At 40.1% G+C, this 144,179-nt stretch overlaps 2 protein-coding genes, 1 non-coding gene and 1 pseudogene across 3 annotated transcripts; 3 read left to right on the top strand and 1 right to left on the bottom strand.

The window, feature by feature from the left end:
• The first annotated feature begins 32,528 nt into the window (after window positions 1-32,528).
• On the top strand, window positions 32,529-42,976 carry EPCAM (epithelial cell adhesion molecule). Its single transcript, NM_001162564.1, is given in 9 exon segments — window positions 32,529-32,806; window positions 35,378-35,485; window positions 35,761-36,001; window positions 36,849-36,914; window positions 37,954-38,017; window positions 39,216-39,317; window positions 40,165-40,365; window positions 42,025-42,069; window positions 42,765-42,976. Coding segments are annotated over 9 exon segments (945 nt in total). The 5' UTR covers window positions 32,529-32,730; the 3' UTR covers window positions 42,807-42,976.
• Window positions 42,977-57,244: 14,268 nt separating this feature from the next.
• MSH2 (mutS homolog 2) lies at window positions 57,245-143,067 on the top strand. The gene is made up of 16 exons (XM_015094394.4): window positions 57,245-57,517; window positions 63,955-64,109; window positions 67,387-67,665; window positions 68,501-68,647; window positions 71,219-71,368; window positions 71,980-72,113; window positions 82,507-82,706; window positions 105,857-105,966; window positions 124,480-124,603; window positions 126,278-126,428; window positions 128,868-128,965; window positions 132,290-132,535; window positions 133,787-133,991; window positions 136,812-137,059; window positions 138,681-138,856; window positions 140,628-143,067. The coding sequence occupies exons 1-16, from the start codon at window positions 57,307-57,309 to the stop codon at window positions 140,796-140,798; spliced, it is 2,805 nt and encodes a 934-aa protein (XP_014949880.3). The 5' UTR covers window positions 57,245-57,306; the 3' UTR covers window positions 140,799-143,067.
• On the top strand, window positions 90,300-90,406 carry LOC114114154 (U6 spliceosomal RNA). The gene has a single exon (XR_003588993.1). It is a non-coding gene; the product is annotated as a U6 spliceosomal RNA (small nuclear RNA).
• On the bottom strand, window positions 122,253-122,889 carry LOC106990785 (large ribosomal subunit protein uL22-like; annotated as a pseudogene).
• Window positions 143,068-144,179: the final 1,112 nt, after the last annotated feature.

Here is a 144,179-nt window from a genome sequence, read left to right as displayed (position 1 = left end):
AGCAGCAGCAGCATAGGCTGTTACAGGATAATGGGTATGCTTCCTGGCGCTATACAGTAGAATCCTTATTGCTTATCTATCTGATGTGTAGTGGCTTTTGTCTGTTAATAGCTTGCCTCTAATTTCTCTCCCCCACCTCCCTCTTTGCTTTGCTAACCACAGGTTTGTTCTCTTTGTCAGTCTAGCTCCCTTCACCTGCAGTTCCCTAGGCTCTCCTCTCCTCTCTGCAGCCTGAACCCCAAGCCTGGTGGCCAGATGCCTCAGTCAGGTTGTCAGTGTGCCCAGGAAAAAAAGGAATCAGGTCTTACCCAGCGTTATAAGTAAGAGTCCTGAGAGTCACCCCAGTTGGCCAGCTCTTCCCACCTGGAATGTTCTTCCTGCCAACACCACCCTTAGAGCCGAGTCCCCTGAATTCCCACCTCCTCTGCAGCACGCACTCCTCCCCTCGGGGCTCCTGCAGGACACTGTGCTTTGGTGTGGAGGGAGCCAGTGAGCGGACATCCGCATCCGCACAAATCCATCCTCTCTCGGTGTGTCCACACCTTCTCAGTCTGTATCTACCCTAGTGCTCCAGCTGGACTGTGGAACGGGCCAAGTGCCACGAGCCGCAACAGGAGGGGACATGTGACTCTGGTCTCCTCAGAACTGGGCCAACAGAGCCTGGAGCATGAAGGCACACAGGTTATACTGACTGTGAGTCTTTATTACTCTCCAGAAATTCAGATGAGTAAGTTTCAAATTGCATTAATTATTAGACAGAAATGAGTTACTCCCTGATTCTCTCAGACCCTGACAGAGAAAGCAGCCTTCAAGAGTCACACACTGTGCAATGAGACCTCAACCGAAATAAATAAAAATCTGTTGAACGTGTTCTTTAATTCATCACATATTGTTTGAGCATCTACTATGCACCAGGAAATGTTCTAGATAGTCCAGATATTTCAGTGAATTCCATGGTCTCTCTCTCTCTCACCTTCTCATGGTGGTAGCGGTTTACTTGATAAGTTGTGTCCAACTCTCTGTGATCCCACAGACTGTAACCCGCCACGTTCCTCTGTCCATGGAATTCTCCAGGCAAGAATACTGGAGTGGGTTGCCATTTCCTTCCCCAGGGGATCTTCCTGAGCCAGGGAGTAAACCCGGGTCTCCTGCACTGCAGGTAGATTCCTTAACCCCTGAGCCACTCTTACTTTCTGTATAATGTTCTGCTTCTTCCTCGGGCACAGGGTTATTTGTAGGATGAGCACAGACCCTCATAGGCACTCGGATGGGGTGGGCTGGGCTACCCCATGATGGCTCCAGTTCTGGAATTCTACCTCCAGCCACCAGACAGACATGCCACCCTGCAGGCAGAATCCAGGGTGAATTGGAGAGCCCCAGAGGGTTGAACCTCTGTGCCAGGACGTGCTTGGGACCTGGATCAGGGGTGAGTGAGAGGCCCACCTCTGCTTCTACCCGTCAAACGCACCGTGACACCACCAGCCCAGGGCAGGGATAGCTACAGGACATATGCTCAACCACAATTCTCCCTGGGTCTGTACCCAGGCGGAGGCAGCAGTGTGGGCAGAGAGGGGGAAGCCAGGCAGGGCCCAGGGAGCCACAGGGCAGGGAACAGATGGCCGAGGACCTATCACAGGGAGGCAGGGAGAAGCCAGGCAGGGCCCAGGGAGCCAGAGGGCAGGGGACAGACGGCCGAGGACCTATCACAGGGAGGCAGGGAGGCATCGAGAAGCAGACTGTGCACAGGTGAGGCTCCAAGCCCGAGCACGTGCTTCACTATCCCTTCAGACTTCACCTATAAGACATAAATTCAAAGATGACATCATTAAGAATGGTGAAAGAAAAAAAAAAGAGAATGGTGAAAGTATTCCTAAAATTATCTTCTTGAATAATTCTTACAGTGACTAAAGGTAAAACTGTCAAGATAGTGGCCACAGAGCATTAACCCTAAGGGTGGGACCCTTTTGAGCCTGGAGCCCTTCTGAGTGTGCGTGACCATAACCGTAGTTGGTTACCCAGCCAAGGCTACAGTTCTGAACACACACATCTTTCGACTGGGGTCCTTAGCAAAGTCTCCTGCCCCCCCACTTGATCCTATCAGAGCTGAGATGGGTCCTGAGGCTCGCGTTCGGAGAGGTGCAAAGCTCCCCATGGTAATGCTAACGCATTGGCAAAGGCGATGAGTGTGATTGAACATCTTCAGATTCCCATGATTGCCACCTCATCATCTTTCTCCAGATGCTAAAAGGCTCCTCAGGGTCTTAGGAGTCTCACTGTTTGTGCCAGAAGTAATAACTTGCATTTTATTTGTTTTTTAAAATTGGATATGCTTCCATTCGCCAGCCTATGTAATCAGACCCATGTTTCATGATTGCCAGTGTGTTTTGAGGAAGATCTATAAACTGTAAACACTTTTCTTCTTCCCACCCCCCACTACCTGAGGTGAAGTTTAACGCTAGTACTTAATACCACTGATTACAGGACAGCCGTACTGGGAACATCTTTTCTGTTAGGCTCCATTTCTCAGCCTGAGGGATCTGATGAATATGCACCCACTCTTCATTATGCAAAGTCCTGAAGGCCTCTGAAGAAAAAGGAAAGCAGGTTCCGAGTTAAACGTTAACAAAGCAATAGAGAAAAAATACTAGGAAAGTTTTCACTTTGATTTCAGAATTGATTTGTGGGAAATTCCTCCTAAGAATGAAAAGAAGTCCCTAAGCAAGGCAGCTTAATACCCAAACATAACACAAGGCAACTGAGAGCGTTTAAATTGAGTTATGTGGTCATACAAGCATAGCTGAATAAATCCCAAATCTTTGCTGGGCCCCTGCTTCCTATGTCTGTGCGGAAACTGGCACCAGCAGACTGGCAGGCACAGCAGAAGGCTGCCTGGGCCCGTCAGCAGTGCAGCAGGAATGTCCCTTCAAAGGGCCTCCTTAGCCAAGAGCCTTGGCAGGCCCAGGGGCCAGCGAGAAGGGCACAGTGGACTCTTCTTGGTGCCCACCACCCCAGACCGTGTGCCTCCACTGGCTGAGAGCACTGCCCAGGCTCTGAGGGAGGCCCTGGGAGGTAGCCAGGCCCTGCATTCAGGTGGGTGGAGTTTGGAACTACTGTTCTTTGAATGTTTACGCCAATGTGACCTAATTGGCTGAGCATTAGGCTGGAGAAGCTAGATATTCCTGTTTAAATTCAAACCCAAAAGACACTCTAAGGGGTGATTTCTGGGAGGCAGTGGTGGTGGGAAAACCAGCTCACATTTGCTTTGTCTCCCATCTCTTGTAGCGAGTCAATGCTTCGGTCTTTCCCAGGTTGTGGGGAAAAGATTTGGGAATCATCCTTGGCTTTCTAGCAGGTTTTTTTTCTTTTTTTTTGGCCACCCAGGCAACATGTGGAATTTCTCCCAACCAAGGATGGAAAACCCCACAGAGTCAACCACTGGACTACCCCGGAAGTCCGCCATCTTTGGTTTCGATGAGCTATACCCACTGCAGCCAGCAGAGGGCAGCACCGCATTTCAAAGGGGGCAATGTGAGACCTATTGAAAGAATTTGAGCCCCCACCCCCACCCCGCTCCCCACCCACCTCCTATTCTTAGTTACTTGTCTAAAAGAAAGGTCTTGTTTTCTTCTGTTTTCTAATTCTCAGAAACCTTAAATTCTGAAATGATTCTGTGGCTGTTGTGAGGGAAAAAAGATTTTCTTCATGGGGCTGGCCTTGAGTAGAATTACACCACCCTAGACACCACCATCAGGAACCGCCTGCCCCCAGGCCAAGGCCAAGGGGACTTTCTCTGTCTCCTTCGATGTCATGTACGCCACCGCTTCTCTCTTTCCCCTCTCATGGTCATTTAAAGCTTGCTCTTTAGTTCTGTAACGCCAGGCTTTATGTTGTACAGTGGCCAAGTCCAACACTTTGTGCTCCCATGGACTATAGCCCGCCAGGCTCCTCTGTCCATGGGATCTCCCAGTCAAGAATACTGGAGTGGGTTGCCATTTCTTCCTCCACAGGATCTTCCCGATCCAGAGATAGAACCCGAGTATCCTGCATTGGCAGGTGGATTCTTTACTGCTTAGTTACCAGGATAGCCCAATGTGAGGCTTAGCTCCCTATTAAAAGGAATCTCAGGCATCAGTGAGCAATGGGGACAACATTCCAGGGGGGTAGCGAGCCTTCCCAACACACCTGACATCAATCATACCTTGAAGGAAGGTCAAGCCAAGTAGAATCTGAGTCTGAATCTCTGGTCCCTGAAACACCTGGATCCAGCTTTCCATGGTGGTGACAGCCATAGCTTCCAAACTCTTTCCTAATCATGCCTGTAAACTAAACATACTGTGAGTTTGCCTCATGAGTACCAGAGAATTTCCTTCGCCCCACCCCCACCCACGGTTAGCCACATCTTGCCCCAAACACAGGCTAGTGTTTGGCTGGGAGTCCGCCTTGCCCTTCCCTCTTCCTGCTGGGCTCCTTGTGGGCACTGATGCCCTTTCAGAGGCTAAGAAAAGACTGAATATTGTTCCCTCCCCGTCTGCCTTCCTCGTTTTCCTTCTGCATCTCTTACCTGGTAGGGTGTGGTTCTCCACTGGAAGCTCTACTGGGAGGAAAAGACCTCTCAGTTCATCACTGGTGACAGGGTGTTCACATTTGAACAGGGGAAAATACGTAAAGGAATTGAAGTCTAAAAGTGGGACTCCTAGCTTTGGGCGGAGACATGTTTAAGTGGAGGAGTCGAGACCACCGCACAGGAAGCTGTCTCTTAACCCCTCACTGAAGCCAGCCTTGTATCTAACCAGATAATACAGGGCCAAACACACCCAGTCAGGTTTGGGAAGTAACCGCCTCTGCCAAGCACTGTCTCTTTCACAGTGCCCCGGTGATCTCATCATGGAGGCTGCATTCTCTGTTGTCCGTTCTGAGCACACAATCATCTCTGATAACCTTGGCAGGTGATCCTGAGCTCATTTTATCCTGAGCAGCTCCTAAATATTCCACATTGGGCTAAACTCTGGAGAGGGTACAGGTAAAGAACCCGTGATCCCTTATGGAGCTTTCCACTCCCCTCCTCCCAGGAGCTATCTTCCTGCCCCTTGTTTTTCTCACTGGTTTTTAATGGGTCACTTCAACAATGCCACTCCATTGAGCAACACGGCATGCTTGAAAGGGTGATGCCAGACTTCCAGACTTTATGACACATTCCCATTCAAACTTCGGCAAGTAATATTTATGTACACACTGGCTCTCACCAAGGAACTCAACCATTTATGCAGCCTGTCTCATTCGCCCCCACAGGAGCCCTTAAGGTAGAAGAGAAGACTCATTCTATCTGGGAACAAACAGACTGGAAGAAACTTCTGGGCCTTCTCTGATATAAGAAAAGAGTTGGTCCTGGCCATGAATCTGTGGTTCATAGACAATATTTTGAGTTAATAATTTTTGGGCTATTTTGTTATATTTGCATATGCAGGATGATAATCCTCACTCAGCAGACAGGATTTTCTTATTGAGTTAAGGAGGCAAATTAGAACAGTGAATTCTGTGTCTGGGATCAGCATAAAAACCAAGGCTTCATAGCTTGCCTGGATAGCCATCCAGACCTAAACCTTGCAAGCTGTAGGGTATTATCAGAGTCTCAGGTAAAAAACAGAAATGAGAACAACCTTAGCAGCAGCAGCAGCCATTTTTATTGAAATGGCAACTCGGGGACTTCTCTGGTGGTCCAGTGGTGAAGACTCTGTGTTTCCACTATAGCGGGCTTTTGTTCACCCCTTGTCAGGTAACTAAGAGCAGCGGGAATGGGGGGGCGCAGGAGCGGGGGAGACAATTTGTTATCATACAGACACATGACGGAAGAAAGGTAAGAACTCAGATGTGTGATGGCATATTTAGGGAAATAAGACAATAATTGTCCAGGAGACCGAGGGCAAGTTCATTGTGAGGAGTGGCTGAAGAACCAGGTGGAGGCCAAACCGCACACGTCCTGTGACTTTCAGACTTTGATTTATCTAATGGTTCTCTAAAGAGTTTGAACTGGAAAGAGACTTGATTTGGTTTGTGTTTTGAAAGAATCACTCGGACTACCAGCTAGAAACGCTAGAGTAGGTGCAGGGAATCCAGGCGAGGGACAGTCCCTTGGACTTGAAGGGTAGAGGTGGAGCAAAGAAAGCTGATGGATTTGAGATCCATTTAAGAGAGAATATCCCAAGGGAGATGTGGAGAGAAAGAATTTGAGACTAGAAATTGGATTTCCCAATATAAACTTTGGCATCTATTATAGTTCTATATCTTTTGAGCTGCCCAGTATCAGGAAGGATAATAAACGGGGAATCTAACATTTGAATTCTCAGATTCCTGCCATGAGCTCCAGGCACTGCTCCAAGCTCTTACAACCCACAATTTTATATGACTTTGAAATGAGAAGGGGTCCAGCTCTGCCTTTATCGCTTATTTGACCATGGACAATTAAACATTCTCATCTGTATAATGGGATTAATAATGTCTTCCATTCAGAGGTGTTGTGAAGTTCAAATACATGTGAGATATTTAACATAAAGTACTTAGGATGAGGCCTGGTACATCTAAGCACTTAGTGTGTGTGCTCAGCCATTCAGTCACGTCTGACTCTTTGCTGCCCTATGGACTGCAGTCCGCCAGTCTCCTCTGTCCGTGGGATTCTCCATGCAAGAATACTGGAGTGGGTTGCCATGTCTTCCTCCAGAGACCTTCTCGACCCAGGGGTTTAATCCAGGTCTCCTGCATTGGCAGGAGGATTCTCTACCACTGAGCCACTGTGGAAGCCACCAAGCACCCTGCAAAAGGAGGCTAAACCTGTAAGCATGCGTTATCTCATTTAATCCTCACAGTATCTCTGAGATATACAAAGTATTGGCTCTGTTTTATGGAAGAAGAAATTGAGGTGCAGAGAGCAACCGAAGTGACATGAACAAAGCGACTTGGCACATATGGACACACACACAGGATATACATGAATAGAATGAAACTCCATAAAAACATGAACACTCAGGAGAGAAATGGAAGATATTTTTTATAAACCTAAATGGAATTAGAGATGAAGCTAACAGTAGACTAGATGCCAAAAAAGAAAAAAAGATTACTGAACTTGAGACACAGCAAGAGAAACCAGCCAAAGTGAGGCAGAGGGGAAAAAAAAAAGACTTTAAAAACTGAACAGAACTTCAGTGATCTGTGGGACAATATCAAGTGATCTATCATAATGGAAGCCACTCCAAAATAAGGGAAGGCAGGAAAAATATTTGAAGGAAGAATCACTGTTGTAAATCAACTATACTCTAATACAAAATAAAGTGTAAAAATAATAAACTATGATATATAAAACAAATAATCAACAAAGACCTACTGTATAGCATGGGGAACTCCACTCAATATTCTATGATATCTATATGGGAAAAGAACCTGAAGAAGAATGGAAATCTGTATAACTGAACTACCCTGTCACACACCTGAAGCTAACAAGCATTGTAAGTCAACTATATTTCAGTATAAAACAAACAAAAAAGACTCACCAAAGTTTTCCGAAGGTTGATATTATTTGAAGTAAAAAATAATAATGATGTCTTATGAGGTTTATAACATGTATCAAAGTATAATAAAATGTGTGATTGCAATATCTTAAAGGCTTCCCTGGTAGCTCAGACAGTAAAGAATCCACCTGCAAGGTGGAAGAATTGGTTTCTATCACTGGGTTAGGAAGATCCCCTGGAGAAGGGAAAGGCTACCCACTCCAGTATTCCAGCCTGGAGAATTCCAAGGACTGTATAGTTCATGGGATCTCAGAGTTGGTCAGGACTGGGCAACTTTCACTTTCACTTTTCATATTCCCTAAATTAGGATCTGAGTTCAAGTCCTGTACCTGTTAATGTGACCTTACTTGAAAGTTAAAATGAGGTCAGACTGGATTAGGTGGGCCATAAATCCAATGACTAGTGTCCTTATAAAAAGAGGGAAATTTGAATGCATATGGGGAATACACACTGGGAAAACACCATGTGATAATGAAGGCAGAGAATGCAGAGATCACATCGACAAGCCAAGGAACAGTAAGGTTTGCCACAACAACCAGAAGCTGGAAGAGGTAAGGAAGGACCATCCACTGTGATCCTCAGAGGGAGTGTGGCCCTGCCCACACCTTGATTTTGAACTTCTAACCTCCAGAACCATGAGAGAATATATTTCTATTTTTTTTCTTTTTTTTAATTGATGTATAGCTGATTTGCAATGTTTCAGTTGTAGAACAAAGTGATTTAGTTATAATACTGTATATGTATTCTTTTCAGATTCTTTTTCATTACAGGTTATTATAAGATATGGAATATAGTTCCCTCTGCTATACAGTAAGTAGGTCCTTGTTGATTATTTTATATATAGTAGTATGTATCTGAGAAGGCAATGGTGCCCCATTCCAGTACTCTTGCCTGGAAAATCCCATGGACGGAGAAGCCTGGTAGGCTGCAGTCCATGGGGCGCTAAGAGTCGACACGACTGAGTGATTTCACTTTCATGCATTGGAGAAGGAAATGGCGACCCACTCCAGTGTTCTTGCCTGGAGAATCCCAAGGACGGGGGAGCCTGGTGGGCTGCCGTCTATGGGGTCACATAGAGTCGGACACGACTGAAATGACTTAGCAGCAGCAGCAGCAGTATGTATCTGCTAATCCCAAATTCCCAATTTTTCCCTCCCCCCTGTTTTTCTTGGGAACCACGAGTTTCTATGTCTGAGTTTTCTATGCCTAAAAGTCTATTTCTGTGTTGTAAATAAATTCATTTGTATCCTTTCTTTTAGATTCCACATATCAGTGATATATTTTTCTTTCTCTGCATTTCTATTATTTTAAGCCTCCAAGTTTGTGATACTTTGTATAGCAGTCCTAGGAAACTAATATAACCCCTAAAACTTTCTTTTCCCTGATATCTCCAGTCTTTACAAGGTTAAAAAGCTCTGGGGACCCAGTTGTGAAGTGAATGTTGAAAGAAGGGATCTAAGTTGGCAAAACAAACCAGCCTCAGGATCTGAGAGCCATGAAGGAGGAAACTGGTTGGACTGGTTTTCTCATAAGACTCAGTGACTTTAGTCCCAACCAGGTCGACTTTTAAAGTTAATTGATTCAGTGAGTGGGCCTGAGCAGCTGAGAGGTGTGTGTGAGGCCCTGCTTGAGGCCCATTGGGGAAAAGCTAAAGGCGTCAGCTGTCCTCTGTCTTTGAGGAGTGCTTTCTACTAGGACTCGCCTGTGCAAGGTGTAATGGAATACATGTGTGCTTAGTCAGGGTGTGACTAACAGGCCTTAGGGACTCAAAATCCAGAGAGTGATTCATTCCACCTGGAGGAGGATCAGCCAGACTGCTTCTCAGAGGAAGGGCTGGGGGGGAGGAGAGACCGGCAACCAAATAATGCCTGACTATGGAGTCCACAGCCCAGAGGAGAAACCTGTCTTATGAGTTGATGAGAGACAAACAGAGGAAAGCAGCGCTGCCAAGAATGCTGGTGTTTTTCTGGGGAGTGTGTTACCAACAATTAGGTAGTGCTCTCCGCCCAGGGGATAGAATAAAGCTTGAGCAGGCGGGCTGTTCTCTAGGCTCTTGGAATCTTCTCTTCTTTTTCCTTCTGATTTTCCACTTAAAGCCAGTGTTCCTCACCACCTTGTGCAGAGGGTGTGGAGAAAGTGTGGGGTGGAGTGGCAGGATGTGGAACTGCTCATGATTCTCTATCAACTACATTTTGTTTCTGGGCTGGTGGTGTAAGAAGGAGGGGGCATACCCTCGTCTGACATTTGCAGTTTACAGGTGAAGAATACAGCCCGCTTGTCCAAGCTCCATCCGCACAGCCAATAAGTGACATTCCTTGGTCCCATTTGGGCCTCTTCAGTGGCATGGCCCACAGGTCTGGAAAAGGGACCCGGAGAAGTGACTGTGTCAGCTTTGAAAGCAGACTTGACCCTTTAGAGAAAGGAATTTTGATGTGATATAATGTGGTCCAGAAGGGAAGCAATGGGTCCATGGGCACATTCTCTTGGCCCTTTTGATCCCTGGCGCCATGGGAAGGGACATGACTAGAGTAGAACCCTCTAAAGCCTGGGACCCCCAAGCTGACTGACCCTTAGATTTATTCAAGGCTAAGGGAGAAGTGGCAGTGAGTAAACTCCACATGAACTGATAGTAAGTTTCTTGGTTTTGTTCTGGTAGCTGAGTGAATGAATACCAGTCATCACAATAGCCTATATGAAGAATTTCACTGAAGGTAACTTGTGTGAGGCAGTGGCTCTCAAGCGGGGATGATTTTGCCATTGAGGGGCATTTGGTGATATCTGGAGACATTTGGATTGTCACAGTTGGGCAAGGCCAGGATGCTGCAAAGTATCCCAGTACCCTACAATCCTGGCCTTCCTGGTGGCTCAGACCCTAAAGAATCTGCCTACAACAGGGGAGACCAGGGTTCCATCCCTGGGTTGGGAAGATCCTCTGGAGAAGGAAATGGCAACTCACTCCAGTGCTCTTGCCTGGAGAATTCCATTGTCAGGGGAGCCTGGCGGGTTGCAGTCCATGGGGTGGCAGAGAGTTGGACACAACTGAGCAACTAGTGCCTGACTGACTGACTCAAAGAACAGCCTTCCCAGAACAATGATCCAGCCCCAAATATCAGTACTGCTGAGTGTTTGATACGTGAATTTTAACATCCCGAACATGTGCCTCTGGACCTGCCTGCTGCAGGATGCTGAACCAGAAAAGTATAAAGTTCCAGGCAGTCAGGGCTCTAAACAAGGACCCATAGTGACTGCTTCCAGAAAAATATGCATCAGTATCAGCAGAAAAACAAATTGATGGTGAACTTGGGACTGTACTATCAGCCTCAACAAGTGGACTCGAGGCCCAGCCATTAGCCAAATTTTCTTGTGCAATTTTACCACCATGCCCACATTCTCCCTGCCTTTCATCTTCACAGGAGCAGCTATCATTTAACTGCATCTCCAAGATTGAAACTAACTGGCCGAGTTTTCTTTAGAGCTCAACACCGTGCCTCACGGTGTCTACATTTATCAGGCTACATACCTAGGACACAGACAGAATTGGAACTTAGGTCTGTGAGGTCAACAGAGCAACAGTACTATTTCCCCAGAGCAGCCAGGAGTCTAGGAGAGATGCTTTGGGCAACATTTTACCAAATGTTTCTGTCTTCCCTCTTGTTCAGAGCAGTAAGTGGTAGTCAGGACTGACTGGGTTCTGAACACCCCTTCCCCAGGTTGATGACAACATTTTAAACTGAGAATACTGCAGCCACTTAATTAATTCTTCTGGACATAAAATAATTGGTCACCGTGTCCATTCTGAGCCTGTGAGCTGGATGGACCAGGTTCAACATCACATCCTCGTCTGCATTGTAAGGCCTGGGATCCCAGCAGTTCTGGGGTCTAAAGGTTTTTCAGGTTTCTAAAACTTCCTCTACTTCCAGTAATAATTTTCTTTGAAAACTCCCCCAGTAATTAATTAAGAGAAAAGGAAAGGTGTACCTTCATTGACACAGTTAATTCTTGATTATTCTAGGTATCATTTTAGGTATCACCAGCTTCCTCTTTTGTCCCACTGTTCTTTATTCATTCATAAATATCTATCTGACATCTACCAGGCCCCTTAGCACAGGAAAGTACAGTGGGAAAGGGCCATTTTCCTATATAATATTACCCAGGCTGACTCCGAGATTTGAAAAGGAGTCTCAGTCTTGAAAAGGAGAAAAAGTGTTAATGAATTACGTGCCATGCAATTTCACCCTTGTAAAAACAACATCCCAGGGAAACAGTTCTTTATACTTCAGTTATTTGGGTGATATGTGATGCCTGTGTAGTTGCTCAGTCGTGTCCGACTGTCTGTGACCCCATGGACTGCAGCCTGCCAGGCTCCTCTGTCCATTGGATTCTACAGGCAAGAATACTGGAATAGGTTGCCTTTCAGGGGATCTTTCCAACCCAGGAATCGAACCTGTGTCTCTCAAGTCTTCTGCATTTGCAGGTGGATTCTTTACCACTAGCACCACCTAAAAATAGTGCTATCATCCCAGAAAGGGAAGGATCTGAGTGACTGGTTGTTTTGAAAAGCACCTGACCTAGTGCATTTTCTACAGGTAAATAGTGTATCTATCTTTCAAGATCTGAAAACTCCTACTGAGTGTCAGGTTTATGGAAAAATAAAACAAAGCTTCCTTTCTGTAGTAAGAATATATTAGCTTGATGTTGCTTTTTAAAAAAGTTTCCACTGACCTTAAAAACACTGAAATCTTAGAAGCTGGATACTGGAGTCTGAGGATGAGGGAATCCCAAGGTTGTGGACACACAGCCACATTGACAACAGAAACAAAAAATGGGAAAACAAGGCTGTCGCCTGAAAGACTGGGAATCCTGGTCTCTGCAGGGAGCCCAGGGGACTGCCAGGCACACGGCCCCATTTGGGCCACGTGACCCTTGTCTCAGCCTCCCCGGTGCCTGGAGACAAAGGAGACAGGAGGAGACTTGAGGACAAAGAGCTGTAGAACCAGCCCTGGGGTGAGAGCTTCTGCCTTTGTTTTTGATCTCACCCCAAGGAAGTTAAAAGTTAACCCAAGCCTGTAAGAGACTTGAGTCTGTAAAGGCTGTAAGGGCCCTTCAGGTCCCTGCTCCTCCAGTTTCCACGGTGCTGTGATCAGAGAGCACAGACCACAAGCTTTCGGATAAGCTCAAGCCCCCGGCCCCTGCTTCCAGGTCTCTCCTTCCCTCAGGGTCTCCCTGCCGCCTGCCCCGCATCTCTGGGCAAAGCTCTGTCTGCCTCCTGCTGAGCGTTCGTGCCTAAAATTGCCTGTGCACAGGCTGACTGCGTTACCGAAGAGAAACTGCGTAAATGTGTCATCAAACTGCCAAGTGGTGGAAGAGGAGACCTTTCTTGGTTATTTGATGCTGTTTAGAAAAAGGAAAACATCACGGTAACGAGGCAGACTAGAGCCCCTGTGGAAAGTCGGACAGAGATTCAGGTTCCCGCATGGCTGTGGAGTGTTTCCTCTGGATACAGTGAAACTATGTCATCTAGTTTCATATTTGTGATGATACTCAGTATTTGGAGGGTTTGTGTGTTTCTCCTTCTCACTCTCTTCTTCCCCAGCCCTTACCCCAAACACACTGAGAAATCAGATCTCTACTGATTCTATAGTCGACGAATTTATACTTTGGAGAAAAGGAATAAAAAATCCCAGTTCTCCAACTTGATGTTAAATTTATCTGCCTGCTATTTTTATTAGTTGTTCTGTCTTGGGCTCCCACCTGCTCTCTTACCCGCTGATTTCTCTTCTGGCTGAAGGAGAGCAATCTTGGAGTTTCAGGCTTTTCTGATTCTTTTCCAACCTTAGAGTGAGGGTGTCCCTTGCTGAGACTGGTTTCTCGTAAGCAGCCCAGTAAGCAGATATAAGGAAACAACATGTCATATATTTTCTTTGGTGGCTTATCGCATGTGTGCTCAGTGGTAGCCAGCTCTTTGTGACCTGGACTGTATGTAGCCTGCCAGGTTCCTCTGTCCATGGAATTTTCAAGACAAGAATACTGGAGTAGGTTACCATTTCCCATTCCAGGGTAACTTCCCAACCTAGGGATTGAACCTCCATCTCCTGAATCTCCTGCATTGACGCAGATTCTTTACCACGGAGTACCTTGGTGGCCTATTAGTCTGTGATTAGCTCTAAGGATACCATTTTCCTTTACTTTCCAGTTTTTTGAAACTGAGATTAAATTTACAAACAATAAAATACACACATCTAAGGGGTAAGGTTCAAAGAGTTTTGACAAATACATATACTAGTATAACTCATACCCCTATCAAAATAAAGAACATTTCCATTATCTCCCCCCACTCCACCCCCCAAATTTCCTCTCCTAGTCACTCCCCTCCCAACTCCACCCCTGTCCAAGGCAACTTTCTTCTGATTTCTATCGTTTTAGATTGATTGTGCCTGTTCTAGAATTGCACATAAAGGGAATCATGCAGTATGTCCTCTTTTTATCTGACTTTTGTTGCTTAGCATAATATTCTTGAGGCATTCTTTACCATGTGGGTCACCAGGGAAGCCCAAAAATACTCGAGTGGGTAGCCTATCCCTTCTCCAGCAGATCTTCCTGACCCAGGAATTAAACCAGGGTCTCCTGCATTGCAGGCAGATTCTTTTTTTTTTTTGCAGGCAGATTCTTTACCAACTGAACTACCAGGGAAGCGCAGCCTGGTGGCCCATAAAGACTGATGGAAAACCCCTAGGTGTACTGGATGGAAAAACACTAGGTGTACTGGCAACAGCCTTGCTGTCTTCTACCAATTTCCACGTACTTCTATACAATCCTTATGATATATCCTTTATTCTGTACCATTCATAAAATTTCAACTTCTCTGCTCAAATCCTAACTGATTCAGGAAGAACTAGAAGTCACTGTCCATGTAGGCAGTGCATCCAACATAAAACCTATCCCTCTGCATTGAGAGCATGGAGTCTTAGTCTCTGGACCATCAGAGAAGTCCCTCTTCACAGTAACTTTTGAAGAACTCTGGTTCTTTCATCTGTCCCTCAAATTGGTGTTCCCAGAGATCCAGTCTCAGTTTTCTTTTCTTCTCTTCCTGGCTGGTAGGAACTGAAATTCATCAGTTCAGTTCAGTCTCTCAGTCGTGACTGACTCTTTGCGACCCCATGAACTGTAGCACATCAGGCCTCCCTGTCCATCACCAACTCCCAGAGTTCACCCAAACTCATATCCATCGAGTCGGTGATGCCATCCAGCCATCTCATCCTCTGTCGTCCCTCTCTCCTCCTGCCCTCAATCTTTCCCAGCATCAGGGGCTTTTCAAATGAGTCAGCTCTTCGAATCAGGTGGCCAAAGTATTGGAGTTTCAGCCTCAGCATCAGTCCTTCCAATGAACACCCAGGGCTGATCTCCTTTCAGATGGATTTGTTGGATCTCCTTGCAGTCCAAGGGACTCTTAAGAGTCTTCTCCAACACCACAGTTCAAAAGCATCAATTCTTCGGTGCTCAGCTTTCTTTATAGTCTAACTCTAACAATTCATACACATGTACAATTTCAATTCTGACCTTAGATATTGATGACGCTAATATCCATCCACATATACATTCAAAAACTTTCTTCTTAGCTCCAGACATGTGTTTTCAACAGTGCTCTAAACAGGTGTACCTAGATGTACCACAAGCACCTTGGACTTAGATTTGAACTCAGCCTCTCCTAGAACCCACCTCCAAACCTACTTCCAATCTTTCACTCCCTGTCTCTGCAAACGACAACTCTGCAACCTTGTCAACAAGTCTAGGAAACTAGACTCATCCTAAATCGCTTTCTTTTTATCTCCTACATCCTGTTGACTCTAGCTCCTACACACCTCATAGGTCTGTGCCATCTTCTTTGGGACATTCTCCCCATCAGTGTCAGTTCAAGCCCTTGTTTGCACTCTCCTTTTTTATGGTCTCCCTACCTTAGTCTTCTGTCCCTCCAATCAATCCTCTGTATCAACACCAAAGGAATTTACATGCATCTGACCTCATCACTCTCTGGATTAGTCATCACTTAGGTAAAATAAAATTCCCTTAACACCTGGCCTTTATTTCATCCATCTCCCATCATCTCCCTGTGTGCACCTTTTACTGGAGTTCAGTTCAGTTCAGTAGCTCAGTCATGTCTGACTCTCTGAGACCCCATGAACCGGAGCACACAAGGCTTCCCTGTCCATCACCAACTCCCAGAGTTCACCCAAACTCATGTCCATTGAGTCGGTGATGCCATCCAGCCATCTCATCCTCTGTCGTCCCCTTCTCCTCCTGCCCCCAATCTCTCCCAGCATCAGGGTCTGTTCCAATGAGGCAGTTCTTTGCATGAGGTGGCCAAAGTATTGGAGTTTCAGCTTCAACATCAGTCCTTCCAATGAACACCCAGGACTGATCTCCTTTAGAATGGACTGGTTGGATCTCCTTTCATTCCAAGGGACTCTCAAGAGTCTTCTCCAACACCACAGTTCAAAAGCATCAATTCTTCAGCGCTCAGCCTTCTTTACAGTCCAGGTCTCACATCCATACATGCCCACTGGAAAAACCATAGCCTTGACTAGATGGACCTTTGTTGGCAAAGTAATGTCTCTGCTTTTGAATATGCTGTCTAGGTTGGTCATAACTTTTCTTCCAAGGTGTAAGTGTCTTCTAATTTTGTGGCTGTAATCACCATCTGCAGTGATTTTGGAGCCCCCCAAAATAAAGTCTGCCACTGTTTCCACTGTTTCCCCATCTATTTCCCATGAAGTGATGGGACCAGATGCCATGATCTCAGCTATGTTCAACTACTTTTAGCTTCTCAAACTTGTCACACAGTTTCCCCATCTTTACATCATTGTAAAACTGTTTCTTCTATTCCGAAGGCCCTTTCCCCACTTGTTGACCTGACAAATTCCTATTCATCCTCAGCACAGTTTGAGTATCCTCTCCTCTGTAAAGCCTTCTCTGTGCTGTCATAGCACCTTGACACCTTGACATTTGTAAACGACACTACTTACCTTCTACCGTAGTTATCTTGACCTGCCTGAGTCCTAGCTGTGAATTCCCTGAGCAGGTTGACCCTGTCTGGTCCATCTTAAGATCCTCAGTGCCCAGCATTGTGGATTACCCAGTAAATGTTGATTAGAGAAACAGATGATTCTGTGAAATGATAGCCCCTTTAGTCAAAGATTTTACTAACAGGTAAATAAAGATACTATATAAATAAAAATGCAAAAGGAATGTAGAGTTATATTCAGAATTCAAGTGACTAGAAATTATTAAAATGGGGACTTCCCTGGTAGTCCAGTGGTTAAGAATTCACCTAGCAATGCGGGGTATGCAGGTTCGATTCCTGGTCTGGGAAGATCCCATATGCTGCAGAGCAACTAAGCCCATGCTCCGCCACTAGAGAGTCCATGTGCTGTTCTGCCATGAGGCAACTAAGACCTGATGAAGCTAAAAGAAAAAGTAAAGCAATATTAAAAAACAGCAACAACAACAAAAACAGAAATTAGTAAAACGCCATTTGACTGGGACCAGAACTTACTCTAAGACAAGCAGTCATGGGTCTACCAGAAAGAAATGGGCAATTCATTGAATGATATCGGAAAAATGTGTTAATTTAAAAAATGTATTAAAGTCTTGACCTCTTGTCATGTCCCAAGATTAAGTCCATAGGAGTTAAAGAATTATTGCGGGGCCTCCCTGGTGACTCAGTGGTGGAGAGTCTGCCTGCCGATATATGCTGTGAAGCAACTAAGCCAGTGCACCAAAATTACTGAGCCTCTGCTCTAGAGCCCATGAGCTGCAACTACTAAAGCCTGCATACTCTGTGCTCTGGAAGAAGAGGAGCTACCACAGTGAGAAGCCTGCACACAACGAGAGAGTAGGCCCTGCTCTCTGCAACTAGAGCAAAGCCTGAGCAGCAGTGAAGACCCAGCATGGCCAAAAATAATAAAGAAAGAAAAATTATTTAAAAAAATATTTATGGAGGAAAATAATCTTAAAAAGAATTACTGCAAATAATATAATCATTTTTTAAAACTAGGAGGAAAATCCATCCAATAGTTATTTGTTTACTGAATAGGAAATCCCTTTCTAAGCATAACAGTAATAGAAGAAAAAAAATCTGAAAAAGCTGATAGATGCGACCACATGAAAATATAAATCTTCTGTAAATAAAAAAGGCATAAAATTACAAGCCAAACAACAAACTAGGAAAAACACTTGTCTATAAGGATGACAAAGAGTTTTCACCTAAGTGCTTATAAATTATTTTCTTCCAGTTTTATTGAGATATAACTGACCTACAGCATTATACATGTGTACAACACAATTTGACTTATATACGTCATGAAATGATTACCACAATAAGTTTAATGAACGTCCATTATCTTATTTAATACAAAATAAAAGAAAAAATATTTTCCTTGTGATGATAAATCTTAGAATTTATTCTCTTAGCCTTCATATACAACACACAGCAGTGTTAATTATATTAATCACATTGTACATTGTATACCTCAGTTTGGTTCAGTTCAGTTGCTCTTTGTGACCCCATGGACTGCAGCACACCAGGCCTTCCTGTCCATCAACAACTCCCAGAGCTTACTCAAACTCTTGTCCATTGACTCAGTGATGCCATCTAACTATCTCATCCTCTGTTGTCCCCTTCTCCTCCTGCCTTCAATCTTTCCCAGCATCAGGGTCTTTTCTAATGAGTCAGTTCTTCGCATCAGATAGCCAAAGTATTGGAGTTTTACTTCAGCATCAATCCTTCCAGTGAATATTCAGGACTGATTTTCTTTAGGATAGACTGGTTGGATCTCCTTGCTGTCCAAAGACTCTCAAGAGTCTTCTCCAACACCACAGTTCAAAAGCATCAATTCTTCGATGCTCAGCTTTCTTTATAGTCCAGCTCTCACATCCATACATGACTACTGGAAAAACCATAGCCTTGACTAGACAGAACTTTGTTGACAAAGTGAGGTCTCTGCTTTTTAATATACTGTCTAGGTTGGTCATAGCTTTTCTTCCAAGGAGCAAGCATCTTTTAATATCATGGATGCAGTCACCATCTGCAGTGATTTTCGAGCCCCCCCAAATAAAGTCAGCCACTCTTTGCACGGTTTCCCCATCTATTTGCCATGAGGTGATGGGACTGGATGGAACCGGTCCTTGATGAGGAACTAAAGGCCCTAGACTTTGTTTTACAGCCAAACTGTTATTATTTTGTCTTACTTGATTGTTTTCCTTTGTTTCTGCATTTTTCTCACTTTTCTGATTATATTTGCTCCTTGGAATTTGGGGAAAGACTAGGATGCTAAAGCTTTTCTACAAATGAGAAATGGGGAACACAGATGAGGGTGTCTTTCCCCAGGAAGACCCCTAAGGATCCTACTGTTTCATAACTGGAAATTTGTACCTTTTGATCGCCTTTGTCTAATTCCCTCTCTTCCCGCCCAGTGCTGATAAAATTAACTTTTAAAACCACTAAGATTTCAATAGGAAATATTCAAAGGACACCTACACATAATATAAAGAAAAGAAAGAGCAAATGGTTAATAAATTAATATCTTTAGTTATCAAAGAAATACAAATTAAAACAGTGGTTAGATACTTTTTTTTTTTTTTTTTGTCTAGCACATTGACAAAGATTTAAAAGATGGTAACAGTAAGTGAAAATGAGGGTCCAATGAATCACACACTCATGCCCAATAGAGAGAAGCTTAAATAGAGTAATTGTCTGGAAAGCAATTTATAAATAAGCATAAAGGAGCTAAAAATGCTCTCATCCTCTTACACTAATTCGATTTCAAAAACTCATCTGATGAAGAAAGTCCATTTGTCTTTTCCATCACATGTAACACTGAAAAGATAGAGGCAACCTAAATGTTGGAAAGATTAAGGAAATTGTTGCTTAATTATAGCATATTCATACAATGGAATTTATGCAGTAAATTATAAATCATGTTTTTCAGGGATAATTAATGGCATGGAAAATATGATATAATGTTAAATATTCAGTGTATAAAACTATATACCATGTGATTCAAATTTCTTTTTTGGCTGTACCTCACTGCATTTTGGATCTTACTTTCCTGACCAAGGATCAAACCCACATTCCCTGCAGTGGAAGGCAGATTCTTAACCACTGGACCACCAGGGAAGTCCCAGTGATCCAGTATTTTAAAACCAAATGTTCTATAACATTGTAAATATGAATACCAACAAATATTCTAGAAAAATAAGTTATATGTGGATTTATGGGTGATTGTGGTTTTCTTCTTTTTATATAACTTGTTTCTTTATACTTTTCTATATTTCTCCAAGCTTGTGTTAATTTTACAGTTATAAATCAGTTTTAGATATTTTAAAGACATATGATTATCAATTTATTGAAAAGGTTGCTTTAAGCATCAGCAATGGTGACTTCAGTCTCAATTCCTGGCTGAATACAAGGGAAGTGATCTGCTTAACATTCTCAGAAGAACTGTGCATGTCAGTGAGTTTCTTGTGGATCCTCATCTGTAAAGACCTAAAGTCTTAGAATCTTCCCCATAAACAGTCTGCAATGAATGTGGTCAAACAACGATCATTCTATTTGCTGTTAAGGAGATCAGTATCCAGGCTGAACTTTGGAGTCCTGAAAGAAAAGCATTTAACTTCCCCTGAGAGATTCTTCTGGGAATTAGTTTACAAACTCCCAGAACTCAGTCTCAGATCCATTTAAAGTTTAATGTTGTATGCTAGCATTATTGTCTGGTGTTAATATGCAGATCTTCATTTTTTAATTTCGTTTGTGTCAAACCTCTCCCAACGGGGCTGGAGGTTCTTGGGATCAGGCTTCATGTCCTTTAGTTCCTGGATGCCATTAATTACTCCCTGGATGCCACTAACGCTTAAGACAATGTTGTATAAATTAAATAATAAGTACTTAGTATATGTGTATTATACAACAAATTAATCAATGATTTGATAGGTACTGAAAAACCATGCTACCTCAAACACCTCCCTCAAAGACATGCTTTTGTGGCTAAGATTCCTACCCTCGCTTGCCTCTTTTGGATACAAATTGTCCCCAGAAGGCCTGAATTAAAATGTAAATGTCTAGGGATTTCCCTGGTGATCCAGTGGTTAAGCCTCCATACTTCTGCAGGGGGCACAGGATTGATTCCTGGTTAAGGAACTAGATCCCATTTGCCATGTAGCATGGCAAAAAGTTGAAGAGTAATTAAAAAAAATTTTTTTTGATGTAATATAAATTTCTAACCTGGGAGCTGTCACTCACTAGCACATTGTTGTTAATAGTTTCGTAGCAGGGACCTGGGTCTGAGACTGTGTCCAGGGAAACAACTACAGAACCTAGCATCCTACTTTGGGGTCCAGATTACATGGAACACCCCAACTGCGGCTGTGACAAATGAGGGGTGGAGCATAGAGCAGGAGTCCACCGGGCTGGGCACCTATGGGGTGGGGCTAGGAATGTCTAATTGAGGCAGAGGGCTTATCTTGAAATAAGCTATAGCCTAGAGCCTTCGAAAACTAACCCAGCACTGCTGTGTATGAACCAAGTATTAGAGTTAATTCCCATCTGACCAGGGGGACAAATGATTGGTCCAAGGTTACACTCAGAGCATTGTCTGAGTGGTGACTAACGGTTAGGTCAGTGCTCTTTGCCGCCTGTTCTACTTTCAGAAACGAGTGCTGATTTCATTGCAATCGCAATGAAAACCAAAGCAGGGGAGGAAAGGAGAAACAGTTTGGGAGGGAATCAGAGGGCTTTATTACCTCAAGCCTCAAAAATCATGGAGAGATGGGCTGATGTGGTAAGGCCCTTGACCCACAACCAATACAGCTTTTGAATTCTGAGTCATGTGTATATAACATACCTGTGCTTAAGTGCCTCCACATATACAATTCCAAAAATTTTTTTCTATAAATTGTCTGCTAGGGTGTTGCTGCTAGGGTTAGCAGCATCCCAGACTAAGTGGGAAGGTCATGGCTACCAGACAGGGTCCTCTCTCTTCTACCAACCCCCAGCAGGAAGAAGACAGGGAGGGTTCCTATGATTGTAAGGGCTTGGCTGCTTTATTACTTTCATTCTCATGGGCGTTTTTACAGGAAGTAAGCAAAGTACAAAATATTGTGTAGTCTCTGTGTTAGAAAGTATGACATCTCACTTTAAAGAACAAAGGTCCCCTGTAAAGATAAACACCTAACTACAAGCTCCTTTAGGAATCAGTCCGAAGTTATTAACTGCCAGAGCTCATCTAATTTCTCTAAGTTTTGACAACTAAGACAATAAGCTTTAGGGTTGATAGCACTGAAGCTACACTGGATGGAGCTCCATGGGGAAAGAGTATAGGTTTTGGTGTTACATATTCCTAGGGTCAAACCTTGGCACCACCATTCACAAATGGGATTGTGGGTGTTACTCAACTTTGCTTAAACAGTTCTCTTATTGTAAAATGGAAATAAATGATCTAGTCTCTGTGAAGATTACACAAGATACAGTGAAGAATGCACCTTGTGAGTGCTTACCAAATGTTCATTTTCTCTTCTCTTCTTTTCCAAATGGTCAGCTGAATTAACAAACCACTAAGGAAGATTTCTTGTCAGTAGCGAAATAAGGCTCTGAAAACCTTTGAGGGTAAGAAGAATAAAAAAACAAACAAACAAAAAAGCTGAAAAAGAGAAAGCAGCTTGTTTCATCAACATTTACAATGATGTAGAATTACATAGAGGCCAGCCCAACCCTGATCCTATTAATTCTACACACTAGAGTTTCTGTGCCAGTATCTATCTTGCTGCTGAAGCTGGAAGCTCATCAGCTGAGAACCTTAAGAATTCTGACTTATTGAAACTGAGTCTCCACAGAACCAGAATGGGGCCCCACGGTTTGACTATTGATTAAAACAGAATCATTTTATCTCCTCTACCCTCCAATTGATCCTGAAATATTATAATTTTGAATCCCCTTAAGGCTTGAGTAAGCCTATATGCAGGTCAGGAAGCAACAATTAGAACTGGACATGGAACAACAGACTGGTTCCAAATAGGAAAAGGAGTACATCAAGGCTGTATATTGTCACCCTGCTTATTTAACTTATATGCAGAGTATATCATGAGAAATGCTGGGCTGGAAGAAGCACAAGCTGAAATCAAGATTGCCAGGAGAAATATCAATAATCTCAGATATGCAGATGACACCACCCTTATGGCAGAAAGTGAAGAGGAACTAAAGAGCCTCTTGATGAAAGTGAAAGAGGAGAGTGAAAAGGTTGACTTAAAGCTCAACATTCAGAAAACTAAGATCATGACATCTGGTCCCATCACTTCATGGGAAATAGATGGGAAACAGTGGAAACAGTGTCAGACTTTATTTTTAGGGGCTCCAAAATCAGTGCAGATGGTGATTGCAGCCATGAAATTAAAAGATGCTTACTCCTTGGAAGGAAAGTTATGACCAACCTAGATAGCATATTGAAAAGTAGAGACATTACTTTGCCAACAAAGGTCCATCTAGTCAAGGCCATGGTTTTTCCAGTGGTCATGTATGGATGAGAGTTGGACTGTGAAGAAGGCTGAGCACTGAAGAATTGATGCTTTTGAACTGTGGTGTTGAAGAAGACTCTCAAGAGTCCCTTGGACTGAAAGGAGATCCAACCAGTCCATCCTAAAGGAAATCAGCCCTGAATACTCATTGGAAGGACTGATGTTGAAGCTGAAACTCCAGTACTTTGGCCACCTCATGCGAAGAGTTGACTCATTGGAAAAGACCCTGATGCTGGGAGGGATTGGGGGCAGGAGCAGAAGGGGACGACACAGGATAAGATGGCTGGATGGCATCACTGACTCGATGGACATGAGTTTGGGTAAACTCCAGGAGTTGGTGATGGACAGGAAGGCCTGGCGTGTAGTGATTCATGGGGTCTCAAAGAGTCCGACACAACTGAGCAACTGAACTGAACTGAAGGCTTACTCATAGGCCAACTTTCACCTTCTTTGCCCCTATTTTAAGCCCCTGAATGAATTTACCTCTGCTTTCAGATGGATTGTTTCTACTGGGGTGAACTAGCTGGGGTGACATACAAACTGAGCTGCTTGTGAAATAGAGCTACTTATCTATACTTGTGAAATTCCACTGGTTAGCAATCTCCATCCCACGCACCTGCAACTTTCTCCTACAAAGCCTGCTGTTCCTCAGGATAGAAGCAAAGTGTGATGTCCTTCATGTCCAGATGGCTTACTAACCCTTCATGAGTCTGAGATATTCTTTGAACTTGCAGCATTTAGACCCACAAGCTGTTTTTTTTCTGGGCTGTCTTTTTGACCAAAGAGGAGATAGAAATTTGTCCCTAACAGTGCTCCATCTGTGTTAAGTGACTTAACTCACCACACATCAGCTCCTAGCTATATTCTGGCAGGTTCTGTCAGTTGCTAACCATGGGGGAAAATGCTAACTGTAGGTCTGCTCTCTACAGGACTTTGTATCATCATTATCATCGCCACCACTCCTATTGCAACCTGCTACTAGATCACCTAATAAATCCTGTGTGCAAACGGAAATGTGGTCATTACTTTATCACAAAATCTCCCTACAAACTCCTGGAAGTTCTCTTTCTCTTTTTTTTTTTTTTCCTTTTACAAACAGGGAACCAATGAAGATGCATCATGTCCTCCCTCCCTCCTCCTCTATCCACATTTGTTATTTCCTTCTTTCACTTCCTTCCACCAATTCAAGGCAATCATTCTCCCCCCGCCTTCCTCACTCAGTCCTCAGTGACTGCTGATCCTTAGCACTAAGATACAAGACAGCCCAGACTTCCTGGAACATTATCAAACCGAGTACATTCTGAGTCAGTATTGAATGTATTGATGTGTACTGTGTATAGTTCATCTGGACTATGACACTTGATAATTCATTCATCCTGAGTAGGAGTACCAGTGAAATTGAGTTTGTGACATTTAGTTCATTCTTATCACACATTTTGATTTTCTAGGGACATCTCAAGTCCCTATTGGGAGATAAAGATAATTCCAGAAAGGATAGCAAATCTAGGTGTGAATTTTTCTTTTCCTTTGTTGTTTCCTTATCATGCCTTGCGAGCTGCCAGTGCATTCGTCCTCAACCAGCCGCATGAGAACCCAAGGCCACAGTCCTGTTGGACCTTGTCCAGTAGTTACCAGGATAAAGAAGTTCCTCACAATTGTGTATGTATACTTGGTGGCTTCAGAGATGCCATTAAACATGAATACTGTTTGAAAAAAGAGCTCTCAGGTTGCATCAGGGCGGTTGCCAACACGATAAATGAGCCATCATAAAGACCTCACCCCTCTCTGATCCCGATAAGGCTAAGGTTAAGGTCCATCTGTGTTTGCTACACTCTTATTTCCTTCTGTCTAGGCCAGAATACAATTTCTAGAACCACCTAATTCCTCTCTCAGCTGTCTTTAAGAACACTATTCTTTTTACACTATTGAATTAACTCATACACAAAATAGATGCCCAATATTTATTAATGGTCACGACTCAATCATTCAGGCGGCTATTCACTAAGATGACCACCCCATAGCCCCTACATTACCATACCTCTCAGAGAGACCAAGGCCACTGCACCCCACAAGACTGCCACCACCACTACCCTCTGCAGGTGTGAGCAGTCATCCTGAAGCTCCTGGACCTTCCACTAACTATTCAAAATCCACAAGCTCAGGCTGATTTCCCATCTCTCTCTAAGAGCTTGTCAGGCTAATCCTGTTATGTTTTATATCTCATTTGCCTCAGTCACTGCCAGGAAAACAAGCTCTCTAGGTGACCCAGCACTGGACACTTGGGACTTCCCTGGCAGTTCAGTGGCTAAGATTCCTCACTCAATGCAAGAGGTCCCAGTTCGATCCCTACTTGGGGCGTGAGACCCCATATGCTGTGCTGTGCTTAGCTGCTCAGTCACGTCCGACTCTTTGTGACCCCATGGACTGTAGCTCACTAGGCTCCTCTGTAGCGATTCTCCATGCAAGAATACTGGTGTGGGTTGCCATGCCCTTCTCCAGGGGCATGGGATCTCCCAACCAAGGGATCGAACCCAGGTCTCCTGTCAGATTCCTTATCAGCTGAGCCACCAGGGAAACCCAGATCCCATGTACTACAACTAAATATACCGAGTGCCACAACTAAGACCCGGGGAAGCCAAATAAATAAAAACATTAAAAAAAAAAAAAACCCAAAACACTGGACACTCATCCCAGAATTCCTGAGTTCATCACCTAATCTGATACAACCATTCTCTGCTCTCCCCAAACTCTTCCACCCAAACTGTGCCTTCTGCAACTCCATGCCGTCACCATCAAACATCTGGCTAGCCACCTCTCGTTTGAATGGTCCCTCAATCTTGTGACAGTAAGTGAACCCGGCGGTCCCTGATCATCCCATCTCCTAAGAAGCCCACTCAGGTAGAAGGCACTCACATCCTGAGCACCTGAGGGCCCAGCAGGATAGTTATGTGCCGCTTGCCATTTCCAATCACTTTCCTTTTCTCCATCTAAACATTCAGCTCCTTTGAAGTCCCTCTTATCATCTTCTGTCCTTCCAGCTCCCTTACTCAAGAACTCACACTGTCACAGATCTTCAACCTTGTTCAGCAGCTGCTTCTCTCTCCTCTCTTGTCTTTACTTTCAAACCCTGCTTATGTCTCATGGCCCAGCATTTTCATCCCACTTTTGCAAGTATCTTCCCTAACAGTCTTGTCCTTCTCTCTTCTGTCATATTGGCCTAAAATAAACCATTCTGGTTGAACCCAACTTCTTACCTCAGCTTGCACCCAAACAGCTGGTTGTTGTTGGAGTAAATCACACAATGTAGTTGATGGATTTCACTTTGAATTGGTGATCCTGAACCTCAAATGAACACTGCATATTGCCCAGCAAATACTATCGTGTTTTCTGTCCATTCTAAAATGACTTCTTCCATTTTTCTTTTTTTATCCTCAAAATCTGCAAAGCTTTAAGAAGAAATAGAATGTTTACATAACCTCAAAGTATCTCCCCCAGAATATTTATTAAAACTCTGATGGTTTTAACATATATCCACAGTTCCATTTATCTTTAAAATTTTGCTTATTTTTTGGCTGTGCTCAGTCTTTGTTGCTTTGCACTTTCCTCTAGTTGCCAAGAGTGGGGGCTACTCTCCAGTGGTTCGAGAGTTTCTCACTTCAGTGGCTTAACTTATAGAGCACAGGCTGTAGGGCCCTCAGGCTTCAGTAGTTGTGGCTCATGGGCTCCAGAGCGTGGGCTCGGTAGTTGTGCACGGGCTTAGTTGCTTTGAGGCATGTGGGATCTTCCCCGGCCAGGGATCAAATCATGTCTCCTGCATTGGCAGGCAGATTGTAAACCACTGGACCACAAGGGAAATCCCAGTTTCTTTTTATATTTCATTATTCAAGAGGTGATACTTAAAAAAAAAAAAAAAAAGAGGTGATACTTAACTTCCTTCCCTTTGAGTGTTGGCTGAATATAGGGACATACTCAAATGAAGATTATGAAAATGGAAATATAACAACTTCACAGTGGGAAAACCTGGCAACACCACCATATACAAGTGATACAATGAATTCAAGTAATAAAGTATCCAAGTGATAAATCATATTGATATCATGTACCCTCTGACATGATTCAATGAGAAGGGTGTAACACTTCTGTGACATTTTACCTTCCCGAATGCATAACTCTGTCCACTCACAAGAAAACATCCGACAAACCCCAACTGAGGGACATTCCACCAAAACTAAACTGTACAAAATACTTTTCAAAAGTGTCAAGGTCATGAGTGAAAAGGGAAGACTGAGAAATTTTCACAGATTGGTGGACACTAAGGAGACATGGTGACTGCAGCCATGAAATTAAAAGACGCCTACTCCTTGGAAGGAAAGTTAAGACCAACCTAGATAGCATATTCAAAAGCAGAGACATTACCTTGCCAACAAAGGTCCATCTAGTCAAGGCTATGGTTTTTCCAGTGGTCATGTATAGATGTGAGAGTTGGACTGTGAAGAAAGCTGAGCGCAAAAGAATTGATGCTTTTGAACTGTGGTGTTGGAGAAGACTCTTGAGGGTCCCTTGGACTGCAAAGGAGATCCAACCAGTCTATCCTAAAGGAGATCAGTCCTGGGTGTTCATTGTAAGGACTGATGCTGAAGCTGCAACTCCAGTACTTTGGTCACCTCATGCGAAGAGTTAACTCATTGGAAAAGACTCTGATGCTGGGAGGGATTGGGGGCAGGAGGAGAAGGGGACGATAGAGGATGAGATGGCTGGATGGCATCACTGACTCAATGGATGTGAGTCTGAGTGAACTCCAGGAGTTGGTGATGGACAGGGAGGCCTGGCATGCTGCCATTGATGGGGTCTCACAGAGTCGGACACGACTGAGCGACTGAACTGAAATGAACTGAAGGAGATATGATGCCTACATGCAATACGGGATCTTGGATTGAATCCTGGAACAGTGAAAGATCACTAGTGGGAAAACTGGGAAATTCCCAGTAAAGTCAACAGCTTAGTCAATATGTTATATTACCATTAAGTTCATATGGTTATGTTAGATGCTAACACTAGGGGATACTGGGTAAAGGACATATGAGAACTTTATATCATATTTTCAACTCTTCTGTAAAATCTAAAGTTTCAAAATAAAATTTAAAATAATAACTCTTGGGGGACCTTCCTGGTGGCCTAGTGGCTGAGACTCCACACTCTCAATGCAGAGGGCTCAAGTTGGACCCCTGGTCAGGGAACTAGATCCCACATGCAGATCCTTCATGCCACAAGGAAGATCAAAGATCTGCTGTGCTGCAGCCTGACCCAGCTAAATAAATAAATATTAAAAAAAATAACTCATATTTCCTCATCCTCACACTCTTCTTGCAGCTGGTGACCTCATTTCATACCTATTTGATAACATAAAAGTGTCAGAACTGTTTCATTCTCCACCACCTCATTAGCATCTGCTTCTATCCTTCTGTTACAGTAGGAAACCTGTCCCGGCTGGTCTCAAGGGCTCACCCTCCACTCTGGGTGTCGTCCTCCACTCTCCCTTTCTCAACGTTGTCCCTCCTCCAGTTAATTTCTCATCTCCTTTGCTTCATCGATCTTCCCTTCTTCTGGATCATTTCCATCACCACATAAATATGTTGTATTATCCTTCACATTTGTAAGAGCTTTCCTTGAGTTCTCATGTCTATCATTTTACTATCCTATTTCTCACATGTCTTGGCTGTATAACTTCCAGGGCCCAGTACAAAATGAAAATATGGATGCCTTATTAAAATATTAAGAATTTCAAGACTGTTATGGTAGAGCACTATACCAAGTATAGGGCCCTTCTAAGTAAGCATGGGGTCCTATGTGACTGTGCAGGTTGCATGTCCATGAAACTGGCCTTGAGTGCTAGACTAGGCAAACTAATTTATGCTAGAAAAAGTCAGAGTTGGGATTTCCTTTAGGGAGCAGGGATTGTATTTTATTTCATTGTATTTTATATTTTGGGGCTGTGCCATGCAGCTTGTGGAATCTTAGTTCTCCGACCAGGGACTGAACCTGTGCCCTCTGCAGTGGAAGCATGGTGTGATAAACACTGGACAGCCAGTGAATTCCTGGTTGAAGTCACACACCACTTCATAAGCATCTACTATAGCCTGGTGTGCTGCTGTCTATGGGGTCGCACAGAGTCGGACACGACTGAAGCAACTTAGCAGCAGCAGCAGCATAAGAATGTACTTAATAGTGGGCATGTATATTCAGTCACGTCCAACTCTTTGCAACTCCCTGGGCTGTAGCCAGCCAGGCTCCTCTGTCCACAGGATTTCCCAGACAAGAATACTGGAGTGGGTTGCTATTTCCTTCTCCAGGGTATCTTCCTGACCCAAGGATCAAACCCTTGTCTCCTGCATTGGCAGACAGATTCTTTACCTCTGCACCACCTGGATAGCCCACTAAATAGTGTACTAAGTACTTATTATGTAGTGTTTTATATTTTATAAAATGGTTTCAAGGGTAGAAAGATATGGAAAGGGCTTTACGACTAAGGGTCAAGCGTTCTGCTTTGGAGACAAAGTCAACTTTTTAAATGACAAATATAATGATGCTTGATCAAAATTATACACAAATAATTGTGTATATGTATTAAAGTGGACTCTGAATTATACAGACTATTTTTATAAACCTAAACCAAACGAAGTAATAGCCTCCATTCTGCAGAGTACATTCTATGAGACCAGGTTCTTTAGTATATGTGAGAAGTAATGTATGACGAATACAGTTGTATGAATTGCTGTGTTCAGTTGTATGACTACCAGACTGTTAATGAGTATTATCTAGGAGAGGGATTCGCTGATGAGTGGTCAGAAAGAGCTTTCATTCTTCATTCTATGTCATGTATTTTTGCTTTCTACTAATGTATTGCTCATGAAACAACTAAAATTTTAAGAATTAATAGCCCTTTATAGCAAATATCTACACATTACGCTTTCCTCTAGCTCAGCAGTCCTCAACCTCTTTGGCACCAGACACTGGTTTCATGAAAGACAACTTTTCCACCGACAGGGGTGGGGGTGTAGTTTTGCGATGATTCAAGTGCGTTACATTTATTTTGCACTTTATTTCTATTATTATTACATCAGCTCCACCTTAGATTACCTGGCATGAGATCCTGGAGCTTGGAGACCCCTGCACTAGCCATCTACAAGGAAAACATTCATCCCATTTTAGGTTTCATTAAATTTTACACACACACACACACTCTAAAATCTCTGTGAAGAAACTGTACTATAGAATATTGAGTATAAAATGAGTAATTCTCTTAAACAGCACCCTTGTTTTTAAAGAACAGGATACTGACTTTTCTCCAAAACTATATTTATTGTTCTTTTTTATTTCAAGGGAAAGTCACAACCCAAATCCCTATCATGGCAATATTTTGCACTACCCATTATATCTTTCTTAACCAGTTTCTTTTTCCATCCATTCTTTGTCTTTGACTTTGGTTTTTTACTTGGATTCTTAACTGATGGGCTGAGAGTTTTGTCAGAAAAGTTTAGATACAAATTTTAAGTCATATTTTTCTTAGTCGAATATTAGATATCAAACTATTGTGAAAATTAAAAAGCAACACCTGTAAAACTTAAGAATAGTTTAAAGAGTATACTTGTGTATTAAACTATTAAGAAATGTTCTTAAATACAGCACTGAAGCTACAAAAGATTCACAAAGTATAAAATGAGAGCAATTTTGGGCAGTGACAAACTGAGAATGAGTTAAGAGCCATAAAAAGAAACAATATCTTGGATGTATATTCAAATACTACAAGTCAGATTACTGCAGTATTTTGTCATTTATTTAATAGTCATGTATACTCAATTCACTTTAATGAAATGAACATTTAATAAAGAGCTGTCAAGCTTTTAGAAGATTTGATTTTTCTGGATTAGGTAGATAACAGATTCAGACTTGGCAATGGAATATTTTGCAAACAAAGCCACAATAACCAGTTATTCTTGGGAAAAGTGTGTGTAGTTTGGAGGCTGGCGGTGTGTAACTTCCTGAAACAGCCCAAATGCAGAAGATAACAAAAATCTGGTTGATAGTTGTTTCTGATTTGATAGTAATAGTCTTTTCATTTGAAGAAATTTTTGAAAAGATCACAAAGTTCCAGAACTCAGGTCTAGTTCAGATTTTCAGATTTAAAACACTGATAGGATTTCCTTAGGATGGCAATGATCAAATAATTAAATAACTTAATGTCCCAGTAAAATTCACATTATATTGGTATTTACCTCAACAGTGTAATTATTTACATTAGGAAAGTTAGCAGAGTTGTTGTTTAGTCCCTAAGCCTTGTCCAACTCTTTTGTGACCCTAAGGAGTGTAGCCCACCAGGTTTACAACACACTCAAATTATTGCTCAATAAAAGCATAATCCATGATTTTATATATATTTGTAAAAATTAATCAAAATTAGTGGACTCTTTAAATTGCCTTTTCACTTTTCCTCTTTTGAACTCTTCGATAATTTGATAGGAAAAAAGACTTAAAAATAGGTCATAATGATATTGCAGCTAACAAAAATAACATTAAATACACTTAATACTTTAATAGTTATTAAAAGTTTCACGTCACAACTATTTTGAGTGTAACAACAGCTTGTTGTAATTCGAATTCATTTGGGCTGAAATAATTGTCCGTTGTTTCTACTTCTCTATATTTTTGCAATACTTACCAGCATTGTTCTCTAATATTAATCAACTCAGATAATTTCAGTTTCCAGCATTCCCCTCTATGGGAACACCTCTTAAAACTTCAAATGCTAAAAAAGTCTTATAAGAAATGGAAAAGACATTGAGAATAATTATAAGGAACACGAGTTTGTCATCCTGAGAGCTAGGGAGATTTGTTTTTCTTTTTTTCGTTTCCCAGGCCTACAATTGAACCGCCAGGTAAAGTCAGAGGTCTTTTTAGGGAGGTTGGGAGGGCTCTCCCGCTTCTCTTTGTATTCCATCTCGCCGTCCACCTTCCTCCTCCCTGCCCCCTCACTCTTTCCTCCAGACCCCATTTCCTCGAGCTTTCAGAGTGGTGCTCTCACTGGTGAAAAAGAAGGGTCAGGATTTTCCAACTTTCCCCAGGGTCCCACCCTTCCCACCTCACCGGCCGCCGCGGGAGGAGGCCCCCGGAGGCGGCGGGGACCGGGCGGACAGGGCGCACACCTGGGAAGAGGGTGGTATCCCAACGGCCGCGCCCCGGGTGGGGGAGGGGAGGGGATCCTGTTCCCTGCCCCCGCCCCCCGGCGGTGGCAACGCGGAGAACCGGCCGGCGGAGGTGAGCCGCCGCGGGCAGAGACCGGGGCGGGGCCGGGGGCGGGGCTGCCAGGTCGAGCAGGTCTGCTCCGCTCTACCGCGCGCCCAAATCGCGCAGTCCGTCGGCCAGCTAGCACGGTCGTCTGACCCCCGAGCACCTCGCTGCAGTCCTCTCGACGCGGACCCGCGCGTCCCACGCCTCACGCCGTCCGGCCGGCCAGTGGCGTGCGACGACCTACTCTGTCCGCTCGTCCTCGCGGCAGCCCTCGACCCGCCTGGAGCCCTCGCGCTCTAGCGCCCTGGTCCTCGGCGCGCGCAGCATGGCGCCCCGCCAGGTCCTCGCTTTCGGGCTCCTGGTCGCCGCGGCGACGGCGGCGGTGGCCGCTGCCCAGGAAGGTGAGGAGCGGAGTCGTGGGGATAGGAGGACCGGGCGGCGGTGGTGGTGGCGGTGGCGGTCCTCGGTGCCCTAGATGGAGACTGCGGGGAAGGGGCCGCGCTTTCCCGCCTGGAGATGGACGGCGCGGGGCTGCCCAGGCCCCCTGAGGGTGGGAGGTGGCGGGAAGGCGCCCACTCGCGCGGCGGGAGGGAGCAGCCTCGCTTGGCGCTCTGCTCGCCTCTCTGGGAAGATGGCCCAGGGCCGGGGCGGGGGGACCGGTAGGGAACTGAGCGGCCTCGTTCGCCGCCGCCTCGGCGCGCCCACCTCCTCCGGCCCCTGCGCACTCGAGGTTTTGTCGAGGCGGAAACCTGCCCGGGCCGGGAGGGGACTCTGCCACGGCGGCCTTCGGCCCCGCCCCTCCCCGGGCACCTGCGGCGGGCCCCGGATGTGTCTCAGGCGGGGGCCGGTGACTGCGGCGAGGCCTCTGGGGCCGCTATGCACCTGTGCGGGGGGGGGGGGGGGGGGGGGGGGGGGGGGGACGGGGCGTCCTCCTGGGCCCTGACTACCCGGTGTATGGATATTTTCTCTTTAAGGATTCTATAAGTAATGCCAAGTTTATTGTAGCAAATCCAGCTATATCGGTAATCGTAAAGAGTCAAAACAATAATGCCACCATTTTAAAAGAATCCTGTAGTTAATAATTAGATATATTTTTCTTTCAGACTTTGCTCTAAACATTACCCTAAACCTAAACACATTGTTTTAGGTCTTGATCCCCTCCGTCCTCACCCCCCACATTGTATTCAATTTTCCCTCTCCTTTAGTCTTGAAAAACACGATTAAAATGATATAAAACAATCTATAGCCGGGAAGGTCGCATCATTATCCTAATCTTGGACGTGTAATTTGATTCCAGGTTTTCTTACTCTGGAATAAACATCTTGGCCGCCATCTCTTGATTTATTTGTAAGGTGGTGGCTAGCAGTGAGGTGTCGTTTAACCAGATTTCTGGAGAGGCTTTTATTTTTATAGTCTCACCAACAGGGTTCGGCCTAATTCATTATACTTTCAAAATAATGCAGTTTAATCAACTCATGTTATTTCAAGTTCAGTCTGAGACTAAATACTTGATTTTAAATTGCTTTATAGTGGGAATCCTCTGGCGGTCCAGCGATTAAGACTCAATGCTTCCACTGCAGAAGGCTCTGGGTAGGACCTCAGGTTGGGGAACTAAGATTCCGCATGCCCTGCGGCAGGACCAAAACAAATTGCTTTAAAGTGATAACAGCTGCTGTAGGAGTATGTTCAGAAAGTGTGTGCCTGATTGTCGTTTTAAAATTTCACGATGTTTAGGCATAACTTTATGAATATTGAGCTTTAAACCAACTTTTTCACTCTCCTTTTTCTGGCTTGCTGCAATTCATGGGGTCGCAAAGAGTCGGACACGACTGAGCGACTGAACGGAACTGAACTGAGGCATAACTTTGTTCCCTGAGCAGGTATATAGCATAGTGCCGTGTAAGATTTTTAACTCCTTGAGGACAGCCACTAGACTTTCTTTTTGTGACCCCAATACTGAGTTTAGTGATGGACAGATTATATAGGTGGTTCATATTGATTATAATTTAAACAGGAAAAATTAAAGACAACTTGATATGAAGTTTCAATATATCAGTTCTTCAGCCTGTTAAAGTTAGTGTTTGTTTATAATCTCACACTCTCTTATCTAGACTAATAAAAGAAATTAAATGGACTTGTCAGTTTGAAGTTAAAATGAGCTTTTGAGATAGTCAAAAATATAAATATTAAACTGACATCCAGGATGGGCTGCTTAATAGCACTTTCAAAATCAGATACTAGGATTTAATTTAGTTAGGAAAGCGGTACCTCCCAATTCAATTGAAAATATAATTTTTCCAAGACACAAAATTGTCCAGGGATTGAGTACGTTTCCATTAAGTCTCAGAAGAAGTATCTCTTATTATTTAAAGGATGGGAAGAGGGAAGTAATGTGAGTTATTCATAGATCCTAGAATTGGCATTTTAAACTTAATTTTTACTTTATACTGGGATCTAGTTGATTTATAACATACTAGTTTCAGGTATATAGCAAAGTGGTTCAGTTATACAGGTACATATATCCATTTTTTCAGATTCTTTTCCCATATAGGTTATTAAAAAATACTGAGTAGAGTTCCTGTGCTATACAGTAGGTCCTTATTGATTATTTTAAATATAGTAGTGTGTTGTTGATTTTGAGGAAGAGTCATGACCAGCAGGCGAGTGTTTAGCAGGACAGGAGGGAAGAAGCTGAGTCTGGGAGTATCATGAAGAGGCAAAGCCGAATCTGGTGTTTGGAGGGTTTATTCTTGGTTTAAAAAAGAAAAGTAGGAAAGCATGCAAATTAGACTGCCTATTTAGCATTGTGTCAGCCACTTCAATTGTAGCTGAAATGTTAAACATTCAGGACCACTCTTCAGGCTGTGTGTCCCGTAACCTGGGGACTATTGTCAGAACATAACTTAGCTGATTCAACATCAGAGTTGATAGTTGCATCCTCATTTTTAAAGTGGATATTTTCCCCCCACCAGGATGTGTGTGTGAAAACTACAAACTGACCACAAACTGCTCTGTGAACGCGCTCGGTCAGTGCCAGTGTACTTCAGTTGGTACTCAACATTCCGTCATTTGCACAAAATGTGAGTAGAATATCCTCATTGCCTTTAAGTTTTATTTGATTTATACTTCTTTAATTGATATGTCTTGAGGTGGAAGTGTTTAATTGGCTCAGATCTGAATCATGCTATTTTGTCAACATTATCTCATCTTTGAAGTTTCTTACGATTTAGAAAGTGAACATGAAAACTTATAAAAATCTGTAATAATCTTTGGCCCTAGGAATTTGGAGTGAATTTTTTTCTTTAAACACAAAACTGCAGTTATTTTTCAGTTTGGGATGATACTTTCCTTTCAGTGGCTACTAAATGCTTGGTGATGAAGGCAGAAATGAGTCACTCAAAGTCCGGGAGAAGAAGGAAACCAGAGGGCGCCATCCAGAATAATGACGGGCTCTATGATCCCGAGTGTGACGACAAAGGGCTCTTTAAAGCCAAGCAGTGCAACGGCACCTCCACGTGCTGGTGTGTGAACACTGCTGGGGTCAGAAGAACTGATAAGGACAGTGAAATCTCCTGCTCCGAGCCAGTGAGGACCTAGTGAGTTGGGCTGCCTCTATATTACTTGTTTTCACGCTTTTTTAATTCATTTAATTAAATGTACTTTTGAATATGTAATGTGATTTTGTGATTTAGAATTCAAAAGATAGAAAAGAGTGGACAGTGACAATCCCATCTCAATCCTATCCCATCTCAACCCCCTAGTTGCTCAGTTTACTTCTGTAGAATTCATGTCACATGCCTTAACCTTCCAGAGATCTTCTGTGAATTTACTAGCAATGTATTATATCTTATTTTTAAATGTTTTTCCTTTTGCTTATATATTTTTACTTAACACTGTTCAGTATTTTAAAGTTGGATTGGTGTTCAGTGTACATGAACAATTTAAGCTACTCATATATTTGCTTATTTATTGTATTTTAAAGTGAGATATGGTTGTTTTAGGGATTATGTAATGAAGAGGAATGGAAACACACTCCAGCTAGTTTAAGCCAAAAAGATTTTATTGGGAGAGACTGAGACTGGAAAGTTACCCTAGCCAAGGCAGGCACTCTCTCCACTTCTGTCTTCTGGAGGCCTGTGGCCACTGTTCTGTTTTCTCTCAGTGCCTTTTTGTCTTTTCACTTGAATGTGGCCCAACATGACCAGCTAAGCCTTGACTTTACGTGATCTTGACTGTGGTGGCCAGAAGGTCTATGTTAGAATGGCTGAGTTCTTTATAGACAATGTCTGAGGGCCAGGGAAGAAATTAAGGGCATATCTATAGTATAGATCCTTTTTCTGTTAATTTCCTTGTAATTCCATGTGGGAATTTTGGTATTAGCTTATTAAGAAAATAATATAAAAGGCAGCATTGTTATGTTTAATCAATTCTGTCTCTTTATAGCTGGATCATCATAGAACTAAAACACAAAACAAGGGAAAAACCTTATGATCTTCAAAGTTTGCAGTCGTAAGTGCTATTTTTTTTTTTGTAAGTGCTATTAAATGCATTATATTTGTACAGTTGATACTCAGATCTTCCATCTTACACCGTTAGATAAAGTCTCATTACTTTTTCATATTTCTGAAACATAGGATAATATAAATAGTATTTTTTAACTTTAAAAGATAGAGGTACAAGAATTGTACAGATTCTTACACAGTAACCTTTGCTCAGATTCACCAGTGAAGATTTTGCCGTATTTTATATGAGTATGCATGTGTGTGTGTACTTTCTGTATCGATCTGTGTATAAATATTATTTCTGCAGAACCATTTGAGAGCAAATTCTAGATAACATGCATCCTGGTCCCTAAATACTATAGTGTATCTTTTCCTAGGAAAAAAAAAAGGCATTCTCTGACATAATCACTGTACAGTTATCAAATTCAGGAAATTTAACATTAAACCACATTGTTCCAGTTTTCCCAATATTTTTTGTGGCAAATTTTTCCCTTCTAACTCAGAACCCAGTCTATGATCATGCATTTAGTTGTTAGGACCGTTCAGTCTCTTTAAATATGGAACACTGCTTTGGCCTTTGTGTTTCCAGTAAAATTGAAAATTTTAATATTCAAATTATAAACCATGACATTGATATTTTTGAAGAGTATGGCCAAATTATTTTATAGACTGTGCTTCAGTTTTGGATTGGTCTCATGTTTCCTCATAATTAAATACAAGTAATGCATTTTTGACAAAAAAACTACTTACAATGACCTTGTGTCCCTCTCAGTACTTCACACTGGGAGGCACACAAGGTCAGCTTGTGCCTTCACTAGTGATGTTAACTGTGGTCGGGGTCCACGAGGTTTCTCCTCTGTGGAGTTACCATTTTTCTCTTTGTAATTAATATAATCTGTGAGCAGGTACTTGGATACTGTGTAAATGTCCTGTTTCTATTAAAACTAGAACGCAACAGTTTTTGCATCAATGTGAATTATTATTTTTGGAATATGGATTGTTTTGATGATAGTTGCAAAATGGCATAATTTTTTTTCTATTTACAGTGCACTCAAGGAGGTAATCACAAGCCGTTATCAACTGGATCCAAAATATATCACAAATATTCTGGTGAGATTTTTTTTTTTGAAGCAGATGGGCTTTAACGGAGAGTTGGTTGGACAGTCTGGTTAGGGTATGATTTTTTTTTTTTTTTTTAGGGTATGATTTTTGATAGTGGTTGAACTGTATTTGAATAACACTATAAGCCCTGGGCTCTTAATCTAAAGAATCCCCTGTTTATTGCTTTTCTTCCATACTCTTGTAAAACCTCAGTTTACCCTTACAGAAAAGGTAGTGTCTCTTAGTTTCCCCAGCACATGCCAGTCTTTTTACCTTGGAAAATCTCTCTCTGGTTGCTTTTGGCAATATTTACTTTTGTTGTTATTGTTGTTCAGTTGCTCAGTTGTGTCTAATTCTCTGCGACCCCATGGATTGCAGCAGGCCAGGCTTCCCTGTCCTTCATTATTGACTGGAGTCTGCTCACACTCATGTCTGCTGAGTCAGTGATGCCATCCAACCATCTCATCCTCTGTCACCCCCTTCTCCTGCCCTCAATCTTTCCTAGCATCAGGGTCTTCTCCAGTGAGTCGCTCTTCACATCAGGTGGCCAAAGTATTGGAGCTTCAGCTTCAGCATCAGTCTTTCCAGTGAATATTTAGGGTTGATTTCCTTTAGGACTGACTAGTTGCTTTAGGATTGACTACTTACTTTAGGATGCTACTTAGTCCTGTCGTCTTTGGTTTCAGGAGCTAGTCTTTAACCAGTTAGCCCTTTCTTAACTCTTTCAACTCTACTTGAAAAATGCTCGAATAGTGTGATGGAATTCTTTGAAGGCAAAAAATTGGTATCATTTTTTAAAAGACTTTTTGGTAGGGATATATATGTTCTTTTCTTTCCTAAAAGCAGAACATGGTAAATGCTTTTGGATTGCATTTCTTTAGCATTTTAGTAAGTGAGGTACTTTAATATCTTATTCAAAATCTTTTCAGGAAAAGAAAATTCTCTTTTGAAAAAAAACTATAATTATCTTTGTTTGCATTGCTGTTTTATTCTATCCCTTGGATTGATTTAAAACCTTCCAAAGACTTTGATGTTATTGTTAATGATAAACCAAATTATCCACTAATGACAAGAAACACCAGCGTATGCAGGTTACAGACAGTCAAACACTGAATATTCTGATTGTTGAACAATGATATTTTCATATTTTCATACAGTTTTTGTTATAGTAAGATTAATTTGTATTTTTTACTCCCCGCCCCGCCAGTATGAGAATGATGTTATCACTATTGATCTGGTACAAAATTCTTCTCAGAAAACTCAGAATGATGTGGATATTGCTGATGTGGCTTATTATTTTGAAAAAGATGTGAGTATAATCTTTATTTTATCCCTGTTTTAGAAATGTCTTTCATCTATTTCTCTACTTTTAGATCAACCATTATGAATAAATCTTCTCCAAGTGGTTCTCATGTGGTAATTAACTTTGTCCTCCTTTTCATTCACATGCACCTTTCTTATACACTTTTTTACTTGTTCATATATTTATGCCTTTTTATCAAACTGTTATGCCTAGAATATCTTCTCTCTTATGATTCTTGTTACCTCTTTGGCAGTTATTTAGCTTGTGAGTCGTCTTCCCTACTATAATTTCTATGAACAAGAGATTCTGTAAAAATTGCTGTTTAACTGGTGGGATTAAAATGTGTGTTTAAACTTTAATATACTAAAGTGAGCTATTTTCTGATGAAATTTGGGATTCACTTCAAAATAACCAGGCTAGGGAATTACCTGGCCATCCAGCGGTTAGGACTCTGTGCTTTCACTGCCAAGGGCCCAAGTTCAGTCTCTGGTCATGGAGCTAAGATCTCATAAACTGTCCAGTGTAGCCAAGAAAACCAAAAAAGTACCCAGGCCAAGGGGAGGCTAGGGGGTTGGGATAGAAGGAAGAACAGATAAAATTGGCCCTGTTTATATATTATTGAAACTGAGTAATAGGTATATGGACCTCATGATACTATAATTTTTACTTTTATATATGTTTGGAAATTTCCTGTCATGAAATTTTTTTTTTTTTAATTTCAATGGGTGAGACTGTTATCACCAAAACCATAAAGATTCTTGGCAGCAGTTCTTTTGGTACATAATTGGCACATAATTCATGGCTGTGGTAGGTTTTTCTTAACTATTTTAAATTGCTTTTCTCCTCAATATAGGTTAAAGATGAATCCTTGTTCCATTCCAAAAGGATGGACCTGAAAGTAAATGGTGAACTACTGGATCTGGATCCTGGTCGAACTTCAATTTACTATGTTGATGAAAAACCACCTGAATTTTCCATGCAGGGTCTACAAGCTGGTATTATTGCCGTCATTGTGGTTGTGGTAGTAGCAATTATTGCTGGAATCATTGTGCTGGTGAGTTTGGAACAAGTAAAATTTCATTTAAGGATCTTTTCTTTCAAGAAGATGGTGATAATATGAAAGAGCCTCAACCATGTTGAAAATAAGTTAATGAAACAAAATCTTCATTTGTGTACTCCTTTATGCTAAATGAATTTCTGGCCCCTTTTGGTAAAATGGTCAGCCTTATGAAGCAAGAAAGGATGCTGATCTGAGAAAAGCTTGTAGCTGAGCCCTTCAAAGATCGGTTATGTTGCCAGTGAGTAGCCAGTGTCCTTTAGTTGTCCTCACTGCACAGAGGAGTACAATTTAACACTCTTGCCAGGTTAAGTGCAAAATAATCTGAATTTCCAAACCACTCAGTGAGATTAAACTGCATTTCATTGAACACATTGTGGACACATGTTAACACTGAAACACAATGTTAGCATAAAAAAGAGTTAAAAGAGATAAACATGAAGCCACAGTTTAAATAAATAGTAAATTGAACTTAGCAGTACTTCAGAAGAAGACCATATCACCTGAGGAAGCAGGGTTTGTTGTAGACACGTAAGGAAATCTTACCAATGTGACAGTAAAGACGTAGATTTGAGGGTATACGACAGCTTACAGTTTTTTGCTATCCATCTGGAAGAAAACAAAAGATGGATTCCTATTTCACCCCACCAGAGCTGGCCACATTGCTCAGCTGTGTGTGAATAGCACCTTCTGAAGCACAGCAGCACAAAAGGAGTGGGCCAGTTCACTTGTGTTCAAACACAAATTCTGGATGGGTTATAGTTCAAAATGTTAAAGAGTAAAATAAGTCTCAAAATTAATTTATGAAACATTTGTACAACCTTGTAGTAAAAGAAACCAAGTAAGGTGGGAAGTCTGGAGTCCATGAAGGAAGTCATATATTTGACTTCATTGAAATTAAGTATTTTGTATGGCAGAGATGCTGTAAAGTGAAAAAAAAATGTATATCAATGATAGGCTCAGGGAAAATATTCACTATGAATAAAACAAACAAAGGTTCTTATGCATAATATATAAAGAGTTCTTACAAACTGATGAAACTAAAGAAATGGTAATAGGTGTGAGTAGACAATTTACAGAAAAGGAATTCCAGACGGCAAATAAATACATGAAAGGTTGATCATAGGAATCTAATTATCCTACAGAAATAAAAGCACAAGTAATAAGGAAGCATGGTCAAGGTCATGTATTATGTTGCTAGTAAGGATGAATCTGGAAACAGCCTGAGTATACATCCAGGGGAGAATGGATAAGTAAACTCTGGGGCATCCATGCTGTGGAACAAAATGGCTACTAAAGAGAAAGAGTTCTATCCATAGCTTTTGATCTGGAAGAATTCCTGTGATGTGGATACAGGCTTTGTAAAGAGGGAAATTATATTGCATGGTCCCATTTTTAGACCCCCAAAACTTGCATGCATACATGTTATATTTGTATTAGGACGGAACAAGATGTGGAAGAATGAACACTAGGCTGTTAAATTTCACTGAAGATTGTTCATTGTTTTCTTGATGCATTTAAAACCGATATCTATGGATTTTAAAATAAAATTTGTTCAGATCAGAATTGTGTTCATTAAAAGTATGTATGTCAGTTTAGACTAACTTTTTGTTTGGGTAGCAGTCCTCAAATAGTAATCATTTTTCTTCCACTTAGGTTGTGTCCAGAAAGAAAAGCATGACAAAGTATGAGAAAGCTGAGGTAAGTGGGTTATTTAATTAATTAAAAGGCCCATGTTTAATTTCTTATTCCTCATAATCACTATACCTTCTAGACACTAATGGATCTCAACTACACTTGAGTCCCTATAGTGTAGACCTTAGGATCTTAGGGAGAATCTCACAGTACAGACCAGATTATATTGAATTCTGACCACTTAATAGCTGGGTGAGTTGTTTAACTTCCTTTAAGCCTCTGTGTTTCCTTTATCTGTAAGATGGGATGATAGTACAGACCCTTTGTAAGGATTAAATAGAGTGATCTGTATAAAGTGTCAGTCCCACACTTGCCACACAGCGAGATGTTTGCCATCTGGAGTAGCTGTCATTACCTTGTCTTGGTTCTGTCTACAATTAATTTTGCAGCCTGAGACAAAAATCATTTAATTTTAAAGTTCAATTCCTTCACCCATAAAAAAGACTGATAATAGAAAATGGTTCTTCCTTAAATATTTAGCTTACCTTCTACTTCTGTCTGACTGGCCATCTTATCACTAAAAAGCAATTTGGATCATGTATTCAATGTATATTTCCTTGTAGTACACTTAAAAAAAAAATTTAAATGTCATAAATGTAGAAGAGAATTTTCTTGCTTTTTGTTTTTTAAGCTATTTTCAGAATGAACAAAAAATTGAAAAATTATTAAAATTTTTTTTCTCTTTTCCCCTCTTATTTCAGATAAAGGAGATGGGTGAGATGCATAGGGAACTCAATGCATAAACCAGTTTGAAGAATAACTACAAGAAGGGAAATTAGTAAACACACTCAGATTATAAACATGCGCATGGGGCAAAGAGAAGATCTTTGAAGACCACTGTTGTGTTGTTAGTTAACATCATATGTTTGTACTAGTTAAACCTGTACTCAAAATATAAACAGTTTGAAATTGACTTTACCAATCTTAAAATTTGACTACAAGTGTCCTATAGATACAGATCTAAAACCCAGAATTTGGACTGATAGTTTGAATTATTTATGCCTAACATTGAAGGGCATGCATTAAATATGCTTCCACAGTAGTCTGAATGACTACTGTCTTGTCCATTTGTGATTAAATAGCTGCTTTCCTACTTACTTTGAGTCTTGTACATATAACTTTTTTTATGAACTATGAAATAAACACTAAAAAAAGTTTAACTTTTGAATCACACGGAATCAAATTTCATAGTATACACATAAGATAATACGTTAAGAAATGCTCTCAATGCTAGCTACAAATTAGAATTTGCTTGAGTCCTTATAATCACGGATGTGTGCTTGTATGTGTGCTAAGTGGGTTGGCATTTCCTCCTCCAGATAATCATGTATACTCAATATAAAATTTATAATGTAATGTATAACTTCTACACAGAAAAAACAAGCAATTTTATTCTGAATCCATCTAAGATTCTATTTCAGACAAAGTGGCATTTTGGCAGACTAATACCTTAAGGCTGCATTGATGGACAGTGTTGTGGAACGTGAATTCCATGGTTGGTTGTATTAGAAGCACCAGTTTTTCAATGGAATAATTATGGTACAAACATTTTATATGAAGTTAAAGTATCCTGAAATATTTTTGCTTTTTGATAAGAAACTTTTGAAAATACTATGAAAATTTTAAAAGCTGTATTTAAGCATTTACCTATGATTTTTATCCCTTCCGTAGTAGGCAGAATTCTAGGATGGCCCCTAAGATTTCTTACCTATGATATATATGCTCTATAGAATTCCTTCCCTTGGAGTGTGGGCAGGATCTGTGATATGATAAGGTGATAACTCCCGAGATTACATGGCGAAGGCAAAGGGATTTTCCAGATGCAGTTATGATCCCTCTTCACTTGACTCAAAAGGGAGATTATAAAAGAGTGCCTAAAAGTAGGAGACAAAAAGTGGAAATAGATGTACTTTCTTGTTAACTGTAAAGCAGACTGCCATGTTTTGGAGAGAGTCGCCTATCAGGAAATGGCTGGGCAACCGTGGCTGCTGAGGGCCTCAGTCCATGGAAGTGAATTCTCAAATGAGCTCAGAAGAGGTCTATGGCTCTTGATGAGATTGCACCCTGGTGACATTTTCACTGCAGTCTTGAGACCCTGATGAAAAGACACTGCTTGGACTCCTTTCTCAGAAAGTGAAGTGGTGTTTATTAAGATACTAAATTTGTCATAATTTGTTATGCAGCAACAAAAATCAGTCCTCGAAAGTAATGAGAACTTTAAAGATAAATAGACAAATATGAAAATAGTAGATAAAAGGAACAGCCATTACCCTAGCTCTGAGACAGCACCCAGAGAAGGAACCGTATACACCCTGGGCTGGAGTTCAGACCTGGGAGAGGGCTGATGAAGAGACCTGTGGCTCGATGAAGAGCAGAGAAGTTCCTGTGGTGCTGCACTGGCAGAACTTGTCGAAAATCTTTTGGAATTTACTGGAAAAATTTGCCCTCAAGAATAGGAGTCATCAAACTACAGCCTGCAGCCTGGTCTATCACTTGTTTTCAAAACTGGGAGCTAGAAGGTTTTTGCATTTTTAACCGGTTGAAGAAAAATGGAAAGGATATTTCACTATATGTAAAATAGTGTAAAACATTACACGGAATAAAAATTTCAGTGTCCACAAAGTTACTGGAGCACTGCTACATTGACTTGTTCATGTGTTGAGTGTGGCTGTTTTTCACTACAAGGGCAGCTAATTGTGACAGACTGACCTAATGGGAAGTAAAGCCTCACTACTCTGGCCCTTTACAGAAGTTTGTTGACCCCTGTTCTAGGGTGCTAAGGGAAAGATCTGACACCTAAGGCACTGTACAAAGCTGTCTTTTACAGTTGGGGTGGTGCTCAGGGAAGCTGCCATCAGCTGCCCAGGGCTGCAGAATCCCTAGGTGCTGCCACAGCTGGGCACTGGGGGGAAGTGGTGGGTGCCACAAGGGAAACAATACCCTTTCCTCTTGCAGTGTTGCTCCAGCGCCCTCTTCTGACAAAGCTTCAGAGCAGGCACAAAAGGCGAATTGAGCTTGTTCAGTTGCTAAGTCGTGTCCAACTCTTCTGCAACCCCATGGACTGTAGCCCACCAAGCTCCTCTGTCCATGGGATTTCCCAGGCAAGAATGCTGGAGTGGGTTGCCATTTCCTTCTCCAGGGGATCTTCCCGACTCAGGGATGGATCCCAGGTCTCTTGTATCACCTGCATTGGCAGGCAGATTCTTTTCCACTTGTGCCACTTGGAGTGCCCAATGACCTCATCACCTTCCTCCAAAAACTTAGTGCAACACTTATATCCTCAGAATCAGTTAGTGACATTGTCACCATGTATCAAGTCCTAAATTCTTTTTTCTCTCTTACCTTCTCCATCGTTTTGGTCATCAGTCCCTGAGATTCTCCCTCAGGAATAAGTCTACCTCCAATCTGCCTTCCCTTAACACATTTATACTGAACTCTTTGCCACCAGCCTATTCCCTCTCTAGCCCAGATCAGTGGCTCAGATGGTGAAGAGTCTGCCTGCAATGCAGGAGACCCAGATTTGATCCCTGGGTCAGGAATATCCCCCTGGAGAATGAATGGCAACCCACTCCAGTATTCTTGTCTGGAAGATGACATAGATGGAGGAGCCTGACAGGCCCCAATCCATGGGGTCACAAAGAGTCAGACATGACTGAGTGACTAACACATACACACTTTGCCACCAATCTATTCCCTCTCTAGCCTAAATGCTACATTGCTCCCAGAACAATTTGCCTAAAGTTGATCACAGCATTTTTCTACCCCTTCCTCCTCCAGTCTGTCCCTGCACTGGGTGCTCCTTCCCCTTTTGGCTGCCCAGCATCCCATCCCCTCTTCCATTTGGGGAGAATTCTGTGTATGGTATTGGTGGGAGCCAATTCTTCACCTTCCTCTGCAGAAGTTTAAGAGCAGTGATGTTCCCTCTTCCCTGAGCATCTAGGGCACAGGCATCCCTACCTAGGACTTGAAATCTTGTGACAAAAAGGGAAAACAGTTGAGAAAACTCTCATGGGCAGTGGTGGGGTGAGACCAATGGCATACACAGGAGTGGTCTCTGAATGGCATCCAGTCCTCTAGCTACGGTCTCTGCCTGGCCTCCCTTGGTCCCTCCTTTGTCTCCATTTCACAACTTTACCACTTGCCTAGGTGTAATTTTACTTAACATAAAGCTCTCTTCACTCCCAGTCTTTCCTGTGTATTATTCCCAGAACAACACAAACGGTCAAAATATATTTTATTTCCCATTATACTCCAATATATCCAACTTTGCTATATGCAAAATTTTTCTTTCCATTCCTCAAATGTTTCTGTTCCTAGGTCCTTTTATACTTTGCTTGGGCTTGACCATATCTTTTCTTTTTTTTTTTTTTTAATTGAGGTATAGCTGATGTACAGTGTTACCTACGTTTCAGGTGCACCACAGTGATTCACAGTTTTTAAAGGCAATAGTCTTATGTTGTTTCTTACATCTGCAGTATCCTCTACTTAGTCAAGGCCCAGCTTAAGATCCCCTTTCATGATGGCTTTCTTAACACTGTAGCCTCAACTCTTTCTACTTCTTTCAACACAAAGGTTAGGATATGCTACCCCCAAATATGCCACTTTTGGTGTAAGAGTTTTTTGCCAAAGGCAAATTACAACAGATGCAGAAAAAATTCTTCACCCACCTCTTATGTGCCTGAAATCAGGACATAAATTTCCCTTTGTTAAGGTACTTCCCCTTGAATCATTCTTTGAACCAGAGATGGAGAGTTGACACTGAGATGAGTTTGCATAACCAGGCCCTGATACAGTAACCCTGTCCTCCACTAGTTCTCCTATATATTTCGTGGTTACTTCCTGAAAATGTATCATCTCTGGAAGGACAAATCCTCTCTCCTTTGTTAAAAGAATATATAAGACCTTGAGGATATATACATATATACACACACAACTGATTATTTGATATTTGCATTTCTGTGAACTGCTGTGCATGTATCAGTTCAGTTCAGTCACTCAGTCGTGTCCGACTCTTTGCGACCCCATGAATCACAGCACGCCAGGCCTCCCTGTCCATCACCAACTCCTGGAGTTCACTCAGATTCACGCCCATCGAGTCAGTGATGCCATCCAGCCATCTCATCCTCTGTCGTCCCCTTCTCCTCCTGCCCCCAATCCCTCCCAGCATCACAGTCTTTTCCAATGAGTCAACTCTTCACATGAGGTGGCCAAAGTACTAGAGTTTCAGCTTTAGCATCATTCCTTCCAAAGAAATCCCAGGGCTGATCTCCTTCAGACTGGACTGGTTGGATCTCCTTGCAGTCCGAGGGACCCTCAAGAGTCTTCTCCAACACCACAGTTCGAAAGCATCAATTCTTCAGTGCTCAGCCTTCTTCACAGTCCAGCTCTCACATCCATACATGACTATTGGAAAACCATAGCCTTGACTAGACGGACCTTAGTCGGCAAAGTAATGTCTCTGCTTTTGAATATGCTATCTAGGTTGGTGGTAACTTTCCTTCCAAGGAGTAAGCGTCTTTTAATTTCATGGCTGCAGTTACCATCTGCAGTGATTTTGGAGCCCCAAAAAATAAAGCCTGACACTGTTTCCACTGTTTCCCCATCTATTTCCCATGAAGTGATGGGACCGGATGCCATGTATATATTCATAAAGATTGTGCCTTTTCTCCCGTTAATCTGTCTATTGTTAGTTTAACTCAAACTCACATTCTCCCAGTCACTGAACTTGAGAGTAAAGAGAGTTTTCCCTCCTCAATAAACACAACACATTCTGTAGATATAACATAATTTCAGTTATTTCTGATCATCCTAAAACATGGCCCTGCCTGCTAACAATTCCCACTGACCCTGAAGCTGCCATTCCTATCTCTTTTCCTTTTATCAAGCTTCTTAAATAGAAATAGTACATTGTGTTTTCAAACCACAGAGTATCTGTTGCCTATATCAACCTACCAAAGATCTTTCTGAAAAACAGACTTCTTCAGATTCTTTGCCTATGTTTACATTGGGTTATTTATCTATTATTGAGTTGTAAGATTTCTCTATATATTCTGGATACAAATCCTTTGTCATATATATAATTTCCAAACATTTTTTCAGAAGAAGATACAGAGCATATGAAAAGATCCTCAATATCATTAGTCATTAAGGAAATGAAAATCAAATCCACGATAAGATACCATTCATGCCCACTAAGATGGCTAGAATCAAAAAGACACACAGGAACAAGTATGGGTGAAGATGTGGTAAAGTTAGAACCCTTATACATTGCTGAAGAGAATGTAAAATGTTTCAGGCATTTTGGAAAGCAGTTTTGCAATTCCTCAAGATGTTAAACATAGCAGGTTAAACATACGGGTTATAGTTTACAGTTCAGTTCAGCTCAGTTCAGTCGCTCAGTTGTGTCTGACTCTTTGCAAACCCATGAATTGCAGCACGCCAGGCCTCCCTGTCCATCACCAACTCCTGGAGTTCACTCAGACTCACGTCCATCAAGTCAGTGATGCCATCCAGCCATCTCATCCTCTGTCGTCCCCTTCTCCTCCTGCCCCCAATCCCTCCCAGCATCACAGTCTTTTCCAATGAGTCAACTCTTCGCATGAGGTGGCCAAAGTACTAGAGTTTCAGCTTTAGCATCATTCCTTCCAAAGAAATCCCAGGGCTGATCTCCTTCAGACTGGACTGGTTGGATCTCCTTGCAGTCCAAGGGACTCTCAAGAGTCTTCTCCAACACCACAGTTCGAAAGCATCAATTCTTTGGCGGTCAGCCTTCTTCACAGTCCAGCTCTCACATCCATACATGACCACTGGAAAAACCATAGCCTTGACTAGACGGACCTTAGTCGGCAAAGTAATGTCTCTGCTTTTGAATATGCTATCTAGGTTGGTGGTAACTTTCCTTCCAAGGAGTAAGCGTCTTTTAATTTCATGGCTGCAGTTACCATCTGCAGTGATTTTGGAGCCCCCAAAAATAAAGTCTGACACTGTTTCCACTGTTTCCCCCTCTATTTCCCATGAAGTGATGGGACCAGATGCCATGATCTTTGTTTTCTCAATGTTGAGCTTTAAGCCCAATTTTTCACTCTCCTCTTTCACTTTCATCAAGAGGCTTTTTAGTTCCTCCTCACTTTCTGCCATAAGGGTGGTGTCATCTGCATATCTGAGGTTATCGATATTTCTCCCGGCAATCTTTATTCCAGCTTGTGTTTCTTCCAGTCCAGCGTTTCTCATGATGTACTCTGCATAGAAGTTAAATAAACAGGGTGACAATATACAGCCTTGATGTACTCCTTTTCCTATTTGGAACAATCTGTTGTTCCATGTCCAGTTCTATCTGTTGCTTCCTGACCTGCATACAGATTTCTTAAGAGGCAGGTCAGGTGGTCTGGTATTCCCATCTCTTTCAGAATTGTCCACAGTTTATTGTGATCCACACAGTCTAAGACTTTGGTATAGTCAATAAAGCAGATGTTTTTTCTGGAACTCTCTTGCTTTTTCCATGATCCAGCGGATGTTGGCAATTTGATCTCTGGTTCCTCTGCCTTTTCTAAAACCAGCTTGAACATCTGGAAGTTCACGGTTCACGTATTGCTGAAGCCTCGCTTGGAGAATTTTGAGCATTACTTTACTAGCATGTGAGATGAGTGCAATCGTGTGGTAGTTTGAGCATTCTTTGGCATTGCCTTTCTTTGGGATTGGAATGAAAACTCACCTTTTCCAGTCCTGTGGCCACTGCAGAGTTTTCCAAATTTGCTGGCATATTGAGTGCAGCACTTTCACAGCATCATCTTTCAGGATTTGGAACAGCTCAACTGGAATTCCATCACCTCCTCTAGCTTTGTTCGTAGTGATGCTTTCTAAGGCCCACTTGACTTCACATTCCAGGATGTCTGGCTCTAGATGAGTGATCACATCATTGTGATTATCTGGGTCGTGAAGATCTTTTTTGTACAGTTCTTCCGTGTATTCTTGCCACCTCTTCTTAATATCTTCTGCTTCTGTTAGGTCCAGACCATTTCTGTCCTTTATCGAGCCCATCTTTGCATGAACTGTTCCCTTGGTATCTCTAATTTTCTTGAAGAGATCTCTAGTCTTTCCCATTCTGTTGTTTTCCTCTATTTCTTTGCATTGATCGCTGAAGAAGGCTTTCTTATCTCTTCTTGCTATTCTTTGGAACTCTGCATTCAGATGCTTATATCTTTCCTTTTCTCCTTTGCTTTTCGCTTCTCTTCTTTTCACAGCTATTTGTAAGGCCTCCCCAGTCAGTCATTTTGCTTTTTTGCATTTCTTTTCCATGGGGATGGTCTTGATCCCTGTCTCCTGTACAATGTCACGAACCTCATTCCATAGTTCATCAGGCACTCTATCTATCAGATCTAGGCCCTTAAATCTATTTCTCACTTCCACTGTATAATCATAAGGGATTTGATTTAGGTCATACCTGAATGATCTAGCGGTTTTCCCTATTTTCTTCAATTTGAGTCTGAATTTGGTAATAAGGAGTTCATGATCTGAGCCACAGTCAGCTCCTGGTCTTGTTTTTGTTGCCTGTGTAGAGTTTCTCTATCTTTGGCTGCAAAGAATATAATCAATCTGATTTCAGTGTTGACCATCTGGTGATGTCCATGTGTAGAGTCTTCTCTTGTGTTGTCGGAAGAGGGTGTTTGCTGTGACCAGTGCGTTTTCTTGGCAAAACTCTATTAGTCTTTGTCTTGCTTCATTCTACATTCCAAGGCCAAATGTGCCTGTTACTCCAGGTGTTTCTTGACTTCCTACTTTTGCATTCCAGTCCCCTATATTGAAAAGGACATTTTTGGGGGGTGTTAGTTCTAAAAGGTCTTGTAGGTCTTCATAGAACCGTTCAACTTCAGCTTCTTCAGCATTACTGGTTGGGGCATAGACTTGGATTACCGTGATACTGAATGGTTTGCCTTGGAGACAAACAGAGACCATTCTGTCGTTTTTGAGGTTGCATCCAAGTACTGCATTTCGGACTCTTGTTGACCATGATGGCTACTCTAATTCTTCTGAGGGATTCCTGCCCGCAGTAGTAGATATAATGGTCATCTGAGTTAAATTCACCCATTCCAGTCCATTTTAGTTAGCTGATTCCTAGAATGTTGACGTTCACTCTTGCCATCTCCTGTTTGACCACTTCCAATTTGCCTGGATTCATGGACCTGACATTCCAGGTTCCTACGCAATATCGCTCTTTACAGCATCAGACCTTGCTTCTATCACCAGTCACATCCACAGCTGGGTATTGTTTTTGCTTTCCTCCATCCCTTCATTCTTTCTGGAGTTATTTCTCCACTGATCTCCAGTAGCATATTGGGCACCTACTGACCTAGGGAGTTCCTCTTTCAGTATCCTATCATTTTGCCTTTTCATACTGTTCATGGGGTTCTCAAGGCAAGAATACTGAAGTGGTTTGCCATTCCCTTCTCCAGTGGACCACATTCTGTCAGACCTCTCCACTATGATCAGCCCGTGTTGGGTTATCCCACCGGCATGGCTTAGTTTCATTGAGTTAGACAAGGCATGAGGACTACAATTAAACATACATTAAAAAGTGTGATCCAGCAATCCCACTTTTAGGTATATATCCACTAGAAAAAAAAATGGACATATGTACACATAGGAACTTATAAACGAACATTCATAGCAGCATTATTCATGATGGCCAAAATGTGGAAATAACCCAAATGTCCACTGACTGATGAGTAAATAGAAAAAATGTGGTATAGTCATACAATGATATACTGCTGCTAAGTCACTTCAGTCCTTTCTGACTCTGTGTGACCCCATAGACGTTAGCCCACCAGGTCCCCCGTCCCTGGAATTCTCCAGGCAAGAACACTGGAGTAGGTTGCCATTTCCTTCTCCAATGCATGAAAGTGAAAAGTGAAAGGGAAGTCGCTCAGTCGCGTCCGACTCTTCGCGACCCCATGGACTGCAGCCCACCAGGCTCCTCTGTCCATGGGATTTTCTAGGCAAGAGTACTGGAGTGGGGTGCCATCGCCTTCTCCAAATGATATATTATTTGGTAATAAAAAGGAGTGACACATATGATGTGAAAGAACTTCAAACATTATGCTTAGTGAAAGGAGCCCGTCACTAAACATCCTGTCTTGTATGATTCCATTTACATGCAATGCCCAGAAAAGGCAAAATTATAGGGACAGAAAGTTGATCTGTGGTTGCCAGGAGCTAGGAAGGGCAATAGGGAGTGACTGCTAATTGGTATGCAGTTCCTTTTCGGAGGGACAAAATATTGTAAAGTTAGATTGTAATTATGGTTATGCCTGCCTGTGTGCTAAGCTGCTTCAGTTGTGTCTGACTCTTTGTGACCCTATGGACTACAGCCCATCCGGCTCCTCTGTCTATGGAGTTCTCCAGACAAGAATCCTGGAGTTGGTTGCCATGCTCTCCTCCAAGGGATCTTCTCTACCCAGGGAAAGAACCCACATTTCCTGTGTCTCCTGCATTGGCAGGCGGGTTCTTTACCACTAGCACCACCTGGGAAGTCCAGTTAGTAAACTGGACTAACCCTGTTAGTAAACCCCAAATCATTGAGTCACCAAGGCAGGCCTTTCCTGGTGGCTCGGATGGTAAAGAATCTGCCTGCAATGCAGGAGACCCTGGTTCAATCCCTGGGTCAGGATGATCCCCTGGAGAAGGGAATGATGACCCACTCTAGTATTCTTGCCTTGAGAATTACATGGACAGAGGAGCCTCAAAGGCTATAGTCCATGGAGTTGCAAAGAGTTGAACACAACTGAATGACTAACACTTTCATTACTTTAAATGGATGAATCGTGCAGTATGTAAATTATGCATTCATAAAGCTGTTTAAAAAAGAAAAAGATGTCTTAATACTCAGCTACAAGGGCCCTTTTAAATCCTCCTTTCTCTGAAACTGCAGTGACATGGTTGACAGCACTTCACTTACTCTTTTTAATAACGGGATAACACAACCAAATTACAAAAATTTTAGAAACTAGAGTGGTGGAAAAATTGGTGTTGAATTTCTCATGGGCATATTATCATAGAAAACTGAACTGACAATAATTTACTTTCAACATTAAGTTAAACGCATCAAAATTTACTAAACACTTCTCTATTTCTGGTTGTTTAAAAATCTTACTACTTCTTTGAAGAGCCTCTTTGTTAGGTGTATGTGCTTTTTTGCCCAACACTTATTCTGATTATAAATAAGTAATAGTTATTATAAATTTGATAAATATGAGAAAAGTAAAAACCATTTGGGGGTAATGGTTTTATTGTGTATGTTAGTTGCTTAGTCGTGTCCGACACTTTGTGACCCCATGGACTGTGGCCTGCCGGCTCGTCTATCCGTGGAATTTTCCAGGCAAAAATACTGGAGTGTGTTGCCATTTCCTTCTCCAGGGGATCTTTTCGACCCAGGGATCAAATCCAGGTCTCTTGCATTACAGACAGATTCTTTACCCTCTGAGCCACCAGTACTGCACCCTATCAAGCATATGATGTCTTCCAGCTTTACTTTGGCAAAATCCCTCATCTTTTATTTCCAGAAACTCATAGTTTCCTAAGTGGGGCTAGAAAATATATAAAATTTATGTAAGATATACTATTTCATATAACTTTCAAAATTATCAGCTTCCCTCATAGCTCAGTTGGTAAAGAATCGGCCTGCAACGCAGGAGACCCCGTTCAATTCCTGGGTCAGGAAGATTCCCTGGAGAAGGGATAGGCTACCCACTCCAGTATTCTTGGGCTTCCTTGTGGCTCAGCTGGTAAAGAATCTGCCTGCAATTCAGGAGACCTGGGCTCGATCCCTGAGTTGGGAAGATCCCCTGGAGAAGGGAAAGGCTACTCACTCTAGTATTCTGGCCTGGAGAATTCCATGGACTGTATAATCCATGGGGTTGCAAAGAGTCGGACACAACTGAGCAACTTTCACTTTTCAAAATTATCATAAATATTTAATCTGTGCACAAGGCTTTAAAGAAAAGATGCTGTTAAAACAATTTCTTAAGAGAGTTTACTGGCGGCCTAATGATTAGAATTCTGGGCTTTCACTGCCATGGCCTGGAGTTTAGTCCCTGGTCAGGGAACTGAGATCCTGCAAGCCACATGGCATGCCATAAAAAACAAACCAAAAAACCCCAACAAACCAAAAGAAGAAAACCCAACTTATTAGGCAAATTGATTACAAACACATTTCAAAGTATTACTTCAAGCTTGTCTCTAGGCAGGGTAATTTAAAGGTCCCTCTTGCAGACGTTTTAGAGGGAAAAAAGTCCTCTGGATCATTGTTATTAGTCTGGATACAAAGAGTCTCTGAAATCATTAGCTATCTTTAAAGTCTGGTGAAAGGTTATCATCCTCTGCCAAGGCTGATAGCCTTGTAGATGAATTTCTAGACTTTATGCCCATTAAAATCAACCAGTAAGTAAGTGTCAGTCGGTCAGTCGTGCCCAACTCTTTGCAACCCCATGGACTGCAGCCCACCAGGCTCCTCTGTCCATGAGATTTTCCAGGCAAGGATACTGGAATGGGTTGCCATTTCCTTCTCCAGGAGATCTTCCCAACCCAGGGATCAAACCCTGATCTCCTGCACTGCAGACAGATTCTTTACTGACTGAGCTACAAGGGAAGCCCTCAATTAATAAACAAATACATAATTCAATGAATAAGTGAAAGATACCGTCTGGGTGGGGGAAATGTGATGATAAACAGTGTAAAGGCTTTTAGAAAAAAACATAAAATATTTTCCAAGCTATTACCTCATTTAATCCTGACATCACCCTTGGAGGTTATTATTTTCATGTTGCCTTCCTCTGCACTCACTGTTTATAATGTGTATGGGGAAAGGGGAGAGATGGATGGCACTTAGGCTAAGGTTATCAAAAAGCAGCGGTTGTTGTGATATACAGTTCATTCATTTACAGACATTTCCTGTGTTCCTCATATGTGCCAGGCTCTCTGGCACATAGATAGTTAAACTTACAGAATCTGGAGACTGAACTCTGGCTCAGTCACTTATTATTAGTTCTGGATTTTGGGGTAAGCTACTTCACATTTCCTAGTTTCAGTTTCCTCATTGTAAAATAAGAATAACCATAGTTCTTAATGCTTAGAGTTGCAAAAATTAAAACGTAAAAATAAAGAAAAGTTAATAAAATGCTGATAACATTGGCCATTATCATTAACTATAAATAAATATAATACTCATCTGTGTTCTTTCCAAGTGTTTGGTAAGAGACAGGTAAACAGATATTTCTAAAACAATGCAGCAAATATAATATGGGTATGAATATGAATAAGGGAAAGATTGGAGGCAGGAGGAGGGGACGACAGATGAGATGGCTGGATGGTAGGATGGACATGAGTTTGAGCAAGCTCTGGGAGTTGGTGATGGATAAGGAAGCCTGGCATGCTGCAGTCCATTGGGTTGCAAAGAGTAGGACAAGACTGAGGGACTGAACTGAACTGATGAATAAGATGATACTTCAGAAGATAACTCAACTAATTACAGCTGGACGGAATGGGCTTCTTTCAGGTTTGGGCACTGAAGAATGACCAGTAGTTTGCTACACAAAGGGCAGGGAAGGACCTTTCCAGAGCAGAGGGACAAGTTTGTGTTAGGTATTGAAAAGTAAGAGGAAGTTTATTCTGCAGCTGGAAGAGCTGGTGTGAAAGGAGGGAACACTACACCAAGTAGAAGATGTAGTCAGCAGTCTGATAGCTCAAACTTTCTCTTCTTCTGAAACTACTTGAATTTTAACATGTAGGTCAGTGGTTTCTAAACCGGGCAGATTGTCAAGAATTTCCAGGGAGCTTTCTTAAGATTCCAGTAACACACCTTCAGAAATTCCAACCCATTAGGTGGGGGTGGGGCCCAGGAACACCTTCGAAAAGCCCCCCGGGGGAATTGTGCAGCTTTGAAACAGGGTTTGGGGCAGCTTTCATGGGGGTAGGGTGATCAAACAGAAGAGTGCAATACCTTTTGTTAGGCAGGTAACTGTGCAGGATGTATCCTGACCTCCTTCCTTCAAGTCTTTGCTCAATATTAAAAAAAAAAAAAAAATCCAACCCTCCCCACCCTGTCCTTTACACCTAAACACTTCTAACAGTTTACTTACTATAAGTTTGGTGCTGTTTTAGTTGCTAAGTCGTGTGCAACTCTTTTCGGACCCCATGGATCCTCTGTCACTGGATTTCCCAAGCAAGAATACCGGAGTGGGTTGCGATTTTCTTCTCCAAGGGATCTTCCCCACCCACGGATTGAACCAACGTCTCCTACATCACCAGGCGGATTCTTTTACCACTGGGCCACCAGGGAAGCCCTACTGTAAGTTTGTGAAGTCGCTCAGTCCTGTCCGACTCTTTGCGACCCCATGGACTGTAGCCTACCAGGCTCCTCCATCCCTGAGATTCTCCAGGCAGGAATACTGGAGTGGGTTGCCATTTCCTTCTCCAGATCTTCCCAACCCAGGGATGGAACCTGGGTACCCCGTATTGCAGGCAGACGCTTTACCATCTGAGCCACCAGGGAAGTCAAACTATAAGTTTACTTAGTATATTATCTGAATCCATTCACTAGAATGTAAGCTCAACAAAGACTGTGATTTTTCTCTTATCTTTACTAATCCTCAGATCCTATGTCTGGCGCAAAGCAAGTTTTCTGTTTTTGAATGAATGAATGGATCAATCAAGGGGTGAAGTCTTGGCTAGGATGGAGTTTGCTTAAAAAAGAAAACGGAGGCAGCTGGAAGGAGAGGAGCATAGGTTAAAAAAAAATACTGTGATAGGAAGGCTAGTTTTTCCTTGCTTTCAAGTTTCTTTTTGATTTCACTCTCTTGCTTACGGGTACATAATAAACTCAAAACCAGCCGGAACCTCCCACCTGACCTCTTAATCTAGCTATTCCTCCACCTGGTGCCCACGCCTGTGCAGCCGAGAAAACCCGGAGAACTAACTCTTTCAACGATGGGCGTCCGCCAGGGTCGGCGCCCGACCTAGGCTCACGCATGCGCATTATACAGAGTCACCAGCGTGCGCGGGAAGCTGGGCCGCGTCCGATTATGATTGGTTGTTGGGGTGCACTCCCACCCACCGAGTCGCAGTACTGGATGCTGATTGGGTGTCTCCGCAGAGGCCAGACGCGCTTGGGGGGCGAGGGAGGGGAGGCGGGAAACATCTTGGTGGGTGCGGGGTCGTGCAGTTCTCTCGGGCGGCTGGCGGAGAGGTTTCGAAATGGCGGTGCAGCCGAAGGACACGCTGCAGCTGGAGAGCGCGGCCGAGGTCGGCTTTGTGCGCTTCTTCCAAGGCATGCCGGAGAAGCCGACCACCACAGTGCGCCTTTTTGACCGAGGTGACTTCTACACCGCGCACCAGGAGGACGCTCTGCTGGCCGCCCGCGAAGTGTTCAAGACCCAGGGGGTGGTCAAGTATATGGGGCCGACAGGTGAGGGCGGGGACGGCGCGGGCTCGGGGTGGGGGGGACCCCGCAGAGTGGCTCCTCTCAGGAAGTGGTAGGGTGTCGGGCCGGGAGGCCCCGGGGCGGGGACGCTGGTGTCTCGTGGGGGTACTGCGCGTGCTCCGGTCCCTGCCTGGCCAAGAGGGGCGCCACCCGCCCCCTGCCCTGCCTCCGCCCTAACTCTGTCCCTCGGCAGTTGCCCCGGATCAGAACTAATAGCGATCGCTATGTGCCTGGCTTCATGCGAGGCGTTTGAACACATTGTTGTTTTTTTTTTGCAGTCCGCGTGGGTGTCTGCTTCTCAGCCCCCGCCTTTGCGCTGTGGATCTCATCACAAACGCTGCCAATCCTCGTTATCACAAATGCCAGTCCAGGATTGAAATTTAGAATAGAAGGGGTTTAGGGAGACCGTTTTAGGTCACCAACGTGTTTTTACTTATTGGCAGAACGTCATTTATATCGCTGTTCAGCGCAGGGACTTACAGTGTCTACAGTTGCTAGGCAGTATTGGTGGTCGGGACCTTGAACTCTGGAGTCAGATTGCCTGGATCCAAGTCTTAGCCCCTCCTCTTATTAGCTGTGTGTCCTTGAGTTAGTCATGGGTGTCTGTGACTCCGCTCGGCATTCAGCGCCCTCGGTAACCTATCTCCATTTCTCTAGCATTATCTCTCCCTGGAAAGCTACTACAAACTTCTCACCCTCTTGTGAGTTAGGTGTTCTAAACATCTTGTTTTATTTTAATCTTTTATCCCTGACTCTTTTGTGAATGAGCATTCTGGGATGAGTAAGGAGTTGCAGGCTTTAGACCTGCCTTTGCCATGTGCAGATGGGATGTTACTGACGAAAGATGTTTAATTCAGCAGACAGACATTGAAAGCTACCTTGTCAGGCCGGGTTCTGGACACTGGGAGCACATAGATGAAAAGGCAGTATCCCCACCTTCACAGAGCTCCCTCTAGTGCATGTCTGTGTGCTTAGTCTCTGGATGTGCTAGGCTTTGTCGCTCAGTCCTGCTGGGGACTCTTTGCGACCCCATGGACTGAAGCCCGCCAATCTCCTCTGTCTATGGGGATTGTCCAGGCAAGAGTACTGGAGTGGGTTGCCATGCCCTCCCAGGGGATCTTCCCAATCCAAGGATGGAACCCAGGTCTCCCTCATTGCAGGCGGTTTCCTCTGAGCTACCAGGGAAGCCCCCCTTTAGTGGAGAGCAAGGTAGAAATCTCATTCCAGTTGAGGACCTGTGGAAGATGCTGCAGAACAAGTTTCAGAAGAGGCGGAGACAGGGTTGCCAAAGACTGTAGTGGGCAGAAGAGGCGTTATAAGAGAGGCTGAATTTCACTTGAGTCTTGAGAAACCCTGTACCTGTCAGCAGGAACTTTCCCTTTCCCCTCAGTCCTCCCAAACACAGGCAGCCACAAATCTGCTTTCTCTCTCACTCGAAACATTGGTGTTGAGTGACTTCTTTCACTTAACATTTTCAAGTTTCATCTGTGTTAAAATCCTTCATTACTTTTTATTGCGAAATATTCCAGTTGTATGGATGTACCATACTTCATTTAATCCCCTTGTTAGTTGAGCCATATTTGGAATATTTTTTGAACCTATATTTTTAATGTCATCTGTATCCATTCTCTCCTTCCCTGTTGTGCCAGTGAAGAGAGGAGCCTTTTGCTGTGGTGTGGAGCCCATCTCCTCTTCTCACAGATGGCTTTCTGTTGATCATTTCTTCTCTTTGTCTGGTTCATTCTGTTGGCATTTAGTCTTCTTCATATCCTTTTGTCTGCTTTTCTCTGACTCTAAAACAACTAGTGATACATTATTATTATTATAAAGCCCTGCTAGTTGTGTTAGCACCCAGCTTCAATTTATTGATGAGAAATCTGAGTCCTTAGAAAACGAAGTTCCTTATCCTTTGTCTCTTTGGCTGTCAGAACTCAGCCAAAGGCATCTTAGAAGGCATCTCCTCCTGGAAACCTTTCTTGACTCCCATCTTAAGGCTGCCTGGTTAGCTACCCCTCTTAGGTGTTCCCTGCCTTAGGACCTTCTCCTTACCAGTCTCTGCCTCTGAATCCCAGCCCCTGGTACAGTGCCCACGTGTGAGTCAAAGTCGCTCAGTCATGTCCGACTCTTTGTGACCCCATGGACTATACAGTCCATGGAATTCTCCAAGCCAGAATACTGGATTGGGTAGCCTTTCCCTTCTCCGGGGATCTTCCTAACCCAGGGATTGAACCCAGGTCTTCCGCACTGCAGGCAGTAGCAGACACACCATCAGCTAAATGAAGATGGGGGTTCCTAGTTATTCCTGAGGCGGAGAATCTTGTACCAACCTGAGGTTTTTCTTCTGTGCCAGATGGAGGCTGGGTAGCTTTCTCTTCCAGCTCCCCTTCAGTTTTTCTTCCTGGCTTTCAGACCTAAAGCATACAGCCAAACTCTTCACCAGAAACATAGAGTAACTATACATCTGGTGCTTATCTGTAAACAAGACTGCAAATGCATTGCCACACCAGTGTGTCACTTGTTTGAGAGAAATAGTATCTTTGGAGGATAACAGTATCTTTGGAGATGGTTTGACAACCTAGCTGGAGATGAGTAATGGAGGAAGTGTGAGAGGCCTTGGGGGGAGGGGAATCACCTCATTTGCCTCTTCACCCACCACTTTAAAGAAATCTGCACTGGGGACTTTCCTGGTGGTCCAGTGGTTAGAACTCTGTGCTTCCACTGCAGTGGACACAGGTTTGATTCCTGGTCAGGGAACTAAGATCCCTCATGCTGCTTGATACAGCCAAAATAAGGCAGTGCTGTTAATGTGTTTTCCTGTTGATTGTGTCTATAGAAAGACAGGATTACTCTGGATCCCTCCGCCCTTGGCCAGGTAGATAACTTTGATGTGCAAATAGATGTAATAATAGAGAGTGTTGGGGGTTGTGGATCTGAGAGTGCTTGTTCATGTGTGCTAAGCATTCAAATTCCAAATCAGTGCTGGCCAGACAAGTATGCTGGCACATCCTACTAGGCTTATTTAAGAATTGTTTCTGAATTATGTGCCAGACCAGTGTTTTTTTCCTCTCTCCCCAGACGTGTTTTTGCTGAGTTGGACTTTATGTTTTGCCTTCTAAATTAAAGGATGATATAACTGTTTTGAAGCTCATTGCTCTATTTATTGGAAGTTGTTGACCGATAATTACAGTGGCATTTATAAACATCTCTGGGAGAAATTCCTCTCTAATTTTGTATTGACTGTGGTTCAGTGCTTTCCCCAAGCAAATTTTTTTATGATAATATTTCATCATATGAATAATATTCAGTGTAGTGTTAGTTGCTCAGTCATATCCCACTCTTTGCCACCCCATGGACTGTAACCCACCAGGCTCCTCTGTCCATGGAATTCTTCAGGCAGGAGTACTGAAGTGGTTACCCATTCCCTTCTCCAGGGGAATCTTCCTGACCCAGGCATCAAACCCATGTCTCCCGCTTTGCAGCGGATTCTTTATCGTCTGAGCTACCATAAATAATGTTTCTTATGTATCCAACCTATGAGCTAATAGGTTGTCCAGTAGTTCTGGTTTGCGTGGGGACTAAGAGGGCTCCTGGGGTGCTGGACTTTCAGTGCTAAAAGTTGGAGAGTCTTGGGCAAAGTGGGATTAGGTAGTCACCCTATGTGCTAGGCAAAAACAGGAAATAGTTTAAATGGGGCCTACCATTCCACTGAGGTTCTGGTCCTGAGTGAGTCTTAATTGGGAGAAGTGAGACTATTGCAACCTGGATAGACCTTAGATCTCTCATACGCTTCTTGAGAATGTGAGTATAGACTTTGCTGAAGGAGTAACGTTCAGAGTAGACATAATTTTCATGCAGCTTACTTTTCTAAATGCAAGGTAAAGAAAGGTAGTCTATTGAAGTCTGTGGCTGTGTTTTACTTGCTGAGTTGAAAACTGGCAACCTAAATAATGTTTTCTTAAAAGTTTGAATTAATTGCCTATTTTAAAGATTGGGTGGTTTCATGAAAACATGCAGATTTTGAGCTTCTTTTGGAAATTCTGCATAGTTGGAAACTGGGCAGATTAGCGGTAGCTTGAGTCCAGTGGCTGCTCCCTCTGACCTAGTGCGTCTAGCTTTTTCTTTTACCTTGTGCTTTCCTCATTTTGTCACAGTTCCCGCATTTGAAGTCATTTGTCATCTGTCAGTTGTGTTCTTCCTTTGGCTTTCTCTGCTCATTTGATACCCGCCTGGTCCCTGTACCTGGTCCTGGACTAGATCATAAGAAATGATCTAATAACTTTAGAGAGGCAAGATTTGAGCCTGTTTTCAGGGTGTCCGTGCCAGCGGGGGTGCTTGTCCACTGCTTATGTAACTAGTAAAATGATATTGAAAGTATCAGCTGTGTCTTGCTGTACAAAATAATTGCATTGTGTCATTTAATTAATTTGTACTTGTGTTTAATGTTTGTGCTTGATACAATCTACTGTTAAATTTAAGTCTCCCATAAGATCCAGACTTGCCAGAATAATCTGCACATATATTCTGCAGCTTTATTTCTGAAATTTATTTGACTGTACTGGGTCTTAATGGGGATTTTTATTGCAGCATGTGGGATTTATTTAGTTGCAGCCTGTGGGATCTAATTACCTGACCAGGGAGTGAACTCGGGCCCCCTGCATTGCGAACGTGGAGTTTTAGCCACTGGACCACCAGGGAAGTCCCTACAAGTATATTCTGAATTACCTTTAAGTGAATAATTGGTATTACCTGTATTATTTGAAAATTGAGTTATAATTCCATTTGATGGTGTGAGTGATTTTTTTTTATTTTGTAAAGAAATTGTTATTTATGAATCAAAACTAAGATGAGATTCTGTAGTCCATCCAAGATTATACATCTAAGACTATCAGGTGATATGTGGCTCAGCTGGTAAAGAATCCGCCTGCAATGTGAGAGACCTGGGTTCGATCCCTGGGTTGGCAAGATCCCCTGGAGAAGGGAACAGCTACCCACTCCAGTATTCTGGCCTGGAGAATTCCATGGACATACAGTCCATAGGGTCACAAAGAGTCAGACACGACTGAGCAATTTTCACTTTCACTTCACTTTGGCACTATTGGTATTTTTGACTAAAGAGAATCTGTTGCTGTGAGGGGCTAGCCTGTGCATGGTTAACAGCATCCCCTCCTCTACCTACTGCTGCTAAGTCGCTTCAGTTGTGTCCGACTCTGTGCAACCCCAGAGACGGCAGCCCACCAGGCTCCCCCGACCCTGGGATTCTCCAGGCAAGAACACTGGACTGGGTTGCCATTTCCTAGATTCCACTATGACTCCCTTGCCCCAGTTGTGGCAGCTTAGATGCCCCCAGACTGTGATACTGGCCACTAGGGGAGCAAGATCTTCCCCAACTGAGAACCAGTGACAGGAGATGAAGACCAGTAAGTTTTAAAACTCTGCTGACTGGATAGTGAAAATAAATGGCATTTATACTTTACAGATGGTGGTGTTAATTGGTATAGCCAACCAAGGGGGATAGTCTGGCAATATTTATAAAAATCACACGTAGCATCCTTTGAAAAAATCCAGTTTTAGGACTTTATCTCAGAGTTACACTCTAATGTTTAGAGGATGAAGCACATGCAAGATTATTCATGTAACCTGTTGTAATAACAAAAATTGGAAAAACCTATATGTCCATCACTGAGAGATTAATTATAGAACTTTCTGAGGGTCATTGAAATGTTGCAGCTGTAACAGAATCTGATTATGTATTAGTGAACAATCTTTTAGAATACTATATCAAAGTTAAAAAAGATATAGAACAGTATATATAGTGTGGAGTTATAGAAAAGAAAAAAAAGCAGTGCTTTATATTTGTCTGTGTGTGCGTGCATAGAATGTGTTTGGAAATATATTCTATGAACTGTTAACACTTGGGTGGTAAACTGAATGTGTAGGGGACAGTGGTAAAAAGGAGTGTCTCCTTTTTGATGTACCTTTTGAACCTTCAATTTTTGATCTATGTTACCTAGAACATTTTATCATAATTAGTAATTTATTTTATGGACCTTCTGTATATAAATACTATTATATTATTATTTTATATATATAACTATTGTAATAGTTATTATATAAGACTTTTATCCAAACTTGTTAAAAACAGATGATGAAAAAAGATAAGTAGCATTAGCTGTATATATATTTTTTCATTTTTAAAATCTTAGTTTTTTATTTTGATATGTAGGTGGCTATGTTTATCCACCATATTATACCCTTCACCTACTAGAATCTCTGGGACATGAAATAGGTGCTTGATATGTTATTGAGTGAATGAATTACTGGGAAAACAACATAGCTTGGGGGGAGGCATTGTCTTAGGTCTTGAACACTTATGACTTTAAATCCTGAAATCTGTAACCTGTATTTTTAATATTTTTTTTTAGGAGCAAAGACTCTGGAGAGTGTTGTGCTTAGTAAAATGAATTTTGAGTCTTTTGTAAAAGATCTTCTTCTAGTTCGTCAGTACAGAGTTGAAGTTTATAAGAACAGAGCTGGAAATAAGGCCTCCAAGGAGAATGATTGGTATTTGGCATTTAAGGTAATTCTCTTCCTTTTAAATTTAGTTGTGTTTTTAAGAATAGAAAAAATAAAAACGCAAGAGGATTCTGTGTTGCTTTAATATTTTACCCAGGTGTTGTGATGGTAAAATCCTTTGGGAGACTTCAATATTCTTTAGCATGTGGTCTTTAAAATCACAGTTTAATAGCAATTCAGAAATGCAGTAACTCCTTATGAGTATGAGTACTCTGAGCTTTGTCACTATCACTGAAACTCAAGTAATTAATAGCTTTTACGTAAACTTGAATGCCAGCATTAAAGAAAATTTGATTTTTACTGGTTTTGAAGTAATATCACACAAATTAACATGTTCTGGGAAACTCATTTATACACATTTGTAATGTATTTGGCTCTTTGTGTATTCCTTTCTCTTTCATTTGACCGTGATTTTTTTGAAGTCTGGAACTTTGTTTAATGCTGATCGTATTCCTAGGTGTGTCTAGAAGGGCTTGTGCTTCTAATGCCTTCATGGAGATGATTGTGCTAGCTTGTTCTATTTAAGGACTGTATTTTTAGTCTGTAAAGTCGTATTTTTCTTCACACACAGTACATTCTCTCATAGCTCAGTCAGTAAAGGATCTGCCTGCAATGCAAGAGACCCTGGTTCAATTCCTGGGTCAGGAAGATCCCCTGGAGAAGGAAATGGCAACCCACTCCAGTATTCTTGCCTGGAGAATTCCATGGACAGAGGAGGCGTTCGGGCTTCAGTCCATGAGGTTGCAAGAGTAGGACACAACTTAGTGACTAAACCAATACATGCACATACATACTGGATAAAGGTTAAAATGTTGGGGAATTGAGATTTATCCTTGCAGGGGAATAAACATGTGGTAAGCGGGGGACAGTGCACTGGGCTTGCAGTTGGTGCATCTCATTTCTTTTCTCCTCTGGGTGATGTTGGCAAATTTCCCAGCCTTCTCCTGTATCTGTTTCTTTATAAATGTAAAATTAGAAGGTTTTCAAGATGTTTTCTGACCTGAAAGGCCTATGAAAATTTTTGTGTGTGCAGTATTTAAACATGTGATGTTGGTGCTGCCCCAAGTACAATATTCTTCAATATCCCTTCCATGTTGCCTCCCACCACCACCGCCCCCGCCCTGCCTTTGAAAATGTAGACATTTCCTGAAGATTACATCTGAGAGAATTTAGCATCCCGTGTTATGGAGTTTCCTCAGAATTTTCAGTGATACTTTACTGAGAAAAGTGGGACTGAGAGTATTATCCTCAATGGCTCAGCATTAAGAATCCGCTGCCAATGCGGGAGAATTGGGTTTGATCCCTGGGTCAGGATGGTCCCCTGGAGGAGGAAATTGCAACCTAGTCCTGTATTCTTGCCTGGAAAATCCCATGGATGAGGAGCCTGGTGGGCTAGAGTCCATAGTGTCACCAAGAGTTGAGTATGGCTGAGCGTGAGTGCGTGCACACACACATGTTATGGTGGAGTTTCCTTAGAATTTTCATTGCTACTTTACTGAGAAAAGTGGGACTTAAAGTATTATCCTACATCTTGAAAGATTTTAATAGAAAATTGAGGGTACCAAAACACGATGTTTTTCTCTCTCACTCTTCACAGAGCTCAGTTAGTAACAACACCAAAATGTGGAATCATGAATTTAGGTGATTAACTGTTTTATCAGCTCATCATGCCTCACTCCTTTGTGTCATCAGAATTCTTTTAGATGAATTGTTTTTAACTCCTAGCTTTTAGATTGGGGCGGGGCGGGGGGGGGGCCATTAAGTGTGTATCTTGATCAGGTTAAAATGTAGTATCTTCATTCTGACATTTTAAGAAGTTCAGATTTACAAGCTGCTAAAGTTGATATATCTTAATTTTTAGCTTATTGATTTTGTTGTAAAGTATTAGTGATATTTAGGGTAGTTGACGTCTGTGACTTTTTTTTTTTTAACTTTTGTCCACACCAAGTGGCGTGTGTGACTTTATTTCCCTGACTAGGGATCAGACTGGTGTCACTGGCAGTGGAAGCTTGGAGTCTTAACCTCTGGATCATCGGGGAAGTCCCTGTGAATGACTTTTTCCCTGTGTTCTCAGTAGTATGTTCAGAGCAGGAAGGGGCCTTAGTGCCATCTAGTACTGTCCAAAACTCAATTTTTATTAGCTACTGGTTCACTTTTGAAGGTTTTTTAAAGATATGCTTCATAACCTGTGTGTAAATCTGAAGCATGTATGTGAAATTATGTTTGTGAGTGAATCAGTGCTCTTAAATTTAAGTATCAGATAACAGTTTTCCATAACATTTTCTTCTTTGGGGCTGGGCTGTGAGGCATTCAGGATCCCTGGCTAGGGATTGAACCCAAGCTTCCTGTGCTAGAAGCTCAGAGTCTTAACCACTGGACTACCGGGGAAGTCCCTCCGTTTCATTTTTGATCCAGATTTTAATCGATTCATACAGAGTTACAGTATATTCAGAACCATATTGTGAAAAGATACTGTTATGATGCTAAAGACATCCAAGACCTATTGATGGTTACGGGTTGCCTAAGTTTGGTTGTCACTGCTCATTTGTACTGTTTCTGACTGTCAGTTTTCATACTGTGGTCCGTTGGTTGCCCCGGAAATGCCTCATGTTAACAGGCAGCTGTCAGCTTCTGATCATGTTGAACTGCTGTAACCCACCGACTTGACACAAGTAGAGCCAAAAGCAAAGAAAAAAGCCCTTTAGTTACCTAGTATATTCTTAAAGAGATTTGTAATCTTTTTGAAATATTGAAAATAGGTCAAAGACCCTTTATTTGGAAATCACTGTTCTAGAACAGTCTGCATTTTACAAATATATTGATATAGAGAGATGACTATCCAAGGTTAATATTTAAGCTAATAATGCGATATGTGTATAACTACTCAGTGAAAATTCCAGTACGTGTAACCAATAGGTAGTATGGCAGAGTGTAGAAATGTAAGCATACCATTGAGAGGGTTATCCCTTTGGGTTCCTTGATGAATGAGTGAGTGTAAACCTAGCTGCCACATTTCAAACTGAAAATCACTTTTTTTTTTGAAAATCACTTTTGATACTGGTGTTTTGAGATGTGCCCAAGTGTTCTTATGGAAAATTAGGGAGGATAGTTTATAGAAAATATGGTAATATTAATTGGAATACATGGTTATAAGTAATTTTCTGTTTGGTAAGAAAATGTTTTGTTAATAAAATCCATCTAGGTTGGGTAATTTTTGTTTGCTAGTGAAATATTAAAGTACATTGAACAGTTTCTTACAGTTTCTCTTTATTTTTGCTTAGGCCTCTCCAGGTAATCTTTCTCAGTTTGAAGATATTCTCTTTGGTAACAACGATATGTCTGCTTCCATTGGTGTTGTGGGCGTTAAAATGTCTACAGTCGATGGTCAAAGACAGGTCGGAGTTGGGTATGTTGACGCCACACAGAGGAAGCTGGGACTGTGTGAGTTCCCCGATAACGATCAGTTCTCCAATCTGGAGGCTCTCCTGATTCAGATTGGACCAAAGGAGTGTGTTATACCAGGAGGGGAGACTGCTGGAGACATGGGGAAACTGAGGCAGGTAAGGGAGTGGAGTCTATGATAGAGAGTCCAAGGCTGGGAATGCCTCTAAAGTAACATGATGCTGTTTTATTTAAGAAAAATTTTAAAAGTCGAACCATTTCAATATTTTGACAGAAACTTTGTATCTTTATTAGGACTTGTTCTCCCTCAGGTCATTTCCCCCTCCCCCCTTCCTCTCTTTCCTTCTGAACTGAATGCCATCTTAAAGGGATCACAATTTATAAAAGAAGTGCTTTCACAGCTGAGGGATGCAGGGTGGGGAGAGGTGATGTCAGGCCTTTAAAAGTAAAAAACTATGCCCATATTTAGCATGGATGTAACAGATAAGATCCAGTTTTCAGGATTATTTATTTCTTAATAGTTTGAGTAGATCTTTAGCCTCTTTTATTTTTCTGATTCTTTTATTTTAACAAAGTTCTGATTTTTGTTGTTTGTATACGTATCTGGTTTTTTATTTTAGATTTTTAAGGATTCTTTTCTTATGAGCCTCAAATATGATAAGAACTACTTGAGAGTTAGCAAATCTGTGATGGGCATTTTTAGCATAAATATATCTAGGTAACTTTCCCCAAGTATTATTCTTTTAATAGTTTTTACTACTGAGACTATTTTTTGAAAGCTTCATGTAAGCCTAATTTTGAATTTCCACAAAAATTTTATTTATAGATTTTTAAAATACATGTTACCAACATTTTCTTGCATGTATTGTTGTGTAACAATATAATGTGGGTTAATAAGTTGTTTATTAAACTGTTGTTACTTTATATTTGCCAGTGGCACAACTTTCTGTATTGCTTTTCTCCTAGTAATTTAAAATATTTCTTGTAAAATAGGTTATTCAGAGAGGAGGAATTTTGATTACAGAAAGAAAAAGAGCTGACTTTTCCACGAAAGATATTTATCAGGACCTCAACCGGTTGTTGAAAGGCAAGAAGGGAGAACAGATGAATAGTGCTGTCTTGCCAGAAATGGAGAACCAGGTATGTGGATTACATATGTGAATTTACCCCTAAATAGTGATGTTTTAGAAGGGTGGTGCTTCTGTCATCTGTATTTCAAAGCCTAAAATGGATCACTGATTTTTAAGCTTATTTTAATCTGTGATGAAGTTTGTGAAAATGACTAGAAAAATTCAAACATAATCTTAAATACAACTTCATTATATTTACACAACATATATCCTTGGGGTGAGGAAGAGATTATTGTTTTACTGGTTTTACCAGAAAGCCTGATTACTGTCAGCTAAGTAGGTGAGATAGCACAGTTGGTACTATTAAAGTTTTATAATATAGGAGCTGTGAGGTTTTAAATAAATTACTTCAGCTTCATTATGTCTTAAAGGATTGTTGTGGAGATTAGAAAGTAAAAAGGATGGAAATATACACAGTGCATCATAATTGCAAAATATGTTACATTTAAACAGTTTGGCTCAAAAATTGGCACTGATTGTGTTCAGTGTTAGATATGAACATGCAAACAATGGTTGAAGTTTATTTTCAATTTTTCAAATCTTTGAGGAAAGTATGGTTTGGGAGTTATATTTTTATGTAAAATATTAGAAACCTCTTTGAATGGTTATTTCAAATGGTTATGTCAGTGGATCACTGACAAGTTAAAATAAAAATTTGTATATTTAAATAAGAGCAAGTTATAGCTACTTATAATTTTCAAAATTGACTTCAAACCAGAATAAATTGAGACTATTATTACTATCATGATTTTACAGTCATTACTTATCACATAATAGTTTGGTCCTTATAAACTAAGTTTATCTGTTTTACTTTCTTTGTGTGACAGAATGAAAAGGCATTGTGTATGAGTAATAATCCCAGTACAGACATTCCCTGACTTATGGTTCAACTAAGGATTTTTTTTTTTTGACTTTACAATGGTGCAAAAGTGATATTTATTCAGTAGAAACTATACTTTGAATCTTGACCTTTTCCTGGACTAGCAGTATTGGGTGCAGCTTTCTTGTGTTGCTGGGCAGCGAGCAGCAGCTGAGTCAGCCGTGGGATCACAGGGTTTAATAGCTGATACACTTACCGCCATGTGGTACCCACAGAACCATTCTGTTTTCTGCTTTCAGTACAGTGTTCAATAAATTTTGAGTTATTAAACTATATTATAAAGTAGGCTTTGTGTTAGATGATTTTGCCCAACTATAGGCTAACGTGTTCTGAGCACATTTAAGGCAGATGAGGCTAAGCTATGATGTTCGGTAGGTTAACAGTATTAAATGCATTTTCCATTTATGATAGGCTTATTGGCATGTACCTCGTAAGTCAAGGAAAAGCTGTATTAGAGAAAATTACTGTAGTGTTGAAAATTGGAAGATGCTACTGAGGGTTTCCCAGGTGGCTCAGTGATAAAGAATCCATTTGCCAGTGCAGGAGACTCAGGTTTGATCTCTGGGTGGGAAGAGCCCCTGGAGGAGGAAAGGGCAACTATATTTTTCTAATTGCAAACTATATAAATATAATTTGTCCTGACTTTATGAGTAAATTGTGTATTAACAGCAGTTTTAAAAACTTATATTTTAAGTTTTATGTCTAAAACTGCAGTAATTATAAAGTGGTGTTGTTTTTGGGGGAAATAATACAGCAATATTCTTGCCAGGATAATCCCATGGCCAGAGGAGCCTGGTGGGCTACAGTCTGTGGGGTTGCAAAGAGGCAGACATGACTAAGCAACTGACCATGCACACAAGCGTCTTAGGGCCACTAAAAATTGTTACCATCTGTCCCTGACGGTGACATAACAGGGGATTCTTATATATTTGGCAGAGGCAGATAGATGACTGTGTTGTCAATTAGGAAACATATGCACCTTCACAATGAATTTGGTACCAAATATAAGTAGACTTTTCATTGGGCTATCAGTTTAATGTCCTTAGCCTCTTTATGTTATGTTATAGTAGTAATATAGACAGTTATTTAATATATATACAAGGAAGTATATGTATCATAAGTGTATAACTAAATTTTTATGAATTATAAATACCCACATAACCAGCACCCATGAAACAGAATAGTACCGGGATCATAAGACCCTCTTTATGTTTTCTTCCAGTTGTTAACCTCCATTAGTACCTCTGACAGTATGAATTAGTTTGATCTATTTTTGTAGTTTATATAAATGGACTCATAAAGATTGTGCTCTTGTGATTTCCTTTATTCAGTATCATGTTTGTGAGGTAATCTGCGCTGTCACGTGTTGTGGATTGTTTGTGCTTATATCTTTAGTATTCCGCAGTGTGAATATGCCAGGCTTTACCCTTTTCACTCTTGGTGGACAGTAGCATAATTTCTCCTTTTGGCTATAATAAATAGTGTTGCTATTACAGTAAGTTTTCACTTCCTTAAGATTATTTTCTAGGCTTAAAAAGGTTTGTTTAAACTTTGTCTGATTTTCTTGGTTTGAATTGGGAAAAAAATACCAGGAAAAATGATAGTGTTTGAAATTTATTTTCATATTCCCATTTGTTTTTCTTTTTTAAATCTCTAGAATTCTAGTGATAGCCATCTTTTGTTTTAAATTCTTAATCTTAGGTTGCAGTTTCTTCCTTGTCTGCAGTAATCAAATTTTTAGAACTCTTATCAGATGACTCAAACTTTGGACAGTTTGAACTGACTACCTTTGATTTCAGCCAGTACATGAAATTGGATATTGCAGCAGTGAGAGCCCTTAACCTTTTCCAGGTAAAAAAAATACATCCATTAAAAATCTTTGCTTTTATATATAGAATATAAGACTTTTAATAAGGAGCTTAAATATTTTGAAATATTATTATACTTAAATAGTTTTGAATTACTATATTTTTCTAATTGCAAACTATATAATTTGTCCTAACTTTATGAGTAAATTGTGTATTAACAGCAGTTTTAAAAACTTATATTTTTATAAGTTTTATGTCTAAAACTGCAGTAATTATAAAGTGTTGTTGTTTTGGGGGAAAATATACAGCAAAAAATCAGATTAATACGGTAAAAGTCTGATTTTCAGATAAGGAGCTTCTGTGTACATTTCAGTTTAATATTTGAAGAATGTTAAGTTTTGTGTTGTCACAAGTTTGGGGAGTAAAGAGGTTTTTTGGTTTTTTTTTTTTTTCCATGAGTCTTGTGGGATTTTAATTCCCCAAGCAAGGATTGAACCCAGGCCTTTGGCACTGAGAGCTTAGACTTGTAATCATTGGACTATCAGAGAGTACCCAATGTTAGTGTTCTTGTTCCAAAATTAAGTAATCCTTTTTCATGGCATAGCAAGGTCACTAATGAGCCTGCCGCTTTCCTGTTTTATTTTTGTTTACTAGGGTTCTGTTGAAGATACTTCTGGCTCTCAGTCTCTGGCCGCATTGCTGAATAAATGCAAAACCCCTCAAGGACAAAGGCTGGTTAACCAGTGGATTAAGCAGCCTCTTATGGACAAGAACAGAATAGAAGAGAGGTATATTAAAAAAAAAAAGTGTACACTTTTGTAAACTCTTAAGTAACTTCCAGTCACTCCATATGCTTATACCACTTATTACAACATGCAATTTGGCACCTGTATTTTAGCATCTAACTGCACAGAAAGTTAATAAAGTAGTGGAGTAGTGGTGATTTAGATTGATTAACTTATTTTCTTCATTATGTTTTTTTACCCTTCACTGTAAAAAGGTAAACTTTTATTAGAGAGGTGGTGTAGGTATAATGTCTCAGCATTTGAGCTTTGGAGCTAGTTTACCTTGGTTCATATTGAGCTCTTCCACTTAGGTGCTGTGTTATATTGGGTATTATTGAGCCTCTGGGTGGCAGTTTCTTCCCTTTTAAAATGACAATGGTAACACACCTCCTTCTTAGGGTTGCTATGAGGATTAGATGATTTCATGTATTTAAAGTACTTTGAACAATGTCTGGCACAAAGGAAGCACTAACTCTTTATTCTAGAAAAAATTTAAGGCAGCCTAAACATATTTCAGAAAATCTTTAAAATTGAGGAAATAAAAAACGATATAATGCTGCTGCATATAATGTGAGTAGCATTGGAGTATGTTTTATTTTTATCTTTTGTTTTAGATACAAGTTTTAAAACTTAAATGACGTGTAATACACAAAAAAGCGCAAATCCTAAAGGTGCAGTTTGATGGAGTTTCACAAAATTAATATCTTGGTAACAACATACAAGTCAGGAAACAACATAACTAGCATCCCCAAAACCCTTATCAGTTATCCTTAGAGTTACTGCCTCTCCTCACTTCAAGGGTAATGACTGTGTCTTTCTAGCCTCATAGATTAATTAGTTGTACCTGTTTTTGAACTGCATATAAGTAAAATAATTTTCTATAGTTCACTCTTAACGTTTAATAGTTTTTAAAAACACAGTTGTAATCCTAATATAGTTTTGTATCCTAGTATTTTCCCACTTGTGCTTTTATTACATAAGCATTTTTTAGTGTTTCTGTTTTATGTTCATATTCAGTACTTTTTATAAATTCATAATATTTTATTGACTGGATATACTTTACCTTTTTCAATAATTAGGTTATTTCAGTGACCTTATTGTATACCTAACATTTTCATTTTGGTAAATTAAGATATATTGCCAGAATAGGTAAAAGAAAGTCAGTAATTTTATGGATTTGATCTTGTCAAATTGTTCAAGAATTTGTTGACTACCTACTGAATTCTGATGGTATACAAAAAGCATGATGATCCCTTGACTATTTGGGACAATATATATGCCAGGCAAACGTAAAATAGTTGATCAGTATCATAAGACACTGCAGATAGTTACCAAGGTAAGCATTGATCCTGTAGATTCTAAAGGGTCTTACAATAAAAATAACTCATGAAGTCAGCAAATTGTGGGTAAGTTGACATATCATTGAAAATATGGAAGTTGAAATGCTAAGGTAACTTCCTGAAGCCAGGTTTGCTGGAGAAGAGTGGGATTTAGTAACCAAATAAGAAATAGGAAGGATTGGATATTTGCAAGTAATTAAGGCAGTTTACAGGTTTTTATTTTAATTATTTGTGACTGACTACATTTACATAAGTCAAATGTGAAACGGAACAGAAGGGGATACAGTGCTGAGTTTCTTGCTCTTATTTCCCGGTTTCCCAGGACTCGCTTCTGCAGGGCCTCTGCACAGCAGCAGGGACACATTTCTTATTGTACTCTGTGTGAATTGCCAACACTTGACCTGGGAGCAACCAACCGGTCTTAGTCGGATTCTCGAGTGTCCTTCCATGGAAAGTCTGTGCCTGCACAAGTAGAAGTGTATATCCATTCTCCCTCATCTCTTTGTTGTTTCTGAAAGGATAGGTAGTTGAATTCCCATGCTCTAGGTCACTGGTTGCATTTTTAACTTTGGGCTTGTAGGGACAGAGCACATGTCAGTGGTCCTCTTCTGGTTTAACAGCTAGAGCGTGCTTGTATTTGGACCCTTCAAAAACCTGAGACATCACTTACTGTTACCAGAGTAACAAGTTATTTAGAAGGCAAGATACCAAAATTAATTTTTTGGCTGTAATTAAAGGTTATTTTCATAGGACATAGCAATAATTTCCAAAATCTGATACCCTTGCAAGACTGACTAATTAGGAATACGATTTGCGAGAATGGCTTTCTGAGTCAGATCATGATCTGTTTTTCTGCACCTGTGGGATGAGGAAATATTTTCTCCTTTCTATCTTGGGGAGAATTTTTTTTTTTTAACCAGCAATTAGGAAGGTCTGTGGTTTTCAAGGCCCAGTGCTGAAATTCCAGAGCGGGAAGACAAAGTTATACTCCTTAAGGCAGACTTCTCTTGGGCCAGTCTCCTTTTTTAAAATACCCTTTCTCAGTTCCGCCTGCCGTGATACATCATGCTTCTGGTTTATGCCTTGCTGGGGTTCTCATTGTCTCCCTCTGTGAGCATTTAAGATTTAGATGGATTATTCTTCAGAGCTGCGCATCGAATCAAGCTTTTGTTCTTACTGTCACTGTTTTGCAGTGATTTTCTAGCAGAGAGGTGGTGGAAATCTCCACTCCACCCTTCTGAAACTTACGTGAGGAGTTAATGTGTGTGGCTCTGCAGGGAATTCTGTTAAGGAAAGCAAAGATTTCTCTCTTTTCTGTTTTTACTAGAGCAGACAGAGGAACAGTTGTGACTAGATTTTTGAGTTTGATGGATACATCTATTCCAGAGCTATCAGTTCAGTTCAGTTGCTCAGTCGTGTCCGACTCTTTGCGACCCCATGAATCGCAGCACGCCAAGCCTCCCTGTCCATCACCATGTCCCGGAGTTCACTCAGACTCACGTCCATCGAGTCCGTGATGCCATCCAGCCATCCCAGTGATAGGTTCAGAAATAACAATGAAAACAGGATTGCTTTTCAGTCATTGTCAGGCTCTTAGGAAGAAGAGAAGACTGGTTGCCTGGCACTTTGCTAAGTATCTCACGTTCATTAGCTGAGAGGTGGTGGAGACTGGCTCCTGTCCTGCCTGACTCCAGAGCCCAAGCCTTGCATCGCTGTACTGTATTTCTTGTTTCTACCAATTGTGTTTAATTTGATCCAAGTTGAATTTTAACATCAGAAATGAAATGTACTGTTTTGGCTCTTAAGTTATACCTGTGGAATAGCTTTATGTGTGGTAATGCTCATTTTTCCATTCATTAAAACCTGTTTGCACTGGCAGTACTTTATAGCTAGCTAATGGCTTAAGTACTTTAATCTCCAGTGAGACTTGCTATGTTACTACCTTCAAGAAGTGAGTTTCTGGGTATTTCTTCCTAGCAGTCAAATTAGGAATTATAACAAGAATGCCGTCCGTATTACTATTAAAAATCCTCACATTTGCACATGGCACTAGGGCTGTTACCATTAGTTTTAATTTTTTAGGACTTTTTTTGTTTTTTGCCTTTCCACAGATTTATGTGAAGCCTTAATGAATTCTCCTTTTTTGTTGTTGTTGTTAGACTTCTTTAAAGAACATTGAATATATGTTAGCATAGGACATAGTTCACTCTTGAAGTTGCTGATGATACCATTTGCACATGTTGAATTTGGTATTCTTATTGCCTTCTAGTTTAAAATTATTTTTATATGACATTTAATAGCAGTTTTATTTGAAATATGTCTCCAAATAAAAGTAGTTCCTATAAATGTAGAAATGGTGGTGGTGCTCATGTGATAGTATATCATGCTTCTTGCTTGAAGCAGTGTACTTCCGGGGCTGTATTCAGACTTAGACCTACATTTCTCTCCAGGTTGTGTTAAGTATCCTTCTGTGCAAGAATGTCTTTAGTTGGTAGTGAGTGTTGTGCGGAAACAGACGTCTGGAGGTCATACAGTGAGTGCAGTTTCTTTGAAACAGCAGAGCTTTGCTCTGGCCTCAGAGGACAAACAGGAGGGCTGTGACTCCACTGCCTTCCCACCACTGTTTTCTCTGTTTCCAGATCAAGTTTAGTGAAACCCCTTATTCTGGTTTCTGGACTGATCTGCTAGTCCCTTTGAACTTTATTTGCCTTCCTATCCAGCCTGTACCACGAAGGCAACCCTTTTTCCAGTGGTTTCATGGGGGACATAGAATTTCTTGCCCCATTAGCCCTTTGTCAAACTGGCCCCTCTTTCTCTATTAAAAGCTGCTGGAGAGGTCACACAATGCAAATTGAATCTGCTGTACTTTTCAAGCTATCTAGCTTTCACTGCTTCCTGGTGTTACTTTTGTTACATGACTTATTACAGTGACCAGTGCAGCATTTTGTATTTTTCATTCAGCTTCTCCTGTACTTAAACAGATGGTCTCCTCCCTGATTGTTGCAGTCTCAAAATGTGCCTATATTTTCAGTGTTCAGTTTTCTATTCCCTGGTTCTGTCTCACAAGAGGAAATTGTACTCTGTCTTTTCCAAAGGCAACATTTTCATTTTGCTTCTGGTTACAGTTTTCTTCTTTCCCTATTCTCTCCTTCAGTTTTCTTCTGTTGAGTCCTGTATTCTTCTCCCGTCAAGTCTCTGCTGTTGCTGCTCCGCCATTCCTTCCCAAGTATTTTCCTCAAAATCCTATCTCTTTAAATCCTGAGTGTTCAGAATATTGGAAAAGACCCTGATGCTGGGAAAGATTTAAGGCAAAAGGAGAAGGGGGCAGCAGAGGATGAGATAAGACAGCTTCACTACCTCAGTGGACATGGATTTGAGCAAACTCCGGGAGATAGTGGAGATCAAAACGTGGTTCCCAAGCTCCAAAGGGAGTTCCCTGCTTTCTTGTATCACATTTTGTTGCATTTTATATCTCATTTGTTATTCAGCACTGACTGTAAGAACAGACATGTCCTTCTTCACTAGATTCAGTGTTCTTTGAAAGCATATTCCTCTCTTATATGTTTGGCCATTTTTTTTTTCTTTTTTAATTTTCTCAACCCTACCTCGCAGATTATCTATTTAATGTATCAGATGAGTGGTGTTGTCTGTATTAAACCATGTGAAGAACAAAATCTTGTAGTTCTTTAGGTACCAAATTTATTCTCAGCCATATAAATATACTGTTGTGAAATTCCAGCCAATTATTCATACAGTGAGGTCAGAAATAGTGGTTTTAAAGAATGGAAAGAATGGTGAATTTAAAATATCAAAAATTTCACGACTAATTTTATAATCCTTTTGAAATTTTAGAGAGGAACTGACCCCCAAAATGATCTTATATTCTAGTCAGCTTGAAAATTAATGTATCAAATTGTGACAGCTGAGTAATTTTGAGTAGGATTGATAGGTATACCTTGTTTTGCCAACAGTAACTTTGTTACTTCTGAAATTGTGATTTGAAAATGGCATTGTCATGGAAACAGTAGAGCAGTCTTTAAAAAAAAAAAACCTCTGTTAGCCAGAACATAAACTAATACTATAATTATTTCTGAAATGGCTTATTGAATAGACTGGTGAAACTAGCAGTTTATTAGACTTTTAATGATACCCAGACCAAAGACTGAGGGGACTGTGTATCTTGCCTTGTCCTATGTGTTTTTAGAAGCTTTTTCATTCTCTTGCTGTTTTACTTCTTAATACTCTTACTGGAACTTTATGCTCCTTTTTTTGTTTGTTTGTTTTATTGTAGTACAGTTGATTTATGATGTGTTCATGTCTACTGTACAACAGGGTGCTGCAGTTTTATATTTCTTCATATTCTTTTCCATTATGGTTTATTATCAGTGAATACAGTTCCCTTTGCTATACAATAGGACCTTGTTTTATATGTAACAGCTTACATCTGCTAACACCTCTTCCCCTTGGCCACCACAAGTCAGTTCTCTATGTTCCCGAGTCTGTTAGTGTTTGGTAGATAGGTTCGTTTGTGTTATATTTTAGACTCTACATATAAGCGATATCATATGGTATTTGTCTTTCTCTTTCTGACTGACTTAGTATGTTAATTTCTAGTTGTATCCGTGTTGCTGCAAATGGCATTATTTTGTTCTTTTTTAATGCCTGAGTAGTATTCCATTGTGTGTGTGTGTGTGTGTGTGTGTGTGTGTGTGTGTGTAATGCCTGAGAAGTATTCCTGTGTGTGTGTGTGTGTGTGTGTGTGTGTGTGTAATGCCTGAGTAGTATTCCACTGTGTGTGTGTGTGTAATGCCTGAGAAGTATTCCAGTGTGTGTGTGTGTGTGTGTGTGTGAGTGTAATGCCTGAGAAGTATTCCAGTGTGTGTGTGTGTGTGTGTGTGTGTGTAATGCCTGAGTAGTATTCCATTGTGTGTGTGTGTGTGTAATGCCTGAGTAGTATTCCGGTGTGTGTGTGTGTGTGTGTACACACGTACGTACACGCCACATCTTTATGCATTCATCTTTAGGTTGCTTCCATGTCTTGGCTATTGAGAATAGTGCGGCTGTGAACATAAGAGTGCCTGGGTCTTTTTGAATTATTTAGTTCTGTCTGGGTATATGCCCAGGAATGGGATTGCTGAATCATATGGTAATTCTATTTTTTGTTTTCTGGGGAACCTCCATACTGTTTTCCAAGTGGCTGCACCAACTTGTATCCCCACCAACGGTATAGAAGGGTTCCCTTTTCTCTCCAGCATTTGTTTGTAGACCTTTTAGTGATGGACATTCTGACCAGTGTGTGAGGTAGTACCTCACTAGTTTTGATTTGCATTTCTCTGATAATTGGTGATGTTGAGCATCTTTTCATGTCCTTGTTGGCCATCTACCTATGTGTCTTTGGAGAAATGTCTACTTAGGTCTTCTGCTCATTTTTCAATTGAGTTGTTTGGGTTTTTGTCATTTAGTTGTATATGAGCTGTTTGTAAATTTGGAAAATTAAGCACTTGTTGGTCACATTGTTTGCAAAGTTTTCACCCAGTCTGTGTTTATTTTTTCATTTTGTTTATGGTTTCCTTTGCCACGCAAAAGTTTGTAAGATTGATTAGGTCCTATTTGTTAATTTTTATTTTTGCTGCCTTGGGAGACTGACCTAAGAAAACATTGGTAGGATTTATGCCAGAGAATGTTATTGCTTACAGTCTCCTGTAGGAGTTTAATGGTTCATGTAATATATTGTAGTCTTTAAGCTATTTTGAGTTTATTTTTGTGTATGGTGTGACAGTGTGTTCTAATTTCATTGATTTACATGCAGCTGTCCAACTTGCCCAGCGCCACTTGCTTAGGAGACTTTCTTTTTCCCATTGTATATTCTTGCTTCCTTTGTTGAAGATTAATTGACTGCATGTGTGTAGGTTTATTTCTGGGCTCTCTATTCTGTGGGGTTTTATGCTATTGAGCAGTGTTGGTTACTGAAGATTCTCTGGCTTGTTTGTACTCTAGATTCTAACAAATAAACAAAACTGAGTAAGGGATGCAACCAGATCACACAGTCCAATAAGGCAAACTTGGGCCTTCCTAGCTAGTTCTCTGGCTCTAGCTGGGCTTCTCCGAGTTTGGTCCAAGATTACACACATCAAAATCACTTGGAGGTGGGCCCAAAGCGGGACCCACCTGTGACTCGGCGAGGTCTAGGTGATCAGGTTTAGAGGAAACAGTGGTAAGATATTTAATGGAACAGGAAAGAATCGTAGGGAGAGTCTTGATCAGAAATATCTTCTCTATATAGGACTTTCCTGGTAATCTAGGGGTTAAAAACTCCATGCTTCCACTTCAAGGGGTGTAGATTGGGGATCCCTGGTTGGGAAAGTAAGATCCCACATGCTGTGTGGTGTGGCAAAAAAAAATTAAAAAAAAAAAAAAGGAAATATCTTCTCCAAGAGTGTTCTTACCGTTTACGGAGAGTAGCCTAAGGATACACAAGTTTTAGAAAGAAAAGAGAAAAAGAGACCTGAGATAGGTCATCCAGCATCAGGTTACTTTCATCCTTTTCCTGACCCCCTGGAACTTCTCTTCCTGTTTTATCATGAGAACTCAGGAATTTCTTGTGACTTTTAGGACTCAAGACTTTTTTTTTCAAACAGTTGCCTGCAGAAGAATCACCTGAGAAACTCATTCATCGCCGAGTCACAGGTGGGTCCCGCTTTGGGCCCACCTCCAAGTGATTTTGATGTGTGTAATCTTGGACCAAACTCGGAGAAGCCCAGCTAGAGCCAGAGAACTAGCTAGGAAGGCCCAAGTTTGCCTTATTGGACTGTGTGATCTGGTTGCATCCCTTACTCAATTTTGTTTATTTGTTAGAATCTAGAGTACAAACAAGCCAGAGAAATCTTTTCTGGAGCAGTAAGGGCCTGAATTATTCTGTTTGTACATATAGGCTGTGACTGGCTCACAATTCAGGTTTGGTAGCAGTCATGTTCCCACTAATTTGGCATTTGCTACAACGAGTATATCTACTTCCGACTCCCTCTCCACTATCTTGACATTCTATAGAGTTTGTTGTTTTTCTCTTTATTTTCATCTTTTAAAAGCTGATTTTTTTTTTTTTTTTCACTTAAAGATCTTTTAATCCTGTGACTCTTAGCTAGGGGCTATCCCCCTCCCCCCACCCTGCCTCCTCTGGGACATTTTTAGCAGTGTCTGGAGACATTTTTGAATTGGTAGTCTGGGAAGAGGGTAGTGGGTAAAATTCAGGGATGCTCTTAAACTGCACAGAATAACAATAGCTCACAACAGAGGGGTTATCCAGCTTAAATGCCAACATCACCGAGGTTGTGAAGCGTTGCTTTAACATCTGTTGTCATTATACGGCTACTCCAGGAGCAGTGTAGTTTTCCCTTTATGTGACATGCTAGATGAACATGATGATAATGCAGGAATTGTAAGTGTTGATGGACAGATCAGAGAAAAGAAATTTAGAGAACTCATTTGATTCCTTTTCCTGTTTCTGTGTAATTTGAGGATTAAAGGAAAAATGGTTGTTCGTCTGATAGTGTTCTAAACCTAGGATCATTGGCTGTACCCACGGCCTATCTGTTGAAGTTTACCTTTCAGCTGTTATTCATACTTCAATACTATCTACAATATAGTTTTTCAGACTGCATGTTGTGACCCACTGGTAGGTTGTGAAATTAGTGTATCAGGTGATAACCAGCATTTTTGAAAAGTTACATACAAAATAAAAGCGTGCGCCACATCTAGTAAGAGTAGGTTTTGTCTTGTGAAACCTATTTTAATTATATATTGTCAAGGAGGCAAATTCCTTTTTCCTAATTTTTTCTAAATAATTTTTCTCTTTGCTAATTTCCTACTCTTCTAATTCTTTGGCTGTGACCCTATGAATTAGACTGACAAAAGACAGATTAATAAGAAAACAAACAGAAGTTTATGCTTACACGTGGCAGCACTCAGGGATGAGTAACTCTAGGGTTAGCTAGAACTTGGGCTTACATAGCATCTTAGCAAAGAAACAAATTTTCAAAGTGACAAGACAAAAGGGAAGGACTTTGAGTTTCTAGGGCTACAAACTGGGAAGGTAAATGTATGGGAAGCTAATGGTCAATAAAAGATAGTTGGTAGGGTTACATGGTTCCTCTGGTGCCATCTCCAGGGTGATAAGGGTCTAAATTTGAGTTTAATTGTTGTCCTTCCTGGCAAAGAAAAAGTGTGGGGGAGGGGTACCTGTGTAAATTCCTGTCCTGCTTTTGGGCATATAAGGACAGGCAAAGAGCTTTCTTTGTTTTTGCTTCTTCTCAGTTGTTCTTAACTTAAAATAGTCCTTAAGGACCAAAGTAGTCCTTACAGACACTAGCATGGCATGTTTTGAGGTAGCGTATTTTGCCCACTACAGCATCTGTGCATGGGTGTTCTGGGTCATGATATAAAAGTATATTTCTTGCTGTGGCTTACAGGGAAAAAATGGAAAGCCACTAACTCCAATTAATTATAAAAGCAATATTAGCTGCATGTTTTATAGTTCTGGAAACTAAGATTTATTGATTTTGGGAAGCAGAAAACTTAGTTCAGTTTTTAATTAGAACATTTTGGCTTTGTACTGTCATGTGGTAATTTTGGAGTGCATTTTGAATTTATAAGATTTTCTGATAAATACTGGGTTTGGCAGCATTCTTGAATTGTAATTTTGTTTCATTAAAGATCATTGTTTACATGTGCAGTAATGTATCAATAACAATGGAGTCCCAATAATGAGATTTGGATATTAACTGATTAGAAACTGCTTATATCACAGTGTTATGGAACTTTTCCATTGTCTACAAAAAGCTAACATTTCAGGATAAATTCAAACTTCTTACATAGAGTTTTTGAGTTGAGACACTCACCTAGTTGACAAATTTTAATTTCATATTAAAGATTAATTCTGAAGATTAAAATATTAAAGATTAATTCAAATGTAATTTATTAGAATTAAATAAATCATTAAAGATTAAGTAATATACAACTAAACCAAAATATTAAAAGATTAATTCTAATATTTATTTTAGATTAAATTTGGTAGAAGCTTTTGTAGAAGATGCAGAATTGAGGCAGAGTTTACAAGAAGATTTACTTCGTCGATTTCCAGATCTTAACCGACTTGCCAAGAAATTTCAAAGACAAGCGGCAAATTTACAAGATTGTTACCGACTCTATCAGGGTATAAATCAACTCCCTAATGTTATTCAGGCTTTGGAAAAATATGAAGGTAAAAAATTATTTTGTTTTTGTTTTCCTTCACTCCAGATATACTTAGCAAATGTGCTGTCCTTTTTAAAGTTGGTTCTGGTAACTCGTCTTTAACTTTTTCTAATAACAGGTTTGTATTACCCTCTGGCTACATTGCAGAAGCCAGAAGTTGTGAGACAGTTTAGAATTCTTGTTTTTTAGAAATGAATATTAGGATTATGAGGTTTATTAATAGGTCTCTTGCACTAACAGGGGAGGCTAAACAAGATTTGATTGATGAAGAAGACGAACAAGACCCAAAATGACAGTGCTTATGAATGTTTGGTTTCTTACAGGGAAAGGATGCAGTCTGGCAGCCACACTAGAGTAAGGATAATGTGTCAGAGCCAAAGGCTGTCAGAACAGTGGGGCCAGGGAGCTTAGGTTCTGGTACCTATGGAAAGGTCCTTGATGAGGTGCACCTTCTCAGATCAAGGACCACTAATGTAAGGAGAACATCCTGGAACCAGGGAGCTTTAAACAGTTTTGTTGGACTTTTTAATATTTTGCTGGTCTTGTGGACGGTTTCCTGTTCTGTAACTAGCTTCCACAGCAGAGCCCTCTTGGGGCCTCACTGAGACCGGATACAAATCATCAATCACAGTGCTACTAAGCTGAATGAACTACCTTGAATCTCCTTGGACTAGTGATTATAAAATAACACAATTCGTATGTTTCATGCCTTGACCAGGGGGCTGCCATGTAGGAACTTTAAGAAAACACCACAGGCTAATTCCAGATCTGTTGGAATTAACCTTTCCAGTACACCTGTGAAAGAAAGTTAAGACAGAAAGTCTTGGTGGTAACAGTTGAAGTCAGAGGGAAGCTACTAGAATAAAGTAAGCAGAGTCATATAATAGTTAATCAATATAATATTAGTGGATAAAATCAGATTGCTCGTATGAGCATAGTTTTTAAAGTGAACATAAGTTTCTACAATGAATAGGAAGTACAAAGGTATATGTCTAATATATAAAGCGTTTTCAGAGTTAAAAATCAATATCTCTTAGAACTATTAAAAACAAAACTTTCAACATTATATGAAAATTTGATGAACTTTTTTGGAGATAGACGTAGAACAATGATGACTGGTACGAAATAAGTATAGATTTAACTTAAATTTTGTGATAACCTTTCCTCTTATTTATCTAGCAGAATGTTAAAGAATAGCTAACTGCTTGTCTTTTCAGAGTACCATTGTATATAAAGTAATCCTGTTCTAGTCAGGGCTTCTCATTAGACCAGTGAGACTTAAATGCTCTTGTATTTAGTGCCACCAAAGTGAAATTAGAGGAGATTGGTCTTTTCTGTTTTTTCTTGTGCCTCTATTTCCTCACCCTATAAATGACTATCTTCTTCTGTTTTGATTTCCTGATTGCGTCTCCTCTGGCTTCATTTCTGCAGGATCAGCTGGAAGTGCCAGGGGACTGACCAGTGTTAGGGGTGTAATCAAGGTGTGGTCATGGAGATAGGCTGTCTAAACAATTCACTCTTACCACTTAATATCAGCTGTTTTAAACATTCCTCTTCTCATCTCTTCCTTCATAAGGTAAAAAAGATTTCCTTGTCCCTGCGTCCCCTTCTTATACCTGTACCCAGTGAGGTTTCTGAAAGCCTACATTTTCTTCTTCCACTGATTGCACTGGCTTCAGCCCTACCCATAGTACTGAAATGGCATTTGTTGAAACTTCCTTGTTGCTAAATTCAGTGAACATGGTCTAGTCTTACCTAACCAGGTTTCACTGGTGTGTGTGATAGTCTTTTTTTCCTCCCAGTTTTATTTAGATGTAATTGACACATACCATTGTATAAGTTTAGGTCTACAACACAATGATTTGATATGTATATATACTGTGTAAATCACCACAATACGTCTAGTTAACATGTTACCTCACCTCACGTAGTTTTTTTTTCCTTGTGATGAGAACTTTTAAGATGTAATCTCTTAGCGACTTTCAAATATGGAATACAGTTTTGCTTTGTTTTTTTTAAACTACAGTCACCATGCTGTACATTACATTGCCAGGACTTTTAAATCTTACAACTTGAAATTTGTACCTTTTGACTACCTTCACCTGTTTCCTCCCCCAGCTGTCTCTGGCAACCATGAACTCTGTTCTGTTTTTATGAGTTTGTTCTTATTAGATTTCACATGTAGGTGAGATCATACAGCATTTAACTTTCCTGTCTCTTTTCCCTTGACATATGCTCTCCAGTTCCATCCATGTTGTTGCAGATGGCAGGATGTCTTTCTTTACGGTTGGATGATACTCCATTGTGTGTGTGTGACACATTTTCTTTATCCGTTCCTTCCTCGGTGGACACTCAGGTTGTTTCCATGTCTTGGCTGTTGTAAATAACGCTGCAGTGCATGTGGGAGTGCAGATATTTCTTAAAGATAGTGATTTAATTTTCTTTGCCTGCTCCTTAAGTGTAGCCACCCCCCAACCCAGTTCTATTTTTGACCCTCTTTTCACTCAGCTCCTGAAACTTTAAAGCTGGGATTCTTGAATGCATTCTTGACAGTATCTTGATATTTCATGCAAAATTTTGTGTATATGTATTTTGAGGAGGAGGGAGGATCTGTAATTTTCATCAGATACTCAAAAGCATATGTAACCTCCCCCCCACAAAATGTAAGAAATACTGATTCGCACATTATCTGGGGACTCTTTCCTCATTCCTTGGTATGTGCACAGAAGTTAGAAATTTGACTTGAAAGTGGCACTCTTTAACAACCTTCCTGCATATGTGTGGCTTAATGTGACTGAGCAGCAACAATAAAGTGTGCTTGAGGGTTTTCAAGTCAGTTATGAGATCATAACAGTATGAAAATTTAATGCTTCGTATTGTCAGTTTGTTAACTGATGTCCAGTTAAAATATTTGAAATCACCCAGCATAGAAAGTATTAGAGGAGGAAGACGGTTCCAAGTTTTGTGATGCTAAGAGCTACACCTTTCTCTTTCTATAATATGGAATGTTGGAGAGTTGAGGTGTATCCTAGGCACTGAGAGACTAACTGACCTGTCTGGAGTTTATTTTAATTGAAGTATACTTGATTTACAATATTGTGTTAGTTTCAGATGTACAACATAGTGATTCAATATTTTTATAGGTTATGCTCCATTTAAATTATTATAAAATATGGGCTATATTCCTGTGCTGTACAAATTATCCGTGTAGCTTACTTGTTTTACCCATTGTAGTCTGTGCCTCTTATTCCCTATCCTTCAGTTGCCTCTCCTCATTCTTTCTCCCTGCCGGTTGAGCGACTGAACAAGAGCATATGGGGAACAGTGTACTCTGTATCTGAGTCTGCTTCTGTTTTGTTATATTTGTTCTGTTTTTTAGATTCTGCGTATGAGTGATAACATACAGTAGTTGGCTGTCTCTAGCTTCTTTCTTTCTTTTGTTGTTAAATATGCTTATTTGGCTGCATTAGGTCTTGGTTGCAGCCTACGGGATCTTTGCTGTGTCAAGAGGGTCTTTTGATGCTCGGTGGCATGTGGGTTCTCAGTTCTCTGATAATACTGTTTTTCACAGTGGCTACACCCATTTACATTCCCACAGTACAAGGGTTCCCTTTTCTCTACAGCCTCGCCAATAATTTATTTGTGGTCTTTTTGATGATAGCCATTCTGACAGGTGTGAGGTGATGTCTCATTGTGGTTTTGATTTGTATTTTTCTGATGATTAGCAGTGTTGAGCATCTTTTCATGTGCCTCTCATGAGTTTCTTAAAACACACAGTAGAATGGCATTTTGCAGAGTTCAGTATAGCTTGTTAGCCTACTGATTTCATGGAGAAAGCCAAAACAGGCTAATTTATGAGGAAAAATCAAATATGCTGTCTTTAAAAGTAAACTCATTAAAAGTTTTAAAAAGATATATTTGTATATTACTAGAAATTGAGTAAGTTCTGCCATCGTGTGATGTTTTAGTTTTGACTAACTTTAGGTTTAATGTTATTTTAATGTTATTCCTGGAAAAAACGAAAATAAACTCAGAGACAGCAGAGGGCAGCAACAGTTTAGAAAGTAGATTTGCATTGAGTGATGAAAGCTCTACTCTAAATTATCTTTCTCCTCTTTGAAAAAGAAAAGGCTATTTTAAAAGTATACTTGGCCTCTGTTATTCCTCGTATCTTTTAAAATTAAAAAGTTGAGGCACACATTTACAACATGGATGGATCCAGAGATTATCATACTAAATAAAGTCAAAAGAGGAAGACAAATACCTTATGATATCATTTATATATGGAATGTAAAGTACGACACAAATGATCATAGCTGTGAGACAGAAACAGACTCATAGACGGCAGACCTGTGGTTGCCAGGAGGGGGGGGAAGGGGGAGGGAAGGATCGGGCATTTGGGGATAGCAGATGCAAAGTATATATGGAATAGATAAAAAACAAGATCCTACTGTATAGTACAGGGAAGTATATTCAGTATCTTGTGGTAAACCATAATGCAGAGGAATGTGAAAAAATATGTATAACTGAGCCATTTGGTAGTACAACAGAAATTAGCGCAATACTGTAAGTCAACTAAACTTGAATACAGTTTTTTTAAAAAGCTGAGGCACAACCTAAAACAATGGTATTCTGCTTTTGGAGCAAATTTTCTGAGAGTGCTTAAAACAACTGTAAGTATCAAGATTACTTTATTGATGAACTTTATTGTAACAGTGTCATACTGAGGTTTGTAACTCTTGCCCCTGTCCACGTCCAAATTGAAAACCTTACATGTGCTATTTTCCTTCCCCTGGTCTGTACCTCCTCCTCAGTGAACCCGTAGTAATCTTTTTTTAGCATGTCTGATCGTGTCATTTCTTCCCTTTTGGTTCTGAACACGTTGCTTTGCTTCCTGTAGCCTTCCAGAAGCAGCTCCATTCCTGCACCTGGCCGGGCTGCTGCTGCTCAGTCAGGCTCCCTCATTCTCCCTCGCAGCACCGCTCTGCTCACTAGATTGTTTCTCCAGACTGCTCTGGTGACACATGCTTTTCTGCACGTTTTTACTTTGTCTTTATTGCACTTTACTACCTGGTCTATGTGATGGACTCCACTAATATTTAAGATTGAGCTCAAACCTCACTCTTTCTATGCAGCCTCCTCTGCCCTCATTATTCTGGTTTCCATAGCACCTTCTGCTTATCTCCATTGCTTTTTAACCCTAAATGACATAGTTCAATTCAGTTGTTCATTTGTGTCTGACTCTTGGCCGCCCCATGGACTGCAGCACGCCAGGCCTCCCTGTCCATCACCAACTCCCAGAGTTTACGCAAACTCATGTCCATTGAGTCAGTGATGCCACCCAACCATCTCATCCTCTGTCATCCCCTTCTCCCACCTGCAATCTTTCCCAGCATCAGTTCTTCACATCAGGTGGCCAGAGTATTAGAATTTCAGCTTCGGCATCAGTCCTTCCAGTGAATATTCATGACTGATCTCTTTGCTGTCCATGGGACTCTCAAGAGTCTTCTTCAGCACCACAGTTCAAAAGCATCAATTCTTTGGTGCTCAGCTTTCTTTATAGACCAACTGTCACATCCATGCATGACTACTGGACAAACCATAGCTTTGACTAGATGGACCTTTGTTGGCAAAGTAATGTCTCTGCTTTTTACTATGCTGTCTAGGTTGGTCATAGCTTTTCTTCCAAGGAGCAAGTGCTAGGGTCCAGCCCCCGCAGGATCCAGGGGAACCCGAAGGAGAAACGGCGTTGGCAAATGAATGAATGAATGAATGAGAGAGGAATAGAGGAGAGAAAGAGGCTGATATTCCTTGGTTTACATAGAAAGCCAATAAAGCCCCGAGACAAGGAGCTTGCCCTGTTCACGGAGGCCATAGGTGCCCTCCCAGTCTCCCGAGGGAGTGAAGACACAGAACATCTTCCTGTTCAGGTCTTAGAAACCTGGGCAGATAAGTGAATGCAGGGAGCCTCTGTGCTCCAAGGGATCAGCCTGAAAAAGAGAGTAAGAGAAAGAAAGAAAGGAAAGAGACACAGGGTGACCAAGCTTCTTCGAGCGAGCCCAATTACTTTATTTTCAGAAGGGACTTTTATACCTTAGCTTGTACATAGAGGGAAATGAAAGATGCAAGGTCATACAGAGTCAGCCCAAACATTCCAGCAGTTTTGCCCTTATCGAAATCAGGATTTTTTCTGCAAACCTTTCCCACAAATGATGCTGTGTACATTATCTTCTGGCCTTGAAGGCCTGTGAACATTTTATGACCCTCTTTTGATAAAGGCTGCTTTATCAACCAGAAAACTTATTTTCCCTCAAAGTATTTTTTCTTTATATTTCTAATCTATGTCAGCCTCAGAAAATGCTAAACAGTTACATTTCTTGCAGAGCAAAGGTGCAGTGAGTTACAAGAAAGAAAGAACCAATTAGCTCAAAGGTCTGATGTGGTTAAATTCAAGGCTACTGCTTGTTTTTCTTACATTCCAACTATGTTAACTAATGCACTCCTAGGTGCACAGTGGATAAGAGATATGGGAACTTAGCAACAAGCATTGGCCCAATAATGAAATCCTACACCAGCACTACTCTAATAACTTTTAACTATTTGAAAGGCTCTATGTTATAGGCTTCCCGTGCCTCTCACAGTTGGGAGGCTGTGAACAATCATATGCGTAGCTGCAAGAGTCTGGATAAACTTGCCAAGCAAGCCAGAATGCTAACAGAGGGGGTTTGAATTGAAATTTTCCTCTCATGTCCAGGAGACTTATTAGCTAGAGCCCTAAGTTGAGCCCCCTGTATGTCAGGAGAGTTGGTGAAAGGCACAAAATAGTAAGACCGACAGATTCTGGTTTTGGGGTAGATGCTCGAGCTGGTCTAGGGAGCCCCTTGAGTCTGGAAGCCTTGCTTAACAGTTCTCTTCCACATGACCTTGTCCTGGGTGGGATGGCCCATGCTGGCTCCCGGCAAGCAAGCATCTTTAATTTCATGGCTGCAGTCACCATCTGCAGTGATTTTGGAGCCCCACAAAATAAAGTCTCACTGTTTCCATTTTTTCTCCATCTATTTGCAATGAAGTGATGGGACCAAATTCCATGATCTTAGTTTTCTGAATGTTGAGTTTTAAGCCAGCTTTTTCACTCTCCTCTTTAACCTTTATCAAGAGGCTCTTTAGTTCCTCTTCACCTTCTGGCACAAAGGTGGTGTCATCTGTATATCTGAGGTTATTGATATTTCTCCCAACAATCTTGATTCCAGCTTGTGCTTCATCCAGCCCAGCATTCCTCATGATGTACTCTGCATGTAAGTTAAATAATCAGGGTGACGATATATAGCCTTGACATAATCCTTTCCCAATTTGGAACCAATCTGTTGTTCCATGTCCAGTTCTAACTGTGTTTCTTGACCTGCATACAGATTTTTCAGGAGGCACAGTAAGTTAGTTTAATAATAATCCCTCCTTTTAACCTGATTGCTTAGCTTCCTTCTAAATGGGAGATAAGAATATGAAAGCAATTTAGTTGGCATTTCTGAAAAGGAATCTGGTTTACTAATGTAGCACTTTTTAAACCTTAGGTTTATATAAAAGTAGTTTAAGATCTGGCTGGGTGCTCGCTTCAGCAGCACATATACTAAAATTGGAACGATACAGAGAAGATTAGCATGGCCCCTGCGCAAGGATGGCACGCAAATTCGTGAAGCGTTCCATATAAAAGAACAACAACAACAAAAAAGATCTGGCTGGTTTTTGTGTTTCGGAGATATTTTCTTTAAATTTGGTTTTTATCAGTTTTTAAAGCAAGGTAAACTCTGTAGTAATTATTCTACCATCCAGAGGTAATCATTATTAATATTTTGGTATATGTTGTTTCATTCTTTAAACAAAATTATAGAAGGTTAGTTCTGTTTAACACGTGCTTTGACAGTGAAGACTTGTTCTAATGAAGTTCGTGTATTAGGGAATAATTGAGCATAATGTGAATTTTACAGTGCTTATATACATTTTTGTCTGTGGGAAACACTAGGTGAATGCAAAAGATTGGCACCCAGCTGAACTGAGCAGTGTAGGAATATGCAAAACGCACACTCACACACACTCCCACCCTTCAGACATCTGTGATCTCAGTTCACCTGTGTGTCGTGAGCCACACTTACTCGTGTCGGGTGTTACAACTTTGTGCTCCAGTTTAGATGACTCACCATTTCACAATAACTCACGAGCTGCAGCCTTTTGGAAGTCCATCTCAAGAAGCAAACTTTGTCTTTTGTGAGGTAAATGCATTATTTATTGTAGTGTTTATATAGTTCCTATCAAAACTGTGCAGTTGTTCCTATCATTAAGAAAAAATTTTTTAATAAATTTTTTCTTTATTTCTTTATGGAAGTATAGTTGACTTACCCAGTTAGTGTCAGAGAAAATCGCTTGGTATGGCAGGAACCTCCACGCAGTTGGTGACCAGAAATGAACTAGTGTGTGTAAAGGAGACAGAGGAGGAAGACTCACAGATGGGAAGGAAAACAGGGGACACTGAGTTTTCCTTTGCAGTCGTAACCCCTTAAGATTATTTTTTCCTTCCTCTCACACATCAGTTCCTATAGCAATTTTCTCATCTTATCTTTTATTAGAGTATAATTTAAATGTCTTCTTTCTTGTCTTCCCATTGCTACTTAGATCACTACCTTGACTATCTTCAGTCTTATCTTCAATGATAAAAGCTTTCACATTCTTGAGTCAATATTCATATTATCTCTGCATTTCTATTCTTTCAGTCACCAAAATACACTAACTGATCATCATAATAAAAAGCAAACAGTGTTGGTGAGGATGCAGAGAAATTTTCTTGTACATCTTGTGGCTAAAACTATAAATCAGTAAAGCCTTCCTGGAAAAATAACTTGTCAAAGTATAATTATTTGCCATTCAAATGCAGACAAGAGGGCAAAAGTCTAGAGGGATTAAAAAAAATTAACAGGTTTTTCTTCTAGAGTTAGATTGGAAGTTGACATTTTTACATTATTACTTTTATTATTAAAAAAAATGCAGAGCCTAGTGAAAAATAGTTTCAGGAATTTACTAATAGAAAAACAAAACACCAGAGTTGGGGTGGGGGGAATACCAGAAAGGTACTCAAACCTTTAAGTTTATGCATAATAATTTCGTAGAACTTTAAAATACAGTAGGTATTAGCTAAATATAATTTATATGTTATAAATATTTTAAAATAATAAATAGCTTTTAATATTTAAAATATAATATCAAACAGAGGTTAACTAATAGCAACTGACAGTTGGTACTATTTTTACTATTATAAAATTGGTACTATTTTTTTTAATTAAGAGTACAGTTAGTACATTTTTATCCCACCAATATATTGTTACACTTTTCCATATAGCCAGTTTTGTTATAATGTGACATATGCATCCCTATGCAAAACTTTTTAATTAAAACCAGTTTACAAGATAAAAGAGGTCAAAATGCAACACTCAGAAATTTCATTAGTGACGCTCTGGTCACCAAATGTGTGGAGGCCCCCCCCCCCACACACACCCCCCCAAGTAACTTCTGTGACACTGACTGACTACAATTAATTGCGATTTAACTCAATCCTGACACGATCCCCTAGAGATAGCATCAGATCCCACAGGTTAAGGGCTCAATCCCACAAGATGGCCTCCAACCTCTCCACCCAGTCTAAAACCCAGGTATCACCTGTGCTTCTGACCAAGTGGTCCCAATGACCACCCCTCCCTTGGGGGTTAATTTGCTTGAGCAGCTCACAGAACTCAGGGAAATACTTGGTTATACTTACTGATAAAGGATGCAGATGAACAGCCAAATGAAGAGATATGACAAGTCTGGGAGGTTCCTAAACATAGGCACTTGTCCTTTGAGGTGGGAGCATGTCATTCTGGTATAGATGTACTTGCCCACCTGAACGTTCTCTGGCCCCTTCCCCCCCACTATTGGGATTTGGAAGGCCTCCTCATGTAGCCACGATCAATTATTAACTCCATTTCCAGCTGCTCTCCCCTCCTTGGATGACAGGAGTTGGGGTTAGAGCCAAACATTCCAAACTCCTAATCATGGCTTGGTCTTCCTGGTGAGCAGCCCACCTCAGGTCACCTTATTAGAATATGAGATGCTCCTATTGCTCTTCTCACTAGGAAATTACAAGGGTTTTAGGAACTCTACCAGGAACCAGCGGCAGAGACCAGCATTTATTTTCTGTTACAGAGACTAGCACAGTGTGAAATGATACTCATAACTAATCAGTGAAATCAGAAGAGAAAGTCAGCGTAGGAAAGAAAATTACTATTTTGTCAAAATGACAGTAGTAATAAAAGGAAACAATGGATATTGTCAGAGAACGAATTACTTGCAAATAAAGGAATGGGGACAGGTGGCTGTGATTAGCAAAGAGGATGACATGACCAGAGGACCTGAAAAGTAGGAGAGGGCAAGGGTGATGAGGGAGGAAAAGAGGTCAAAAATGTCTTGTGATAAACCATACTGGGAAAGAATATGAGGAAAAGTATATATATGTATGACTGAGTCACTTTGCTGTTCAGCAGAAATTAACACAGCATTGTAAATCAACTATACTTCATAAAACAAAAAAAACTAATAGGGTGACTGTTGGCAGTGAAGGAATAACAGAGATGCCCTTGTGCTGAAGGCTGTTACTCACAGTGATCGAATTATTTTGTTTACTGTGATTCACTGCACTTCAACTCTTGGTTTCTTTACTAATTTGGTAATATTTTGACTCCAACCTCATATTTGTGTGAATACTGTAAACTTTAATTAGCAGCATCTTGCCAACCTTTTTTCCACTTATATGAATTTTTAAATCCATTTCATAAATATATTTAAGGGTGAGATAAAGTTTAATTGTACTTAATAAAACTTCTAAACTGGAATTAAAAAGATGAGAAAATTATGTTAAATTAGTCATGGGAAGGTGGGCATAGAATAAATTTTAAAATCTTTGTTAGTTGAAACTCATGTCTTTTTATTACCATATACCAAAATATTTACTGGAACAAGAATGCTAATACTAACTTTATTATTTTTCTTTATTTAATTTGTTTTTTGGCTGATCTTTGTTTCTGTTACGTGGGCTCTCTCTAGTTGCTGCGAGAGGGGGCTGCTCGTCATTGCCATGCAGCAGGCTTCTCATGCAGTGGCTTCTCTTGCCACTGAGCACAGGCTCTAGGTGTGCAGGCTTCAGCAGTGGCAGCATGTGGGCTCCGTAGTTACGGCACACGGACCTAGTTGCTCCACAGCATGTGGCATCTTCCAGGAACAGAGATTGAACCCATGTTCCTGTGTTGGCAGGTAGATTCGTATCCACTGGACCACCAGGGAAGTCCCTAATACTAACTTTATAATTAATTTAGACTTTAGGTTGCTTTTTCTGGTCTTAAAGTTAGTGTCAGTGTCAGGAGGACACGTGTAAAGAAGCACCTCATATGTTATCCGAAACTTCGCTATAGTTCATTTTGATTTTAGTGTTACTTTCATTTAACTTGATTAGAACATCTTAGTGTCTTTTTCTTAATCATTTTGCCAGCCATTTCCAATTATTTCTTAGTTACATTTAATAAGATGTAAATGATTTGAGAAAGATGTTTACCAACAATTTTGGTTCAACTGCAGCCAGTTTACCTAGCAGCCTCAACTTTGCCACACACTGATCTAGGAAGCTGGGGGCCTGTGGTGTGGTTGGCATCTGCCTGTGGTGGATAAGACCAGGCAATGCAAGCATAGGTGCTTAAAGGGGCCTGGCAGGTTACAGATAAATAGTGCAGAATGGTGGGCTGATGAGCTGATGAGCTGGGGAAGTCATGGTCAGACTAAAGTGAGCCACTGCTCGTCAGACCACTGATTATCACTGAATGGGAATTCTGACTGAGGATTTCCCATAAGGGCCCATGTTTCAGTGTCTACTGTGAATTCTTCTCTTTAAACTCTTCTTTGGTGTTCTCTCTGTAAAATGGCCCCAGTCATCTGCCCAGCAGCCTAAGCCTTGCCTCTTGCCCCTCTCTCGTTGCATTCACTCAGTTACCAAGTCCTGTTGGTATCGCATCATATGTATTCTTCACCTCAGACACCTCTCCATCCCACCGCCAGCTCCCTCAGTTCAGTTCCGTTCAGTCACTCAGTTGTGTCCAACTCTTGTGACCCCATGAATCACAGCACGCCAGGCCTCCCTGTCCATCACCATCTCCCAGAGTTCATTCAAACTCACGTCCATCGAGTCGGTGATGCCATCCAGCCATCTCATCCTCTGTCATCCCCTTCTCCTCCTGCCCCCAATCCCTCCCAGCATCAGAGTCTTTTCCAATGAGTCAACTCTTCACATGAGGTGGCCAAAGTACTGGAGTTTCAGCTTTAGCATCATTCCTTCCAAAGAACACCCAGGACTGATCTCCTTTAGAATGGACTGATTGGATCTCCTTTCAGTCCAAGGGACTCTCAAGAGTCTTCACCAACACCACAGTTCAAAAGCATCAATTCTTCGGCGCTCAGCTTTCTTCACAGTCCAGCTCTCACATCCATACATGACTACTGGAAAAACCATAGCCTTGACTAGATGGACCTTTGTTGGCAAAGTAATGTCTCTGCTTTTGAATATGCTCTCTAGGTTGGTCATAACTTTCCTTCCAAGGAGTAAGCGGCTTTTAATTTCATGGCTGCAGTCACCATCTGCAGTGATTTTGGAGCCCCCAAAAATAAAGTCTGACACTTCCTAGTCCAGGCTATAATCCTTTCTTCCCTGAACTACTGTCAGCCTTCTAATGTTTTTGCTGTCTTTTGCCTTAGCACTCTCTAATCCATTATCTGCTTCAGCCAGCTGTCTTTCTTAATATGTAAATATATTTATATGTAAAAATATAAATGTCATTAGCCCTTCGGGGGTTTTTCACCGGCTATAGGATTGGAGTATGAGTCGACCCCTCATAGCTTGTTGGCTCTGCCTGTCTCTGTCTTTCCTTTCTCTGCTAGTACTCATTGCCGGTGTTTCTTACACTTTTTGACTATGACTCAAAGTAAGGTTGGAGAAGGAAATGGCAGCCCACTCCAGTATTCTTGCTTGGGAAATCCCATGGACAGAGGAGCCTGGTGGGCTACAGTCCATGGGTTGCAAAGAGTTGGACACAACTGAGCAACTAACACTTCCACTTTTCACGGTAAGATACACATTTTCATTTGACTTAGTGCACTCCTGTGGGTGTGTCTGTGCACTGTTCAGAAACAAAATTCAACTGAGTAAATTTTAAAGAGCTTACTGGCTTTATTCAACAATTCAAAAACTGGGCAGAAGATAGAAAAGACCTCCATCTGTACAAAATGAAAGACTTGCATAGGCAGAAGGGAGCAGAAACAAGTTAATTTTGGCAAAACAGCTAGCAGGTTATGGTAAGGTTTATTTTCTTTAGGAGGATTGTAGGGGCCTATCAAGCACATTATATAACTGGTGCTGATCAGGTGATTGCCGATTGACTGGCTTAAAATTCCATTTCTGGGAGAGACGAAACTATAATTAAGGAAGCCTTGATTTGATGACCTGCGACTTAGTATAAGCAACTCCATTTGGGGCCCGTTGTCTTGTTTTTAACAACACATAGACACTGTATGCAGTGTCTATAAAAACTGAAATTATTATGTAATAAATAGTATTAACTGAAATAATATATAAAACTTGAAACAAAGAGAGTGTACTTTGACTTTTTTTTTCCCTTTGAAAAATGCTAAGATTTTTAAATTTTATGTTGGATAAAGGTCTGCAATTTGAAAACACAAATTGCATTTGTTTTTTGTCTATTCACGTGAACTTGAACATCCTCTGGACCTGACATACACTGCACAGTCATCAGCCTTTGTACTATTCCTTTAGATTCAGACATCTTCCCCCTCTTGTCTCACTTGGCTTTGTTCTCTCCATCTTTTTTTTTCAAATGTACTCTAAACCTTTTTTAAAAATAATTTTTCTGCTTTTGGCTGTGCTAGGTCTTCGTTGCTGTGGTGGCGTCTTTTCTCTAGTTGTGGCAATGGGGGCTTACTCTTCATTTTGGTACATGGCTTCTCTTGTGGAGAACGGACTCTGGAGTGAGAGGGCTTCAGTAGCTTCGGCTCCCTGGGCTCTAGAGCACAGGCTCAGTAGTTGCGGCACACAGGCTTAGTTGCTCCTTGTCATGTGGGATTCTCCCAGGTCAGGGATCAAACCCGGCATTGGCAGGTGGATTCTTTTATCACTGAACTGCCAGGGAAGCCCTGTTCTCTTCATCTTGGATTTTCATCTTTACAGTCATTTCTTGGGGTAAGCCAACCTTGTTCCTACCTTTGGGTATGCTCCTGTCCTGGTTTTGTTTTCAAAACCTTCCTGTATTTCCCTGTTGTTATTATCCTTGCTTGTCATCCTTTGTAATGAGTTTATCAGAAAAGTACCAACATTTTATTTTGGGGCAATGCACATGTCAAAGTAGTTTTCATTAGTGTTTTTCCTAATAGAAAATTAACTTTTTTTTGTTTTGGCCATGCCATCTGACTTATGAGATCCTTGTTCCTGGACAGGGATTGATCCAGGCCCTGGGTTCAATGGAAGCCCTGAGTCCTAACCACTGAAATGCCAGGGAAAATTAACTGAAATTAATTTTCCCCTGAAAATTAACTTCTCTAAATTCACTAAGGATTGTCTCCTTAGTATTTCTGTCAATCAGTGGCGTGAACATAGGCGAGATGGAGAAAAGTCCCAGAACTGGTGTTAATACACCAGTTAAGATTTAGATTTAGAAGCTGGCTTGGGTATGAAGAAAGCCTTCTTCAGTGATCAATGCAAAGAAATAGAGGAAAACAACAGAATGGGAAAGACTAGAGATCTCTTCAAGAAAATTAGAGATACCAAGGGAACATTTCATGCAAAGATGGGCTCGATAAAGGACAGAAATGGTCTGGACCTAACAGAAGCAGAAGATATTAAGAAGAGGTGGCAAGAATACACGGAAGAACTGTGCAAAAGAGATCTTCATGACCCAGATAATCACGATGATGTGATCACTAATCTAGAGCCAGACATCTTAGAATGTGAAGTCAAGTGGGCCTTAGAAAGCATCACTACGAACAAAGCTAGTGGAGGTGATGGGATTCCAGTTGAGCTGTTTCGAATCCTGAAAGATGATGCTGTGAAAGTGCTGCACTCAATATGCCAGCAAGTTTGGAAAACTCAGCAGTGGCCACAGGACTGGAAAAGGTCAGTTTTCATTCCAATCCCAAAGAAAGGCAATGCAAAAGAATGCTCAAACTACCACACGATTGTACTCATCTCACATGCTAGTAAAGTAATGCTCAAAATTCTCCAAGCCAGACTTCAGCAATAGGTGAACCATGAACTCCCTGATGTTCAAGCTGGTTTTAGAAAAGGCAGAGGAACCAGAGATCAAATTGCCAACATCCGCTGGATCATGGAAAAAGCAAGAGAGTTCCAGAAAAACACCTATTTCTGCTTTATTGACTATGCCAAAGCCTTTGTGTGGATCACAATAAACTGGAAAATTCTGAGAGAGATGGGAATACAGACCACCTGACCTGCCTCTTGAGAAATCTATATGCAGGTCAGGAAGCAGCAGTTAGAACTGGACATGGAACAACAGACTGGTTCGAAATAGGAAAAGGAGTACATCAAGGCTGTATATTGTCACCCTGCTTATTTAACTTATATGCAGAGTACATCATGAGAAACGCTGGACTGGAAGAAGCACAAGCTGGAATCACGATTGCTGGGAGAAATATCAATAACCTCAGATATGCAGATGACCACCACCCTTATGGCAGAAAGTGAAGAGGAGCTAAAAAGCCTCTTGATGAAAGTGAAAGAGGAGAGTGAAAAAGGTGGCTTAAAGCTCAACATTCAGAAAACGAAGAATATGGCATCTGGTTCCATCACTTCATGGGAAATAGATGGGGAAACAGTGTCAGACTTTAATTTTTTGGGCTCCAAAATCACTGCAGATGGTGACTGCAGCCATGAAATTAAAAGCCGCTTACTCCTTGGAAGGAAAGTTATGACCAACCTAGAGAGCATATTCAAAAGCGGAGACATTACTTTGCCGACTAAGGTCCGTCTAGTCAAGGCTATGGTTTTTCCTGTCGTCATGTATGGATGTGAGAGTTGGACTGTGAAGAAGGCTGAGTGCCGAAGAATTGATGCTTTTGAACTGTAGTGTTGGAGAAGACTCTTGAGGGTCCGTTGGACTGCAAGGAGATCCAACCAGTCCATTCTGAAGGAGATCAGCCCTGGGATTTCTTTGGAAGGACTGATGCTAAAGCTGAAACTCCAGTACTTTGGCCACCTCATGTGAAGAGTTGACTCATTGGAAAAGACTGTGATGCTGGGAGGGATTGGGGGCAGGAGGAAGAAGGGGACGACAGAGGATGAGATGGCTGGGTGGCCGACATCACTGTCTCGATGGACGTGAGTCTTGAGTGAACTCCAGGAGTTGGTGATGGACAGGGAGGCCTGGCGTGCTGCGATTCATGGGGTCGCAAAGAGTCGGACACGACTGAGCAACTGAACTGAACTGAACTGAACTTGGGTATGATTCCAGAAAGTGAAAGTGAAGTCGCTCAGTTGTGTCCGACTCTTTGCGACCCCGTGGACTATAGCCCATCAGGTTCCTCCGTCCATGGGATTCTCCAGGCAAGAATACTGGAGTGGGTTGCCATTTCCTTCTCCAGGGGAATCTTCCCGACCCAGGGATCGAACCCAGGTCTTCTGCATTGCAGGCAGACGCTTTAACCTCTGAGCCACCAGGGAAGCCCAATGATTCCAGAGTACATCTTTATGAACCACTTTCTCTTGATAAACTTAGGAGCTTTCAGTGTATCCTGAAATTTGTTGTAATTTTTATCATAGTAATTGGTGATGAAATATTTGATAGAGATTAAATTATGCTTTGTTTGGGTTGTTACAGAAATGTAAGTACTTAGGCATATTGACCTAAACATTGCAGCAGTTTCTGAGACACACAACCACACTCTTCTAAAATTTTTCCTTGTGATGAGGACTCTTAGGATTTACCTACTCCTTAATAGTTTTCATATACATCATATAGCAGTGTAAACTATAGTCATCGTGCTGTACATTATATCCATACTGTTTAATTATCTTGTATCTAGAAGTTTGTGCCTTTGGACCTCCTTCCTCCAGTTTTCCTCTCCTCCCAGCCACAAATCTGATCCCTTTATCTATGCATTAGTTTTGTTGTTGTTGTTTTAAGATTTCACAGATAAGTGAGGTCACTGAGTGTCGGTCTTTTTCTGACTCATCTCACTTAGCATAATGCCGTCAAGGTCCATTCATACTGAATGGCAGTATTTCCTTGTTTTGTTTTTTAATGGTAGAATAATAGTTCTGTGTATGTGTGTGTATATGTAATCACATTTTCTTTAACCCTTTGTCCATTGGCAGATACTTAGGTTGTTTCCGTATATTGGTTATTGTGAATAATGCTGCTTCAAACATGGAGGTGCACATATCTTTTCGAATCAGTGTTTTTGTTTGCTTTGGTTATATTCCCAGGAGTGAAATTGCTAGCTCATATGGTAGTTCTGTTTTGTTTTGTTTTGTTTTGTTTTTAAATTTAATTTTTATTTATTTGGCTGTACTGTGTCTTATTTGAGACATGTGGGATCTCATTTCCTGCCCAAGGATCGAACCCGGGCCCCACTGCATTAGGAGCTCGGAGTCTTAGCCACTGGACCATGAGGGAAGTCCCACGGTAGTTCTGTTTTTAACTTTTGAGGCTCCTCCATACTGTTTTACATAGTGGCTGCACCAGTTTACAATCTCAACCAAGAGTGCTCAAAATGTTCCTTTTTCTCTCATCCTTACCTTTGTTCTTTGTTATCTCTTGTCTTTTTGATGATGGCCATTCTAATTAATGAGCCTGAAGTGTTATCTCATTGTGGTTTTAATTTTCATTTCCCTAATTTTGAGCTTCTCTTCATGTACCTGTTGGCCATTCATGTATCTACTTTAGTGAAATGTCTATTCATGACTTTGGCCCATTTTTAAATAGGATTAATTGGGTTTTCTTTTTGCTGTTGAGTTGTGTTAGTTCTTTATCTATTTTGGGTATTAATGCCTTATCAGGTAAATGGTTTGCAGATATTTTCTCTCCTTCCATAGGTTGCCTTTTCATTTGTTGATTGTTTCTTTTATTATGCAGGAGCTTTTTGGTTTGATGTAGTCCCTCTTGCTTATTTTTAATTTTATTACTTGTGCTTTGGGTGTTCTATCCAAAAAATCATTGCCAAGACCCATGTCAAGGAGGTTCCCCCCCATGTTTTCTTTTGGAAGTTTGGTGTTTTCAGGTCTTATCCTGTTTAAGTGTTTAATCTATTTTGAGTTAACTTTTGTGAGTGGTGCACTTAAGGGTCTAGTTTCATTCTTGTGAATATCCAGCCTCCCCAGGACTGTTTTATTGAAGGCTGTCTTTTCTCCATTGAATATGTAGCTGCATTCTTGAAAACGAAATCTTTAAGGAGTTATGACTTGAATGAATCTTTAGGGACTGACAAACTGGAGTTCTTAGAAACATTGAATTTGATTACTTAAGACATTCCACATTTTTTTACATTTAAGAAGCTAAGAATTATTTCCCTGTGTGATCTTTGTTATCCTTGCTAGATGAGTATTGCGTGTATCAGAACTGCTGCTGCTGCTGCTAAGTCGGCTTCAGTCGTGTCCGACTCTGTGCAGCCCCATAGACGGTAGCCCACCAGGCTCCCCCGTCCCTGGGATTCTCCAGGCAAGAACACTGGAGTGGGTTGCCATTTCCTTCTCCAATGCATGAAAGTGAAAAGTGAAAGTGAAGTTGCTCAGTCATGTCCAACTTAGAGACCCCATGGACTGCAGCCTACTAGGCTCCTCCATCCATGGGATTTTCCAGGCAAGAGTACTGGAGTGGGGTGCCATTGCCTTCTCCTATCAGAACTAATGACCAGTGACTGATTGCTTCTTCATCCTTTGCTCCCTTCATAAAGTCATTGATTGAGCGGATGGTTGTCAGTTGCCTGCTTTGTGCTGGGCATTGTTCTGGGAAGTACAGTAGCAGATATGACAGATAAAGTCTCTCTTAATGAAGGTTCTGTAACTGTGGAAGAGTAAAGACAGATAAATAAACGAGCAAGAACTTCAAATAGTAATAAGTGCAACAAAGAAAGCATAATATTTTCATGTGATAGAATAACTTGGCTAGGCCAGGAAGACACTAGATATGGTGGTTGAAGATGGCCTCTCCATGGATTTGCTGTCTCAGGTAAGTCTCAAATGATGACAGAGAGCTGATTGTTAAGATATAGGGGAGGCTAGTAGGGGTAGCTAGTATAAGTGCCTACAGCTTGACTTGTTGAAGGAGTGAAGAGAAGCTAGGGTTGTCAACCATAGAGATGAAGAATCAGGGCACTATTAGAAGGTGAGGCCTTTCTGAGGTTCTTAACATTTTTTATGCTTGGACCCTTTTGACTTCCAGTAAAGCCTGTGAACCACTTCTCAGAATAATGTTTTTAAATGCATAAAATAAAACAGGTAGGGTTAAATAGGAAGCCACTTATATTGAAACACACTTATCAAAATATAAAATATTCTTGAGAAATATGTGCTTTTTATTACTGCATTAAAAAACATGGTTTGGGTGAAGTTCTACTTTGAACTAATTAGTTTAAATGTTACTTAAAGTTATCTAGTTATCTCCAAAAACTGTGATATGAAAATGCTTGGAATTTTAGTTGATTACAAAGACAGTAATACTATGTGATTTATTACTTCTATTAACGTTGGAAGGTACTGATAATACTACTGTGATTTTATTACTTACATTACCATTGGAAGAAAATGCTTGATTCCAGTTAGAGGTTATAGAAAATGAAGATGAGATTAATTTCTCTTTGTGTATGTAGTACCTTGAATTCAAGGATCTGTGGACCTTTGTTTAAGACCCTAGGATAGATCATGTAGAGCTGAAAATGGAGTATATCGAAAAGCTTAATGGTGCCCATCAGTTGATGAATGAATAAATAAAATGTGGCATATCCATACAATTGAATATTGTTCCTCAGTCAAAAGGAATGAAGTACTGATGCATGATACAACATGGATGAACCTGGAAAGCATTATGCAAAGTGAAAAAAGGCAGTCACAGTGTAATATCCTTTTATATGAAAAGACCAGAAGAAACAAATCCATAGCATGGAGTAGTGGTTGCCTAGGCTTGAAGGGGTGGCAGGGGTTTGGAGGAAAATTGTAAGTTAATGCTAATGGGTACAGGGTTCCTTGTTTCTTTTGAGAGCAGTGACAGTTTGAAAAATGATTGTGGTTGTGATTGCATAAATCTGTGAATATACTGAAAACCATTGAATTGTATACATCAAAATGAAGAATTGTTTGGTATATGAATCATATCTCAATAGAGCTGTTATTTTTTAGTTAAACCCTTAACCAGTTGGGAGAGGGGGGAAACCAGCTGAAATTGGCAACTAAAAGGGCTCAGTACAAATTACAAGTAGGGAAAGGAATTCAGGATGCTAGGGAATTCCTTGGCAGTCAAGTGGTTAGGATTCTGAGCTTTTTCCTGCCGAGGGCCCAGGTTTGATCCCTGGTCAGGGAACTAATATCTCCCTAGCCATGTGGTGCAGCCAATAGATAGAAAAGCTGAGACACGGTGGAGTATTACAGCCATGAAAAGGAATAAAATAATTCCATTTGCAGTGATATCGATGGACCTAGAGATTGTCATATAGAGTGAAGTAAGTCAGAAAGAGAAAGAAAAGTATTGTATAATATCACTTATATGTGAAATCTAGAAAAGTGGTACTGATGAACTTACTTGCAGAGCAGAAGTAGAGTCACAAATGTAGAAAACAAACTCATGGTTATCAAGGAGGCTCAGGGCAGGGTGGGATGAGTTGGTAGATTGGGATTGACATATATACACAACTGTATTTAAAGTAGATTACTAACGAGAATATATTATATAGCACAGGGAACTCGGTGCTCTGGGATGAGCTAAATGGGGAGGAAATCCAAAAAAAGAGGGGATATATACATGTGTGTAACTGATCCGTTTTGCTGTACAACAGAAACTAACTTAACATTGTAAAGCAATTATACTCTGATATCAATTAATTTATTTAAAAAGATGCTAGTTAGGGCTTGCAGTATAGGGAGCAAGCGAGCAGAGAAGGGACATTAACTCTGAGAAGAGCTACAGCAAGTGGGCCTGTGTGTGAGGGACTAGAGGACATATTCTGAAGTTTGTACAGGTGTTGTTACAGTGATACTGCTTGTGTTTTTTCGGGAAACCTGAACCTTCTTCAAAGTCATGTGGTAGAAAAGAACTTAACAGAAAAGATAGTGATAAGGTAGACCTCAAAATATATGGAAAATTTTAAAAGATTGCTAACAAAAGTGTTAACAAACTTTAATAAAAACAGAAGCCTAGTGTAAAACAACTATACTCCAGTAAAAATTAAGTAAAAATAGTAGCCTACATTAATCTCCATTGCATTTGTACCCAATATCAGCATTAAGTGACTTGAAGCTTTTACGTTTGGGACTCTTTTTTTCCCTCCTTTGAGGTGCCCTTCAGGGGCATTTACTTCAAATAAAGGTCAGTTTCAACAAAGTTAAAAATCTGTACCAGGGAATATACAATTCAGTTAGAAAAAAAAATTTTTTTAAACACCGGCAGATGTTTTTGTACTCTTCATGTATATTCAGCCTTTCTACATATCTTAACGTAGTAGAAAGTATAATGGTTAAGCCAGCTACTCTGAGGTCACGTAGCTGTTGCCAAGCTTCCTCTTTAATTGTGGGAAAGCTTGCCCTTGATCTCTTCAAAACATTGGTGGTCTGGAGGAGAAATCATTTGTGAATCTGTGCTAGCACCATGTTTTGCTGCCACCATTCCCCTCTTAACCCATCGCCTGTGAGCTGATTCAGACTGAAGAACCAGACATTGTAGCACAACAGACATTATGTGGGCAAAGTGTTGTTTATAGACTGTCTAAATAATGGTTCACACATATGTACTATTTTCTAAATATGTCTAGAGACTGTTGTGGTTAATAATAATAAATGAATTCTCATAATTGTTGGACTGCCATCGTAGCTTTTTCATCATCTTCCCAAGAGCTTCCCCTACTTCTGTGAAGGCTGGTAACTACTGCTTTGGAGTAAAATGCAGTATTAAGTCTCAGGTACTGTATATACTAAGCGTTGTGTGTGGTGGTCTTACTCTTGCATCTCCTGGGTAGCTGCTGTTACTACTTCCGTTGCGATAGAGAAGGAAAAGGTGGCTTCAGGTCACAGAGCCAGTAAGTGTGAGAGCAGGGCTTGGCTCCCAGCTGTCTACTCAGGCCTTTCAAGCTGTAGATCCTGTTGCTTCACTTACTCCTCCTCACAGGGTTCCCCAGCATGTGCTCTTAAACAACATCAAGCAAAGTTCCAGTGTAAATACGTGACTTGATTTAGCCGCTGTTAATTGGAACACTGTATTGCTAATGGAAATTAGGGATTTATAAGGTAAGTTAGAGATACTTGATTTTAATAACGTTGACTTGGGATTGTTAAATCTGCAAGGAAACACAGTTCATTTGGTTGTAACTAATGTCTCGTTTCTGTATATAGCACTGCTTATGAAGGAGATTACAGACTTGTGGGGGCTTCCCTTGGGGCTCAGTTGGTAAAGAATCCATCTTCCATGCAGGAGACCTTGGCTCAATCCCTGGGTTGGGAAGATTTCCTGGAGAAGGGAAAGGCTATCCACTCCAGTATTCTGGCCTAGAGAATCCCATGGACTCTACAGTCCATGGAGTCGCAGAGTCAGACAGGACTGAGAGACTTTGACTCACTCACTCACAGACTTGTGGGGGAGGCAGTTTTATTAGTAGAGAGTTGTGAGTGCCAGACCATCTCCCTTTCCATATAAGTCCTAAACACGTTTGAATTAAGGTATCCTACTAAGTAGTAACTTCAGAGATCTGCTGCACAGTTTGTGCTTTTTGGGATCAAACGCTGCTCATTATAATCAGATTTTTATGATTTGTAGTTTTGCATTTTTAAAAATAGGACCTACTTATTTACTTTTCTTTTTCTTTTAGGAAAACATCAGGCATTGTTGCTGGCAGTTTTTGTGACTCCTCTTATTGATCTTCGTTCTGACTTCTCCAAGTTTCAAGAAATGATAGAAACAACTTTAGATATGGAACAGGTATGCAATATACTCTTTAAAACAGGCACCAAAATAATTTTTAAAAGCAAAGGCACATCAGAAAACTCCTCCAGATTTCTCTTATTAGTGTTGAATTGTAGCACTTGCAGGGCACTTTTGAGGCAGTGGATGTAAGAATGAGTGATGAGAAAAGGTTTTTAAAATGTATTTTTTTAATAAAAATCATTTCAGTGGATAAAAATTAAGAAAGGTTAACAGAGGAAGTGAATATTGGGCATAAGTGCCCTGTTTAAAGGAAATTTCATAAATAAAAGATTTCACATTTGCAAGCTGAGTTTTAATTCCAAGAAAAAAGGAAAGTTATAATCGTTGAAAAGGGACAGGGTATAGAGGTAAATATGGAAAATAAGAGATGTCAGCTTCTCTTGTTTATTTCCACATAGGGAAGGTCTTTGGGGGAGGAGGTAAAGAGTGAATGTATCTGTAGTAGTCATTATATACTGAGAAGTTAACCATGACTCTGCATACTAATAGTGTGAAATTTTTCTACACTGAATTTCCTGTTAAACGTGATCATGCAAGGAATACATGCTTCAGTTCAGTTCAGTCTCTCAGTCTTGTCTGACTCTCTGCAACCCCATGGACAGCAGCATGCCAGGCTTCCCTGTCCATCACCAACTCCTGGAACTTACTCAAGTTCATGTCCATCAAATTGGTGATGCCATCCAACCATCTCATCCTCTGTCGTCCCCTTCTCTTCCTGCCTTCAGTCTTTCCCAGCATCAGGGTTTTTTCAAATGAGTCAGTTCTTCGCATCAGGTGGCCAAAGTATTGGAGCTTCAGCTTGCAGTCGAAGGAACTGCAAGGAGATTGAACAGCTCAGTTGGTAAAGAATATGTGCTTGCATTATTCTCATTAAATGATAGATTCTTTGCATTCTTCTTAATAACTAAATTAACTGGAGTTAACACGTGACAGATGTGATGCTGATTTAATTTTTTCTTGGATAATTAACTGAGATTTAAAATACTAAACCACATTTACTCTATGCTTTTTAGATTTTAGAAGCGAAAGAGAAGGAGTGTGTGTGTGTATAGGTATAAATGCTTCTTTTCTGGTACTATTTTGTCAGTAATAGGGCAGTCTTTTCCATTTACTTGTAGGTTAAACAGTTAGAAAACTTGCATCATTTTCATCCATTGTTCAGGAAGACTTGTGTTTTAGTTCTTGTTTCCTCTGTAATATCACTTTTAGTGGAATGATTTTAGGTACACAATTTTTAGATCATTGGGAGCCTAGCAGTCTGTTTTATGTTTTAACAAGCCCACCAGGTGAGTCTGATACATGCTTAAGTTTGAGACCCACATATTTTTAATGCATGGAGGTAGTGGCTTAGAAGTTTCTAATAAAGGTGGCCACAAAGGGCAGAATCAATTGTAGTATTTCAGCAGAGCTTTGCCTGACCTCAAGGTTTTTTCAAGTGTGGAAACATCTATAATGACACGGAAAAGTTCAGTTCTTGCTTTCCCATCTCTCTGTTTTAGTCAGAGTGTTGTTGATCATCAAGATCTACACATTTATTTTCTTTCATTTAAAGGAATGTTTACAAATATCCAACTCTCCCCAGTCATAGGTGAGGCCACATCCTTAGCTGTGGGGGAAAAGGGGACATCAGTATCCAGATGTCTAAAATCTTTGGATTTTAGGAGCACGTGAGTGTGTGAGACTGTGTGTGTTTGTATATGTGTCTGTGTAGGCATAAATGCTTCTTTTCTGGAATGATTTCTTAGTGACAGGGCAATCTTTTCCATTTATTTGGGGGTTAGTGTTCTTGAGGATAGTTTTCCAGAAAGATATTTAAAGTACCAGGATACAAATGTGTAAAATGCTTTTCTTTATTTGATGTTTTCCTCCTTATAAATGGAACACATAATATTAGAACAAGGGAAACAAAATGATACAGGGAAATACAAAGGCAAAAATTACCATCTTTGATCTTTCTCCTTCCCTCTTTTCAGATGAACAGTGTTAATAGCTGGTGTTCTTTTTTCGGCTCCATTATATTTGCCTTATTGTGGATTAAGAATTTTTTACTTTGATCTGAAATACTTGACACATACCTGTTAAACTTGAATTTGCTGTGACTGTAAAATAGTAGTCAGTGTCAGTTCTTGAATGATGCTGCCGGAAGAGCATTTAAAGATTTTATAAACGTCTGGAAGGAGTGAGTCAGAAAGGAAAACAGTGCAATAACTGGATATAGACTGGAAAAAGAGAGGTCATTTGTCCTAATTTCATTGCTATCAAACAAGTCCCAGTTTTTAGATCTGAAGATGGAATATTAAGTAGTTAACTTTGTTGGGGAAGAAAAACTTGTCTTAGGTTCACTGTGTGTTGCCGTTCAGTCTGTCCGTGGTGTCTGACTCTTTGCAACAACATGGACTGCAGTACTCCGGGCTTCTCTGTCCTTCACCATTTCCCAGAGCTGGCTCAAACTCATGTCTATCGAGTCGGTGATGCCATCCCACCATCTTCTCTGTCATCCCCTTCTCCTCCTGCCTTCAGTCTTTCCCAGCATCAAGGGCTTTTCCAGTGAGTTGGCTCTTCACATCAAGTAGCCAAAGTATTGGAACTTCAGCCTCAGCATTGATTTCCTTTAGGATTGACTGGTTGGATCTCCTTGCAGTCCAAGGGACTAAGAGTCTTCTCCAGCACCGCAGTTCAGAAATTCAAAAGCATCAGTTCTTTAGCGCTCAGTCTTCTTTATGGTTCAGCTTTCACATCCATACATGACTACTGGTAAAACCATAGCTTTGACTATAATAGGACCTTGGCAAAGTATTGTCTTTGCCTTTTAATACATTGTCTAGGTTTGTCTAGGCTTTTCTTCCAAGGAGCGAGTGTCTTTTAATTTCATGGCCGCAGTCACCATCTGCAGTGATTTTGGAGCCCAAGAAAATAAAGTCTGTCATTGTTTCCATTGTCTCCCCATCTGTTTGCCATGAAGTGATGGGACCAGATGCCATGATCTTAGTTTTTTGAATGTTGAGTATTAAGCCAGCTTTTTCACTCTCCTCTTTCACTTTGATCAGGAGGCTCTTTAGTTCTTCGCTTTCTGTCATAAAGGTGGTGTCACCTGCCTGTCCGAAGTTCTTGATTTTTCTCCCAGCAGTCTTGATTCCAGCTTGTGCTTCCTCCAGCCTGGCATTTCGCATGATGTTCTCTAACATGTAAGTTAAATAAGCAAGATGACAATATACAGCCTTGACATATTCCTTTCCCAATTTTGGACCAGTCCATTGTTCCATGTCTGGTTCTGTCTGTTGCTTCTTGACCTGCACACAGGTTTCGCAGGAGGCAGATAAGGTGGTCTGGTATTCCCATCTCTTTAAAAATTTTCTACTGTTTGTTGTGGTCCACACTGTCAGAAGCTTTAGCGTAGTCAGTGAAACAGAAGTAGATGTTTTTCTGAAATTCTTTTTTCTATGATCCAGCGGATATTGGCAATTTCATCTCTGGTTCCTCTGCCTTTTCTAAATCCAGCTTAAACATCTGGAAGTTCTTGGTTCAGTTCAGTTCAGTTGCGTCCTACTCTTTGCGACCCCATGGGCTACAGCATGCCAGGCCTCCCTGTCCATCACCAACTCCTGGAATTTACTCAAACTCATGTGCATTGAGTCGGTGATGCCATTTAACCATCTCATCCTCTGTCGTCCCCCTCTCCTCCTGCTTTCAATCTTTCCCAGCATCAGGGTCTTTGCTAATGAGTCAGTTCTTTGCATCAGGTGGCCAAAGTGCTGCTTCCAATGAATATTTGGGACTGATTTCCTTTAGGATGAACTGGTTGGATCTCCTTGCGGTCCAAGGGACTCTCAAGAGTCTTCTCCAACACCACGGTTCAAAAGCATCAATTCTTCGGCGCTCAGCTTTCTTCACGGTCCAACTCTCACATCCATCCATGACCACTAGAAAAACCATAGCCTTGACTAGATGGACCTTTGTTGGCAAAGTAATGTCTCTGCTCTTCAATATGCTATCTAGGTTGGTCATAACTTTCCTTCCAAGGAGAAAGTGTCTTTTAATTTCATGGCTGCAGTCACCATCTGAGGAACTTTGGAGCCCAGAAAAAATAAAGTCTGTCCTTTCCCAGTCCTGTGGCCACTGCTGAGTTTTTCAAATTTTTGGCATATTGAATGAAGCACTTTAACAGCATCATGTTTTACAATTTGAAATAGCTGGGATTTCGTCACCTCCACTAGCTTTGTTTGTAGTGATGCTTCTTTCTAAGGCCCACCTGACTTCGTATTCCAGGATGTCTGGCTCAAGTGAGTGAGCGCACCATCGTGGTTATCTGGGTCGTTCAGATCTTTTTTGTATAGTTCTGGGTATCTTGCCACCTCTTCTTAATATCTTCTGTTTCTAAGTCCATACCATTTCTGTCCTTTATCGAGCACGTCTTTGCATGAAATGTTCCCTTGGTATCTCTGATTTTCTTGAAACAATCTCTAGTCTTTCCCATTCTATTGTTTTCCTCTATTTATTTGCATTGTTCACTTAGAAAGGCTTTCTTATCTCTGTTTGCTGTTCTTTGGAACTCTGCATTCAGATGGATATCTTTCCTTTTCTCCTCTGCCTTTCACTTCTCTTCTTTTCTCAGCTATTTGTAAGGCCTTCTCAGACAACCATTTTGCCTTTTTGCATTTCTTTTTCTTTGGGATGGTTTTGATCACCATCTCCTGTACAGTGTTACGAACCTCTGTCCATAATTTTTCGGTCACTTCCACTGTATAATCAATTGTAAAGGATTAGATTTAGGTCATACCTGAATGGTCTGGTGGTTTTCCCTACTTTCTTCAATTTAAGTCTGAATTTTGCAATAAGGAGTTCATGATCAGAGCCACAGTCAGCTCCCGGTCTTGTTTTTCCTGACTGTATGCTGCTGCTGCTGCTGCTGCTAAGTCACTTCAGTTGTGTCTGACTCTGTGCAACCCCATAGTCGGCAGCCCACCAGGCTCCGCCATCCCTGGGATTCTCCAAGCAAGAACACTGGAGTGGATTGCCATTGCCTTCTCCCCTGACTATATAGAGCTTCTCCATCTTCGGCTGCAAAGAATCAATCTGATTTTGGTATTGACCATTTGGTCATGTCCATGTGTAGAGTCTTCTCTTGTGTTGTTGGAAGAGGGTATTTGCTATGACCAGTGTGTTCTCTGGCAAAATTCCGTTAGCCTATGCCCTACTTCATTTTGTACTCCCAAGGCCAAACTTGTCTGTTACTCCAGATATCTCTTGACTTCCTACTTTTGCATTCCAGTCCCCTGTGATGAAAAGGACATCATTTTTTGGTGTTACTTCTAGAAGGTCTTGTAGGTCTTCATAGAACTGTTCAACTTCAGCTTCTTCAGCATTAGTGGTTGGGGCATAGACTTTGCTTACTGTGGTATTGAATGGTGTGCCTTAGAAGCGAAACAAGATCATTCTGTCGATTTTGAGATTGCACCTAAGGACTGCAAAACCAGATGAGCAAGAGCACAGATTTTGAGTTCACAGAAAAATATTAATTAAGGAAGCTGTTAGAATTTGGGACTTGTATCCTATCTTAGTAGGGAAGGGGGAGAGGGAGAGAGGGCACTGACTGGAAAGCAAATGGCTTTTAGGGCAGATGAGTGAGCTCTTTGGAAGATATGATAGTTTTGACTTCCCTGGTTGTGAAACTCTGTGAGAGAGGACTTGACAGTTGAGTTTTTTGGGGTGCTCTGCTGCTATGGAAATAACGGGGCTCAGAAACAAAGTCTACTCTCACGTTTTGTCTCAGTATAATTTTTATGCCACAGTGACACATTGTGGACCCCTTCGACATTAAGTTCTTTGCCAGTAAGGTGTGAGTTGTGGATTTCCTTTTATTTTTTTTTCTGAGTAGATTATTTGAGGTTAAGCTTAGTATCAGTTAGGACTCGTATTTTTTTGCAGGTAATCTAAACTCAGTACATCTCGGCTCATAGGGTTGCTTTTATTCAGAAGCTCTGTGAGCTCATCAAAGAACTTCATTTCTTGATCTTTTCTATTATTTTATGATTTAAATTTTAACCTAAGGCTGGTTTCTCTTTTGGCTCTAAGATGGCTACCTACCAGTAGAAGTTCATGCCATATTCCAAGAAAGATTCCTGCAGTTTGCCTTGATGGGACTGTTTGAGCAGTGCGTGTGGCCAGAGAATGTGATGATGGGCCTAAGATAACTAAGGGCACGTTATTTCTCTAGCTGGAGGCACACAAAGTAAGAGCTCTGCTGGGACGGGGGAAAGAGGGGAGTAACTGTCATGAGACCACCAGGAGTGTCTCCTAAGATTCTGCCCTGCAGCTGTAGACTTTCATGTTTTATAGTATGATACTGTCTTTTAAATAAAGCAGATTCCTAGTTAAAACCTGTCTAGAGTCTCTAGGGAGGTGACTTACTATAATATCTTCTTTATTCTCAGTTACAAACTTTTAAACTTAGCTTGGGTTATAAGGTGATTCCAACCCTCACTGTCATTGTGGATATTTGTGATGAGTTTAGGCATTTCAATTACATGACTCAGAACCACTTTGAGAAAAACCTCAGGAGAATACCAGTCATTTTATGTATGATTTCATATTTTCTAGCTGTGCACTTAGGAATTCATGTGATGAGGGGAGCAGTCGTTTATGTGAATGGTTGGGTTACTTTTTATCTTTTCCTAGGCTTAGCTTTTTACATAAATACATCAGTTGTTTTTGTGGCTGCTTTCCGTAAATTTTATGGAATGATTTTCCGTTTTTGAAGTAAATGTAGAGCAAAACTACCATAAAGCAGGGTTCAAAAATAACAGTGATTTTTCACAAAAAGTAAACAATGTTAGTTTATTGGGTGATTCAGTGGGATGTATGAAATTTTTAAACCTTTCTGTATGTATTTGGACCATTTTATCTTTGAATCTTAGTTTTTACATATACTCCTTACTGATATTTCATCTTGGAAAAGTAATGACTTTAGATAAATTTTTATTGAAAATACTGGGACAAAAAGTTGAAATCGTTTTTAATAAGCCACAGTTGAATAGCTCTGATATAACTATATCATTGTAGAGTGTATAGAAGTTTTAAAGATACTGTATTTTATATGCAGTATACTTTAAAGGTTTTATACTTGAAAATGAAAAAGAAATACAAAAAAGGGAAGTATTCCTATTCTCCCACCTAGAATTAACTGTCAGAACCTATTGGCATTTTTTCTAATAGTTCTACTTTAAAAAACACAGGACTAGGGGATGTCCTGGAGAAGGCAGTGGCAACCCACTCCAGTACTCTTGCCTGGAAAATCCCATGGACAGAGGAGCCTGGTGGGCTGCAGTCCATGGGGTCGCTAAGAGTCAGACATGACTGAGCGACTTCACTTTCATGCATTGGAGAAGGAAATGGCAACCCACTCCAGTGTTCTTGCTTGGAGAATCCCAGGGATGGCAGAGCCTGTTGGGCTGCCATCTATGGGGTCGCACAGAGTCGGACACAACTGAAGCGACTTAGCAGCAGCAGCAGCAGGGGATGTCCCTCTTGGTCCAGTGGTTAAGACTCCCTGTTTCCAATGCTGGGGGCGCAGGTTTGATTCCTGGTCAGGAAACTAACATCCCTCATGCCTCATGGCCTAAAAATAAAACACTTTTTATAAAACCGATACCTATATAAAGCATTCACACCATGCAGAAAGGAAGAGAGATGGAAGTTTAAAATATCTCCCACATCTATCACCCAGAAATGACTGTTATTAAAATTAGTCTGTTCTCAAGTATGAGCAGGATTGAAGGTTTAGAGAACAGACGTTGAAATTTTGCATTTTAATCCCTTACAATAAAGTACTGTCCTATTCAATATCCTAGTAGTGCCCCCATTGAGACATAGCTAATGGTCTTTTTATGGTTATGTGCAGACAGATGCATAGATAAATTAGAGCAGGAAACTCATACTGTAAATGTAACTTTTAAAAGGGTCTAACCTAATGGCTTTCAGTGTAATAACAACAAAAAAATTACTGGAGGGAATTGTTTAGCTTCAGTTGAATGATTTTTCACCATAAGAGAGGGAAAATAATGTAAAACATAGGTTAAAGAAACTTAAATTAGAAAAATATGAAAAGATTGAAGTTTCTTTGACAAACATGCTTCAGTTTTGGAGTATTAATTACCTGCCCTGAAAGTTGAGCAATTAACCACTCACTCATATGTGGTTCTACAGAACTCCCTTTATACCTCTTGGTTTTTAATAGTTTTATTTTTGCACTGGCCAGGTCTAAAATATGCATATGTCTGCAGCCTTAATTCCAATTTCCAGGCTGTTTAGTGTTCATTTTTTTTTGTAAATGATTTCAGTGCTCATCATGTTCTTTTACCACGGCTTCTTCATTCCTGTGTTTTAAAATGCTTAATTCAACTTTTATTTGGCCAGATTTGTTTTTCAGGTATTTTTTGTTTAAGTTGATGAATATTATTATAGGCCTTGAATTTCTTCATGCTTGATAACCATATCTGTCTTTTAGCTTTATTCTCAAACAAATCTTTATTATAATTCAGTTCAGTTCAGTCGCTCAGTCGTGTCTGACTCTTTGCGACTCCATGAATTGCAGCACGCCAGGCCTCTCTGTCCCTCACCAGCTCCAGGAGTTCACCCAAACTCACGTTCATTGAGTCAGTGATGCCATCCAGCCATCTCATCCTCTGTCGTCCCCTTCTCCTCCTGCCCCCAGTTCCTCCCAGCATCAGAATCTTTTCCAGTGAGTCAACTCTTCACATGAGGTGCCCAAAGTATTGGAGTTTGAGCTTTAGCATTATTCCTTCCAATGAATACCCAGGACTGATCTCCTTTAGAATGGACTGGTTGGATCTCCTTGCAGTCCAAGGGACTCTCAAGAGTCCTCTCCAACACCACAGTTCAAAAGCAGCAATTCTTTGGCGCTCAGCTTTCTTCACAGTCCAACTCTCACATCCATACATGACCACAGGAAAAACGATAGCCTTGACTAGATGGACCTTTGTTGGCAAAGTAATGTCTCTGCTTTTGAATTTGCTATCTAGGTTGGTCATAACTTTCCTTCCAAGGAGTAAGCATCTTTTAATTTCATGGCTGCAATCACCATCTGCACTGATTTTGGAGCCCCCAAAATAAAATCTGACCGTGTTTCCACTGTTTCCCCATCTATTTCCCATGAAGTGGTGGGACCAGATGCCATGATCTTCGTTTTCTGAATGTTGAGCTTTAAGCCAACTTTTTCACTCTCCTCTTTCACTTTCATCAAGAGGCTTTTTAGTTCTTCTTCACTTTCTGCCATAAGGGTGGTGTCATCTGCATATCTGAGATTATTGATATTTCTCCCAGCAGTCTTGATTCCAGCTTGTGCTTCTTCCAGCCTAGCGTTTCTCATGATGTTCTCTGCATAGAAGTGAAATAAGCAGGGTAACAATATACAGCCTTGATGCACTCCTTTTTGTATTTGGAACCAGTCTGTTGTTCCATGTTACAGTTAGTGCTTTCTTAAAACTTCCAGGGTGCATCACTATTTTCTGACATTCAGAAGATAGTGAATGTCTGTTACCACTTTGATTTACAACTGCCACCTCCTCCCCACCCACCTCTCCATCCCCACATTTCAGGTGATCTGCTCTTCCTGCCTGGGTGTCTGAAAAATTCCTCATTCCTATTCTCTTTTCTTCACCCCTTAACTTTCCCTGCTTTCACCTCCCCCCTTTCCTTTGTCTGGCCTCCCATGCCTCGACCCGACCCGTTTCCTTCCTTTTCTCTTCCAACCCCTGTCTTTCCTTCCCCCTCTTTCTGACCACATCCTTTCTCCTGTCAATTTTTCCATTCACTTTCCTCCTTTTTGAGGTGTTTAAAAATCTTAACATTTAATTAGGAAATACTTGTCTAGTATACTAATAGTATGCTCACTACAAAGTCCTGTTTCGTACATCCCTCCACAGAATTATGTGCTATCCTGGAACTGGTATTTATTGTTATAATTTTCATGCATTTCATTACTATAATTTCTAAACTTTATAAATAATATTGTCTTATCAATATTTTGATTGAAATTGCATTTAATTTAGTGATTAACTTAGGGGAGAATCAACATCATTGCAACATTGAGTCTTTCTATCCATGAATATTATATTTTTCCCTTTTTTTTCTTTCCAGTGATTACATTTTTGGAGAGTAATTTACATAAAAATTTTAAAAGCATATTATTCATTGGTATTTAGCACGTTTTCATTGTTGTGCAGCCACTACCACTTAGTTCTAAACTATTTTCCATTACTACCAAAAGGAGACCCATACCCATTAGCAGCTACTCTCTTTCCCAGTTTCCTCAGTTGCTGGCAACCACTAACCTACTTTTCATCTCTGCTGACTTGCCAATTCTAGACATTTATAAATGGAATCATACAATATGTAGCCTTTTGTGACTGGCTTCTTTTATGACCAGTAATGTACCATTGTATGGGTATACCATGTTTTGTTTCTCTAGTCACTTGTAGATGGACATGTAGGTTGTTTCTGCTTTTTGGCTAGCATGAATAGTATGCCTTTGAACAGTCATGTACAACTATTTGTTCTATTTTAGATATATAGCTAGGAGTGAAATTGCTGAGTCATATGGTAATTTTATGTTTAACTTTTTGAGGAATCACTGCACTGTTCTCCCTGGTACCTTTACCACTTAAAATTCCTACCGGCAATATATGAGGATTCCAATTTCTGCACATTCTTGCTAATACTTGCGGGTGTTTGTTTTTTTTTTTTTCTTCTTCTTCATTGTTTAGTAGCCATCCTAGTTAGTAATGAAGTTATATTTCACTGTGGTTTTGATTTGCATTTCCCTAGTATCTGAAGGTAAGCATCTTTTCTCATATTTGTTGACCATTTTGTATATTTGGAGAAATGTCTATTCAGATTTTTTGCTCACTTTTAAATTGGGTTGTTTGTCTTTGAATTATGAATGGGACATGTTCGCTCAGTTGTGTCCAACTCTTTGTGACCCCATGGACTATAGCCTGCCAGGCTCCTCTGTCCATGGGATTTTCCAGGCAAGAATACTGGAGTGGGGTGCCATTTCCTTCTCCAGAGGATCTTCCCAACCCAGGGATTGAACTGCATTGCAGGCAGACTCTTTACCATCTGAGCCACCAGGGAAGGTCATTGAGTTATGAATTCTATTTATATTCTGAATACTAAACCCTTTTTCTAGGAGATAAAGTTGGAACCCACTTTTGGACACAGAGTTTGTTTCTGAGTTTTCCAGTTGCCAAAAGTTGTTCATAGTGATTGCTTATTATTTTTAAAAGCACTGCTGTATTTGCAGGCAGAGTTCCTGTTTATTTTTAATATAATTTGTGCCTCTGATATTTTATCTTTGCTTAGCCTGTTTATTTTAAAGGATCAACTTTTGACTTTTAAATCCTCCCTGTACCTTTGGGTTGTTTTGTTTTTTATTAATTTCCAGTCTTACATATATATTTCATCTATTTTTGATGTCTTTCAGTCTCTATTTTTCTAGCCTTTTTTAGTAAGCAATTAAGGTTATACTTTTCTATGTGTTGTTTTAGCTGAATGCATCCCATATGTTTTGAGAGGTATTATTTCTTACTCAGTTTTGAGTCATTTATTCCCATCATCACTTGTTCTTTGATTTGTCATTTGTTTAGAAAGTTTTTAAGTTTATAAGCTTGGTATGTGTCAATTTCATAAAATTCTCCATGTATTCATGGATTATAAGTGCTCCCTAATTTTGGTTGCAGAGTTTTCTATATGTCCATTAAGTAAAACTTTAGTTGTTTTGTTCACATTATCTGGATACTTGCTAACATTTAATCTGCTGAGTTACTAAGAGAAATGTGAAGAAATTTTCCTTCTTATGTTTTCAAGGCACAGAGCTATTATTTTTTTCTGCAGTGAATTGAATCTTCAGGGACACTTTCATAATAGTCATCCTATTATTATGTAATCTTTTTTGCCTTAGATATATTTTGTCTGATAATAAGAAAGCAATGCCAGTCCTTATTTTTTGTTTTTTTTACATAGTATATCTTTTTCAATCCTTTGTGAGTTTTTTTGGTTTAGGTAAACCTTGTAGATGCGTTTTATTTATTTCAAAGTGTAATTTGATAATCTTTTTTTTAAGGGGCAGTTTGGATTTATTTCTACCAAATTATTTTGTGATTCCTATTCTTCCTGGTTCCCCTTACCCACTCTTTCTTTCTTTTATATTGATTGGATTTTAAAAATTCCCATTTGTTTCCCCTCATGCTCCTCCGTCCTATCAAACACGCACTGGTTTGAAGTTATTTACAGACTTTTTTTTTTAAATGTGTATACGTAACTCATGAAAGTGAGAAACCTGTCAGCATGTTTTTACATCTCCCCTCAAATATCAGGACCTTAGAATACCTTAGATCAGATAACATTTCTTCATTATTGGCTGATCCTTTATTTCTGTCTTTATGCCCCTTGGATTTCCACTGTTTCTAGTCAGTGTTCGGTTTAGATTTACCTGTATGCCTATCATTTTTGTTGCTGTTCATTCCTTCTTCCTGGATGTTCTTTAGGTGTTCCTTTATTGGCGGGGGGTCGGCTGTTAGTCAGATTTTGTTTGTTGGAACCCACTGTTGGACAGAGTAGGAAAAGGAGCCAATATCTGGAAACAAGGTGGGTCAACAGCACAGTGGTGCAAGCCAAAGGACCGTGCAAGAACAAGGGTGAAGCCCAGGGCTAGGTTGCTCGTGAAGTGTGTTTTTACTGGGGGTGCAGTTTCACACTGACGGCTGCTTTTCTTCAGTGCGTGTGAAATTGTGTTGCACGGTCCTTTGGCTTGCACTATTTTGTTGTTTACAAATCTTGTTTCCAGATGTTGGCTCCTTTTACTACTCTGTCCAAAAGTGAGTTTCTTTTTCTTTTTTCCTATTTGGATTTGCTGCATTTTCTTAATCAGAAAATTATTATCTTTTATCAGTTCTGGAAAGTTATTAGTCATTATCTCCTCAAATACTGTATTTCTTCACTCTTTTTCTAATGCCATGATTAGACATGTGTTGGCCTCTTCAGTACTTTTTCAGCATGTGTCTTTGCTGGTTTCTTTGTGGTTACTTCAGATAGTCTAATTTGTCAAATCTGATGTGTAGTTTAACAACCCATTTTTTTAAAAAAATTAATCATTATATTTTTCATTTATAAAAGTTGTTTGGTTCACTTCTAAGTCTGTCTACTCTTTTTTTTTTTTAAAGTAATATCTTGTTCTTTGCTCACATGTTCTGTTCTCATTCTTTAAATGTTTTAAATATATTTAATATTCCATCTTTAAAATTTCTTGGATTTAAATCTGCTCCTTGTCTTCTTTCTGCTGTCTTTTGTTATTGTTTTGAGTCTCTTACTCATGGTGTCTTGTTTCCTTGTCTGTTATGTATGTTTAGATAATACTCATTTATCTGCATTCTTCCTGTGCAAGTTATACAGGCAAATCATATATCCCCTCAGATAAAATTTGCTTTTGCTTTATACCCTACAAATGTAATTAACCCAGGAACACTTTTAAGTTAATTTCTCAGTCTGGAGCTTTCTACATTTGTTTGGGCAAGATTAGGCTACTGGCAAAGACTTAGCTGCTGAGAAAGAAACCAGAGTCAGACACCATTGAGCAAATAAATGACAATGGCTTAAAAAGGATAGGGGTTTAGTTTTCTATCATGACTGTGTGGGCATAGCAACACAGGGCTGGCAGGGCAGGCTCACTATCTCTGTAGCCCGTCTTCTCCTTTACTTCTCCTTCAAGATCCAGGATAGCTCACTTCCTTAACTTTATTCCAGCCAATGGCAGAGGACAAGGAAGAGGAGGTCACATTCTGGAAATGGTACACATCATTTCTGCTCACAGTCTTTTGGTTATATGCTCACACCAGCTGCAAGGGAAGCTGGAAAATGTAGTGTTTGTTCTTAGTAGTTAACATTTCTTCTGAAAAATTGTCAGTTCTATCACTGTAGAAGGAGGGGATAATAGAAATGGCCGCAACCAGCAGCCTTTTGCATTGCTAAGATAAGTAGCAGACATTTGAAATCCCAATCCAGGTGAAGGCGTTTATTTATTTGTTTATTTTAAATTAGTTTGTATTGGAGTATAGTTGATTTACAGTGTTGTGTTAGTTTCTGCTGTGCAGCAAAGTGAATTAGTTCTACATATTCCCTGGCAGCTCAGAGGTTAAAGCGTCTGCCTGGAATGCAGGAGACCCTGGTTCAATTCCTGGGTCGGAAAGATCCCCCAGAAAAAGGGATAGGGTACCCACTCCAGTATTCTTGGGCTTCCTCTTGTGGCTTAGCTGGTCAAGGATCCGCGTGCAGTGCGGGAGACCCAGTTTGATCCCTGGTTTGGGAAGATCCCCTGGAGAAGGGAAAGGCTACCCACTCCAATATTTTGGCCTAGAGAATTCCATGAACTGTATAGTCTGTGGGTTCACAAAGAGTCAGACACCACTGAGCAACTTTCACTTCACTTCATGCATGTATCCACTCCTCGTTAGATTCTTTTCCCATGCAGGCCATTACAGAGCATTGAGTAGAGTTCCCTGTGCTGTATACACTAGATCCTTACTGTTAATAGTTATCTATGGCCTGGAAAATCCCATGGACGGAAGACCTGTCAGGCTACAGTCCACGGGGTCGCAAAGAGTAGGACATGACTAAGCGACTTCCCTTCACCTATTCTGTATATAGTAAAGGCAGGCTTTTGGTCACACATTGTCAGAGAGAAGATTCTGCCCCGACTTTCCCTTTCTTGGTGCCCAAGCTGCTGGAGGCAGGTTTCTCTTAATTGTTACCATTTCTCATGAGGTAAGATTTTTAAATGGCCCTGTGGCCTGCTTTATGCTGGGGACTGATTCCACTTTGTAGGAGCTCAGGTATCTAGTTTTCTCTTAACTATAAACATATTTGAAAAAAAATGCTTATAATGTTTTATCTAGTATTTCTAGGATAGTGGAGTTTTTGCTTTTGTTTTTGAAGATTTCTAGTATCTTCCTTATATTCTTTTTCTCCTCTCTAATTACTTCAGTCTCTGTCTTGTGAAATTTCTGATTATATCAAGTCTTTTCTTCTATGTCAGTACAGGTAATTCTATTCAACAGTATCTCTTCGCTGTTGTATTTATTTGTTGTTAAGTCCCTAAGTCATGTCCAACTCTTTACAACTCAATGGACTGGAGCACACCAGACTACCCTTTCCATCACTATCTCCCAGAGTTTGTTCAGACTCAGGTCCTTTGAGTCAGTGGTGCCATCCAACTATCTAATTCTCTGTTGCCCCCTTCTCCTGTTGCTCTCAATCTTTCCCAGTATCCGGGTCTTTCCACTGAGTCAGCTCCTTGCATCAGGTGGCTAAAGTACTGGAACTTCAGCTTCAGCATCAGTCCTTCCAGTGAATATTCAGGGTTCATTTCCTTTAGGATTGACTGGTTTGACCTCCTTGCTATCCAAGGGATTCTCAAGAATCTTCTCCAGCACCACAATTCAAAAGCATCAATTCTTTGGCGCTGAGCCTTCTTTATGGTCCAGCTCTCACATCCATACATGACTGTTGGAGAAACCATAGCTTTGACTCTATGGACCTTTGTTGGCAAAGTGTTGCTTTTTAATATGCTGTCTGGGTTTGTCATAGCTTTTCTTCCAAGGAGCAAGCATCTTTTAATTTCAAGGCTGCAGTCACCATCTATGGTGATTTTGGAGCCCACGAAAATAAAATCTGCCACTGTTTCCACTTTTTCCCCCCTTCTACTTGCCATAAAGTGATGGGACCAGATGCCGTGATCTTCATTTTTTGAATGCTGAGTTTTAAGCCAGTTTTTAAATTTTATTTGTATTTTATTTATATATTTACATGTGTATTATTTGTATTTATTTTTACTTCAGTGATACTGCTAGGATCTGATTTTCCTTTCTTTTTTTAAAATCTTTTTTCTTGATTTTATTATACCATTTTGGAGTTCTAAGCCTGGGTTTGTTTTGTTCTATTAATATTTCCTGTTGTGTAGTCTAGGGTAATAGCTGGTGTGTTTCTGGTGCTAAGTGGCTGATGATATGAAAACAACTTATAGAAGTCATTGTGTCATGTTTGTTGGAATACTTAAGTTCTAAGTTAGAACACTTGGTTGGGTGGTATATTTTCTTATCCATTGTTTGGGAGGAGTACAGCATTACCAAAGGGCACTCCATTTGGGGTGCAGCCTAAGACTGTTTAGTAAGTTAGAGCTCAGTCATTACTTTCCCTTGCTTCATCTGGGTCTTCTCTCCAGATTGGGATTTTTTTTTTTTACTTTTATTTGCATTTATTTTTTGCGGCATTTATTCCCAGGCCATAAGCTTTTGTTTCTTCAGTTTCTTCTGGGATATCTTTTTCTTCTGTGCAGGCTCCTCTTCTGGTTTAGGAACAATCTGTTCTTTTTCAGTAAGGATCATCTCAGTGTGGCAGGGAGAGCTCATGGAGGGGTTGATCCGACCGTGAGCTCTGTAAGTCCTGCGCCACATCTTGGGGGCTTTGTTCACTTCGATGTGCTCAATGACCAGAGAATCTACATCTAAGCCCTTAAGTTCAGCATTACTCTCTGCATTTTTGAGCATGTGTAGTAAAAATTCAGCACTCTTTTTGAGCCACCGACCCTGCGTCCAGCCCCACTGTTTGGCCTGTGCACACCTACCAACTCCACCGATGTAACGACGGAATGGCACACATTGCTTCTTTAAAGTGACATCCTTCAGATACTGGTGGCTTTCCAGATATGCATACCCTTTATGGCCTGGGCAGTTTCACGAGTGTTCTTAAAGTGAACACGAAGATTTGGACCTCTTGATTTGCATGATTTTGTGAGGTTTTCTGGGTCAGGTGAATAGCATACCATTTTTAGGGGTCACCTCAGGCTGCTTACAAGCCAGATTGGGATTATTAAGTGAGCTTTCTCAGGGTTTTTTTGACTCACCCGTGGATTACTGGAAGGTGGGAATGAGGATAGGAATTTAGCCTGGCTCAGCATCACTTCTCTTAAGTTTGTTGGAAGAAGGCAGTTCTGTAACACTGTCAGGCCACCATTGTAGCATTAATTTTTCCCTTGGAGTTATCGTGAGTCTTAGTCCTTGTTTCTAAGTCGTCTTCATTGTCTGTTTGAATAACTGTACAATATTCTGTTGATGTACCATTGTGCAAATATTGTGACATTCTGTTATTTCCAGGCCTTATAACAGATAAATCTGTAGAGATCTTATTCATCCATGTGGTGTTTGCTTCTGTTGCATTATTTCCTTAGATTGAATTTCTAGGAGTAGAATTGCTATGTCAGAGTATAACAAATATCTCTGAGTCTTATCGCATATTGCTTTTTTGTTTTTTTTTAGGTTATAGCAATTTAGATTCTCACTAGAAATGAATGAGTATACTAATTTCACTGTAGCCTCATTAGTATTTGGGAGTAGGTTTCTTTTTCTTAAAAAAAAAAAAAACAAAGCTGTAGAATAATATCTTAAGGGTGCTTAAACATTCATGCCTTTTGTTATTATGGAGCTTTAGCATTTTTCTGTGACTTTAGTTTACTACTTATTTTCTCATCTGTGAGTTGTGTATTTTTATACTTGCCCACTTAATGACTTGATGTTTTTCTCATACATGCAAACGAGTGCCTTTTTAAAAAAGAAAATGTCAACCTTTACATTTTTATATTTTACAAAGCTATTTTTACAAATCTTCTGCCTTTAAAAAAAGTTAGTTTTGTTTGAAATTTAAAATTTTAGTATATTATAAAATCTTTTGTTGGTTTAAATTGAGAAAGTTATTTGATAAATGTTTTATTCTCTTTTATGATAGTTTTCTGTAATATTTTATTTTCTCATTCTTGTGTTTGGTATGTGGAGAAGGTATGCTCTGATTAAGTGGATAGTAATTAGGAATTTATATCAATCTCACATACTGATTTTTTTTAAAATTTCCTCATTTTAGAAAACTGACTCATACTTTTATATGAAATTAGGTCTTTTTAATAGTTCTTATTATGTGTGTGGATAGATGTCATTCTTTTTTTAAAAAATAGTTTTTCATAATTTTGTCTGTTTAAGTTTTAGTCATTTTTTTTGTTTCAAAAAAGGATTTCAAGAGCTAACTTTCTGAAATTCCTAAGATAGATCCTTGGTTTGGGCAAAAACCATTCTGTTACAGTCTTTAAACATTGTTTAGGGAAAAATATAAATAAAAATAACGTATACTGTTAGTGGTAAAAAGCATCATTAGCACTAAACTGTTTCATATGAATAATTTTTGTGTATCTAGAGGTCTCAGCTCCTAATAAATAGAACTCTTTACATCTGTTAATCAGTAAAAACTCCTTTACAGTTGTGACTGAATAACTTATAGATAGTGAATCATTTAACTCAAAACATTAGTGAATTTTAAATAAGCAAAGAATTACATGACTTACATCTTTATCCATCACTGATAAAATTTGGCTACACTTTGTTCTGTTTATAGGTGGAAAACCATGAATTCCTTGTAAAACCTTCATTTGATCCTAACTTGAGTGAATTAAGAGAAATAATGGATGACTTAGAAAAGAAGATGCAGTCAACATTAGTAAGTGCAGCTAGAGATCTAGGTAAGAATGGGCCCTTGAAGGTTTGAATAATTCTTTTGTCTACACAGTATCCACACTGGAGCTAGAAGACACAGTTGATCATGCCACCTCCTTGTTTAAAATGCTAGCCCTGTTTTCTACTGAATAAAAGTACAGTCACATAAAGTTTACATACAGGATTCTTTACATCTGGGGCCTGGCCTCCCCTTCAGATTGATCTCTTAACCAATTTCTCTAATCCCAGGATGACCCCACATTCCTGCCAAACAAGTCACCCCATATGGCCCTTGCAACATCTTTTAAGTAAGACCTGTTTTAAATGACACTCTTTCTGTAAGCCTAATTCTATTAGGAGTAGTTCATTGATTTGGCTTTGGGGTTCCCAAGCACTTCATTAATATCAACTTTAAAAATTACTTGTTTTAAACTCCCTAGCTTATTCCCTAATTTGTCTCACACTGTTTTGTTCTGTCTTGCTCTGAATTTATAAACCTCTTGTAATGAGCATCTTTGACTTTTATGTTAAATGAGTAAATCTTAGCATATCAGAAGGTCCCGCAGAGCAGTATCACTCTAGTATATGCCTGTGTGTGTGCTCAGTCATGTCTGACTCTTTGCGACCCCATGGACTATAGTCCACCAGGCTCCTCCGTCCATGGAATTTTCCAGGCAGAAATAATGGAGGGGGTTGCCGTTTCCTTCTCCAGATCAAACTTGCATCTCTTGAGTCTCCTGCATTGGCAGGCAGATTCTTACCACTGCGCCACCTGGGAAGCCCCCTGTTGTATATGCCCATACCAACATATATAAAAATTTTAAAAAATAGTTTCCATGGAGAGTTCATATATGAACTTGATCCTAGAGTTAATCTTTGACTTGAACGATATTGAAATTTACCCTCCTCTTCTTATAGATCTCTCCATGTTCTCTTTATGTGTCTCCTCCCTGGTCAAGTGAGATCTGTCTTTAGTTGTTTGCTGTTTCTAGTACTCCATAGTCATGCTTTAGCAAATAAATTTATTTATCTTAAGTTTTAAGATACTATCTCTCTCTTCTGGTTTGGGGTCTAAAGATGACATTGATGAATGAATGAGGAGAGGACAAGCGTAAAAATTTAAAAATCTTAGGTGCATAGTCTAGCTGATTGATCATTGCCTTTTTTGTGACGCTCTCTACACTTAACAGAGTACAGGGCCTAGTGTTTTCTAGAGCTTCGTTGTCAATCTCAGAGTCTCACATTTTTCTTTGGAAAGTGTATTTTTTTTTCTTTAATTATGCTTTATATTAGTTCCAGGGAAAGGCTTTGGTTAACTAAAGAACCTTCAGCAGAACTCCTCAAGGGTAACAACCATACCTTACCTACTGTCGTGCCCAAAGCATCTGAAACACAGAGCTACCCCACTGCTGGTGCCCTGCAACCTTGGATGGGTTTACCCAGAACGGGCTCCACATCACAGGCTAACATTAAAAGAGGGATTTAAATATTTTATAGATATGCTTAATTCATGTAGTTTTTTGAGTGAAATAGGATGTGCATCTTTCCCAGTCAGATAGTATAAATAATTTCCAGTATGCTGTCATGTAAATAATAAAAGAATGTTTTTCACTATTTAGATTTAAGTATTCTAAACACTTATATTTAAAATGGCTGTGCATATCTATGACATACTCTTTCTTTTTTTTCTGATCTTGAAGGCTTAGATCCTGGCAAACAGATTAAACTGGATTCCAGCACACAGTTTGGCTATTATTTCCGAGTAACGTGCAAGGAAGAAAAAGTCCTTCGTAATAATAAAAATTTCAGTACAGTAGATATCCAGAAGAATGGTGTTAAATTTACAAACAGGTTTGTAAGCCTATGTTAAATTAAGTCTTTACTAGTTCCATAAACTATTCTCTGATGAAATGTGAATGTTGCATGATAAGGAAGTTTTATTTTATTTCTTGAAACAAGGCATAAAATAAGATTGAAGCCTTTTTGTTTTTTTCCTTAAGAGAGTTTGATCAGGTATCCTAACACTACTTGTTGAATAATTCAGCTTTTCCTCATTCACTGAAGTGGCATTTTGAGTTTAAGATTATTCTTTCACATATCTCTCTTATCTTTTTATCAATGTGAAATAGATTATATTACATTTTTTTGGTGTTTACATATCTGTTAGAGTTAGTTCCCTTCGTATCTCTATTAGTTACTTTCACGTTTATTTTTTTCTAAGGAAATTTTGTTATTCTTCTGATATATCAATTGATGTGTCATTTAGGGAGATGCTACCAACTTTAATGAGGCCATTCATTTGGACTATAAGTTTTTTTAAAAAAATAATGTTAATGTTGGAAAAAATCTTAGTAGTTTTTTATGCATTTTCTCTTGCTTATGTTAGGAATAGGAAGCCCCTAAGACAAATTACTTACTAGTGAAAAAGAATTATTTAAAAATAAAGTAACTGGGAGAGTAAGGCCATTATCCTTTCTCTTCTATATTATTTTAGAACTTATGGCCAGCCTTACTCCCACCCTTCTTGGGTATTCTTAGTATTTCCAGTTAGCTTTTGTATATATGCCCCTCTTTTATCCATTTATTTAGTGTTTTGGAGTGTCTGTTATATGCAGACATTATTCTAGGTGTTCAGACAACCTAGTAATGAAAAACAGTGTATCTGTTTAGTTTGTTTCTCGTAACAACCCTCTGAAATAAATAGGACAGGTTATAGTTCTCACCTTTAGATGGAGAAACTGAAACTCCAGTTCCCCAGGACTGGATGACTAGTAACAGTAGATACTCAGACCTAGATCTTCTGCTGCTAGATTTATTAGTTGCTATTTCTTGATCACACAACGTCCCTGATTGAAGAAATTTATACGTTATAACTGACCAGTAAGAGATTTGAAGACGATATAACACCCCAAAAGTTCTGTCTTACCTAAGCCAAAATAGAACTATAAGAAGCTGAACTGAATGGCAGCAGTGGTTCCAACAGTTGTGAAAAGCTCATTTGTTTATTCATTCATTGATTTGTGTCAGCAAATTGAATGCTTGCCATGGGTCTGACTTTCTGATCATGTAATTGTCCTTCTTAAGAACCTCTAATCCTGTCATCAGGAAAAATCTAAAATATGTACCATAATCTATACAGTCTGGTCCCTGCCCACACCTTTTCTCTCTGGCAGGTCTTCCCTTCACACAGAAGTCTCACTTTTATAGTATCTTTGCGTCTCTCTCTTTTCCCTTAACCCTTCCCACTTGCCTGTTTCGCAGCAGTCTGTTAGTGCCCCTCTGCTGTTCTTGAGCTGTATATGTGTGCTATGCCATTGGCTGATTGCATCATGTTCACAGTTACTGCCTTGGTTGACTGATATTTCCTCCTCCTTGTAAGTACTTCACCTCTTTCTTGAATCTACTGTGAGCCCCTTACCTTGTTTTTTTGTTTTTAACTTCCTTTGATATCAGTGAATATTTTTTCTCTATTCTCATTTTTCGTCTTCATTTTTTGTTTTAACGTATAATTTTTATTTTCTCTTTAAACCACTCAGTAGAATTGTTTTTGAAACATTTTCCTGACTTTGACAACTTTTAGTATGAAAAGACAGTTTCCTATGGTAATGAGAAAAACTGTGTGGAGTGTGTGTGTGTGTGTGTTGTTTTTTAATTGGGGTATAGTTGATTATTTGTCTTTCTCTGACTTATTTCTCTAAGCATGATATTCTTTAGATCCATTCACATTTCTGCAAGTGGTTCATTATTTTTAATGGCTGAGTAGTATACACACACACCACACCTTTATCCATTCATATGTTGATGAGCGGTTGATTTGCTTCCATATCTTGGGTGTTGTAAATAGTGCTGCTGTGTGTGTATTTTAAAAGAGAAGATGGCCTCTGTCCTAATAGGGATGAAGACTGCTGCTGCTGCTCCTAAGTCACTTCAGTTGTGTCCGACTCTCTGTGACCCATAGACGGCAGCCCACCAGGCTCCACTGTCCCTGGAATGGAGACTTACTCCATTTAAATATTTTAGAAAAGATTAGCGATCAGAATTTTACACAAGGGAATAAGTTTTATAGCAAGAATTGTGCCAGTGGGCCATTCCAAACAGCATTAATGTTAATACACTGAATTCCAGTCACATCCATCCCTAATGAGTTGCCCATTTTCTCCTGATGTTTCCGTTTTAATTATTGTTTTGATGCTTTATAGGATAATACTCCGGATGTATTTCAGAGGTAGTGCACATAACCTCCAGTGGATGTTTTAATATTTCTAATAATACCATTATCTTGATTTGCAGTAAACTGACTTCTCTCAATGAAGAGTATACCAAAAATAAAACTGAATATGAGGAAGCCCAGAATGCCATTGTTAAAGAAATTGTCAATATTTCTTCAGGTAAATATAACAGAACCAATACATTAGATGTTCGGAAAATGACCTGGATTTTGGTAACAGAAATAATATTGGACTGTTTGAAGAGTGGGTTTTTTGTTTTTGTTTTTTTAAAGCTGCTGCACACTGTGACTATTGTGTTAAGCTTCTTCTGAAGGAATGCATGCTGTGTTGCATTAGGAAAATTAACTGGAGGTTGTTCTCCTACCTAGAAAGATGACCTAGTGCAGGCTAAGGAATGGGAATATTCTGTAACATTCTGTAAAACAAAGACAGACAGAAAAGCACAAAACTTGTAACAAGGAAAAGAAACACTAGGGACTATAAGGCACTAATGCCTCAGATCTAGGAGCTCATGCTCTAGGTTATGGAAATAAATAAAGCAAATAGAAATTATATAGGCAGCAAGCTTTTTTGATTTCTGCATGCCATTTCATAGATTTTCAGAGTCTGTTCTTGAGGACACCTGTTAGAAATGATTCTTTCCCCCCACCCCCCGCCCCGCCATGTTGTGTGGCTTGCGGCATCTTAATTCCCTGAACAGGGATTGAACCAAGGCCACAGCAGTTAGAAGTACTGAATCCCATCCGCTGGACTGCCAGGGAGCTCCCAGGATGATTGTCGTATAATTGAAACGACAGCCTGACTTGGCTCTGTGACGCCCTTAGCATGGAATGAATGTATATAGCACAGGGTAGGTGGCGATGTGTTAAGCTGGAAGTCTTTGCCTATCATCATGTGTGTGTATTGAGCACAACCTTTATTGTGCCATAAAAAAAAATCACCAAAGAATAACCTTAGCCAGGTGATCAAGGTTGACATTGCCAGTGACAAATGACATTATATGTGTGTGCTTCCTGAGGTGATGTCGAGGAAAAGATACATCACCTGTGTACAGGCATACCTCGTTGTATTCACAGGTATTGTCTTATTTTGTCTTGTCTTACAAATTGAAGGTTTGTGGCAACTCTGCCTTGTCAGATGATGGTTAGCATTCTTTAGCAATGTATAGTGTAAATATAACTTCTATATGCACTGTGAAGCCAAAACGTTTGTGTGACTCACTTTATCGTGATATTCCTTTTATTTGGGTAGTCTGGAACTGAACCTGCAATATCTCCAGGATAGGCCTGTAGTGTTCCTGACCTCCCCCCCCAAAAAAATCTGAATAGTAACAAGAAGGAAAATGTTGGATAAATTTAAATAGAGGGACAAACTTTTTAAGGCCTGCACTCTTTAAAAATGTCAGTGTCAGCACCCGGGTGGTTAAGGCTCCATGCTTCCAGTGCAGGAGGCAAGGTTTCTATCCCTGGTCAGGGAACCAAGATCTCATGTGCCATGCAGCTTGGCCAAAACATAACAAACAAAAAGCATGTCAGTTTCATGGAAGCAAAGAAGAAATTGGCAGATTGTGTTCGAGATTAAAGGAGACTTGAAGTGACAGGACAGTCAAAGACATGGAGATGATCCTTGATTGAATCTGGGACTAGGGGTTGGACCTGGGGACTAGCTATGAAGGACACCATTAGGACAAGTTGGCAAAGTTTAATATAAGATAATAAGGTATTGGTGTCCTACTTCTTGGGTGTGTATTGTGATGAAGTAGGAGGATGTCCTCCTACTTGTTCTCAGGATATGGGTACTGAATTATTTAGGAGTAATAAGTCATTTAAAAGTATAAGCATGTATAATTTTGTAAATTGTTTTATTATGAATTTTTATAGTAAATCAGAAAGAAGCATAACACTTTTAAAGGGTTTTATTATACCTTATATTTGTGTTGAGATGAATGAGATCTGTAAAGATTACATTTTTGTTTGGTGTTAATCAGATCACTGTAGCATGGAGATCTTCTAGTTGAATTATGTTCCTTTCTAGATGGCACTGCAAGGACCCTAAAAATACACTATGTAAATTCAAATTGGAAGTCTTCCCCCAAAATAATATTAACTAATATTCGTTAAGCACTTAGTATGTTAAAGCTGTTAGATGTTAACATTTGAAAAGAAGGTTTTGTACTTGGAGTCACCTTGAATTGAAATGACATCTCTTCTTGGTCTAATATGCACATTGTAAACTATCTTTATTAAAAATATAATAGATCATTTTTTAAATTTTCTATCTTACTCTTAAACCAGAAAAGGTGATGCTGTTAAGAACCAGTTGATGTGAGATACCAAATACAGGCTCTTGATTGAGAGGCTTGTTTTCTTTTATTATAAATCTATTCATGTTAGTATGTTAGAAGTTTTGTGAGAATTACGTAAGTGCTCCACTAATACTTAAGTAATTTTCAAATGTCGCTGTTGCTGTATGGTAGGGTAATGAGAACTCTCCCCTTCCCCCCTGTTTTATATGTTAGGTAAAACAGGAATAAATTTTAAAGTGAAACATTAAGAATTATTTCTATTTGGCCATTTATACATGAATTTTTATTTTCTCACTTTTATGGGGGTTAAGGGAATCAAAGCTGAATCAGATTTCCTGCCATTTGATTAAGCTCGTAATGTTGTATTTTTCTAAAATGAGATGGTGTTCTCTTGAATGTCTCTTAAGGCTTTGGTCACATTGATATCCATGTGATAGTTCCACATAACCCAGGTGCCTGTTATACCAACCCCTCCAACCTGTTAAAATTTTGAAATCTGTTCTAGAAATTTGGACCATTTTTATTGGCTATTCATGCTTTGCCTAGCATGTGTGAGGGACTGTTTAATGTATGCAATAACTTTTAGTTTTACTGCTGTAGCAGAGTGGAATCTTGTTGAAAGTGTTCTGAGTGACAATTATGGATCTGAATTTATGCTAAAACTTAATTGCAAGGCAGGAAACAACCTCAAGTAACAATCTGGACAGTCACATTATATCTTATTACCTGGTGTTTGCAGGTTTCTTAGGATAATTGTGAAATGCCATCCTGGTTTCAGACTCTTAAAATTTAGAACTCTGCCTTGCCCTGCTTTTCTTACTTGCAATATATCATGAAAGTGCTCCCATGAAACTTTTTCTTAATTTTTTTTAAACCTCTGCCTCATTTCTTTATATAACCAGCCATGTGCTTTTATATTTTAATGGATTTTGGTAAGAGGGTTTTGAAATCCCTTGATAGTAAGGAGAAAAATGTGACAAGACATTTTAACCTTTTGTTGAATTTTAGGTGTTCCTTTCACATTTAGTTATAGCAAAAACCTCTGTTAATTTTTTTTAAGCATATAAATTAGGAAATGGATTTTGAATTCACAGATGGAATCAGGTTGAATTTATTCTTAAAGCTGCTTATCTGTGTTTTTTATTCCATCCTCCTGTGCACTCTCTGTTTTCACACAGGCTATGTAGAACCGATGCAGACATTCAACGACGTGTTAGCTCAGCTGGATGCTGTTGTCAGCTTTGCTCACGTGTCCAATGCAGCACCTGTTCCATATGTACGGCCAGTCATTTTGGAAAAAGGACGAGGGAGAATTACACTGAAAGCATCCAGACATGCTTGTGTGGAAGTTCAAGATGAAGTCGCATTTATTCCTAATGATGTTCACTTTGAAAAAGATAAACAAATGTTCCACATCATTACTGGTAGAAACCTTGTTTATGGGCTTTTGGGGAATAGTGTTTCCCCTTGTTTATGTTGGAGCAGATGGTTATTTTAGGTTGATGTAGAAAATCCTAGTCTTTGATGGTAGAAAAAGAATGTTTTTTCATAGTAGTTAGTAATATATTAATAACATGTGCGTGAATGAATATATGAATGAACAAGAATGAAACTGCTATTCCAGGGGTTCAAAATAAACATCTCTTCATCCTCAAAGTGCACCTTTGGGCCAGACCTTTTCAGTAGTGAGGTCATTGAAGGTCAAGCAGAATTAGCTGCTGGAGTGACTTCAGCTTAGGATAGCAGTTCTCTTAAAGACACAATACTATATTCATGTGAAACTAAATAGAAGTAGACTTGTGTGTAGACCAGTGTAGCATGTCTCAGACTAAAGCATTTTGAGAGATCTTAATCAGATTCTAGAAAACAAAAGTGTTAGAGTGCATGGGTGGTAGGAACCTTTGGATAAATGTGTTTGGGAAACAGTCAGTGATTATATTTTATTCCCCTAATTGGATTTTTGAGTTGTTCATATAACTTAACCCATCATCTCTAGCCTTTTTGGCACCAGGGACCAGTTTCATGGAAGATGGTTTTTCCACAGACCAGGGTGGGGGAAGGGATGGTTTAGGGGTGATTCAAGCCCAATACATTTATGCTATACTTTATTTCTGTTGTTACATCAGCTCCACCTCAGATCATTAGGCATTAGTTTCCAGAGGTTGGGGACCCATGGTCTAACCCATTAATTGGTAAATTTCACATTTTCCAAAAGTGGGTCATGTCCTTGGGTTTTAGGGTAGAGTTTGTGTGATTTGAGGGATTTGATCGCTGATTCATTCTCTACTAGATCCATGATAGTGTTGAGTTAATTAATCAATTAGGCCAGTACTGCTTTCCTGAATGTCATAAAGTTATCCTGCAGGCAGCTTTGTGAGCTGTGGGGCAGTACCTATATGGTCTTCCTAGATCATAGTCAGATTATAGATAAGATACGTTTTTCATGGGTTCTCTTGAAGAAGGGCACAGCATAGATTTGTCTGAACAGAAAATGGCATTGTTTCAGAGACTAGTGTAAGGCAGGAACTTTGTTCATGCCTTTGGGCAGCCTGTGGTCTGCTTTTTGTATGTTATATCACAAGAGAGTCATCAATGTGCAACTTAGGACTAATAGTCAATTATTATTAGCAAAAATAAGTTAATAATCTTGCTTGTTGATATAATTTGTTTTATAGGTCCCAACATGGGAGGGAAATCAACATATATTCGCCAGACTGGGGTAGTAGTTCTCATGGCCCAGATTGGGTGTTTTGTGCCATGTGAGTGGGCAGAAGTGTCCATTGTGGACTGCATCTTGGCCCGGGTAGGGGCTGGTGACAGTCAGTTGAAAGGAGTCTCCACATTTATGGCTGAAATGTTAGAAACTGCTTCTATTCTCAGGTGAGTACAGTTCCCCGTCTCCTGAAAGTAGAAATGGATGTCTCTGTCCTTTGAAACATTTGCAGTCTTTTATTTAGTGTAATAGTTTTCTTGTGAGCTTTATGTACTTTATATTGTCTTTTTTTTTTAACTCTTTATTCATTTATTTTTCTATGTTGGGTCTCAGTTGCCCTGAGGCATGAGGAATCTTCCTATATGAGGGATCAAACCTGCGTCCCCTGCGTTGCAAGGTGGATTCCTTACTGCTGGGCAACCAGGGAAGTCCTACTTTATATTATAAAAGGGTGCTAGTGCCGGGGTACAGCTCCCGCAGGATCCAAGGGAACCTGAAGGAGAAACGGTGTCGGTGGACGAATGAATGAATGAATGAGACAGGAATAAAGGAAAGAAAGAGGCTGATATTCCTTGGTTTACATAGAAAGCCAATAAAACCCTGAGACAAGGAGTTTGCCCTGTTCACGGAGGCCACAGGTGCCCTCCCGGTCTCCCGAGGAAATGAACACGCAGAACGTCTTCCCCATTCAGGTCTTAGAAACCCGGGCAGATAAGTGAATGCAGGGAGCCTCTATGCTCCAAGGGATCAGCCTGAAAAAGAGAGTAAGAGAGAGAAAGAAAAGAAAGAAAGAAAAAGAAAAAAAAAGAGAGACACGGAGTGACCAAACTTCTTTGAGCGAGGCCCCCTATTTTTATTTTCAAAAGGGTCTTTTATACCTTTACTTGTACATAGAGGGAAATGAAAGATGCAAAGTCATACAGAGTCAGCCCAAACATTACATCTGTTTTGTCTTTATTGAAACCAGGATTTTTTCTGCAAACCTTTCCCATAGACAATGTTATGTACATTATCTTCTGGCCTTGGAGGCCTGTGGACATTTTATGACCCTCTTTTGATAAAGGCTGCTCAACCAGAAAACTTATTTTTCCTTGAAATGTTTTTTCTTTTCATTTCTAATCTATGTCAGCCTTAGAAAGTATTAAACAAGTTACATTTCTTGGGGAGCAAAGGTGCAGTGAGTTACAAGAAAGAACCACTTAGCTCAAAAGTCTGATGTGGTTAATTTCAAGGCTACACTTGTTTTTCTTACATTCCAACTATGTTAACTAATGCACTCCCAGGTGCACAGTGGATAAGAGATATGGGAACTCAGCAACAAGCATTGGCCCAATAATGAAATCCTACACCAGCGCTACTCTAATAACTTTTAGCTCTTTGAAAGGCTCTATGTTTTAGGCTTCCCATGCCTCTCACATTTGGGAGGCTGTGAACAATCACATGCGTAGCTGCAAGAGTCTGGATAAACCTGCCAAGCAAGCTAGAATGCTAACAGGGGGTTTGAATTGAAATATTCCTCTTATGTCCAGGAGACTTATTAGCTAGAGCCCTAAGTTGATTTTCTCCAGAGAAAGGTGGTCGAGGATAGCCCCCTGTTAATGTCAGAGGAATTGGTGAAAGTCATGAAATAATAAAACAGACAGATTCTGGTTTGGGGGTAGATGCTCGAGAAGGGGGACCCCCTCGAGGCCTGATCTCGCCTTTGCCCGTCTGGCCTCTTCCTCATGACCTTGCCATGGGCGGGATGCCCCACGCTGGCTCCCGGCATGCTAGTTGTGGAAAGCTTCTTTTATTATTTTTTATTTTTTGGCTATACCATGTGGCATGCGGGATCTTTGTTCCTCAGCCCAGGATTGAACCCGTGCCCCCTGCAGGAGAAGCACAGTCTTAACCTCTGAACCGCCTGGAAGGCCCATCTTTGATTTTTAAAGTTGTCTTAAGGTTTCTAGTAGTTGTTCACCTTACAAGTCTCTCCACTGTCATGCTTTTGCTTACACTGGTCACACTGCCTGAACAGGTCCTTCCGTGCTGTTTACCAAGTCCTTTTCTAATCTTTAAGGACTTCCCTGGTGGCTCAGACGGTAAAGCGTCTGTCTACAATGCGGGGGACCCGGGTTCAATCCCTGGGTTGGGAAGATCCCCTGGAGAAGGAATCCACTGGAGTGGCAATCCACTCCAGGACTATTGCCTGGAAAATCCCATGGACAGAGGAGCCTGGTAGGCTACAGTCCATGGGATTGCAAAGAGTCGGACACGACTGAGCCACTTCACTCACTCGCTTTCTAATCTTTATATGCCCTTAACAGAAATTCTACTTCTTTGATGACTTTCTTTGTCTCATGTGCCTAAGGTCACAAGTGTTTTTTCAGACTCTTTGACATGCCTGTGATTTATTAGCTGTTTATTTTAGAGGTTATGAAATCTCTTGTCTTAATTTTATTTTTAGGAGCTTCCTTGCAGACAGGGAGGCTATGCCTTCTGTTTCTTGGAGTCTTCTGAAGTACTCTGCATATAGTAGATCCTTAATAAATTATGTATTGATTATTCAATACATAATTATATGTAAAATTATAAAAAGCAGTACAGACGTTCAGTATAGTAATTGGTAGAGTTCTCCTTCTTACATTTGGTTAAAGAGAAAAGAAAATGCTAATATGTGGTGTTGGCAGGGCTGTAGCAGGCACATAGATTTTATTTATGTGACCATCAGCCGTGTATGTGAGAGTATCACCACACCCTCGTCCCATGTTCTTTGAGGGTTATTTTTTTTTTAATCTTGACTGATTTGATTGTCAAGAAATGCTTTATCTGGAAATTTTTAGATGAGCTAGTGGGGTTGGTAATTTAAAAAATACTTATTCACCATTTGTTTCCTTTTATAATCTGTTAATGTTTGTGGCACACTGTCTCATGTATTGCCTTAATTTTTTTTCTTGTATTACCACATGCTGCGTCATGGGAAATTCTCATGTAATTATGTGTTTCAGGTCTGCAACCAAAGATTCCTTAATAATCATAGATGAATTGGGAAGAGGAACCTCTACCTATGATGGATTTGGATTAGCGTGGGCTATATCAGAGTACATTGCAACGAAGATCGGTGCTTTTTGCATGTTTGCAACCCATTTTCATGAACTTACAGCCTTGGCCAATCAAATACCCACTGTTAATAATCTGCATGTCACAGCACTAACTACTGAAGAGACTTTAACTATGCTTTATCAGGTGAAGAAAGGTGAGCACATTCCACTGGTGTGCTATAAGTTCAGTGTTCCTACCCTTGGAATCATTAGTAATTGCCTTATTCTACAGTAGGATGAATTATTGATGTTTTATCTGTAAAATGTTTACCTCTTTACAGTGTAGGGACAGGGACATGGGTACGTTATTTACATTTCTATGTCTCATAATAGAACCATTCATTTTAAAACAGTCACCAAAAGCATGATCTACACTCTGAACATCATCACGGATTTTATACTGCCTCTCAGGTCACCATGTTTTCTTGTCAAATTAGCTGTGGTGGTGGCTTAATCACTAAGCTGTGTCCAACTTTTACAACCCCATGTCCTGTGTCCAACTTTTACAACCCCATGGCCTGTAGCCCGACAGGCTCCTCTCTCCATGGAATTTCCCAGGCAAGAATGCTGGAGTGGGTTGCCATTTCCTACTCCTTTTTATATAAACAGCTTAAAGTTGGGGTTTCCAGAGATCTTGAAATTGTTGGTAGTTAAGACTTATTTGTTGGTATTTCAACCTTTCGGAAAAATTTGTTGTTAGTGGGTCTGGCAGCTAATCAGATGACCACATTGATGAGATTGACATACTGTAAAGTTTTTATTGCTTTAACATTTCATTAGACATCAGAATAGCTTTTTTAGATGGCTTTTTTATTTCCCATGAACATGTTTTTTCTGTTATTTGTTGGTTGCACATAAATGAGGTACTATTTTTAATTCTTTTTTGCTTATGTTTATATCCTTTTGAGTTACTATTTGCATCATTATTGTTGGTAGAGAATATAGATACTCTTGGTTAGACTTGGCATATAGCATGAAGTTGAGGTTTGGGTTTTAAAAAGTGTTTTGTGTGATAAAGAAATGGGTTCAAAATATTGAAAAAGGTCAGGTGAAGATAGGAACAGGTTTGTCCTTCACTGTGGATGTTTGTCAAACACTTGCTTCTATTTTATTTTTGTTTCTCTAAGTTGTATAAACTATCCAGCTCCAGAATGCTTGGGATGTCTACTAGGCCAAAAGAAAATTTAGTTGAGGCAAAAATGGGAGCTCTATGATAACGCTGTGAGCATTGTTGATACTAAACGTTTGGAAGGAATATCTTAAGTCAGTTTATTTTCTACCCGCAGGGGTGAAGATAACATGCCTAGTCAGTAAACTTACTAGTGTACATTTGGATCAAAAATTTCATTGTCATATGAAGTATATTTTGAATTTAATGTTGCTCCTAATTAGAGACACTTTATATTTATCTCTCTTTTTTTTTCATAGTACTTTAGTTCCTCCCTTTCAAAATAAGAAAACTTCAGAGATATTATGTTGATTAATCTTTCTTCAGATTCAGTTATTTGTCTAGACCTTTGAGGATTATCTATCAAGCCTTTTCTCTGTTTTTATAATTTTTCCTGCTACATTTGTCAAGGATAAAATATAGGGCTGTATTGCCAAGTCATAATCGCTTTTCATTGGCGGCTTAATTAAAATTCCTTTAAGTTACTCTGAAACATTTGGCTAATAAATTTGAAAAATGCAACATTAAGTTTACTGATGACAGAGTGAGAAAAATAAATTCTATTTACATACATTGCCCTCTCTTCCTACTCCCCAAATTTCTTATAGGTGTCTGTGATCAAAGTTTTGGGATTCATGTTGCTGAGCTTGCTAATTTCCCCAGGCATGTAATAGAGTGTGCCAAACAGAAAGCCCTGGAGCTGGAGGAGTTTCAGAATATTGGGAAACCACAGGAATGTGATGAAATGGAACCAGCAGCAAAGAGGTGCTATCTGGAAAGAGAGGTTTGTCTGATTGTTCTTGTAGTTATTTTTTCCTCTGTATGATTCTATTTAATTATTGATCATTCATTATTGGTTTCTACTAACATTTATTTGCATGGCCAAGAATCCGTCTGTATCATTTTGGTTTCACCACTACACACATCTGCACAATCAAAAGATATCATTTCAAGTACCAGATTTCAAAAGTAGGAGGATAGGAATATTACTGTAGGTTTAAAATATATAATTCAGAGGAGTTATAAAAGTCCACACACATCTTTGATTACCTATAAACAAATAGATCAAGTCCAGTTAAATTACATATTTACTCAAATGCTTATTAGTTAAGATGATAAATAAACACAGTTCCTGCCCTCCAGTTGTTTAGTTGGGGATGTAGTAATAGTGAACATGTCATAGAGAATGTGACAGATGTTTATGTAGGAAAGCTCTCTGTGGGCAGGCTTTTCAGTTCTTGTGGGAGAAGTGGATCTTAAGTTGGACCTTCTGAGTGGTGGGTGAAATTGAGGTGTTCACACAGAAAGGTATAAGCATTTATTTGCCTGGTGTATTTTTTAAAAATTAAAGGATTATTATTAATAGTTTTCCATAATAACAAAAATAAAAGAATCTTAATTTACTTCTGGCAGCATTTACTGTGATAATGCATTGTGACAACTTCTCGGCACATTGTTAGCTTTTACCCAGTGAAATTTTTGTTCTTATTTGGATAGGTGTTACAATAATAGATGATGTGTATGGTTTTTGAAGATGTTATCTGTTGTGTCTGTACAAGCAGGAGAAATGTATTATAACTTGTTAATAGTTTTACCTAGGGAAGATTGCCATTCTAGATGTGAAATGGTCTTAGTATCAGCACCACAGCTATCCATGATCCAGGATTAGGTAGACTCCTTTATGTAATTGGTTCCAATTAGAACAGAAATCATATACTTTTGATAACGTTACTTACAATGAAATTTTAAATAATTCTTAAGGGAGACATATAACACAGAATTATCAATGTTACTCAGTCTAGATTTATTGGGGGGAAAGGCACTTGTTATTTAACAGAGATGTAGTTCATCTTTATTTTCTCATTTGGATTATCTACCTTTAACCTTTAATAAGGTATATATGGCCAACTGGCTCCCTGGTAGCAGACTTTAGTTCCGTTTCATACGTAGTGATAAACATTATACCTTTTGCCAGACACTGTTCTTAGCACTGTGCACATACTAACTCTAATTCTCACAGCAGCCCTGTGTTGTTCATAATATTATTGTCCCTATTTTATGGATAAGGAATATGTGTTAAGGAATTTGCCCATGGTTCACACAGCAAGTAACAACCATGTTCTTTAGAATGGCAATGAGCAGGCAGTAAAATAAAGAAGAAACATCCCATGTGTATGTATATGATTACTAAATTTTCAGTGACTGTTTATGCCTCATAGTATTTGCAAACCTTGAGTTCTTTTTTCCCCAGAAGGCTAAGTTATGTATCAATTACAAAACCTGAGGGATTTGGAAACTACTAAAATATTCAGTCCCTTTGTCATTAGCAGCTGAAAATATAGTTATAAATATCCTTTTAATGACTTGCTATGAAGAAATACAGTCAACTGAGGGCTTTGCTATAAATTCTAAATGGTGTGCACTTTAGAGAATGTTTATATATTGGGTGGTATGTTTAGATTGAAATTGTAATGAAACAAGTCATTACTATTTAATGTGACTTTTAGAAAAGTCATTTTTAAAAGACTAATGAAATGTTCACATGTATTTTTCAGCAAGGTGAAAAAATTATTCAAGAATTTCTGTCCAAGGTAAAGCAAGTGCCCTTTACTGAAATGTCAGAAGAAAGCATCACAAGAAAGTTAAAACAGCTAAAAGCTGAGGTGATCTCAAAGAATAATAGCTTTGTAAATGAAATCATTTCCCGAATAAAGGTAACTGCGTGAGTAAATTCCGCTAATGGAATGAAGATAATACTGATAAGCTATTGTTTGTAACGCTTTTGTATTGTTTTGTATTAACCCCTTTTCCATACTGTTGGCAATTGAGGCCCGTGGGGTATCAAATTAGTGAAATATTTAGTATACTTTGTGCTCCCCGAGTATATTTTCAGAAATCTTTATTTTGAAAAATGAAAGTTGTAACTGAGGAATACGTAAATAGACATGGGCAATAGTAGGCAATATGTTGAATATCATAAATAAAATCATGTGTTAGTTTTTAGAATTTGATATGTGTTGTATTTCTTTGTAATAAGACTTTTACACATTTTTCCATATTCCTGAATGGTAAGAAACAAGTAGCCTGGAGACTTGTAAGAAAGTGAGGGATCTTAAAGCTGGAAGGAACTCATTTCCAGTGGTTCTGCAGTGTCCATCTGTTGGTAGGAGCCAGGTTAGCTGCTTGCACATTAGCTGAGAAACTTAGAAATCCAGGTCCTGGTGTGATCCTCCATCCCATCTGGCATTCTCCCACCCCCGGTCTGTGATGAGACTTAGAAACCTGGATTTAAAAAATCTTTCAGATTGAACCCTGATTTAATGGAGAGGTTAATAAGAGTCTAATGGCTGGTCCTGCTGAGTGCAGGAAGGACAGAGCCTTTTTAAAAAAAGGTGATAAGATGATAGGGTATTCATATAGGGACAAAATGAAATTGGATCTGTATTCCATATCATATATAAAAATCAACTCCAGTGAATTTTCTACCTAAATGTATATAGCAACACTACCAAGTTTTTTATGTTGTAGTTCTGTTGAAAATGATATAGGGAAATATTTTTATGACTATTCGGGAAATATGAAAATGGCTTTGGAAAGGATTTCTTAAGTCAAATACCATCTTAAGTTTGACACACTTAGCTATATTGAAATTGGGAAATTATTTTCATTAAAAGAGATCACAAAGTGAAAAGACTACCGGTGACTATTGAACAACACGGGGGTTAGGGACAGTGATTGCCTCTCCCCACCTCCCGTGCAGTTAAAAATCCACATAAGACTTTACAGTCCCTCCATAGGTTCAGCCAACTGTGTCTCATATGGTATTGCAGTATGTATTGAAAAAAACCCAAGTATAAACAGACCCACACAGTTCAAATCAGTGTTGTTCAAGGGTCAGCTGTAGATCCATAATGGAGAACATATTGGTACCACATAAAATATCAAAGAATATGTATCCAGAATATATAAAGAACTATAAAAATCACTAAACAGACACAACTCAGTACCGCCCATTAACAAAAAGACAGCCTAGTTAAAAGGCAAAGGTCTGAATAGATAATTTTCCAAGGAAGATATGCAAATAGCCAATAAGCACATGGAAAGATGCAAAATGTTATCAGGGAAGTACACACTAAAACCACAGTGAGCTACCACTAGGATAGCTAAAATCAAGCCAGGTAAACAGTGTTGAGGATGTGGGGAGATTGGGACTCTCTTGCACTGCTGTGAAGGGGTAAAATGGTGTAGTCACTTTGGGAAAACAATTTTTCCTCTAACAGTTAAACAAGCGTTACCAGATGATCCAGGATTTCCATTTCTAGGTATATATCTAAGAAAAACATGTCTGCACAAAAACTTGTACACAAATGCTTATAGCAGAGTTATTTATTATTTATAATAGCTAAAAAGTAGAAAGTACGCAAGTGTCCATCAATGGATTAATGGATGGATATTACAAAATATAGGGTATCCATACAATAGACTATTAATTGACAATAAAAGGAGTGAAGGACTGATAACATGCTAAAGCTAGGATGCGCCTTGGAAACAGTAGTGAAGAAGCCAGTCTCAAGAGCCTACATAATAAGTGATTCAGTCCATGTGAAAGTCTGGAATAGGGAAAGCTATAGAAACAAGTATTAATATAGATTAGTATAGAACTGGTGGAGAAGGCAATGGCAACCCACTCCAGTATTGCCTGGAGAATCCCAGGGACAGAGGGTCCGGGCGGGCTTCCGTCTACAGGGTTGCACAGAGTCAGACACAACTGATGCGACTTAGCGGCAGCAGCAGCATAGAACTGGGGCTGGGAATGGATGGCTAGGGAGGTGACAGCTTAAAGATATGGGGTTTCTTTTTGAGATGAAAATGTTCTAAATGGTGATGGTTGCATATATCTGTAAATATGTCTAAAAACCATTGAATCATATACCTTAAATGTGTGCATTGTATGACGTCAATTATATCTCAATAAAACCTTTTTTAAGTTTAAAATTTTGTATTGAAGTATAGTTGATTTACAGTGTTGTGTTTGTTCCTAGTGTACAGCGTAGTGATTCATTATACATATATATGGGTTCTGTTTCATATTCTTTTCCATTATGGCTTATTACAGGGTATTTAATTTACTTCCCTGTTACATACAGTAGGATCTTATTTGTCAATTTTACATATAGTAGCTTGTAATTTTCACTCCCTCGTCCCTTTCTCCTTTGATAACCATGTTTGTTTTCTGTCTGTGAGTCTGTTTCTGTTTTATAAATAGGTTTATTTGTATTATATTTTAGATTTTACATGTAAATGATATCATGGTATTTATCTTTGACTTCACTTAATATGATAATCTCTAGGTCCATCCATGTTGCTGCAAATGGCATTATTTCGTTCTTTTTATGGCTGAATAATATTCCACTGTGTGTATATATATATATACCACATTTTATTTATTTATTTATCTGTTGGTGGATGCAGGTTGCTTCCATGTCTTGGTTCTTATAAATAGTGCTTCAGTGAACATTTGGGTACGTGTAAGTTTTCGAGTTACAGTTTTCTCTGGATATATGCCCAGGAGTGGGATTGCTGGATCATATGGCAAATCTATTTTTAGTTTTTCAAGGAACATCCATACTGTTTTCCATAATGGCTGCACCAGTTTACATTCCCACCAACCCTTTTCTCCAGTAACACTAATTTTAAGAGTTCTTGCACTTTACCCAAGAGGAAATCTAAATGATCCATATACACGAAAAAATCTTAAATCACTAGTCAGAAAAATGAGGATGAAAACTATTCCAGGTTACACCCTCCCAACTCCATTCTCCTCACCAGACTGATAATCCTTTAAAATGTGACAGTGCCAACTATCGATAAGGGTGTGGCACAACAGAGAATAATTATCTAGTGAAGTGGAAAATTTGCATGTGACCCAGCAGTTCTGTTCCTCGGTGCATACTGTGTGCAAGAGATGCTTGTACATATTGTGCAGTGATAGGCAGACAAGAATGTTTGTGATAGACCCAAACTGCAAATAACCCAGCTGTGAAAACAAACTACAGCTACACAAAATAAAATAAACGGAATCTTTAAAACAGTACGCAAAAGAGATG

This window comes from Ovis aries, chromosome 3 (assembly GCF_016772045.2).
Source record: "Ovis aries strain OAR_USU_Benz2616 breed Rambouillet chromosome 3, ARS-UI_Ramb_v3.0, whole genome shotgun sequence".
NCBI classification, from domain to species: domain Eukaryota; kingdom Metazoa; phylum Chordata; class Mammalia; order Artiodactyla; family Bovidae; genus Ovis; species Ovis aries.
Note: the sequence above shows the minus strand (reverse complement) of the source record. Positions and strands in the feature narration are given on the sequence as shown.

Coding starts and splice junctions, on each gene's coding strand:
- MSH2 (XM_015094394.4), top strand. CDS start 57,307: ATGGCGGTGCAGCCGAAGGACACGCTGCAGCTGGAGAGCGCGGCCGAG. Junction 67,666..68,500: donor ACATGGGGAAACTGAGGCAG/GTAAGGGAGTGG, acceptor CTTGTAAAATAG/GTTATTCAGAGAGGAGGAAT. Junction 72,114..82,506: donor AAGAACAGAATAGAAGAGAG/GTATATTAAAAA, acceptor TATTTATTTTAG/ATTAAATTTGGTAGAAGCTT.